A 144,179-nucleotide genomic window follows, 5' to 3' on the forward strand; every position below is an offset into this window, starting at 1 on the left:
AGACGATCCCTGACGCTTTTGTCAGATATGATGACATGACACGTTCTTTTTAATATTAAGGAGCAGCAGGAATTCAAGTTCAAAATACAACATGAACCCCCCTCCCCCACACACACGCAAACATGCTGCAAAGGATAAACAGTGGTTTTACTCTTCTGTGGCCCCTGCTTCCCGTGCAGTGACCTGCACAGGGCTGGGTGGCCCTCACTGTGAGATTTATGCCACTTAAAGAGCATCAAGGCTACTGAGACAAACCAGGGGCATATGTGGAGGTATGTGTGTATATGTGTGTGTGTTGTAGCATTAACATTCCTCCTGTAATGGAGCTGAAACTTTCATGCAGAGCTGCTGGTAAATGTGGCCTGAACAGTGTTGACACTGAGTACAGTCACAGATACAAGATGAGATTCTAACGTTGTTAAGGACCAACAGTATAAAAACATCTGTGTGGGGGACGGTGATGATGGACCAGGTGAAGCACAGTTAGTTTTGCAGAGTACACAGGTTTTTACACACTTGTCTAAATGCACCAGCAGCACCTGTGTTATTACGTGAACATTACAAATCAAATGATGTAATGTGGAGCGGCACTCTAAACGTAGTTTTTTAACTATTATATAGCCTCCTTCACCTTTCTGACCTCTAACACAAACACACACTCCCAGTCTGTCTGTTCACTCTATTTCTGTTCATTTGTCACTTCCTGCCTGGATGACCTCTGACCTTCCTGGGTCACAGCAGCTGATTTTGAGGATCTTGAAGCTCTTCCGGAGTGTCCTGCTGAACCGCATGATCTGTCCAAATCCACTCAGCTGGTGTGATGGTCTGACTGCTCAGAGTTATTATTAGTAAGTAAATAATTAGATTTTAAGAAGAGACCGTGTTGATCTAACCTCACGAGGGAGAAAGCTCCATAACCAGGAGAGGCCTGGAGGAATCAGTAGCTCGCTAATAGATTAATATAATATAGTGGAGCCAAATTATATCACATCAGCTTCGCTCTTTGATCCGTCAGCAGATCCTGACAATCCAGGATGAAAACAAAATGTGCCACTTGTCTAAGCTCCTCAGAATGAGAGCAGCAGTTTCAGATCTACGGTGAGAAATCAACCACAGAAGAAGAGACAATGAGCAGTTTTAACATCTCACGTCCACCAGGACACATGGCAGCTCTTGCCAGCTCTGCAGTGAGGGAGAGACTCTGAGGTTCATGTGTCAGTTTTTGTTTCCATTATTTTGTCCACAGGGAAGAATATGCAGAAACATACTGCGGTTCCCATGAAGTGTGTGTGTCTGAAATATCCATCAGCACAGAGGAGGCAGGATGGTGAGAGCAAGGACTTGATTCATGTCCTCGTCTTGATCCTTCCTTTTCCTGCTTGCTCCTCATGCAGAAACACCCAGCACCCTGTGTGTATCCACAACAAGCTGTGAAAGAAAGCAGGGAGCGAGGAGCAGAGGTCAGAGGTCGGGGTGGTGATGGAGTGATGACAGGTGTGTGTTCTTCACTCTCTTTCTCTCTTCTTTCATCTGTCTCAGTGAAACCAGCCTGCTCCCTCTGTCGCAGCTTTCTGTCTGTGATTCTGTCTTTTCACCTGAATTTCTTTTCCAACTCCCACGGCCTCAGGCACTCACTCTGCTGGAGTCCGTGTCTGATGGCTGCCATAATGTTTTCAGATCCCACACTAGGAACGTCTACCTTAGTCTTCTTTAACATGAAGCCAAATCAACAAGGTGAGATTGGCCTCTGTGTCTTGAAAGCAGAAACAGTTTTGGCTGCAGCTTTTTGAAAACTAACTCCAACCTGGCTGTTTTCCAGTTAGCACTAATGAAACAGAAACAGCAGGGTCACAGGCCAAAGGTCTCTGATGTCCAGAGAACAGTCCAGGGAACAGAGATGCTGCTGCACTGCAAGTTCCTCTTCTCGCTTGTTTTACTCCTGTATTCACTATGGCATCATAGCACCAGAGGAACAACAGTAATGTGGAACACGACCTGTTTTACTGTCTGTGTTTCTGTAGCAGTAATAATATAATGAATCTATGAATCAAACCCCCAACGGTTCTGTCAGAGCAGCACCAAGAGTTCAGTAACCGGCAGTTAGCACAATGTGACCTCTGACCTCAGCCTCCTGGGAGTATGTCAGTTTTGTTTTCACCAAGTGACGCTCAGAAGAGCTCACAGTTCAACCTGAGGCCACGTGTCCTAGACAAAGGCGGCCAGGTGAACAGCAGGTGAGCCAGAGTCTGAAGGTCTCTGCTGTTGGCCGGTTGACACATGGCAGCGGCTACTCATTAGCCAGGAGACGCTGTGTATCAGCTGACGACATGGTGAAACTGTAAACCAAGAGAGGGAAAAGAAAACAGAAACAATGTCTGAGAGGAAAAGACAAAGACAAGGAGGGAAAAAAGTAAGAGGTGGGGGAACAACAGAGGCACTGAGGCAGAGAAGATGGGATTCAAGTGATGGGAGAAAACCAGGAGACTATTGAGGTAACATGCTAACTCTGGAGACTTGGATCAAAAGCTTCAACCTGAACTGATTCAGCTTTTTCAATTTACAGAGATCAGAGGACGAGTCGAAATAAAACCTGAAAGAGGGAACAAAGAATAAGGATGTGGGTTAGTATAGCAAAAAGAGAGAAGAAAAAGGAACAATATTTTTAAAGAAAATTGAAGCTTAAGGGTAATGATGATCCATATTTTTGTTTTGTCACTAGGTCTGTAGTTAATGTTAGCAGGATGGTGAAAGTGGAACTGAGTCAGAATAAACTACAGTGTGTTGATGCTGATGGAGGAGCATGGCAGCCAGTACTGCAGTGTGAGAACGGATGTGTTATGATGTGATGACATTCACTGTGGATTATCTTCAATACTCTGCACACAGATCTGTCAGCTGCAGGACATAAATCAACACTAGTGGAGCCATGAGTCCAGAAACAAATCCTGGTAACTGCAGCAAAAATATTTGACAAAGTCATGTAATTTTAATTTTTGTTATATATAAAATTGTGGCCGTACTTGTCATAAAAATACCTCAAATTGGCAACAATGAAAGTGCAGACACAGATATTTTACATTAGGATCTGGGACAAGTTTGCAACCTGAGATCAGGTCTACTAGCTTAGGTATTTCACACAATAAACATTTGGTTATAAACCACTGAACTGTCATGTTTTGATAAGGATGTGATTGTTTTAGCAACAATGTTAAAAATTAAAAATTACTCTTGCAGAAAGTTAGATCGATACATCACTTGTGTGAAATATGAAGGTACAACACTACCTACCAACACTGCTAAAGCTGACTGACTTCAAGCTGAAATTGTTGGTGCTATGAGGACTGGAAAAAAATCAGACAGTGCTACAACATTGTTATTTTTAATTTATTTATGAAAAAATATATTTCTGGATTTTGACAATAAACACATTAACATAGACATATATACAATTCTTTTCATAAATACAACATCATATACAAAATGGTGAAATTAAATAGAAAAACCATCTTATGGAGTATATGTACACATTGCATTGTTTTGTTAAATTAATGAATATATTTCAAAGACACCACTACACAGGAACATCACATATTTTTGGTATCAAAGGGATTAGATAAAAAAGAGAAGGAATAAAAAGTCCTTCATGTTCCTTTAAAAAACACCTGGAGCTGAGACTGTATTCACACTGACACTAAATTAAGGCTTAAGTGTTGGGAATGTTGCAGACAAACAGCAGGTGCTTTTACTGCTCTCCTGATTTTTTCTTGCTGTGACAGCAATGATTGATCAAGGTAGCGAATAAAAAAATTGATTGTTCATCACCTCAAACCTCATTTAGACTGGGACTGGATATATAGCTGGTTATTAGAACCACATCTAAGACAGGAAAAGTAGACCCCAAAAGAAGCCTGGTTCCAGTGGACTGGGTTTTCTGGGCTTGTAGAGACAGGGTTTGAACATACAAACCCTCTCTGGCTCTGGCAGCTTTTGTGTTTGTAGTGAATGCTGGCTCTAAGTTGTGTTTCTCTAATAAAAAGAGGCACTTCAGAGTTGGTAAGATTGGACAGTGATTGTTAGCCATTCTTCTAATAGGCCACGATGTGACTTCCAAATAACAAAATAATAAGATGGACAGCTTAATGTCAGAAAGTCACTCACAAACAGTTCAGTTTTCACACAAAAAGATCAGTTTGGAAAATAAAACATTCCATCTCCTGGACCTTTAAGCAGGCCCTTTGATGACGTGATTGACATCTTATTTTGAAAATGAACAGGAAATGGTTGCCTACAAGGGAGCATAGCTAAGGCACCAGTCTTTTTGATTGGTTGACAACTGCAACTCTTCACGTCACTTGTTCACGTTGGATCCAAAGAACATTCGGATATACAGACAGAAAACATTATATTAAGATTTAAAGCATAAAAAAGATAAATAGTGCAAATGATGCTGGACATTCTCTCCTCCTTTCTGTCGTCCTCCACTGCTCTGTCATTCATTTCCATCTCATTGTCATCCAAGCATTGTCAGTATCAAAGCAGAAAAGAACAGAAACAAAGTCCTCTCTTTTTGTTCCTTTCCACTGAGCAGCAGTAATAAATATTAAATAAAATAATGTATGTAGAAGATCCTCTGTGTGAGCTGTCCTGGACAGTAAAGGTTTCAGGCCTCCAGCGTAAACATTCCTTTGCTGGGTTCTGAAAAATGGAGGTTATACCTGAGAATGAAATAAAAATCAGCGGTTAGTCATCAGCGTATATGATCACTTCTCCTTGGTCAGGTTTAGAAACATGCCATCATTCTCAAACAGGCTCATGAAGTCTGGAATAAACATTAAAGTGCTGCAGTGTGATATGAGTTTAGCTGTCATCAACAGCTGCAAATGTGCTGACCTTGATATTTGCATAACCACAAGCTTTTTTTCTAGACACTTTGATTAAGAAGAAATTATTTTAATGATCATGTCTAAATTATCACCTAGACACACATTATTATTGAAACATTAAATCTGATGATTGTCTGTATATATATATTCAATTCAATTCAATTTTATTTGTCTAGCACAAAATCACAATACAATCATCTCAAGGCAAAAACTAAAAACCCAACAATTCCCTTATGAGCAGCACTTGGTGACAGTGGAGAGGAAAAACTCCCTTTAACGGAAGAAAAAACCTCCAGCAGAACCGGGCTCAGTTTGGGCGGCCATCTGCCTCGACCAGTTGGGGTGAGTGGATTGAATATATACATATACATATACATATATATATATATATATATAAATCATATTTTCTGAATTCCATATAATAAAACTGAACAAACACTAAAACTGTGTGATAAAACAAGTGTGATTATTCCCTAAACCAGAGTCAATAAAAATGGCATAAATACAATCTTGTGTGTGTTGGTAGGCGTGTCCTCACCTCAGTGGCAAACACACACTGCTCCATTTGTTCGGGGATAATGAAGATTGGGTGATACAAACTGTCCTTTGCAAAACTGAGGGGGGGGACGATAATGGATGTCTCACGCTTCTTCCTGTTGGAGAACGAGAGAGAGAGAGGGGGTTGGTACTATGGCAGCAACAGAAACGTTGAAATAAATCCTTGTGAGACTGATCAGATAAGACAAAGAAGAAAAACATGCTGAGACTTGTCTTCAGAGAACAAACAAGTGCAGAGAAGGAAAACTAAAAAGGACAAAGAGCACACACACACACACACACAAAGACAAGACATCAAAAAATAAAAAACAAGGTTCATACAGATCAAACTTGTTCTTGGGCAGATGCGGGTCCTCGTTCACCAGGTTATACTCCGCCATTTTATTTTTAAACATGGCCGTGCTGTCGCCACCCTTCTCCGCCAGCGCCGCATCCTTATTGGACACTTTAAGTTGCCCTCCAGGGATGAGGAAGGCCTCCTTTTCTTTTAAGCTGCACAGCGGCGCTCCTGGTAGACTCCCATTATTGGGCCCACCCCCACCGATCACTGCATTGCGGTTGTTCACCATCTCCAGGTCGTTCTTCACTGATGTGGTAATGGCTGTTAGCCGTCTGCTCCGGCGAAGCTGGCGCAGAATGTGGATGGCGGCGCACACCAGCAGGCTCAGCGTCACCAGGCCAAGGACGACAGCAGCAATCAGCGCAGGAGGGGTGCTGGAGGGCTTTGTAGGCTGCCCGGTGGTCTTCTTGTACTCACAGTGTGCGCCCATGAAGCCCAGTGAACACTGACACACTGGACCAGTGAAGTGGGTGTAACATGTGCCACCATTCTCACAAGGGAACTGGTCACAGGGGCTGGTGCGCATGGTACAGTCCTTGCCGGTGAAGCCGAGAGTGCATGTGCAGGTAAACTCATTGATGCCGTCAACGCAGGTGCCTGCATTGTGGCAAGGGTTGCTGGCACAGTCGTCAATGTTGATCTCGCAGCGAGATCCCGTGAAGCCTGGCCTACAGCGGCACATGACATGGTTCCCTAGGTCATAACACTGAGCCCCTGCAGAGAAACAAAGACACAAAGGTTTTAGTTAATAAAGCACAATGTAAAGGGAAAAGGGAAGGTTCTATCATGATATTTCTGAGGAATAATAAGGTGAATGATGCTTTTTTAAGTGGTTCAAGAATTCAGTGGGGGTGGAGTATTGATCGACAAAGATGGTAAAGGGAGTGTCATACGCATATTCAATTCACAATTCACATTCATCTTTTTAAAAAGCTCCTATCAACTGGACAGAAAGGTCAGAGAATTAAAAGAGAGCTAGAAGGGGGAGAACTGTATTACAACATTTCCTCACAACAGATGCTGCTCATCAGGAGAGAAACATGTGTGTGATTAGAAACATCTTGAGTAGGAGATTTTTTCCACTGCCAGGAAGTCACATGACCAGCCTGAATAATAGAGTTTACTCTAAACGACTAACCGTAGAAAACATAGGTCTGAAACTAAACCGACTGATTTGTTCTTTATTGTTGAGATTATTAATGGTCACTTGGTTTGGCAGTAAGTCAAGCCTTAGAAATTGATGCTTCAACACTGTTGACACGACTGTGGGGTCGGTTTGGGCGGCACACTGAAGCTGAAACTGCAGCCTGTAAAAACAAACTCTGGAGTCAGCTCCATATTTGGTTATTCTGTGCTGCTGCTGATGTGTTGCAACACTGGAAACAGACAACCAAGCAAGCTGCAGTTATCAGAGTATTTTTCCTCTCATTGAGAGGCAGGAATGATTGCAGATGGAAGATAAGCAGACGGTGGTTTCTACACGCTAATGAGGACCTGAGGGAGGACTGGAGGTTGAACTGGGAACCTCAGAGAGCACTCTGCTCGGCAGGCCAATGATAACTGTGTGGTAATTTTAATATTCAGTGATATGGTTCTGTTTTGTAATGCCAGTTCTGGAGTCATCTGATCCTGATTATCTGTCTGCCCTCATTAAAGGAAAAAATGGTTTGATCTGACAAGACATGAAAGACATTTTGGTGATGTACTGCCCTTCATTTGAATCTTTTTAATTCTATGTTAATCAATCAATGCACATTAGCCCTAAAGGACTTTGACTAAAATAAAAACACAGCACTGAGTAGCAGTGATGCTCTCTCAAGTCTCTGCAAAGAATAGAAACAAACGCACGATTGGCATGGAGGAAGGGTAACCAATCTAAAAGCTGATGGCATGTTTTGAAAATGTCCAACAGTGACGTAAAGAGTTTGGAGTTTGTCATAAATAATTTACACGTACAAAAACATCAGCCCAAAGGTCCTCTGGCAACATGCGTGCACAAGCTACACGTAGCGTTCGTGTGCCACAGAGGGATGCAAATGACTAAATAATCTTATAAAATGAAGTTGTGAGGCCCTTCTGGAACACAAAGGAGCAGCTCTGCATTTCCAGAGAGAAATGAGCCATGGATTGGCCCAGTGCTGACAGTTCTATCAGGCTGAGAACCACTGCCAGAGCTGGATTCCTGCCTGAGAGACAGCATGAGTGCAACCAGGTAGAGAAAGAAAGGCTGGGAGCGCTGAGCATCTCCACGGCTACAGCTAAAAACAGACTTGTTTATGACAGCAGGAATGAGGATGAAATGTGTTGTCAGACGGGAGGTGATAAGACATGCCCAGAGGCTCCTACGTGACAAGCAGGTGTTTATCTGCCCTCTGACATGTATATAACCACAGATGTCTGATATGAAGACTCAACTGTCAAAGCTCTTCTGAATGAATAAGCATCTAATCAAAATACCTGCACTCATGTGCTGATGGTATACAATGAATTCAAAGAATATCTAGTAAAAGCCACACAGCAGAGTTTGCTGGGAGAAAATATATGGGAGAACATGTAATATCAATGAGTCTCATTGAGTCTCTGGAGTTTATTCAACATGGATCAGCTCTAACACAATTTTTCTTGTTAACACCAGTGGGCTAAAATAATCAGTGTTACTTATTTATGCCAGGTCAATAACTATCAAATACCACAGTGCTCCAACTGAGCATGTTTGCTTGTTAGGTGATAACACAGAAAGCTCCTTTAACCTGTTAAAGCAAGTGGTTTCCCAAAAACTAGAGGGTCAAACAAAAATTCCTTCAAAGGGCTGAACTGAGCACAGCTCAGCACCAGCGTGGATGTTTCCTGGCTTCTCCTTTGCCCCAGTTAATGTTAAACTGCACAAGGACATGAGTTTGACCGAACTCAGAGTGGATTAATGATTAGTGAAAGTGACTTATATGGCCAAGTATGGTGACCCATACTTGGAATTTGTGCACTGCATTTAAGCCATCACATAGTGCACACACACACCGTGCACACACCCGGAGCAGTGGGCAGCCAATGCTGCGGCACCCGGGGAAACCTACAGTCCAAAGAGACCAACACTTATTTGTTTGTCCTAGTGACAGTCGTAGTAGAAATAAGCAGTGTCCTATTTCCACAAATGCATTTGTTGGTGCTTTTTGAAATTCTGCATGAAAAGAGTTGCACCGTGCTTTCATCTAATCAACAGAAAGTCATGAATTCCTAAAATCACTGTCAAATGTGAAGCTCAGCCAACAATAACTTCACCCTGAGACAAAATCAACCGTAAAAGTAAAAGTGAGTTTTAGAGGTTTCATACCATTACCACAGGGGTTACTGCTGCATCGGTCGACCCTCTTCTCGCAGTTGGAGCCTGTGTACCCAGGTGGGCAGCTGCAGCTGTAGCCACCTGCAATGTTCTCCACACAGGTTCCTCCGTTAAAGCACGGCTCATCTGCACAGGTCATGGCGATGATCTCACAGTGCTTGCCATAGAAGCCCTGAGGGCACGCACACAGATAACTGTTCACCAGGTCCTGGAGGGAAGACAGGAAGAAAGGATGATGTGAGGAAGCTTCAGGTTCAGTGTGTTTCTGTCTCTGTTGAAATGGTTTGTAGCTTCACAGATGAGATCTGGTGACTTACTTTGCAGCTGCCGCCGTTCTTACAGGGGTTGCTGTCGCACTCATTGGTCTCAATCTCGCAGTTTTTGCCGGTGAATCCTTGGCGGCAGGTGCAGGTGTAGCTGCCCTGGCCGGTGTTGGTGCATGAGGCGTCATTCTGACACGGCTTGTGGTTGGTGCAGTAGTTCAGGTCTGGAGTGAAGAAACAAGATGGGAGTACAGGCAATGTTAGTCCATGGTTTGATTTGAACTTGTGTTCTAAAATATAGAACAATAAAAATACATTTTCTGCCTTTCAAATTATTTACTGAACAAGACAGGTTGTGTTGATTTTGTGAAACAGTGTCAAACTGAAATGATTTTCTTGTATAAACCTTGATACTGACCCCCCACAGTGATGTCTAATAAGGTAATTTGACTAAAATGCAGTTTGCATGTGGTTCACTACACTCCTGCAAGATGTCACTGGGTTAGATAAGACTTGTATTTTTAGCTGCTGGCTTTCACTTCCCTACTGCGGTTAATGTTTCCTGGATTAGATTAGATCAGGTAAGACTTTATCAATCCCCGGGCAGTAATGCAGGTGTTGCAGCAGTAAGCAAAATATTAATAATAACAATAATAATGAGAAGAAGAAGAAGAAGAAGAATTGTAAAAATAATAAAAAAATATGTATAAGGTGAGTCAGTCAGATCAGATCACATGGATAAACATGAATCCAGAGAAAAACAAAGAACAATGTAGTGACAGTTGTGGACTCTGATGGCCGCAGGTTCAAGGGTCACTGCAGGTGTAGCAGCCTGTCGCTGAAGCTGCTGCTCAGATCATCAGGGTGTCATGTGGGGGCTAGGAGGTGTTTGAGTCCAGAGAGCAGAGAGGGGCTTTCTTTATCCATTTGTCCAGTACCTTTCTGTCTGTCATCAAAGAGTTTGTTATTCTCAGTCCAGATCTCAGCGTCGTCACTGTCTACAAGTATTCGGCCTTCCCAAGGTGTGAGAGGGATCAGTGAAGGAGTCGATGACAGTGCAAACTGTAGTGGATCCAGACTCAGTCTCACCATAGGACATCAGTTGTTGAGGACAAACGTCTCCACAGTCACATGTGATGTTAAAGCCACTGGTCTGTAATCATTAGACCTCCTGGGGTGTGCAGTCCTCGGAACTGGTCTTCCATAGAGCTGGGACGCTCTACAGACTCAGGCCCAGGCTGAAGATATGATGAATTCCCTCACACAGTTGGTCTACACAGATCTTGAGGATTTTGGGCCCACTGTCTCCTTTGCCTTTATTCACCTGACCTGCCTCCGTACCTGACCTGCTGAGATAGGCAGGCGGGTGTGAAGGTGGAGGGGCTCCCTGAGCTGAACTAGAAGACCAGAGACCTTCCCCATCACTTCCCCATAGTGATGGATGCAGGCGACGTTTATACCGCCCTCATTCTCTGTCCCTCCCTCTTCTGCTCAGGTGTCTGTCCAGGTAGCAGGCCTGTGCTCTGCAGTAACTGGCTGCCATCACACAGGCATCTTTCTTGCTCATGTTCTGATACTACTCAATGATATTCTAGAAAAACAGAATTGCGGCTCAACCCTGACATGAAGACAGGAACAATGTTACAACAACAAACTACTGCGATGAGAAAACTGCTTTTAGCCTTTTAGTTTGAGCTTTAGTGTCAAGTTTTCCTTCACACAGGAACCAAATGAACCACATCTCTGTCCACATGTCCATCGACGTTAATGCACATCAGTAACTTAATAAAAGAGATTTGGCAGGTTATATGTCACAAGCTGATTTTCAGATTGATCCTTGGTAGCTCTGTTAGCATTTCAGCCACTCATTGAGTTTTGATTGAGGATTTTAATTAGCCACAGTCGTTCATTTGGATTCAGAATCTGGGTGTTGTTAACATCCTTTTGTCCAAAAACCTGTGGGAGACTGACAAAGGCTGAACAGATCTATGTCCAGGCTGTTCTGGAGCTTGAACTCACCTTGGTCACAGTACAGGCCTCCCCAGCCCTCCTTACAGTGGCACTGCCAGGGCTGCTGGCAGGTCCCGTGGAGGCAGCCAGGGTGTCGGGCACATTCGTCGCAGCGCTTGCCTTGCCAGCCCTGTCTGCACACACACTCTCCAGGAGCCTCGCAGAACCCGTGCTCCTTACTGCACCCTGCTGCACAGATGGCTGATGGGAGGGAACACAGGGAGAGAGGGAGGGAGGTCAAAGACAGAGAGGGAAAGGGAGAAAGGGGGAGGATGGAAAGGATATTACTGTGAGTGCATGTGTGTGTATGTGTCTCATGTTCGTGTTTGAATTACAAACTCCCCCCTGCTCACTCTCTCGCACACACACACACACACACACACACTCCTCCCCTACAAGTGCTTGTTAAGTACCGGGTGAAGCAGCTGGCCCACATAACAAAAGCAACACATGCCGTCTCCTTTCACACAAGGCAGCGCACATTAAGCTGCAGTGCGTGTCCCTGTTAAAGCGGGCAGGCCGGGGCCCGACCGGGGGCCCATTGTTGAGCTCAAAACAAAAGGAGCAGACTTTGGAGTCAACACACACACAGACACACACACTGGCAACAACAGATCTTTTTTGTCTTTCACAACCACCAGGGCTCACGATGGCGTTGACAACTGTTTGACTTCACAATTTCAAGGCTGCTCGACCAAAAAATTAAGCGCCAAGGGCCCTACTCTTCAACAACCCCCCCCCCCCCCCAGCACGTGGTGAAAATCTCTGACTGGAAGGTATCACAGAGTGACACTGCTGTGATGTGAACTAACTCACGGTCAGAGCAGTATTCTCCACTCCAGCCCTCCAGGCAGTGACGGTTGCCCTCATTGTCGCAGGTGTAGTGGCCGAAGGTGTCGTTTCTTGGCCGGCAGTAGGTGGAGCAGGCCTCGCCGTAGTAGTGCTCATTACACACCACATGGTAGGAGTAACGGAGCTTGCTGTGGTTGTCAAAGTGCACATCCTGGGACCATTCCTCTCCAACAATCAGGCTGCGGCGGGTTGCCAGGCGGCTGATCAGGTTGTTCTGGTTGTCTGGGTGAATAAAGGAAAAAGTGGTGAGAACTTTATTGTGAAATCCTCCTGTGGGCTGCATGTCTGAGCTCAGTAATATGTTTCCACTGGCATTTTGTGCTTTGTCATTCTGCTGTGACCTGAGGTTTATGTTGTGTGATGGATAACAGATCTTAAACATGATCACATAAACAGACACCTGCGTTAAAGGTGTGTTTTCTTAAACAGGAACTCTCCCCGTGTGTGTTTGCAGCGGGAAGCCGCGCCTCTGTCGCCGTCTGGCGGTGAAGCAGCGACACTGCGGAGCAGAAGTTTACCTGTGGACTCGAGTCCTGCAGACTCCGCGTTCCAGGCCTCAATGATCAGAGAGAAGGTCCCCTAAGATGAATAGAGGGGATCGGTTAATGATCAGTGCATGTTAACCCCCCCCCTTTGATTGTAATTTTTATGCCTCGACAGAGAAACGCAACAAAAGTTGGAAGTGCCGCTGTTTTAATTGGCGCATGGAGACTAAAATAAGGACACAGTCAGTGAAGTGTCTCAGCACAGGCGGTAAAGGTGTTAAAATGCAGTATTATGAACCAAACTCCTGTGATTTTCGTTACTTACAGGCCATTTGAAGGGCACCGGCACACTGATGGGCGCGCTCTCGGAGATGGAGTTGGAGTCGGCACCGAAGATTTCGGTGAGCGCAGTTCCATAAGTGCATGGCGGCTCCGGGTCGATCACCTCCTGTGAGTGCTTGAGGCACACGCGGAAAAAGATCCGACAGTCCTGGGGCTGGTGACCACACACGCCGCGGGAAGTGGTGAAGGAGTCGATCTTCAACTCGAAGACCCCGGAGGACTGGGCCTGAGGGGGACAGAGGGGAGCAAAGCGGGTGTAAATATTGGGGGGGCAGTAAAATAGAAGCTGATACAAGAAACAATCCGTAGATATTGAAAAAATGCACAAAACAGACGCAAATACACACAAACATGCACAACACAGGTACAATGCCTGGTGCAAACTGGAAAAGGTTATAAAAGGAGTTTAGTTTATTTTAATTCTGCAGACAATATTTACTTAATTGTGGCTCTTCGTGCTGCATCGTTTACCATTCATTCATGTGTGAAATTGAAACTCATGTGCGTAAAAGCGCACGCCTCCAAACTCCACCGTGTCCCCAAAAACCAGGCTAGAAAAACCAAAATACCGCGGTTCGGAAGAGAAAAGCGAGAAGTCTTGTAAGTGTGTTACCGGCGCTACTCACCGTCTGCGCTGAGACGAACAGCAGGAGACACGACAGGAACAAACGCGCCATGGCGTGTCGGCACGGAGCGTCCAGTGAACCAAGGCAGGTTAGTAAATGCGTAAAATCCAGACAGGACACGAGGAGCGCCAACTGAAGGAAGAAACAAAACGCTCCGAGAACTGAAGCAGGACAGAAGTCAGAGGAGCCGTCGGTGAGTGTGTCAGGATGCAGAAGAAAACAAATCCGCTTGGCAGTTGAACTCTGGACTGTGGCAGCTGCGTTTACACCTCAGCTTTATAGCGAGGAGCGCGGAGTGGGAGGAGGGCGGGAGGGAGGGGTGCGTGAGAGGAGGGGGCGCTGCAAAAAGTGTTCACCTGAAGAACGAGTCCTCCTCCGCTTCCCTGAAACATGCGCTGCGCTGCGGTCAAACTTGGCTCGTTCGAATCGAAACTTTTCCTCAAATCAAACTTCCCGTCAGACCAGAGGCAGGCGTGTGCGCGCAGGCAGCTGATCTTTTAGTTCCCATCAACCCCGACAGGGAGTTTCACTCGGGCTGTTTATGCAGAGTCAACCTGCACACACCTCAAGCCGCACAGACAAGAAACGTTACCTGGGGTTCGGTTTTCAGCCTCTTCCTAAAAATGCAAAATGTTTTTTCTGCAGCCGCTGTCCGCGTGTGCACAGTGACTCTGGTGTATGTGACCTGTGGAATCTGAAGGTGCGAAGAACATTTGGGACATTTCTTGCAGTGTGGTCTTACACGGGACCATGCATGGTAGACGGGGGGAGAGGAGGGGACCGAGGGTGGGGGTGTGAAAGGCACTTTCACCACTGAGGGGCAATAGAACAAACTGCCAGGCGACAGCAGCAGCAGGCTGAGAGGATCAAACGCTCCTTTTACCGAGCTCACCATGCGGCGGGAGGTGGCGCGTCAGGATCATCCAGACGTGGTCAGCGGTAACTCAGCTGCACATCCAGAATCACCGAGCCGACATGACACCACGGGGTTAAAGCCGTAACGACGCTGACAGAGCAAACATTACAGAGGCATCATTGGTATTACAGTTGAGCACAGGTCAACATTCACCCTTCCTAGGGTCTTGACACTTCCTGCCTCTTCACCTGTACACTGTATCAGCACGTGCTCTGTAGGGAAACAGGTGAGCTTTGTTTTTCGCTCGTGACCCATTTCGCCCTGTGTTATGGTAATGAAGCCCAGCGCGTGCCACCGCGGGCCCTGAATACCCCCCCCCCCCCCATCCCCCACCAGTCCAAACCACACCCACGGCACGAGGCACGCTTCATCTGGCCCAACACACACACACACACACACGCAACAAGCCTCCTATTGACAAAAGCATCAAAACAATTATACGATACAGCCTAAGTCCGCACGCGGACTCACACAATGAATGCCGGATCATAGCGGCTGTTTATTTACCATAACAGCAAAACAAAATCAGACCGGGACCGATGAGACTGTTCACTGAGCACCAGGTGTCTGACACCCAGATGTGATTTTTCAAAAATGAGGTGGTCTCTCAGAGGTCTCGCTCTGCATCCGGATCATTTCTTTAACTTTTGCCACCTGGAGAGGTCAGGGACGCGTGCGCTCCGCGCCAGGAAGCTTCGCCGTCATCAATCCGCAATATGCAAGTTTTCGATCTGCGCCATCTGCTCATCGATCCGCTGTTGCTGCACCTCCTGCTCCTCCTCCAGCACGCCACGCGCCCTCTCCTCAAACCCGGAGACTCAGGGCGGAGAGAAAGCAACAGATGTGGCTCGCGCCCCGGTGCCTCGTTTTCAAAGCCGACGAAAGAATAAAAGCGCCATGACGTCATGGCGGCGGAGAATTAGCTCTGAATAATTTATTCCTCTTTTTAGAACCGTCGCGTTTTGTTTTTCACTGAGTTATTGTGGCCGGAATGCGGTTTGTGTGTGTGATGTTGTAAAGTTTGATCTGTTCCCATGATGCACCGTTTGTCTCCAACACGTGCCAAAATGGGCCAAAAGAGGCACGAGCTTTTGTTGAAGTGCGAAAACAAACGCGTGCCCGAGGTGGAATGGAGTGGGGGGGGGGGGGGGGGGGTCCGGGACAGAGCCCGTGGGAAAGTCTGCGGAGGTGTGAAGCGGGGGAGTGACGACACAAGGAGCTCCACAAGGTGTCAGGAGCGACACCTGTACGGACATGCGCAGTCCGCAGAGCAACAAACGGCTCCTTCTGAGGCGGGATCCAGACTGTAAACTAACTAACCGACTCACCAAGTCACTAACCACATACATAAATCAATAACTTTATTTTACCTGTCAATTACGGTTCCTCTTAGCCCCGCCCCTCTCGCCTGAAATGACAGAAGATGATTGGCTGTCCGGGAGAACAGGCTCATACACTTTTGTTAACAACATATTTAATTGTTTGTGTTGTGTTGCACCAGTAAATAATAAACAACAGACATTGTCAATAATGCCTCTGTTTGCAGACTCCTTCTTTATACAAATGTGCAGATCGTACAGACGTTAAACTGAGAACAGTCATAAACAGAACTAACATTTAGTGTATTTCCATGATGAGTAAATATCATCACGTACGTCATATGAACAGTGAAAACTACACTGGCTCCTCACAGGTGTTTATTTGCAGCACGGAGCTGAAGGTGCCAGTTTTCAGGCCCTGCACTCTGCTGGTTCAGGATCAGGATCCCACAGCTAAACCGGCCTGAGCTGCACCGAGGCAAATGGTCGGACTCATTAAGCTCCAACCTGCTCCAGAGGTTCACACCTCCAGCTTCCAGAGCGCAGAATGTAGGGAACACTGCATGAAACCACCTTTACAGCAAAGACTGAAAATTAAAGTGTGATCACCCAGACTGCAAAGACCTAAACCTCTGAGCTGCACCTGATCCAATCATGAGACCAGTAACTGTGGCCAACATGTTCAGTTACCACAAATATTCAAAAATACTACAAACTCTATTGTGTTTTTGTCTCAGTAACATAAAGTGCTAACTAAGAAATCATAAAACTCCATGTAGTCAAGTAAAATATGCTCTGTACACATTTGAAGTACTGTACTTGTACATTCAGTATTTTCATGCTGTTCTTGTCATTTTCACTACAACTGATAGATACTGATAGTACTGTGTGTGACAGCTGTACTCACCAGTTACTTTATAAAAGATGACATGCAGGTCATGTGCGTATAAAAGATTGTACTTTAACAGAAACTACAAGAAAAGATTCACTGGATGGCAGTGATGGCAAGTCATTAGCAGCTATTTTCATAATCACTGAACTAATTTGTCATGCAAAAAGCCAAATATCCCATCTTTCAAGTATTTGCTGATTTTTCTTTGAATATCAGTAGTTTTTATACTTGGTTGGACAAATTGCACTGAATTACAATCACAACAATCAGTTTCTTATTGGCCTTTACAAACAGCTTAACCACTGGAATATACTTATACACTGAGTACTTTTACTGATTTAAGTACATTTTTCTGATTGTACTTAAACATTTTCAAACAAGTAGTTTTAAATGAGGATTTTTACTTGTAACAGAGTTTTTTATTGTGCTATGTGTACTTTTTCTTAGGTACAGGATCTGGGTACTTCCTGCAGTGCTTCTCACCTCCACCACCCTTAACACCTGCAGACCAGGTGTTTCCTCCTCACCTGCTCTGAGGAAACAGCAGCTCCACCCTGAGCGATTCAATCAGAGATGCTGAGATGACCAGACTCACATTAAAGCAGCAGCTCTGGATTCTCACCTGATGGTTTGCAGGGAGGTGTGAGGGCCCGCCCCTCTGCAGTCAAAGCAGGTAATTACCATTAAAGCCTTATAATTAAAGACAAGCATGAGAGTATGTGCATGGCACACACTGTACAGTAACAATGGTAACCGAGCTGCTCGCATTAATGCCCCACATCACCTCAGTGTGTCAGTCAGACCTCTGTGACCTACACTAACCAACCTTTTCTTCTTCACATTTTATGTTTTAAGCCACCAAACATGTTTATTTCATCAAAGCTCAATTAGGTCTTTTGGTCTGTGCACTTTGTAATTTCTGCTGTACAAGTCAAGTTACTGAACTAAGAACAAATTGTGGAGCAAAGGTCAGAGATGTGTGTGCACAGCTGAGCAGCATCTGATGACTTTTCATCAGTTCTGTGATTAATTACATGTTTTATAGAACACCTACACAGTTTTGCTAATTGTGGGATTATTTATTTTCTTTGGCCACACAAACACAGTGATTACAGGCTAATTCATACCAACATGCAGCTTTGCATCAACCTGTAACCACACAAAGAAATAATCAAAGAACTGAAATACAAACACAGTAATTTGAAGTATGAGCCAACTTGTGAATATTAGGTCAATTTCTAATGACATTAAACATATTATTGGCTGTTTTTGATGGAACATGAAACAGAAGCTTGTTTCTTGTATTATCTTCTAATATTAGTTGTATCTTTAACCATAGAGTGGACCACAAACCAACACACATCATCCCCTCACACTGAGGTGAGACCTTAAATACTTTGGCCCAGATCGATCTACACTGCACAAACCTTTGGGATTGTTTAGTGAAATGTAGTCATCAGGTTAATGACTTTATCACATGACCTCAGGTGCATCAATAAATACTACTACTACTAATACTACTGACTCACACTGTGATTGTGAAAATATTTAATCGTCTGTCATTAACCACAGGTGGAGGCATTGAGACTCCTCGACATGAAGGAAAAAAAGCTGAAAACTAAGAATGCTTCATAATTGAAGACATCTGCGCTCCCTTTATTAGACTTAAACAAACATTAAAGTTTTCCTGCTGCTAATGAGGTTTTTTCTTTCAGCAAGTCAAGTACAGCAGTCTGCCTGTGGTCCAGTCCTAACCCCTAACCAGTCCAAATCGGGTTTGTAATGATATAACACCCAACAGCCATTTAATCTTAATCCTGCCTCCATAAAAAGCTCTTCAGCTGCTCTAAATCTTAAATCTGAGCCTGCAGGTTTTCACACTCTGGATAAATAAGAGCTGCAGGTTTTGTCTCTGTGTAGCTTGGTTCATGTTTGAGGAGCCTGAAGCAGGAACGTTACCAGTTCTGTTAATTTCAGAGCTGCCCCACTTCCAAAACACGTTTAATGAGGCTGTAACAAGTTTTATTAGCTAAAATATTTTCAACAGTTTGGCAGGACCCAGTGTATTTTCACTTCATGTGAATTTCTGTTCTGCTTGTCTACAGAGCCTCATCTGCTCCATCACAACAGCAGCAGAACCTCAGAGCGGGTCAGCTGCCCCTGGAGGGACCAGAGGCTCATGGGAAATATCTGTGCCACAAATAGTTTCAGAAATACATGAAAGAGGAAACTATGGAAAAACATTATGTGTAAATGAGAAATGGGACATTTGACTTTCCAGATCAAGTCAAAACTTGGAGCATCATTATAAATGTAAAAGTTAAAACCCCGACTTCCTAACCCAAACTTTAACGATTAATGAAAACATTGTGATTTAGGGTTGGAGGTTTCATCACCTCATGTAGTCCTGATCAGACACACAGCCTTTAACGATGTGCAATACAGCAAAATTAATACGACGCAAAGCTTCTTCACTCAAGTCAAATTGGCAAGATGTTACATAAAAATAGACGTGTCATATCTAAAAACTGTTTTCATCCACCAGAAAAAAAAGATGCAGACATTTTTTAAAAAAGCTCTTCTGAAGCAAAATCAGGGCTCAAACTAAAATGACAAAAAGCTAACATGGCTAATGCTACATGACATCAGCAATGCTTCAGGCACTGGGACTTTAAGTGAAGCATCTGAGATCGTCTGTAGGTGAACAGAAGGGATGTTGCTATAGCAACAATCAACTTACTTCATTTCTACTCGTGGTGTGAATGCGAACAGGACAAAGGCCTTTATGGTCTGTGGTTCTACAGTTTGGTCCAAAAGCTCCTAATGTTAACGCAGCATTTTCATGTTTCAGGCCCATTTTGAAAAATAGCCCCACCACTTTTCATTTGAGGCAAAGTTCTTTTTCTGTATTTATTTTTCTAATAAACAAAAACAGATTCAGTATGTAAGAAAAGTCAGATTTACCACATTAAATGTAAGAGATAAAGTAAAACCTGTGTCAAAACTGACTTACTAAGATTAAAGATGAAAAAAGATTAGATTATTTAAAAAAAATTCTGTAAGTAAAAAAAAAAATTTAATAAAATACCCAGTTTATAGAGTGATATAAAGACATAGAAATCAATGAAGGATTCCTCAGGCTTGGTCAGGTTCACTTTTCAGAGCAGCACTGAAAGAAATAAGGCAGGGAGACAGACGGTGGTTGGACTATGGAAGGATGTAGCTCAGTTTTTTAGAACAGAGACGTACCGGGTGTAAAAAGCAGGAAAAACTGAGGTGACTCAACAGCAATAAATAAATGAAAAATATTTCTATAAAGAGCAAAACTGGAAAAGTGCATGTGGTTCTAAAAGATGAAATATGCAGAATGAAACCTCAGGACAGCATGTTTAATTTGTTTCCTTTATTGAGGAAGTCGACGGTGAGTTGACATCAACATGAATTAACATAAAACAGAACAACAGCTGAGCCTCAAAAACATCATCTGTGCTCACAAACCTCTTTGCACTCTCTTTCCACAGCACTGTTCTCTCCAGCAACACAAGTTCAGGGAATAAAACTGGATCCAATCAAAAACAACAGGTTTGCTGCTGGTCATCATCTTTTCTGACCCCACAATCACGTCCTGCTGCCTCGGATCCTCAGTAGGATCACCACTGAAAATAGTCCTGTTTCCTGCTGCTTGTTTAGTAAAAACCCCAGTGGGAGAACTAAAAATGACACTATATGTCTGAGAGGTGCAGGACCCAGTGGGCTGAGAAAACAGACTGTGGAGAGGTCAGAAGGTGCTGAGAGATTTTGTGGAAATTGTTGAAAGTCAGAAAAATACAGAAAAAACACTGAACTTGTCTTTTGACTGTAAAAGAATGAGATCAGGAGAAAAACAGGAGCAGACGTTTTAATTATTCTTTTCCATCATCGGTTCAGCTGCTGTTCACGTTACATCCATGTCGTCACCGTGCTCCGACACATCGTACACACTCCTCAACTCCTACCTATGGTTCGTTTTGACTTTTAGACAGAATATGGATTATGTTCACATCGTGTCCAGCAGCCCGTCAGCACAGCCTGACAACCAGATTGTGGAGGTGTGGTTCAGGACAGAGTACTGCTGATCTCAGGTCAGATCCTGTGGGCGGCAGGCACGACCAGAGCTGAAGTGGTGATGGCAGTGCTGGTCTGAGATCAGCCTCTAACCGCCATTTTAACCTGACCTGGATCCTCCCACTCGTTCGTTCTGACCAGTCAGCAGCTTAATATGCATCAGGTGACACCAAGATGACCAAAGGAGAGGGTCGGCAATGTCCCACCTCAAAAAGCAAGAAGCGCCTCTCTTATTGGTGCAGAGGCCATCCAAGACCCACCCACTGAGCCGTGATTGGCAGATAGTTTACAGGTATCCCCCCTTCCCCTTCTCTCCTCTGGCACCTCCCCTCACCTGGATGCTGGTGGAGAGCTGGGCTGTGATTGGTGGAAGTGTAAGAGGGGGCGGGGCTCACTGCTGTTTGGAGCGCCAGAACCTTGAGGTGATGGAGCTAAGAGTGAGTCCCTGTTTCTTCTGCTGGGAGAGCTCGGCCAGACGCTGCTCCTCCTCCTGACAGAGAGAAGCACATCAGTCCAATCACACCCATGCAAACAAAACCAGGGTGTGCTTGATTTCTCTTCTTACCTGAGCCAGCTGAGCCTGTCTGCGTTTGAAGGCCTCGATGGGGTCGTCCTCCAGAGCGTAGTTCTCCAGCACCGAACGAACGTCCTCCACTCCGCTCAGAGCGATGGCTGACAGAAAGGAACAGGACTAATCATTTATCCTTTCAAACCACCGCAGACCAGCTCTCGTGTGTTTGCTGTAATTGTCAACTGGTGGTACTGCACCATACTGTCATACAACACTCACATCCGTTTGATCAAACTGCTGCTGTGTGGTCTGACTGACTGAGGCTGCAGCTCCTTCAAGGATCACATTACTTACAAATCAGGGCAAAACATTTCAGGTAAGATTGTATCATCAAAGAGACATGGGCACAGACATCACTCACCAGTGGGTCCTCAAGACAGTGGCTACTGTAGGATCAGTGTACTTTTATCTATGTGGTTCTTTTTCTTTTAAAGAGCAGCGCTAACACATTTTAGTTTGGATCCTGAATCTACCTGGTGCACCTCCATGAAACTCCTGACCCTGTTCCAGTGGCCCCACTAACTCAAATTAGCCTTGGCCAAAACTTCTCCCCCTGATTCAGAAAAACCAGGTGTGTGTTATCTCTCTGCCATAGCTCAGCGGGGTCTCACTGCCTGAGGAGACTCAGGGAAGATTGTGCTAAAACAGCAGTAACTGGACATTAACTTCAGCTGACACAGCAGTGAGTGTTGTCAAGATAAACTGTAAAAATAAAAGTCAGAGCCCATACTTAAAATGCACACAGGTAAATCTAGAGGAAGACAGGAAAGAAAAGGCATAAGTGGAAGAGATGGAGATCTGAAGGCCTTGCTCTGCGTCTTACTCTTGAGGAAGTTGGTGAGGTCATAGAGCGTTCGGTCCTCAGAGTTTCCGTCCCATTTCTTCAGAGCCATGCCGTTGTAGGGCTGCAGGCTGAATGCCTCCCGCTTACAGTCCACCACGATCACCTTACTGGTGTCCCGGTTCAGACAGGACACGTCCTGAAAGAGATGAGCAAACAGGTGCAGTGATAAAGAAAAACATTATTTTACTTGATATTGACATTGATAAAACCCCGTTTGGTACTTTTCCACTTCTGTCACTGAGTGGAGGGAATGTCTCTAACGTGGGACCAATAAAGGTTCATCTTACACAGAATGACCTCTGGGTCTCAGTGCTTGGCTTTGTTAGGTGTTTTAATTGTCTCCCACTCCGCCACACGCATACAAGCTCTGGGACCCTTTTGACCTTTTGAAGGCCCTATAATCTTCAGCAGCTTCATTATCTTAATGATCCTTAATCACTGAGATTAAAACCTACAAAAAACAAAACAAAACACACACGTTGGTTTTTTTGTAGTTGTGAACACACTTGTTGACACTGCACCTCCTGGTCTGAACCCTGAAACCAGGTCTGAACTCTCAGACTGGTCTCTGAAGGTGTGAGGACCAGACATGTCCCCACTATGATGGTATCTAACTAAAATATGTCCACACCACCACAGAAAGGCAGACACACACTTTCTCTGGTAGCTACAGCTGGTGACGGGTGTGTGCTGGGGGACAGATGGAGGGGGACGCTGCTCGTCTGTATCACCAGGCTCATTCGGTGCCCAGCCCCCCTCCCACCCCAAACCCTTCTGCTGCTGTTGCGTGTGTGTGTGTTGAGTAAAGCTGCAGTCATGGTTCAAAATAGTGGCACCTGTGCACATACAAACTTCTGCATCTTCACATGCTGTTTTCAGATCTGCCCTCAGGTGCGCAGTGGGTTTAGATCTGGACTCACTGTGGGCCACTTCAGCAGAGCAAGGCAAAGCATCACTGAGACAAGTGATTTTAACTCGGTCTCATCTGTCCATTAGACAAAGGTCTGATTTCAATATACACTTTTCAGTCACGACTGTTTAAACTAAACCCAAGTGTCTGCGCTCGTACTTGGATCATATGTAAGTTCATTCATGTCACTGTATGACTTCAAATGGTTTCTATCTGTGGGTCACAGGACAGGACATTAATTATACACAAGACAGTTCTTCCATATAGACTGTTGATGATTTCAGCACTTCTCCTTTAAAACGTCTTCAAATGAACCAGGAAAAACCATCTCAGGTGTCACACACAGACACGGTTGTTAATGGGGGATATAAACACAGTAAACACACAGTTAGTTACCCTGTGGCTACTTTCTTCAGGAAACTGTTAAGTGTAAATTTTGTGTTATTATTTTGCTGTTCAAAAAAAAAGAAAAACAAATAACAGCAACATAAACATCTTCATGTGTACACCAGGCAGCTGCGCTCTCCAACAGAGCTCATTAAAATTACAGTATAGCTACACTTCACCTCCAGTCAGCAATAAAGTGGGCTTTTATTGGTAGATGTGCACAGGTAGGCCCAGCCTGGGCAGCAGAGCAGTTTACGTATTTTCATGATAAAAGTGGCCACAAAATTTACTGAAGCAGGAATTTTCCAGAATCGCACTATGAAAGCTGGAAATACTTTGCTTCATGACGTTTAGTCAGGATGCAGCTGATGTACAGTAAACAGGCCTGTTCTCAGGTGAAAATACAAATAAAAGTGGAAACAATCACTCTGCAGTTCACCAACAGCTTCACATCAGTCTGAACGATCCAAACCGAACAGCAAAACAACTGCACCAAACATGCTGAGAGCATTGTGAAGTCAGAACACTCACTTTTTCACTGCAAGTTGTTCATTATACACAAAGATGGACCCAACTACAAACCGGCTGGTGGTTAACGCTCCTACAGCCTGCAGTCATTCAAACACAGAATTACATCAATGAGAGGTCACGCCCCAACAATTTCCACACCCCAGAGTCTTTGTATGAAAATGCCACTCGTCAAATCTGCTGTGTGATGTTATTGGCAGGAGCCATCTGTGGCTGCAGTCTCTGTTTGGAGATTAGAAATAGAAATGACATCTACTGCTGTGAGGCACAACTACTGCTGTGCAGAGCAGACGCCGCAGCAACGTCCAGCAGAGAAAATCATAGGGACATGTCACAGCGCTTCACTTCATGCTGCAGCTCCAAATGCTCCCTCCTGCGTGACTGACAGCATGCTTTCTGCATTTATTCTTTAGGAATCGCGCCTGCACACTGCTGCAGGGTTGAAGGAATGGAGTTTATTAATACATGGTATGGACTGTTTTTATTCAGTGCATTAATTCACAAAATGTCTGGTTAGCTCAAAGCTTTTTCCTTTCGTTCCTGCTAAGCTCCGCAGAGGGAACACCTGCTGAAATAAAGTCCACACCAAATTCTATACAAGTTCTCATGAAATGTATGAAACTCTTGTTTTAGTAAAACTAAGTTCCTTAAACCCACAACACAAGGATTGATAGTGAAAAGAGCAGAATGTTTCTCTGTTAGCAATCATATTGTTTCCCTCATCTTACTGTTTCTGTTTGTTATTTGTCTCAGCTTGCATGTGCTGTGTTGGAGTACCACGACAAACACTGTGGTGTAAAAAACACTGCAAATGTGTGTTTGTGAACATTGTTTCCTAAAGACGGAGAAATGACCCAGAAAACAGAAACACTTGGTTTCATTAACCCTGCATGGACAGCAGACTGCGACAGAAACAGCAAAGTTGGAAGGAAGACAGTTAATCCAACTGTTGTGTTTCTTATCCCCAACAAACAATAAGTCTGATCCATCTCAGGCCTGTGGCCGACGCTCAGATGCAGGGCAGCAAACAATAGCTGGATGCTGGTTTTAAAAGAGGCTGAGGACCACACTGTGGCTTATGAGGAGCTACAGCTATTAAACCTGTTCACGTCATCTCTCCACTTTTCAGACGGCAGAAAACAAAACGACTGGGAGGAAAAGCTCAAAATGTCATTATACTTTTCTACCAAATCCACGTCTAGTTCCACTTTTTTTTCTTCAGCTACACTGCAAGTGGTTTGTCATACAGGGTCCAGGTGTAACAGCCATTTTTTAGGTTAGCAGTCAAATGATGTTGTCATGGTTTGAAAGAAGGGACTTTAACTTAAGCTAAAAACTGAAGGTGAATTTCCTACTTGGAAAGTTAGAGGAAGTCAATCAACCCCAACCTCAAAATCCAAAAATGCTGCAGACAACAGAGTGAAGGCTGTTCTATTTATACAGCTTATTAGAGCTTCTGTTTTCTTGCTGTGTCATTAAAACAGTCAAACACACAACACTGACATGTTGCTACGGTGTTTGCATGTGAAAAATACTGTGTTGTGTTGTTTTAAACTGCTACTGCTCACAGCGGCTAACCTGGATAGATCAGCGGTCTAATTTGATTATGGTCAACAGGTGTAACATAGCGTTGGGATTATTTCCACAGATGGCAACAGAAAATGCACAACCACACACATAATAAGACCCATTTTAATTTTACGCGACATCTAAATCACTTTCTCTGACTCTCCCTGAGCATCTGCTGCATCCAGGTCTGTCTTGGCGTTATGGAGATGAGACTGTGAGGCTGTCTTCCTTCTGGGAAGTAGGTTAAGCAGCTCCTGACTGCTCTCCAGCAGCTCACAGAAAGAGATGAACGTTGGAGGTAGACAGGAGGAGGAGGGGGAGAAACATGGAGCAAAGGAGAGAGAAGGAATGCAGGGGTGAAGATGAGGAGGCGAGAGAGGGAAGGATGCAGAAGGTTACTGAGGACTGAGAGGAAGATGGAGGAGGGGGGTCCACTGTGAGGAGGAGGAGGAGGAAGTGGAGGGAGGTTCACTGTGAGGAAGAGGAGGAGGAAGAAGTAGAGGGGGGTCCACTGTGAGGAAGAGGAGGAGGAAGTGGAGGAGGGTGAGGAGGAGGAACAGGCAGCTATGGAGAGCAGGTTGCCCTGTTCCTGCAGTGTTTTAACAGCTTCACTTCATCACTACTGTGCATTTTAACCAGAAAATTAATAAATAAAAGTCAATGAGAAATGTTTTTCAGAATAAGAACTCAAGGCTTTTATATTATTAGGGATTAGAGTTTGGTTTACCTAGAGGGTTTAAACCAGTAAAGTCAACAATAAAAATGTTCACACATTTAAATTGATGGTATTTTTAATCAATGTTTAAGTGATTTAATATTTTTATTCAATTTTAAACTTATTTTTAAATAAATTTAAATTATTGAGCTTTAATCCACACGAGTGTAACCTTTAGTTTACATGTTCAAATCTTCAAATGAATCACACACACACAGACACACACAGAGTACCTTGACATGGTGTCCTTCCATGTAACGTGTTGCGTCTCTGAAGAGACGGTACATGACGAAACCCTGAGGGTCGATGCTGTCAATCAGAGGAAATGCCGTCTGCAGACACACACACCAAAGACAAAATAAGTCTTCTTACCTCAAAATAAACTGGAACAGTTAACTGTGACTGGGCAGGCTCGTCAGTTTTGAGTCAAATGTTTGGGATCACCTTCATGTTTTCAGTCATTATTGACGTGTAAACAGTTCAAGACCAGTGACAAAACTTAAATGGTCCAAAGCAAAGTGATAATGAGGCAGAAAGAACAAGACACTCGGCTTCAAACAGCAGCTCAGTCTCCAGACTGTCCAGGTGAAGAGGGGAAGCAAAGACCTACAGTTGCAACAACAGAACTGTCGGTCCCAACTATATGAGATTCAACCACAGGGTGTGAGGCTGCTGGAGGATCCAACATTCACATCACATTTACTGAGACCTGGAGAGTTTAACCTGCATAGGTTTGTTTCTGCTTTGATTTCACTGAGATGTCACAGGAAACTACACACGTTAGAACAGCTGGAGACTGAGGTGACTCCAAAGTTTTACAAGAACAAAACCAGTTTGTGGCAGTATTGCGAATTTCTAGTTGTTTTACTGTAAACTGAATATTTCTGTGCATGTTGGCAGAAGAAAGGAATTTGAAAACACCTGCAGATAATTTATTCTCTACTGACATTTTATGATCAATCCAGTTAATTGATTAATTGAACTATGTGTTTTGGGCCTTGAGCTGAATTTATGTGTTAAATGCACATAAAATCTGAATAGGCTCTGCTGCAGCCTGGGTAAAACACACATGGCTCATCAAATGGACCCATTGTTTAAACGGCAGTAAACGGTGCTGAAACAACAGTGGAAAACAATAGAGAGCAGCACAGCCTCACCATGCCGGTCTCTGCAGTGAAGATAACAATCTCGTAAAGTGGCGTGAGCTGCTGGAACAGGTAGTCGATGCCTGGGCGCTTCTTAAACCGCCAACCTGTTGACAACTGGAAACACAAACAGTAAAAACCAGAACCAGTTAAGTCCACAGGTTTTGAGGGTTACGTACAGAGCAGCATACGTTCATGTGAAAGAATGACTGTGACAAATCACTGATTTAAAGCTCTTTGTGGTCTTGACCTTTTAGTCCAGAATGGGCCTGTCCTGATTTTCTGCGGGTCATTCAAGGCCCATAAACACACTGTGTTTATTTCTTCTAACACACTGGTGCACAGCTCTTTGGAAACTCCTGGGTGTTGGAGCATTTGTCACCTTGGGAGCTTTTTCACCGTTTTCTCCAGCCACAGGGCATTAAGAACATTTTACTGTTTGACATGTTAAGAGCTGTGCAGAGTTTTTCCTTTAAGATTAAAAAAACTATTTATGTCCATAACAGAGTGAGGAAACTGATGGTAACTGTGCTGCAGCTACAATGAACAAGTTTCTGGAGTCTTTGAGCCATTACTGATGTAATGTAAACCCTGATGTAACAGGAGCTAGTGTGAAACTGTAGCAGCAGAACAGCCCTGACCTTTTCCATGCAGGTCAGCCCGAGTTAAACACACACACACACCATCAACGACCATTAAAGGTTGTGTCTGTCTGTGTGCGACACTGGAAGAAAGGTTCAAGCGGAGGAACAGGTGAAGGTGGGGAGGAGTCCCACCAGGAGTATGAGTGTGTGTTTGTCTGCTTTCACAGGTGACAGGTGTTGAGTTACGGCTGCTGCGCACCTGTCAGGTAGATGCATGCTCTGCATGTCTGTCTGTGTGTGTAAAAGAAGGGAGAATATCAGCAAGTCGACAGGTGGTGGGACACACCTCTGACACACACACTGTAACCTCCACCTCTCTCACAAATAAACTTCTTTTCTGCTGCTTCTGTTTGTTCTTCACTCTCTCAGGTAAAAAGTATTAGTGTATATAATCCCATAATAATGTCATACATGCAAAGTTCAATGCACTAAGTTGCTGATCAACGAGGACGACAGAAAGGAGAAGAGAAGTGAGATTAACGACCTGTGAAGTTGCAGTAATATAAACTAAATGGCAGCTAAAAGAAGCAGATGGTGGAGGAACACACACACATCAGAGCAGGAACCCAGAGGCAGAATGATGATTACATGGTAAATGTATGACCCTGCTGCTGTTTCAGAACAATTTTAAGATAAAACCAAAGTTTAACGTTAAGATCTCACATCCTGACCAGTTCTGTGGCTTCCAGTAAACGTTTAACTGGGATTTATTGTTTTTCTGCTGACAAGAGTGGTCTCAGTGGCCAGTGAGGAACTACTGATTCATTCAGAAACAACGATGATTCCGTTTAAAGAGTATGTGCTAAAGAGAAATCACAGATTCAGCATTTCACTGTGAAGACAACAAAAAGGATCAAGGAGTGCAGACAACAACATAATCTATTCTATCAACTCCTGGTGCATTTACCCACAATACAACTCAGCTGCTGACTGCTGTTTGGGAGACAGGGGTGAGTGGCTCCTGTATACTGCAGCAGATATGCCTTTCTCCCCCTACACCCCAGATGTTTAATCTCTCCAAACACTGAGAGCATTAATCAGACTTCACACGACAGAAAATCGCTGGTGTTCCTGATTAAAAATGTGTTTGTATGTGAAACTCTGTAACCGGGCATTTCCACATGACTTTATATGTGTGGAACCTGCACCTCTGGTTCTGAGCCCTATGTTCTGGCACCACCGCTGAGTCATTGCGGAGGGCCGGAGGGTGTGAGCAGACGTACCGACCACTCTGGGTGCAGCAGGACGTCGGTGAGCTCCAGCACCAGAGTGTAGGGAGGCTGGTAATACGGCTCCTTCAGAGGGTCGGGCAGCAGCTTCGGGCTCGTCGGTTCGATGATCATCTGACATCATCAAAAAACACACACACACGTACACGCACATGCACACGCGCACGCACGCACGCACGTACGCACGCACGCACGCACGCACGCACGCACACACGCACACACACACACACACACACACACACACACACACACACAGGTCACAAGGTCACACTGTGCCTTCAGAAACCTACATTAACCAAAAACATTTTCACAGCAGCTTCAAAAGGGAAGTTGACCAAGTCTGGAAGTTCTGGCTCTAAAAGGGAAAATGAGTCTACATTTACACTCTGAATATTTAAGCAGAAAATGTTTTTAGTTAGTTAGTTTAGTTAATATAGGAGCTAAAATCTGCTCATATTACTGCTCAGAATCCCCAAACAGGAAGATGGGACATGCCCATATTAAGATATGCCTGATAATTTACCAAATGTACCGTTGACAGCATTTATTCACGACTCCCACTAAAAATACATAAAAACTCTTGCTGTAGAACTGAACATGCATTTATTCAGCTGTTTAAAAGGGACACACTCTGAAGGATGTCTCACATTTGCTCCTGCGTGGTTGTAATGTGATCATTACAGGCTGCGATGAACAAAAGCATCTGCTAATTTACAGAAAGTACAAATCTCACATCAAATCTCATGCGTGGGGATGGGTTCACTGAAATCTAGATGCAATCTCACATCAAATCTCACAGAAGGCCCAGCTTACTCAGAAATCAAACTATTGCTCATCCTGCACCAAGTACAATGAATTTGCAGAATCATGCTTTCCACAGTAATGCCACTGCTAATTCTGGTAACAGCTAAAAACCAGAAAAGAACAAGTCAAAGCCAGTAGCTTTCACACTTAGAAGGAGAACTGGATATTACGTAGCAACCAGCACATTTAACTACTCAGGACCAGTAACAGCAACGGGCTTACAATAGTTCTGCAGTCAGTTTTACTATAAATGTAGCAGACGACCAAAACTGAAAGTTGTGCAAGTCAAAGCTACGACGACATGGGTGACAACAAACACAAACTACTCATCCAAATCAGATTTAAACAGTAAACAGCCCATCATCATCACTGGGACAAAACACACAATAACTGAACGTCAGTAATCAATATATTTATATTTTATGACAAATACCTAAGCATCCTAAAAACCCCAGCCTCTGCAGACACTTCTAAAGAGACTGAACTCATTTGGACACTTACACAAAGGTACTCACTGATAAAAAATCTTTTTCATTGGCTTCGATTCATTTAAAAACACTTGATGGTCTGATAGTTGAACTTTCTACTTAACATGAGCAGATTCATCTTGCTCTGAGAGCTATTAGCTTCCTACTTCACACAGAAATGAACATCTCTGTATGTATATCTCAACGTCATAATAATCAGTGTGTAAAATGTGAGGAAAAGGTGCATTTATCCAAGTGTTTCTTCATCGAAATCTCCAACCTGAAGACATGTTTGCACACACTCACCTGTCTGTAGTCCTTAAAGTACTTGTAGGTTCTTCTCAACTGTTGGACGACCGGAGGATCTGGAAGAAACAACTGAGATAAATAAACTGCTCAGCAAATTCAAAAGAAATCTTTGACAGACTTCAAATTAGTTCCAAAGCAACTCGTATTACCTCATGAGTCAGTGCACTGAATTTTATGTATGTATCTATTTATTAAAGGCTTTGACTGTTTATTTTATTATTTATTTCAACGGGGTGGCACGGCACTGCAGCGTTTAGGATTGTCTCCTCAGAGCAGAAGGTTGAGGGTTGAATTCCTGGTTGAGCCCCTCAGAGTCCTGCTAATAGCAGCTCCAGCTGTCAGTGCTCTAATGACCAATAACAAAAGACTGTCTCCCAGGGGCCCATGGGCTCGTTACAGCAAACAGGAACACAATACCAAGACACACGCGTGGCTCTCTATCATCCATTGCCAAACACACAAACTGAAGATAGCACGCTCTGCTCCCAGGGGACTCAATCCCCCAGAGTTCATAGCAGCGTGCTGAAGCAGGAAGCAGAAGCCATCTGCCACAGCCATGCTGTAGCGACGGTCTGCGTGGCCACGTGTGAGTGTCTGTACTTAGTGGCTTCAGAAGGCATCGCTCTGTAGATGTAACCTGGACTTCACTGCCATTGTCAGTCACTCAGTGGCGATAATGACAAAGTGGAAACATGATTTTACACATTTTCATAATTTAAAAAAAAAAAAAAAAAAACACCTAAACTGAAATCTCTAATTTGAAAAGGTCTTAGAGCCTCAGCTGTGGCTCCAACCTGTGGTCAGGTGGTGGTCAATAATGCTCTTAGCGTATCATTACCAGAACAACATTTTCTTCAGCAGTCTGGGGAACGTAAACATGTTTTTCCTCCTTTCCCCCAGTCGACAAAATATTCATCCTAGTTTCACACCGGCTGGAGTTACATGAGTGAAACAAGAAAACTGACTTAAAGCTGTGGGTTGTGGTTTGTAAAGAACAAGTCAAACACAAGTCAAACACAGTGTGCAAACAGCTGTGTGGAGTAAAACAGAAGCTCCATCTACAGACCAGGTGAGATGGACAAATGTGGCTGAAACCCGTCCACACATCTAAATCCATTTGGCTTCACTCAGTGTTCACTATAACAAACTAACAATCATGTAAGCTCCTATGACAGTCAGCTGAACAGGTTTTGGTTCTGGGCTGTTGGTGGGATAAATCAGCCCCAACATTCTTCATCTCACTCCACATTTCTGACTCCCAGATTTAACAGGACAGAGCCGACCTGCCTCTGGGTCCAAGAACAAACAAGGTTTGTGTGTTTCTAGCAATGAATTCGGGAGAGGTGATGATAAAAATGTGTTTAATCTGCTGACACACACATTCTACCAGCATGGGTGTGCAAGCATGGCTGTTGAGTAACCACTCCTCTGGGATACAAACCAAACACACCCTATAAAAGGAAAACCAGTGTGTGTGTAGATGGCATCTGTGATATGTGTGTGTGTGTGTGTGTGTGTAGAGGGGGAACGGGGGGGGGGGGGGGCGATTAAGGCAGGCCTTTATGATGTTAATCAGTGGTGGTGATGGGGGAGGACAGAAAAGTGATGCCTGATGGGTGGATGAACAGAGGACGGCAGGACAAGGATAGAGAGGAGGAAGGTTCTGGCCCCTGTGTGTGAAGAAGAAGATGAATAAAACGAATGCCCAGATCGCAGAGGCCATTTTGATTCTTTCACTAGCCCATCGTGTTTTCAGTGTGTTACTGTAAACACTGAAACGGTCAAGCTACAGAAAATGGTTATTGTGAATTAATTGTGTGACCATTTTTTTAAACAAAACACACCAACTAATCTCTGGTTCCAGCTTAGTTGGCAAATATTTGCCTCTGCTGTTTCTTTTATTACTGTAATCTGAATATATTGGGTCTAGGATACCTGAACACTGGGAAATTGTCCTTTCACATTAACAGATCTTGGCAGCCTCAAAGAAAGAAATGGAGATGGAACCAGTTGACACCAAGATGCTATTCTACAGCTGAGTTCATTCAACCTCCTGTCAAAAGACAACTGTTTACTTTAAATATGAATCAGCTGCTCCCAAAAATGCCTCCAGACATTGAGAAAGGTCAGTTTGACAGCAGGGCAGAAATGGCCTGGTCACATTTTTCTTTCCGACTGTGTTTGTTGAGTAGGAAAACATTCCCTTTTAAAGAAATATGCTGTGAAGGAGGGATAGAAAAACAAAGATAAGCAAACATAAGGAAAACAAGTTAAAAAGGAGGAGGGAGAGCAAAGGAACGAAAGGGCTGAAATAATAAAAAATGAATGGGGGAAAGAATAAGGTGAAAGCATAACAGAAAGTCAGTAATGCAGCACAGACAGGAGAAGGAGAAGGGAAGACAAGGAATAATAAGAATAAGAACAGAGTGATGGGAGAAGTGAAATGAAGAATGAAATTAAATGAAATGAAATGAGAAGAGTGATGTGTCCAGGAAGGAGGCTAAGAGGAGAGAAGGAATAAAAGTATTAAAGGACAGCAGGGAGGAGGAGGCTCAAAGGATAAATGAAAGAAAAACAAAGGAGTGATGGGATGAAATCAGAGGATGGAGGAGTGATGAGGGGCCTCCATCATAAACACAAGCTGTAGTATGGCATCTGCTGCACAACAACACCTCCTCCATCAATCATTGGTTTTCTCTCTGGGCGACAAACAGCAGCATGAGCAGGTTCGTTTGCGTTGATATGTTTGAATGAACTATCAATAACTAGGACATTTGTATTTGTTCAGGTTTAAACACAAACCTGTGAATCATTTCACTAATAAAAGAGTCAACGCAGTTTTCTGATCAGTATTCTTGTTGCCTGTGGAATCAGTTGAAGAAACACCTCGCTAGAAAACACCTCGCTATATTTTCAGGTGTGTGCACATTTTTGTGTGCGCGCACGGGGACAGTTTCCTCTGCATCATGCACACGAATGCCACCGCTTGACACGCAAACAGTCTGTAGCTGAGTACATCCCACGAGCCCCATTCATTTATCCAGTCCTTTCATTATCCATCCCTCCGCTCACCTTCTGCCACTCAGTGAGGAGGAGGAGGCGGAAGGGGTGGGAGAGAGGCCACTGAAAGACACGATGGAGGAACGGGTGAAGATGGAAAGAGACCACTGAAGGAGCAGCGTTTATCCATCTTCTCTCCCTGAGGGCATCATCACCCTTTACCCCGGTCCCTAAGCTCATCAGGGATGATTTGGCCCTGCTCTCCGAGGTCTGTAGGAGGTCCCACATTATTCTCACGAGGGCTGATGGGAAATGTGTTTGAGTGTCTGAAACATAGCCATAAACTGCAGCTATAGTGTCATCATTTTGTAGACCAGGACCAGGAGCAAGATGAGGAGAGTCCGAACAGTCAAACACAAGTCACACGTGTAAACAGCGTGTGGAGTGCAGGTGGATGACTTGTGAAAACCGTCACACTCTAAATCATTGTCATCTGGTTCACTATAACAAACTAACAACATGTAAGCCTATGACGTCAGCTGACCAGGTTTGGCTGGGCTGTTGTGGGAAAATCAGCCCCAACATCTTCATCTCACCCACATTCTGCTCCCAGATTTAACAGGACAGAGCCGACCTGCCTCTGGGTCCAAGAACAAACAAGGTTTGTGTGTTTCTAGCAATGAATTCGGGAGAGGTGATGATAAAAATGTGTTTAATCTGCTGACACACACATTCTACCAGCATGGGTGTGCAAGCATGGCTGTTGAGTAACCACTCCTCTGGGATACAAACCAAACACACCCTATAAAAGGAAAACCAGTGTGTGTGTAGATGGCATCTGTGATATGTGTGTGTGTGTGTGTGTGTGTAGAGGGGGAACGGGGGGGGGGGGGGGCGATTAAGGCAGGCCTTTATGATGTTAATCAGTGGTGGTGATGGGGGAGGACAGAAAAGTGATGCCTGATGGGTGGATGAACAGAGGACGGCAGGACAAGGATAGAGAGGAGGAAGGTTCTGGCCCCTGTGTGTGAAGAAGAAGATGAATAAAACGAATGCCCAGATCGCAGAGGCCATTTTGATTCTTTCACTAGCCCATCGTGTTTTCAGTGTGTTACTGTAAACACTGAAACGGTCAAGCTACAGAAAATGGTTATTGTGAATTAATTGTGTGACCATTTTTTTAAACAAAACACACCAACTAATCTCTGGTTCCAGCTTAGTTGGCAAATATTTGCCTCTGCTGTTTCTTTTATTACTGTAATCTGAATATATTGGGTCTAGGATACCTGAACACTGGGAAATTGTCCTTTCACATTAACAGATCTTGGCAGCCTCAAAGAAAGAAATGGAGATGGAACCAGTTGACACCAAGATGCTATTCTACAGCTGAGTTCATTCAACCTCCTGTCAAAAGACAACTGTTTACTTTAAATATGAATCAGCTGCTCCCAAAAATGCCTCCAGACATTGAGAAAGGTCAGTTTGACAGCAGGGCAGAAATGGCCTGGTCACATTTTTCTTTCCGACTGTGTTTGTTGAGTAGGAAAACATTCCCTTTTAAAGAAATATGCTGTGAAGGAGGGATAGAAAAACAAAGATAAGCAAACATAAGGAAAACAAGTTAAAAAGGAGGAGGGAGAGCAAAGGAACGAAAGGGCTGAAATAATAAAAAATGAATGGGGGAAAGAATAAGGTGAAAGCATAACAGAAAGTCAGTAATGCAGCACAGACAGGAGAAGGAGAAGGGAAGACAAGGAATAATAAGAATAAGAACAGAGTGATGGGAGAAGTGAAATGAAGAATGAAATTAAATGAAATGAAATGAGAAGAGTGATGTGTCCAGGAAGGAGGCTAAGAGGAGAGAAGGAATAAAAGTATTAAAGGACAGCAGGGAGGAGGAGGCTCAAAGGATAAATGAAAGAAAAACAAAGGAGTGATGGGATGAAATCAGAGGATGGAGGAGTGATGAGGGGCCTCCATCATAAACACAAGCTGTAGTATGGCATCTGCTGCACAACAACACCTCCTCCATCAATCATTGGTTTTCTCTCTGGGCGACAAACAGCAGCATGAGCAGGTTCGTTTGCGTTGATATGTTTGAATGAACTATCAATAACTAGGACATTTGTATTTGTTCAGGTTTAAACACAAACCTGTGAATCATTTCACTAATAAAAGAGTCAACGCAGTTTTCTGATCAGTATTCTTGTTGCCTGTGGAATCAGTTGAAGAAACACCTCGCTAGAAAACACCTCGCTATATTTTCAGGTGTGTGCACATTTTTGTGTGCGCGCACGGGGACAGTTTCCTCTGCATCATGCACACGAATGCCACCGCTTGACACGCAAACAGTCTGTAGCTGAGTACATCCCACGAGCCCCATTCATTTATCCAGTCCTTTCATTATCCATCCCTCCGCTCACCTTCTGCCACTCAGTGAGGAGGAGGAGGCGGAAGGGGTGGGAGAGAGGCCACTGAAAGACACGATGGAGGAACGGGTGAAGATGGAAAGAGACCACTGAAGGAGCAGCGTTTATCCATCTTCTCTCCCTGAGGGATCATCACCCTTTACCCCGGTCCCTAAGCTCATCAGGGATGATTTGGCCCTGGTCTCCGAGGTCTGTAGGAGGTCCCACATTATTCTCACGAGGGCTGATGGGAAATGTGTTTGAGTGTCTGAAACATAGCCATAAACTGCAGCTATAGTGTCATCATTTTGTAGACCAGGACCAGGAGCAAGATCCTCATTTTCCGCGATGATGTGAAAACACCTTCACACTTTAACTCTGAGTGTTGATGCTTTGGCCTGCAATGAAAATGTCCTGGAAAATAACTATTTACTCAGATAAATCAAGTCAGCATACGGATCTCCAAACACCACAAACAAAAACAATAAGGCATCCCTGATGATGACCAGGTAGCGCGTGGGACTGTGGGAGGCTGAAGCAACCGTGGAAGTCCAGACACGTTATGACACCTGTGTCGTCAGATATCCAGCTGAAGGCCGTGAGACATGGCTTGTTATAATAAGGGCATAACTGAGCACATTTCCAGACAGATTCCTGGGAGACATGAAGTGTGTTGCAGTCGTTTGCACAAACCAATAATGAAACATCAGTTTTCCAACTCGTCACAGCTGCGGGGGCTAATGTCGGACAGTTCTACCTGCAGAGCCCACCCCCACCCCCAGAGATTGTCAGACAGCTGTTGGTGCTGTGTCTATGAGGGGCCAAGGCCTGGCCCTTCCTGCACCCACATCCCACCTTCTGTTACCCAATCAATCAATCAATCCATCCATCCATCCATTTATCTGTCTGCCCATTCATCCTCTAACCAAACTTCATTTACCTTTTGACAGGTTTTAGTTTAGCCGCAGTCAGAATTTGAGCTTTGAAAATCCAGCACTAGCTTTATGAGCTGCAGATGACGGGGAGCCAGGACTAGAGGATGAATACAGATGGACAGACAGATGAAAGGACCAGAAGAGAAGAGGCAAGGTCATAAAGTTACAGACAGACGAAGAAGAAATGGGGTTCTGTGGTCAGATGAGCACAAAGTGGACCTCGGGGAGTATTTTATGATCGATGGAGGAATGAACTCAGAAGGAGGGATATGAGACACAGAGCAGACCTCAGGGAGGAAGTGTTATTGATGAAGTGATTATTAGTAGCAGCAGGCGATCAGAACTCGTTTAGAGTGTAATTGTTGTAGACTGGTCAGAAGTTAGGGTTAGTGTTAAGACTGACTGCGGACGGAGATGCAGCTTAGGTTGGTTGGTGACTCTAAATTGTGAGTGTGTGTCTGTCTCTGTGTGTGTCCAACACCCTGAAAACTTACTGGGTGAGAATTCAGTTAGTGTGTGAGAGGGAGATTGCTATAAAGTGATTTGTTTATTCTGGAGTCTGGCTTCTGTTGATTTCTCAAACTATTCCCATGACGGACCCTATTCTGCATAAATATTCTGTGACTGGAGGCTGCTGTAGGCTCGGACCTGTGGGTCTGAAAATCAGTCTACTGCCACATCTTCTCTGTGGGCCAAACCACCAGAACATAAACGCATGTGTGCGTGTTTTGTTGCTGAGCGGTCAGACCAGCAGTTTGGGGGTGGGGGTGACTGTAGGGCCGGGGGCATATGAGTGGAGGCGGCACATTGAGACAGAGAGAGAGAGCAGTTGGCAGTGCCACTGAGGCTCCGTGAAGTGATCCATCATTCAGACAAACCCTGACACCAGCACACGCTGCCCAGGTGTCAATAAAGACACGTGGTCAGTAGAAGGTGGACCAGGACTCATCTGGACCGCAGCACAGTGAAAATAAACACACACACTTCCCTGATTAAAATGCATTTACACAAATAAAAGCAGCTTCAGTCTGCTACGGCTACTGCTGGTTACCCAGTTACCTGATTAACGGTTCAGTCTATAAAGAGTCAAAAAACTGCAGAACACAATTTCCAATCTGACTTCTTCAAATGTCTGGTTTTTCACACCAACAGTCCCTAAGCCAAATACATTCACTTCAGAGCTAATAGACCCCAGAAAGGATGTAGAGGCAGGAACCTGACAATCTCTCCTTAAACACTTTTTAAATTCTAAATCCTGTTGATTACATTTCTCTCCAACAGTGAAACCAAGAAAGACAAATGACTCACAGAAGCCGTAACCCAAATATCTTGTTGTTGAGATCTAGGAGATCTAAATCTGTGTGTAAACAGGGATTATTCAAACTTAGATGTTGCATGATTTCTAAGAATAATTCTGAAAGAACTCTAACCACCTGTGCTCGTCTCTTTCTGCTCTTAATGCAAAATACAGGTTGTGGAAAAACACTGAGGGAATAGTAAATTCAGATATGAATGTGACAATAAGATTTACAGCCTATGTGCGATACACAACCTGCAGCAGATAATAAACCCAACGCAAAACCTGCAGAAAGCCTTAGATAAAAAAAACAATGTCAAGCAACAAAACCAGATACAAGACACAAAAGTTCTCATACTCCAGTAAACTGGTCCTTGTCTATGTTTTACTGTTATATCTGATGTTCCTGGATGAATATTCCTGCTGCATTGATGTACATGTTGAACTTTACTGCAGTAGCTGTTTAACATTGGACCAGTTTGAAGTACTTTATAAACTGTGGATAACTTCATTTGCAGCAGAACATCATATTCTACAAGATCTCACATGTTTGAAGTTTTCACTATACAGGAAGGGGATGGAAAACTGTCACTGGAAAAGTAACTGCAGCTGTCAGACACATGGAGTGTAGTAAAAGTACAACATTTGTCTCTGGACACATGGAGTGCAATAAAAGTACAATATCTGCCTCTGGACACATGGAGTGTAGTAAAAGTACAAGTACCTCAAATACGTATTTGAGTAAATGTACATAGTTTTGTTTCATCACTGGATATAATTGTGTTCACACTCACCTTGGTCGAACTCATCGGGAATCTGTCAGGGACAAAATGGAGAGGAAAGTGATTAGAATCTGATCATCAATCAATGCATCGTGTTGACAGTGAACATGCAGCCACACTCGACCAATCTGTGCTTTCGTTATAATGACTCAGGTCAGGTTTGTGGTGACACTGCATGACAATAGTGCTGCTGTTGCTGGTTAAACACACACACGTTTCCCCACAATGAAGGCTGCAGGGCGGCATGTGGCATCATGAGTGTTGTATCAACAGTATGGATCGGTTTCACAACAAATCTGATAGAAATCTTTAGAACTGATTGTTATCTTGCAATATTTATATTTGGTGGATTAAAAAGAGGAGCAGAAGAGGAGGAAAAGCAGAATCCAGAAAAAAAAAAAAAAACAAACAAGACCAAGAAGAAAAACAGAAGAGTAAGAAGAAAAGATGGAAAAGCGAGGACTCCCATCACCCACAGAAAAGCGAATAGAAACAGGTGCACAAGAAGGAGATGGAAAAGAAGGACAAGAATGAGTTGAAGCAGAAAATGAAAAGCAGAAGAACAATTAAAATGAGGAACTGATAAAAAATAATGGGAAGGAGAAAAATAAAGTTAGAAATGACGGGAGAGAAGAGGAAACAAAATAAAACAGATAAAGGGAATAGAGAAAAGATGGAAGAAAAATTAAACTAAGTACACTGTAAGAAACAGAAAAGGAAAATTAAATGTAAGAAGTGACAAAAGGAGTAAAGTGGCAGGAAAACAAAGACTGGGAGCAGAGAGAGCTGGAAAAGAGGACAAGAACCTGAGCAGGAGAAACTGTGGACACCCACATGTACCCTGGTCATTCAACAGACAATAAACATGCACTCAGCCTATTAAAATTTAAACCTATATGAATGAAAGGAATGGCGAATGAGGAGGAGGCTGGAGATGTAGCAGTGCAGGCTGCTGTGGTGCAGGTGTCCACCTGGTGGCCGTGAAACAAACCTACATCTGTAATTTCCTCTGGCTCTCAGCACAACTGACAAACTCCAGGGCCCGTATTCACAAAGCTTCCTGAACCTAAACGTTGCTCCTAGTGAGGAAACTAAGTAAACTAATTCTTAGAATTATGAAGTTTCTTAGAATTTCCCCTTAAATTTAGGAATAAATCTTAGTAAAGATAAAAACGATTGAGGAAACATCTTAGCCCTAAACAGCTCCTAAGGTAAAAACTGTTAGGTGTAGAGAGGAGGACTTTTAAGTGGTTTAAGAGTTTCTTTAGCAAAGGACAAAATGGCAGAAAGAAGAAATATTCTCCAAACACTGAACGATGGTGAGTTAATTAAACGCTACAGATTGGATCGTGATGGGATAATGTTTGTCATCGAACTTATTAGAAATGTGCTCACACACCCCACCCAACATAGTAATGCCATAACGCCAGAAATGAAAGTGATCACAACACTGAGGTATTCGGCTGTTTTAATTAACTTTAAGGTATTTAGCCTATAACAGAAACTTTAAAGTAGCCTGCATTCATGACCACCATAACCACATCAGCATTGTCTGAAGACTAAACCAACTCATGGATTATCACATCATGATTTTTCTGTGATCAACTTAATGTACAATTAATGTACAGAACATAAGTTACAGAGCGACTGTCAAAATAAACTAGTGACAGCCACGCTAAGGCATCGGATTGGTTCTCATCTCTGCCCCTTTACATCTTTCCTGTGGCAGATGGAGAGGTGCTAATAAAAAGGCAATATTGGCAAAATATTGTATGTGCCATAATAAAATATGTGCCTGAAGGTTTGTTTTCCTCCCTTTTAACGTGCTAATTGTAAATTACCAAGCTTGACCAAACTTGCAAACCAAATACTGACATCCAGCTGTCTGTGTGATCCCTGCACATGTTTTTGCAATGATGGTCACTGTAGGATGGCAGAAGCAGCTTTTTGAAAACTTCTCATCAAACAGACAGATGAGTGAAGATGAGCCATTAGAGGAGAGCAGATCCTAACATACGGCAGAGAATGGACGTCAGGGGCAGAGCTCAGCTGCTGCTCGTTGTTTTGTGTGGGTCAGAGAGGCTGGAGGTGTCAAACTGGCCATTAAAAACCCTATTGACACCTCAGTATGACTGTAGGGCTGCCCCTGGGAGAGCAGGAGGAGGACAGGTTCCCACAACCCAAACAGCTTCAGCAAGTGACTAAAATTCCCTTCCCCTGAATCAGTGTAATCAGAGCCACCCAGAGAACTCGTCAGGTAGTGACACAGCAAATCACTAAAACCAAAAACACAAAATGACAACGAAAAAAAAACCAAAACAAAAATCTATTAGCTATGATGCCAACGTGGCTTCTTCTGATCGTTTTGCTTAACGTTCAAACAGGAATAACACAGACAAATCTGAACAACATGGCCACATCGTGAAAACACCAACAGACACAATCAGCCAGATGCAAAGAAAGTTTGGATCAGTTTTCCCTGGCACAGAATTCAGCAGATCATCCCATCAATGATCAATATTTTTGCATTAACTCCTGGTGGGAACAGGCACAGTGGCCAGTTTCTGATTATTTACAGTGGTGTGAAAAAGTGTTAGCCCCCTTCCTCGTTTCTTATTTTTTTTGCATCACATGTCACACTTCAATGTTTCAGATCATCAAACAAATTTAAATATTAGTCAAAGATAACAAGTAAACACATCATGCAGGTTTTAAATGAAGGTTTTTATTATTAAGGGAAAATAAAATCCTGTTAAAACATAACTTAACTGTGGTTTATCACACCTGAGTTCAATTCCTCTAGCCACACACAGGCCTGATTACTGCCCCACCTGTTCACAATCAAGAAATAACAAGGGATAACAAAAATCCCAAACTACATGGCCCTGTTTGAAAAGTGTTTGCCCCCTAAACCTAATAACTGGTCGGGCCACCCTTAGCAACAACAACTGAAATCAAGCGTTTGCGATAACTTGTAATGAGTCTGTTACAGCGCTGTGAAGGAATTTTGGCCCACTCATCTTTGCAGAATTGTTGTAATTCAGTCACACTGGAGGGTTTTCGAGCATGAACTGCCTTTTTAAGGTATTGCCACAGCATCTCAATCGGATTCAGGTCAGGACTTTGACTAGGCCTCTCCAAAGTCTTCATTTTGTTTTTCTTCAGCCATTCAGAGGTGGACTTGCTGGTGCGTTGTCCTGCTTCAGAACCCAAGTTCACTTCAGCTTGAGGTCACGAACAGATGTCCGGACATTCTCCTTCAGGATTTTTTGGTAGACAGCAGAATTAATGGTTCCATTTATCACAGCAAGTCTTCCAGGTCCTGAAGCAGCAAAACAGCCCCAGACCATCACACTACCACCACCATATTTTACTGTTGGTATGATGTCCTTTTTCTGAAATGCAGTGTTACTTTTACGCCAGACGTAATGGGACACACACCTTCCAAAAAGTTCAACTTTTGTCTCATCAGTCCACAGAGTATTTTCCCAAAAGTCTTGGGGATCATCAAGATGTTTTCTGAAAAACCTTTATGTTCTTTTTGCTCAGCCGCAGTTTTCATCTTGGAACTCTGCCATGCAGACCATTTTTGCTCAGTCTCTTTCTTATGGTGGAGTCATGAACAGTGACCTTAACTGAGGCAAGTGAGGCCTGCAGGTCTTTGGATGTTGTTGTGGGGTCTTTTGTGACCTCTTGGATGAGTTGTCGCTGCGCTCTTGGGGTAATTTTGGTCGGCCGGCCGGCCACTGCTGGGAAGGTTCTCCACTGTTCCATGTTTTTGCGATTTGTAGATAATGGCTCTCACTGTGGTTCGCTGCAGTCCCAAAGCTTTAGAGATGGCTTTATAACCTTTTCTGGACTGATAGATCTCAATTACTTTCTTTCTTTTTCTTTGTTTTTGAATTTCTTTGGATCTCGGCATGATGTCTAGCTTTTGAGGATCTTTTGGTCTACTTCACTTTGTCAGGCAGATCCTATTTAAGTGATTTCTTGATTGTGAACAGGTGGGGCAGTAATCAGGCCTGGGTGTGGCTAGAGGAATTGAACTCAGGTGTGATAAACCACAGTTAAGTTATGTTTTAACAGGATTTTGTTTTCCCTTAATAATAAAAACCTTCATTTAAAAACTGCATGATGTGTTTACTTGTGTTATCTTTGACTGTTTAAATTTGTTTAATGATCTGAAACATTGAAGTGTGACAAATATGCAAAGAAATGAGGAAGGGGGCCAACACTTTTTCACATCACTGTAGTTGGAGTTGCTTGTTTTTAACTACACATGGAAAATGGTTTAATGTCTAAAAGTCTGTAGTACAAGAAAAAAAAATCTAAACCCTGCAGGGCACAGGTTTGCAGCATTACAGTCAACGACCGGAGCTGGTTGCAGCACCTGAAAATCATGTGTCCCTTATATGAGGGTTCGACTGTTCATCATAAAATCAGCATGTTCAAAGCTTGCTCTCTCCAGGTTTAGGTTTTCAAACATCTCTCTCACAGCAGCTGACTCTGACTGCAGGTCAGATGAAATAACAGTGATGTCTGCCAAAACCTGTTTCACCTTCTGAACATCTTAATGCCAACAATCCTGCAGGGTCAGATAAGATGACATGACATGTCACCTGTGGCTCAAGCAGTCTGTTCACTGAGCAGCAGATTAATTAATTGTAAAATCAATCAGTCGCACATTTCACTTATTTGTGAAATACACAAATTGTGGGAAAGTGAATTTCAAGGTACGAAATGAAATAATGAAACCATTAAAAACCTAAGTCTGTTGCATGAGAAGGTTTCATGGCTGTGCTGAGACTTTAGTGACTGTAACGCCTTGGAAATAGGAGAGACGTGTGTCCTAGTTTCCCATAGCTCCACCTCACAGGCTCCTGACAATAAGTCGCGAAGCTGATGAGCTGCATCCTTTGAAAGGTCTCACCACTAATAGCTGGGCCATGTGATGTGGGGCCAGTGTAGGAAGGTGGGAGAAGTGTGCCTCAGCTTTGAAGTGATTCATTCTGCCTGTTGGCCAGACAGGATACAGCCACAGGTTTATAATGTGTGCCAATGAGAAGGAAAGGTCTTTACAATCCAGGATGGAGGAGAGTGCGGGGTCTGGTTCCCGCATACTCACAAAACCTCAGAGGAAAACACCCAACAACTCACACTACTGAGTTTACAACCCTCACTCCGGCCTAAAATTCATCTCTAAATAGTCACTTACGTTACTACTACACACTGCTGCAAACACTGCAGACAAAATCTGCTCTACCTCTACCTGAAACTTTTATCAGTAAATTTCTTCCTGCAGCAGCTGCAAACTGTGGACTCTCACCTGTGGGTCACCAGCAGGCTGAATTTGGCAGAGTTCACATTAAAGATTACTTTCATGATCTGTTTCTGATTTGTGATGAAGAGATTGGTCATGTTATCCAACAATAACAACAAGAAGCACACGGGGGACCAGGAGGACACCATTGGATAGTTTGTCACCTTTTTATTGAAAATATTCTTCAAAAGATTTATTTGCTGCCAACTCACCACATAAAGAAGACGCATGGCTGACCGACAGAATATTGTTGGCCGTTTGTAGAAAATGCAGCAAGTCATTTTATCCACTAAAACAGTTTCTGAGGAACTGATCTTCTGATAAACCAGTAATGAGAATAAATGTAAATGACTGTAAACTGCTGTAAACAGCAGGGAGTGGATGCAACCAGCTCTGACTTTCCATTGTGACAATCTAATATTTAATCGGTGGTGGAGGAACTTTATCACCAAAGCAGAGTGTGGACCACACACACAGCGGTAAAGGGTTTCCATTGAAGTAAACTAAATGTCCCAGACACCACATGTCACAGTCCTGTTCACCACTGTCCACTGAGGACAAAACAGTCTCAGGACAAGGAGGCGAGATAAGTGTGCCATCTGAAGGCTGTGACGAGCGGCACAAGGCAAACATCACGCTGACACAAGTGTGGTGTCTGACGGGGCTGGACACTCTGATGTGCAGGAGAGAAAATTGTGCTCTTTGAAGGAAGCAATCCTCTGTGCTATTAGTGTGTGAAGCTCATCACACATCACAGCCGCTTACAATAAAGAAGAAAGAGAGACAAAACAGCTGGTCAGGGATAGAAGGTTGTTTTTCACAATCCTCTCAGTGAATTTACTGGCCAATCAGACTTCCATCCTTCGTTAGCTGCTTCACATAAAAAAAGAATTTAGACTTTATCAGTTTGTATTAATTAATATCGTAAATAATCACAGGGTGAATGAAGATGTCACAGTCCTGATCCTTAAGTCCTTAAAATGCAGTGAATTTCCCACAGACCTCCTCCACAAGGACTCTTTTTCAGCTGTCTCCCTGTAACAGACTGGCTCAGAAATAAACTGTAGTTTTTGACAATGCAAATTAGGTCTTTTGTCTTTTTGCTGTTATAAAACACCAAAATAAATTCCCCCTAGACGACCTCAAAGTCACAGCGACAAAGGCCACTTAGCAGGAAGGTGTCCTGAGACGTTTGACTCTCTGTGACCAAAAAAAGGACCCTAATGTGAGAGAAGTGTGCCCTTTGAAGTGGTCTGCCTTCCCAGACCAACACCTCCAACAGCTGATGCTCACCTGAGTTCACCAGGTCTCACAGCTTTGCTCAGTTTTCAGACCAAAACTTTCACACTGACATTCTCCACATTCAGCGTCTCTCCTGCAGTTCAGCTGTCAAACTACATCAAATCCTAAACCGGTGTGAACCCCATCTGCAGAGACACAGGCGCTGCAGAAAGTATTTTCACCTCTTCGCTTTCTGCATGTCGAACTTAGCCGTAAACTACAAGTCTGCAAAATGTGCAGGACGTAAAGGTGGTGTATACTTTTCTACACTATCTACTGCAAACTACTGCAAAAAAATAAAAACATTACTGCAAATGGAAGAGCTGACAAACAGCAGAAAATTCTGAGAACATTCACACAACAGTAATGCAACGTTTCATTTTGTTGACTTATGAACTTACATTAAGTTGTGCTTTAGAAACACGAGGGTTGTCCTGCTGATGTTTGTTCTGCCAAGTGCAGATTGTGACAAACTGTCACATCAGTTTTTCTACTACTAGATAGAAAGCTGTTATCACTCTCATATTACAGCTCCTCTATTAAAAGACAGGGCCATGTCAGGATTATATGCTGTCAATATTTCTGATGCTAATAAACAGCCTTTTAGATCTATAGATGATATCTTTGAGCTTATGTGTACTGAACAAACTTCAATGGTCAAAAACAAAGTGACTGTTCTGTTGTCTGAAGATTCTCAGTCGTCCAGGGGAGGTTATCTAGTGGTTCAGTCATGGCAACTGGACTTTCAGTTCTTTAAGGCTGAAACGTTTCGCCACCCATCCAAGTGGCTTCATCAGTCTGAGAAAGGATGGACTGGAACCTCCAAATTTATTTCCTAGGTTAGTTTCACTCCACCCTTAGTCCAATAGGCTCACTAAGTGAGCTAAGCAAATCAGGTGAGAGTCATTAGACCCATGGCCCTGAGTTGGTTTCACTTCACACCTAGTCTGAATAGGCTCATTAAGTGAACAAAGGGGTGAGCTCAGGTGAGGGTCGTTAGGATCTAATGGTGGACTACTTCTGATTCCCCAACTGTCTGCAGTATGTCCTTCCTGAGAAACATTGGATTTGTTCCTTAATTTGCTGGGAACAGATGAAAGGGCAGCCTGGTATATTGAAGATAGATTATGTCTGAGTCCTCCTGTTGAGTAGTTGTTTGGTTTCTCCAATGTAGAGTTCTGCGCATTCTTCCTTACACTGGACGGCATATACTACATTGGTCCTCTTTTGTTTTGGTGTCCGGTCTTTAGGGTGAACCAGTCTCTGTCTCAGTGTGTTGGTGGGTTTGAAGTGGACCGGTATCTGATGTTTCCCAAAAATCCGTTTAAGCCTCTCAGGAACCCCTGCTACATAGGGATTGACCAGGTTCTTACTCTGTGGATCTTGAGGCTCAGTTGTATCTCGTTTTTCTGCTTGATGTGGATGTTCCCTTGTTGAAAGCCCACTTGGGGTAGCCACAGGTTTTGAGGGCTGTCTTCAAGTGAGTGTCCTCCGTTCTCTTGGCCTCCCTAGAGGTAGGGATGTTATTAGCTCTGTGGCGTAAAGTCCTGATGACTCCCAGTTTGTGTTGCAGTGGGTGATGGGAGTCAAAAAGAAGGTATTGGTCTGTGTGTGTGTGGGTTTCCTGTATACTTCTATCTCTAGTTTCCCATCAGACCCGATGACGAACTCACAGTCCAAAAAGGCTAGCCTGTTCTCTGGTGTCCTCTGTTGAATTTGATGCTTGCGTCTACTGTTCTGTTCTGATCAGACTCTTCTGTTGTGAATGTACAAACATACAATGCTCTACTCAGCAAAAGTCACACACTTGGCTTCTAAACCCACAGTACCTACTTAAATAAATAAATGTGTTCATTAATAAATTACAAAACACAGGAAAAGCTTCCACAGCAAACAAGAAGTCCCTTTTTAGGCCCTTTTTCTACAGGCTGTGAGATTATTGGGTTGTTCTTAGCTATGTATTTTGTTCCTGGCACCTGGTTCTGTTTTCTGAACCAGTTAGAAGAACTAAGGGTCTACCTGGTTCTTAGGTTGGCCTTTGTGCAGGTTAAATAATACCACCAACATGTGGTCTAACCAGCTCAAATTTGACATCTTTAAAATGATATATCTACCTGACTGTGCAGTAACACTTTGGCTGACATTTGGATCACAGGCTGTTGCTTTAATCAGCTGTGGGATATGAGCGTGGGCAACTGTAAGTAACGGTTATTAGGGTGTGGAGGTGAGATTACTGGTCTGTTTGATGTTCCTGACTTTCCCAAAGTCACGCCTCCGACGAACATGACATCTCAGCTACCCGTTGAGTGTGCCGCCCAGTCACATCAGCCCTCGTATCTCAGAGTGAACAAAGGGTGCAAGGAGATGAGATAAGTGTGCTCATTTCCTTTCCATACTGACACGCCTGACAGGGAGGATGAAGAGTGAGAAGCCCTCCTGTGCACATTCACACCTCTGTGAGACAGACACAGGTCACAGCAAGCTGTGAAGTGTGCCCTTTACAGCACAACATACAGCAGGAAGAGGATCTCCTGTCTGCAGCGTGAACACAGCACCAGCACACATCAAAAGGAGGCTGAAATTCACAGCACAGCGTTGAAGTGAGCTGACACAAATGACTCGATCAGTTCAACTTAATGCACGAGAATCTCCCACTGGCGCCTGAACAGACAAGTAAAGGTGTTGAAATGTCCTAACACACAGCCACTGACTACTACTGTTGTTCATGTGTGCAGGCTCACACCAGGAGGAATTTGGTGTGTGAAGGAAAAACATACCTTGGTGCCTTGTTCGTCCACCGAATTGCTGCCTAAAAAAAGAGACAAGAAAAGACCAGTTTATCACATGTGGAGGAATGACAACAGTGAGATGCTTCCACATGGCCCAAAGATAAACATCCTCAAATGTCAGAACAACTTGTGACAGTCAACAGTTATTATTTCTCAGCAGAGATCTGAAGGGTAGGTCTGCTGTGATCCTGTGTGATCTAATTCAGCAGTTTGCCAACCAAAATAAAGACATTAGTTCATGGATTGATAATTCAAACAGGTAAAAATAAATCTGCTGTTTGTTTACTAGATCCAGATTGTCAAATATGAGGATTTGCTGTTTTCTGATCTACATCATTGAAAACTGAAAATTTTTGGGTTCACACCTGAAGATATAGACATTTTTAATTACTCTATTAATCTAAATAACAGATTACTATTTATCTGTTGACAGTTATTGAAAATAAAGATCAGCTTCAGTTTAAGTGAAGATACAAAATATCTAGTCAAAATTAAAAGATATTTTTCTTTACCTACTACGAGAGAAAAAACATGAGCAGTATTTGACAAGCCTAAGTGATGGGAAGTGGAAACATTTGCTCAGTGCAGGTTATATTCCTGAATCTCCAGAATATCTCCAATATGACTCCACACGGATAATAAAATCCCAAATAAAGTAAATTCCAATTTAGTATTCCAACTGAACAGAAATATTCCATGACACGGACGAGATGACAAACAAGGCGGGAGACAATAAGATATGAAAGATGGTAAATCTCCGAATCATCCAAATGATGAAAGAAGCTGTATATCCATCTTCAGCTCCTCAGCTGCTCCTCTGCTGACTGAACAGCGTTGTCACTTTCTGTTTCTCCATTAACTCCAGAAATCCCCAAGACAAACAGAAAATAAAAGGTGCAAGGCAGGGAACGCCAACTGTGACTTTATTCCGGCAGTGAAAACAAGAACTTCCAGGCCACTGAAGAGCAGCAGCTGAAACAGGCGGTTCACTCAGTCCCTGTGGGTCTGATGGGATCTCGGGCTTCTGACCGTCCTTGACTGACTGCTGCAGAATGCCAACACTAACACTGATGCCTCACTGTTTCTGACTGAGATAAGCCGTTTATCTTGTCTGATGCTAAAAACCTCAGACACTCTCAGGAAGCTGAGATCTAAATGTCGATGTGTTTCTCTTCTCTTCCTTGTCTTGTGAACTGTTTCTGCTGCCACTGGCTGGAAACCACACCAAGAGCTTCAAACTGACAGACTGATTCTGACTCACAGCTGAAACATGTATTTTCTGCCTTCATCATCCTCAGCCTCACTCTAATCTGAGGACAGGTTGCTCATCTCTGACTGACAGCTGTTAGCTCTGCCCACGTGGGGGCTGTCCCTCTAAAGAGGAAGTGGAGGGGGATAAACCAATCACACCTCACACGCAGAGCAGAGGGCGGGGAGGACGCCCAGCCGAATACCAAATGACAATGTCATTCAGCCAAAGGAGGGCAGCAACAGGTTTCTCAGCTAATGATCAATTTCAGGATTATTCTCAACTGCAGTTGAAGGTGCCATCAACACACAGTTCAAACTCACAGATATTCAGTTTATTATCACATCACAAATCCTCACACAAGAAAATGAGCAACTACAGAATATCTGTTCTTACAAAAATGACAACAAATAACCAGTTATCAGTTTTACCTTAAATGTGTACATTTGGTTTTTGTGTGTAGACATCTGTGTGGTAAGCTGTATGAGTGCTGCTATACACTCTCCCTGCAGATTTAAAGGACAAAGACTCTGTCAGAGTCACAGAGCCACACTCACCGAATATGTAGACAATGCCGACGGCCCCGCCGAGCCCCATGAGTCCCGCCAGCCGGAGCACCATCTTCTTAGCGTAGGTGGTATTCTCCTTCTGCTTCTTGTCCTCTGCCTGTTCCCGCTCGCCTCCCCCACCCTCAGGAGGAGGCTGACCCTGGACAAAAGCACAAATGCACGTTTCAGTTTGACCTTCACTGACGTTACGAAAAAACAGGGAATAACTTTCTCATCGTTCACACACACATTCTGCAAAATATCAAAACATTTGTTTATCTTCGCCCATTTGTGGCTAAAAATATGAAGTTCAATGTTTTTTATTTATTTGCAGAGCAACAAACTGTTCTCCACCTCATTTAAAAACCAGTTTCATCTCCTGATGTTTATGGATAACCCTGATGTCAAAGCTGGACTCATCACATCTGTTTGTGACCACAGGTCAGGAATATAATCTCCATCAACATATGACACCCTGAGCAGTTTGAGTTTCAGCTGAGGGATTTCATTATTCATATTATTATTTCATGAGTCATTACCAACAGTCCTTAACAGGTTTGTGGCATCACGTTGTTTGGTCGAATCACGGGGTCCACTGGAGGGGGAGCGGGGACGGGGTGACCTTCACACCAAACACACTTTGGGTGTTTATCCAAAGAGAGGTCAAACAAATTCACGGACAAGAACAGTTTGTGTTTTCTGTGACAATAACAGCTAACGCCATGCTAACAGTATGCTAACGCACCGCTAAGTGCCACAGCTGGCCGCAGTAATGCAACACACACAAATGATCGGGCCATGTGCTGGACGTGTACCGGCTTCGCTCAGGTAACGCCAGTTAAACTATTCCGACAAGTGTTGCAGACACAGACCATTTGCCAGTCCCAGAAACCGCATGCTAACGTTAGCCGGTTAGCTACCTTGGTGCCATTCATTCATTCAGCGCGGTCCCACGCGGGACTGTGGAGCGGAAGTCTAACATCTGTCTGAGCTCAGCAGGACCCCAACCGGGTCTACCAGTCCCGTTTGTCAGACAAACGAAGACGCAACTCAGCCTAAGCTAAGTTGCAGCGATTTGTTTAGCAGGGGCAGCTCGTGCGAGCGGGGTTTGTCGGTTGGCCCTCGCTAGCTAAGTGTGTCCGCGCTTCCCGCCAACGTCGCAGACTGTGGATGGGGTAGAAATCGAGCGCACCCACGCAGGCTCGCCGCCTCACCTGACACTGCTGCTGGAGGATGGCCTGAGCCAGCCCGCCCGTCGCAGGCACCGTCCCGGACGGAGGCTTGTCCGTGCAGAGGGTCCGTACAATGTGCACCGTGACCGGTAAGGAGGCCCCCGCCGCCCCGCTCCGAAGCCGCAGGAGGCCGCAGCTCGCCCGCATACACATGGGGAGCACAGCCGCAGCGGACATCTTGGAGAGACGCTGAAGCTGCCGGTGAACGTAGGTGACGTCAAAAGGGCGAATCCCCCGATTGGCTGGGCCACTTTGATTGACAACCAGAAGGCGTGCTCACAGCGCTAGGAGGCCACGTGGTGCCGGAGTGCGGCGGGACTTAGAGAGTTCGGTCCAATCAGAAGGAAGAGCGAGTCTGACCTTCGATTGCAACACAAAACTGCCATGATCGTTGATGGCAAAATGCCCAAAGCCTGGTTAGTTTAGGTCTGTTAAACGGTGATCAAGGCCAAGCTGGTCCCAAACATAAACATTAATACAAGACACAAACACAACATATAAAAAGATGCATTACAAAGTACAGCAGTACAGATAGATTTAATATGTGATCGACCAGAGTTGGATTCATTGGCCCTGGATGTTAGACGAAATTTGACTTTCAGTGGAACAGCCAAGACCAATTTTAGATGCATATTGATACAGAGCTAAGACCAATAGTCCAGGTGTTTGTGGGAGTGCAAAGAATGAATACTGGATTCATAATGTCAAGCCTTTAATTACTGACACGTTTATTTCAGCACCATAGGTATGTACATTACTCTGAAGCTCTTTATGCTTTTTAATAGTTTTGTTGTTGGTGGTGTTTTTTGTTTGTTTTGTTGTTGTTTTTATGCCATTCTATTTTCCTATAACCTTCTTCCAAATTCTTATGGGTGTCACCTGGCACAAATTGTGAACACACATCATATGCCATATGTGAAAAGCTCATGTAATATATGCAGAACTTCACTGAGCACAAAGCTTAAATAGTTTATTAAAACAATTTAAATGTGTTTACAGCAAACGCTTGACTGAGCTGTGGTAGTTTATTCTGATCAGTTATGTCAGTGTTATTGTCCAGAGTTTAACTCTAAGCAGCAGGACCAAGTGAGATGTTTATATTCATGAAATGATGTCAGATGATCCTATGTGGCACTAGTTGTGGCCCTTTGGAGTGTTTATTTTATTTCAAATCAAGTATCCTTAATTTTACCACTATAACAATAATAATCAACAATACAACATATTGTACATTTCAGAATACGCAAATATTTACGTGACCACCAGAGGGCAGTATACACACATCAATATAACTTCACCTGTACTGTTTTTGACACTTTACTCTGTTGTAGTTGAGAGCTGCAAATATTGATTTTTATATTGATTAACTAAAAGCAGGAAACAACACAGTGAATCCAAACAATCAAAGAATAGGTCAATTATCATGATACCAGGACATGAATATGAAAATTAATTTCTCATCAACTCCTCTAAACGTGATTGACTGACACTGTATTTGTCTAACATACTATTGGTAGGTTTAATGCACACCCCTTTGAAGGAATGAACAGTTCAGCTGTGCATTTGGCCAGATAAAGCAGCAGATTGCACATATCTCCATCACAATCACAATGTAACACGTCATTAATATTTTCTGACTCATTTGACTTTGTACCAGAATTTATCCAGACGTCAAAGAAAAGTATACGCTGAAACACAGTGTGAAATAATATTAAAATTACCCTGTTTTTTGTGATTTTGAGTTGTCACTCTACAGATTACTGAAATGATAGATTTACATCATTCTCTTTCATTACTATTAATCACAGGAGAACCCACAGCCAACACCTTTCTTTTGATGAGTACTCTTGCCACTCCAACCTCCCATCCTGTTTTCTCTTAAGTGTAGCTTCGAAGTAGAATTTGCCAGAGGAAACCCCTTATTTCCCAGGACAAGGTGAAGAGACTCAAATCTTGCAGGGTTGTCGGGGACTTTCCTCTTTGTGACTCCATCACTTGCTTGTTTCCCCTGTGAGCACAAGGGTTGGTTCTGGATTTTCCCAAGCTCATTGTCAAACACATTCTCTGCTTGGGTGTCCATTGCTACCTCATCTGTCTGCTCTTTATCTACCAGGTTGACTTCTTTGATAATGTGCGCTACCCCACTCCTCACGCTCCCTACTTGGAGGAGACTTAGGACTGAGGCTGTAATGCAGTGTTTTGAGTTTGAAGTGGAGGTGATGTGTGGTAGTCCCTCTCAGGATCTTGAAGTCATCCTTCCAGTTCAGTAATGGTCTGATGGTTCTGGGTGATCTCCAGGTACAGCTGAGTAAGAAGAGCTTCAGCATTCTGCTCTGCTGTCTTCTGCTTCTCCTCCAGCAGCTCAGACAGCTTCACCTTCCTGGTCTCAAACGAGGCCACAAGAGCAGCAAAGGTTCAGACAGTTTCTCCTTTTGTTCTCTCCACTTTGCTTGACTTTGCTCGATTGAGGTTTGAATTCTCTAAGCCATGATGGACTTTTCAGAGTGTGGCTGACTTGGCACAGAGCTCTGGTCTTTCATGCAGAAAAACTCGATCACCTTGTTGTGTTTCTTGTTTCTGGGGGCACTGTTGTCCTCATCTACAGCTCTGGTTTGTTTGAAAAGCTCCAACATGTCTCTGAATGCTGTGTTGACTCACAGCCCTGGGGTGCTTGGGGAAATCCCGTTGCACAGTGGACACTGGCTGGAGTCACCAAGGGCCCAGTTGTCCAGGGAGTGGAGCCAGGTTCACTGAAGACATCCAGAGGGACTGAGCCTGTTCAGGCTGTTCAGATAGATAGAGACTTCTTGTCTGAGGCCATATCTGGAGAAACCAAAGGAAAGAGAGCTCTTTACAGCAGATTTTCTGTTTTCTGGAAAAAATTGAAACATTTAAATTGGTAGCTTTCTCCAAAACTACAAAATGATAACAAACACTTGTTTATGTGCACCAACTGCAGAAAAAAAACATTTAGTTGTTCATACTGCATGGTGCTGATTTTCTAACTCCCACTTGTTTTTGTTGTGTCAAAGACCCATCTGTCTCTGTCTACCGTAGTGCCAGTTCAGCTCAGATAACCAATGAAAACTGCAGACTCATATAAAGGCAAAGCAGAAAACATGGACTGGATTTCAATAATAAAATGCGTTTAATTTATAGAAGTCTGAAAGTCAGTCTGCAGATCATCTTTAACACATCTTAATAAAACAACCAGATATTAACAATTAAATAATGTAAATATAAATATCTCTAAATATAAATCTCACCTGGTGCTGACAGCACAGTGGAGACTTTTTAGGTAAGTGGGAACATTTTTGGAAAGTGCTGACACTGTTTGACATTTGCAGCAGTTTGGAGACATTTATGACCAGAGACAACTTGGACGGATGGTGATGCTGTTTCCTGGGTCAGAGAATCCACTTCCTGTTGCTAACATGTTAGCAGTAAACTATCCCCTCTTTCTTCTAACACGTACAGGTCATTCACAGATTCACAGCTCCAGTCTGACCCATCATGGACTGAGCTTCGCTTCTCTCCTCTCCTCTCCTCTCCTCTCCTCACCTCTCCTCTCCTCTCCCCTCCTTCTTTTCTCTCTTCTCTATCCTCTGACCAGCGATGACATGTTTAGCCGCATGTCGTCGTTCCGTCGCTGGCTGTTTAGGTGGTGTCCAGCAAACGATGTGGGCTTCATAGACAATTGGGCCACTTTCTGGGTAAAACCCGGTCTGATAGCGAGAGACGGCATCCATCCCACTTTGAATGGTGCAGCTCTCATCTCTAGAAATCTGGCCGAGTTTATTCAATTCAATTCAATTCAATTCAATTTTATTTGTATAGCGCCAAATCACAATACAAATCATCTCAAGGCACTTTACAAAAACTAAAACTAAAAAACCAACAAATCCCTTATGAGCAAGCACTTGGCGACAGTGGAGAGGAAAAACTCCCTTTAATGGGAGAAAAAACCTCCAGCAGAACCGGGCTCAGTTTGGGCGGCCATCTGCGTCGACCGGTTGGGGTGAGTGGATAGAGCAGAGAGAAAAGAACAGCAACAATAAACAACAAATAGACACTGCAGGTTGGTGGGGACAGTAACTGCACATCAGTGATATACAGCTCCAGGACCTATTAGCCAACCTAAAGCCTGACAATCCAGGGTGGGGACCGGGATGCAGAGACTCAGTCTAAAACGCCTCTTTGCAGTTTCCTTAGAGCCGTCGCCCCCCTCAAACCACATAGAGACTGTGTCTGCCCCTCGAACATATAAATCAAATAAATCAGAAGTTAACAGAAGAGGAGTTATTCATAAAAACTTAATAAAAATTAAGACCACTCCTCTTATTGAACAGAAAAACAGAACTGTCAAATGTGGATTATTAAATATCAGGTCTCTTTCATCTAAATCTCTGTTAGTAAATGATTTGATAACTGATCACCAAATTGACCTACTTTATCTTACTGAAACCTGGTTACAGCAGGATGAATATGTCAGTCTGAATGAATCAACCCCCCTCAGTCATAAAAATTATCATGTTCCTCGAAGCACAGGTCGAGGTGGAGGAGTAGCTGCAATCTTCCACTCAAACTTATTATTAAACTTTCATCCTCAGAACAGTTATAACTCATTTGAGAGCCTCACTCTGAGTCTCTCGCATCCAAACTGGAAAACACAAAAACCAGTTCTACTTGTCATTGTGTACCGTCCACCTGTCCCTTACTCAGAGTTTTTAACTGAATTCCCTGACTTCCTGTCTGATCTAGTGCTTAGATCAGATAAAGTCATTATAGTGGGAGATTTTAACATTCATGTAGATGTTGAAAATAACAGCCTCAGCATTGCATTTAACTCTATATTAGATTCAATTGGTTTCATTCAAAATGTTAATAAACCCACCCACTGTTTCAATCACACCCTTGATCTTGTTCTGACCTTTGGCATCGACATTGAACATTTAATAGTTTATCCTCAAAATCCTATTTTGTCAGATCATTCTTTAATAACATTTGATTTTAAGATGATGGATCATGCAGAGTTTGGAAGAAAATTCCACTACAGCAGATGTTTATCTGACAACGCTGTTAATAAATTTAAGAAAATTATTCCATCTTTATTTACATCTATGCCATGTGCCAACACAGTGGAGGGCAGCTGCCTCAATCCCACTCCCTATCAAATTGATCATATTGTAGACTGTGCTGTAGCCTCACTGCGTAAAACGCTTGATACTGTGGCCCCTCTGAAAAAGAAGTTTTACAAATAAAATCACAACTATTAGAGATAAAATAGAGATTATTAGAGACTATTAGAGATAAAACAGATGCTTCCTATACCTGCAATAAATTAATCTTCTACTACAGTAGCTCTTGAGTCATCTGTTGGACTTCAGTTATGTTTAGACTGCTTCTCTCCCATAGATCTCTCTGAATTTACATCAGTAGTTGCTTCATCGAAATCATCAACGTGTCTCTTAGACCCCATCCCGACTAGACTGCTTAAAGGCACCCTGCCATTAATTAACTCATCTTTATTAGACTTGGTAAATTTATCTCTAGTATCAGGCTACGTACCACAGGCTGCAAACTTAAGACTGCAGTAATCAAACCCTTACTCAAAAAGCCTAGTCTTGATCCAGGAGTCTTGGCTAATTATAGACCAATATCCAACCTACCATTTAGTTCTAAAATCCTAGAAAAAGTTGTTGCTAAGCAGCTATCAGACCACTTACACAGGAATGAACTATTTGAAGATTTTCAATCAGGATTTAGAGCACATCATAGTACAGAAACAGCACTGTTAAAAGTCACCAACAATCTTCTCTTAGCCTCAGATAATGGACTTGTTTCTATACTTGTCCTCCTAGACCTTAGTGCTGCATTCGACACTATTGACCACAACATTTTATTACAGAGGCTGGAGCATGTGACTGGTATCAGAGGAACAGTGTTAAAATGGTTCCAATCCTATTTATCGGACAGATTCCGGTTTGTTCATGTCCATGATGAACCTTCCACATGCACAAAAGTTAGTTATGAGTTCCACAAGGCTCTGTGCTAGGACCGATTCTGTTCACCCTGTATATGCTTCCTTTAGGCTATGTCTTTAGGAAGCACTCTATTAATTACCACTGCTATGCAGATGACACTCAGTTGTATCTGTCCATTAAACCTGTTAACACAAACCAGTTAACCAGACTTCAAGCGTGTCTAACTGACATACAGGCCTGGATGACCAGTAACTTTCTACTTTTAAATTCAGAGAAAACAGAAGTTATTGTATTTGGGTCTAAAAACCTCAGAAATAACTTTTCTAAAATTATAGCTACTTTAGATGGCATAGTCCTGGCCTCCAGCACTACTGTGAAAAACCTTGGAGTTATTTTTGACCAGGACATGTCCTTTAACTCACACATAAAACAAATCTCTAGAACTGCCTTCTTTCACTTGTGCAACATTGCCAAAATTAGGAACATCCTGTCTCAAAATGATGCAGAAAAACTAGTCCATGCATTTGTTACCTCAAGGCTAGATTACTGTAACTCATGTATATTCCACCATTGAATGTCACTAACCTTGTGCTCTCTCTCTCCCCTAGTTTGTGCTCTCTCCCTCTCTCTCTGTTCTCTCTGTACCTTCTTCTGCAGGTGTCCCTGGTCCTGGAGCTGTATATCACTGATGTGCAGTTACTGTCCCCACCAACCTGCAGTGTCTATTTGTTGTTTATTGTTGCTGTTCTTTTCTTTCTGCTCTATCCACTCACCCCAACCGGTCGAGGCAGATGGCCGCCCTAACTGAGCCTGGTTTCTGCTGGAGGTTTTTTCTTCCGTTAAAGGGAGTTTTTCCTCTCCACTGTCGCCAAGTGCTTGCTCATAAGGGATTTGTTGAGTTTTTAGTTTTTAGTTTTTGTAAAGTGCCTTGAGATAATTTGTATTGTGATTTGGCGCTATACAAATAAAATTGAATTGAACTGAATTTATGAAAGGACATTTTTGGAAAGGGAGAAACATTTAGGAGAGTTAAAAATGGATAATTCTTTGAAAACAAGATATTTTGGAAAGTAAAACCTCTTTGCACAGCGGTGTCACATCATAAAGACAAAATAAACTCAGTTGTATTCCATGTAGTGTAATATATCATGGTTTGTGTGTACAGGCGTCATTTTAGTTGTGGGAAAGTGCTGTCTGTGCTCCAGCAACATGAGTTGAATGCAATGAGAGAGGGAGGCGGCAGAGAGAGGTCGGCGGAGAGCGGTGGAAAGAGCCAGAGTCTTGGAGAGAGGAGGAGACAGAGCATCAGTGCTGCTACCATAGAGGAGAGAGTCCCATCAGCGAACAAACAGCGGCTTGTTTTCAGGTAAGAACCCGCTTCATCCACACTTGCTCCTGTATTTTAATAACATGTCTGCCTCGGTGCACCAGGCTGCCGTGCGTCATGCTGGTGCTGAGGATGGAGACGCTGAAAAGGTTGGAAAGGGGCGCTGTTCAAAACAACATCAAATAAAGCTGCTCTTCTTTGACTGCGGGCAGTCCGGGCTTCTTTATTTCGACCATCGACTGTTTCCATCCGTGCAGGGCTTTAGGATCCAGGCCTTCGTGTCTTTTTGGCGTGTGCGTATTTTCATTGTTTGTCAGCGGGGCGTTTTTTTTACTACGCACATTGGCACAAAGCACGAACCGAGCCTGACCCGGCTGGTGTCTGCTGTTTTTCTGGATTTGGCCGGTTCTGTGTTCGTCAGGGAGGATCTGGAGCGGCGGACGACGCGCTGTCCGGCCGAAGCGACGGTTTTTGCGGGATTGCGTGTCTACGCTTTGGCTTGTTGTAAAATGGAGGCTGGATGGACTAGGATGCTGCCATGGCCTCCCCCGCCTCTCACAGGTTGCTGGTGCACATCACATGGTTCCTCGCCCAGATCGGCCCAGCTGAGCCACAAACCCTTCCTTCACCGAGTCTCTGTGGTGGTTTTCAGTGCTCCCACAGAGACTCGGTGAAGGAAGGACGCTCCAGTCTCCATAACCAGGGCTCAGAAACATTCAGCGTTTATTTGGGGAGAACAGTGGTGGCCTCTGGATTCAAATATCACTGAAACGACGTTAGAGAAATGTCATGTTGACTAATAATGACAACAACAATAACAACAATAATAATAATAGTCACTATAAGGTTTATTTCACTGCTGTGGTTTTGACTGGACATTTCTTGTTTTCTTGCTGATTTGTGTGGTTTTGCTGCCTGAAAACAGCTCAATTCATTTACTGTAATGTCCCATTGAAAACAATACAGGAGTGGTAGGAGCTCATGGGATGTGTAGTGCAAGATAACCTGCTGCTACATGTGATGTGGGGACTGAGGACCAAACCAGCTGTCCTGGGGACCCAGTCGTCACTGATTCATCTCTAATTTATAGAAAACACATTTTATAAGAGAGTTGGAAATGATACAACAGGGAGGGTCAGTGTCACTGCTGCAGCAGGAACTCTCGAGTTTCTTTTTAGTGGATTTATTGGGATTTTCTTGCAACCTCCTCTGGTGGTTCATATTCTTGTGTCTGTGCTGATTCGTACGGTCGTGTTGCGTAACCTTTATGGTGGCCTCAGCTGAGTCCTGTTTTGTTGAGCCCATTCAGACTCTGATTACTGTTGAAGCAGGAACCAGCCAGCTGCCACTGCTGATTACATAAAACACATCACACCCTCAGACAGATAATTACTGTGTTTCATGGTATCACTACGTTTTTTGTTTTTTACGGTTACAGTCTAACTGAACAGAAAACATGTGAGTTGACAGAATATTTGCTCCAGGCCTCAGACTGTTTATGTGTAGAATAAACCAGTGTTTACGAAGTGTGTTCCAGTCATTCTAAGTCAAACTGATCTGTATCAGTTGTGTTTTCTATAAAGACGTCTAACTTAACATGTAGCTGCTGCAGCAGACAGTCGCTGACTGAGACTGGGACAACAGAGCTGGTATTTGTGTGGATTAAAGTCTGCAGCTCAGACTACAGAGACGTCTCTGCCTCCTTTCAGCTGCTCCATGAACTGTGTGCTGTAAACTGGCCCCAGACCACATGGTTAAAGAGGGTGTTGCTGGTTCAGTTGCAGATTCATTTTTCCTGCATGTTGTTTGGATCTGATATGTGACCTGTCGGCCCAGCATCCCTCACCCCGAGCGACCAGAGGACTGTGCCACACATCGGTTCAGACAGGACAAACTTATCCTGGTTCCCAAGAGGAAACCGGTACCAACGCCATGAAGAATGGAAACCAAATGTGAACTTCAGTCTGATTCCAGAAGTGCATCCTTCAGCATCTGGAGGCCAGGGTGCTGTGTTAGTGTTGGCCCTCAGTGCTGAGACCACAGAGTGTCCCGTCCCTGACTGGATCACCATTTAGCTGCTCTGAGATCAGGAGAAAACACAAATCTTTGTGAATACCTGAGGCGCCTGCTCTGCCTGCAGTGACGTGCACATCTGTTAACAGATGTGCATTAATGAATGTAGCACGGTCCGAACAAAACCACAGGACCAGCTCCAGGTTTGCTTTAATTTGCCAGCCGTTAAGACATGAGGTGAAAACATGTAAGAGTGTAACTGACTCATTATATTTGCTCCTTCCCTCCCTGGCTGGCTGTAATAGAGGCGATGGATGGGTCGCTGATGGATGGATCGTCCATTTGCTAAAGTGGAAAGTAGATTTAATCCAGTCGGGCCTGTCAACAGCTATAAGATGGACAGGGAGCGTTAGCATTAGCCTCCTTAGTTACTGCCATTATCAGTGGGTCAATTATCCTTCTCCTTGTTTTCTGTGTCTGCCTCCGAGCTAAACATAACACCATAACACTCGGCTGGTGATGCACAGCAGAAACAAGAAAACAAGGAGCGGCATCAAGAGACCGGAAGACAGACCGGACAAAACCGAGTCAGAGTGGTTTCACCCGAATAAGCCGTGCCCTTTTACTGGAACCATGTGGTGGTTCATGGGGACTGGACCTGGTTCAAGGTGCTTTATTGGAAGATGCTGATGCTCGATGAGTCAACAGACAGAGCCGTTTAAGGCTCCAGTAAAGTCCAGTCTCTGGTCCCAAGTCTTTGTTAAGTCCTTGTCAATGCAACATGCAAAAAAAGTAACAGTGCAAGTTTGTTCCACAATATTTTCCTGGTAAAACTGCGGATTGTGAGCTCAGGTCCAGGGGATCCAGCTCAGGGGCTGCAGAACCAGGAGCCTATTTAAATGAACACTTGTCTTTGGAAGATATGACAGTTTAGGAAGAAGTTTCCTTAGAGTGATCAGTACGTTTTATTAGTCCATATTTAGTCTGTTTCCTACATAATTAAACTACAACAAGCTTACATTAAAATGAGTGAAGAAAATCTCAAATATGTTTTACAGCAGATTAGAAATAAAAACCTGAGGATGTGTCTGTGGGTAACGAGTTAAACCTGCACATTAGGTTTCCTCTGATATTCTGTGTAATACACGTCATAATACATAATAATGATTATGCTGTGGTCATTAATGGTTTGTTCTGTGTTTGTTTACTGTTGGTTTATTTGTTTAAAAGCTGATCTTCAACCAACCACTGCAGTTTTTCAGGGTCAGCAGGCTCAGAACAAGGGACTTCCAATACAGGGGTCTCAAATTTCAGTCCTGCTTGTTACGCTTGTTGTTTGTTTAGTTTAAGATGTGATTTGGATCAATTTAATGAAATGAATTTAATGAAATCAGTAAATCAACTGAAATAATAAGTCAGTGAACCAGCCTGTGCAGCATCAGTACACATGGCAGCTGCTCCAGAGGTGACTCAGTACAGAACAGGATTTTTCTGTTTAAAAAACCAAAATAAGAGAAAAAGACGTGACGTTGCCTCCTCTCTCTCAGGCCCAGCTGCAGCATCCCTCGTCATGACTAAAGAGGAGAACCTGGAGGTGCAGGAGAAGGAGAGGCATGACCAGGAGGAGCAGGAGGAGGAAAGGGTCCAGAGAGAGGAGGAGGTGGCGTTGACTGAGGAGGAGGAGGAAGATGAGGAGGAGGAAGAAGAAGAATACGAGTTAGAGGAGGAGAGGGAGGGTGAGGACAGGGCGGAGGTGGACGATGAGGAGGACGATGAACAGGAGGACGAACGGGAGGACAGAGAGGAATGTGAGGAAGAGGAGGATCCACCAGCTGAACTGGAGCGGGACGACGAGCCAGAGGCTGAGCCACTGTCGGTGTCCGAGTTCCAGACTCCACTTCAGGAGCCACGCTGCCGAGCCATGGTGCACCCGTCAGCCCAGGCACCGCTGCCCAAAGACTACGGTAAGTCAAAATAAATACACACTGTTACACAGCCAACAAAGACAGTCCACCTTAAAATTCTGCTGCTGTACTGAGGTAATAATTAAACTGTTCAAAGCCTTGTTTTGATCGTATTCATGGTACTGATAACTACCTATGTAATTTTCATTACAATGATCACTACTAACACTGTACATTGATCATCCATCTGCTGTGATCATGTGCAATACTTCATTATAAAGTAATTCACATCAGTGCAATATACTGTAGTCACTTTACCTGGTATTTATATATTTATCCATTAATGTCCATATACTGTACATACCCATAGGCACATACACACTTATATAGGCACACTTATAGTTTTTGTAGCTTTATAGTTTTATTTCACTTAGTATTTTTTTTAATATTTTTAAATTTCTTATTTATCTCACATCTTTGCTACTTCTGGCACTCTGCTGTGTACTTGTACTTTGCTGTTGCAACAAGGCATTTTCCTCATTGTGGGACAAATAAAGGTTTTCTTATCTTATTTAAAGTTTTGCAGTTATTAACCAACATAATTAGACTATAGGGGGTAGACTGTAATCTGAGTTTGGTGAAGTTGGTACATTGGAGAGGTGGCATCCATTGTGGCCTCAGAGCAGCACTGGCGGTACAGGGTCTGAACCCCGGTGGACCCAGGGCCTTTCTCTGTAGAGTCTGCATGTTGTCCCTGTGTCTGTGTGGGTTTTCTCCTCCCACTGTCCAAACACGTGCAGGTTAGGATTAGGGTCTGAACCCCGGTGGACCCAGGGCCTTTCTCTGTAGAGTCTGCATGTTGTCTCCGTGTCTGTGTGGGTTTTCTCATCCCACAGTCCAAACACATGCAGGTTAGGATTAGGGTCTGAACCCCGGTGGACCCGGGGCCTTTCTGTGTGGAGTCTGCATGTTGTCCCCGTGTCTGTGTGGGTTTTCTCCTCCCACAGTCCAAACACGTGCAGGTTAGGATTAGGGTCTGAACCCCGGTGGACCTGGGGCCTTTCTGTGTGGAGTCTGCATGTTGTCTCCGTGTCTGTGTGGGTTTTCTCCTCCCACAGTCCAAACACATGCAGGTTTGGTTGGTTGGTGACTTTAAAGTGTGTGTCTGTCTCTGTGTGTCAGCCCTGTGATTGGCTGCTGATCTGTCCAGGGGGGCCCTGCCTCTCACCCACTGCATTCTGGGATTGGCTCCAGGATAACTGATCACAGGCCATGGCCCCGTTTTGTTAGATGTTGAAAAGTCTGTTATTTGAACAGCACATTTCAGAGGTGCTGCAGAAGAATGGAGGACTCTGCTGAAGACACTGCTGAATAAACTCCAATTTATGTCTTAAAATCGTGTTTCACTGTGAAACACAGCAGTTTGCAGTAAAACCACTGTTGTCCATGACAAAGTGTTTGGCAGCAGAAACTGAAGGATTGGCATTTGTTGTGGAGCTGATTGCAGTTACTCAGTGAAATAAGACCTGTCTCAGCTCAGATTGCACAGCTGGCAAGAGGAGAACCTGCAGCACTCAGAGGTTACTGCTGAGTCGATGAAACAGAGAAACATGGCTTCTGCTTTTCCTTCATTATTTCATCATCCTTCCTTTACTTTCCTGGTTTCCTTTTCTGTTTCTCTTCTCTTTTTGATGATCCCTTTGTCTGTGGTTTAGCTCTAACTTTTCCTGTATCCTTTTGTCTGCAGCGTTCACCTTCTTCGACCCAAATGACCCGGCCTGTTTGGAGATCCTCATGGATCCTAGAACATCCATCCCGGAGCTATTTGCTATCGTGCGTCAGTGGGTACCACAGGTGCAGCACAAGATCGACATCATCGGCAACGAGGTGAGAACCAGGTGAAACATGCTGGAAACAGCCAGGCTCTGCTTCTGTTCTCCCAGTTATCAGAGACTCCTGGAGTAGTGTGCTCAGGTGGTCAGACAGTTAATTCACTTAATCATTTGTCAGTTTACACAGAAAATAAAGATATGAATCTACAAACATTTGTGGACTCCAGCATCTAAAACTGACCCCTCAACCAGGTCGACATGAACCACCTGAGTCCTGACTGTCATTGTCACATTGACCCAGATTCACCACACACACACACACACACACACACACACACACACACACACACACACACACACACACACACACACACACACACACTTTAACCTCCTAGGACCTGGCGTCCACATATGTGGACATCACATTTTTCGTTGTCTGCACCATAATACTTATAATACAACTTCTCCATCTCCAAACTCACTTTCTCTATCACTCACACACACACACACACATATCTCATTCGAAATGTTATGACTGACATCAAGGTTGTACACAAATTACAAGTGCTTTCATGTTCAAAGATAATATCTGGTTGTTATATTTATTGGTTCCACCTAACCCCAAATAGCTAGAAGAAATCTAAAATGCAAGCCAAACCAAAGCTCAGGTCTTAGGAGGTTAAAGAACAGAAGCTGCTGTAGCATAACTCAGAGATGTGATCTTTACAGTGCCTAAGATGTAATGTTTCATAGAAGGAGTAGAGGGAGCAGAGGGAGGAGCAGATGGAGCAGAACGAGCAGAGGGAGCAGAGGGATCACAGAGAGGAGCAGGTGCAGAGGGAGGAGGAGAAGGACCAGAGAAAGGAGCAGGGGTAAAGGGAGCAGGGGCAGAGGGAGCAGAAGGAGGAGAAGGAGCAGAGGGAGGAGCAGGAAACACAGACTGACGCTTGGTTGTGACTCAGCCTGAAGTAAACAACAGATGAGCTAATTAAGTTCAGGAGTTGATGGTTTGGGTTAAATTCTACAATAAACTGATGATTATTGAGGCTCATTATGAAAATGTCTGACACTAATAATTGATAATTATTGATCACTATTGAACCTTCTGCCAAAACAAAGCCATCTGAAGTAATCAGGTTGAGGAACAAATTAAGGAACAGACGTGTCTATGGTTGGTGTTTCCTTCATGTTAAACGATTCTAGTGTTTAGATATAGATATATATCGTTATAGATAATTATAAGCCTAATCAGATCAATTGATCAATGTGCTGCTCTGGATGCTTGTGTGTTCGCTCAGATCCTGAAACGTGGCTGCCATGTGAACGACCGCGATGGTTTGACTGACATGACACTGCTGCACTACAGCTGCAAGGCTGGAGCGCACGGAGTGGGTAAGGTTTTAATAGGGATCAGAAACACAACCTGTGGTGTTGCCCAGATTGGCCTAGTCTGACTATAAAAGGCTCTGAAGTTATTATTTGAATGATGAATTATTAAACATATTTTTTATTTATCAGAAAACCAACAATGCCATCATGTCTGCTATAGTCAAGTTCATGATCCAAAGCTCAGAATAATTAAAAAATTAGCCTCAGAGGGATTTACATCATTCATCCTTACAGCCTGGTCTCAAGTGAAATAAGCTGCTTAACAGGAAACTGTGGAGAAACCTGAGGACCAGGATCAGGAGGATTCCTGTCAGTCTGACTGTGGTCTAGTGAGTCCAGCCCAACAGCCTTCAGCTTAGAGATGGTCTCGAGAAGTGAGTCATCTGTGAATGAAAGTCCAACATCAGTTCTTCACATTGTTCCAAGTCACAGGGCGTCTGGGAGGATCTGTGGTGTGGACGATGGCATCGGGGAGGGTGGTGGATTCTGCTCCTCTGCTGCTGTAAAGCCGGAGCTGCTTTCAGTTTCATCCTCATTGTGTGTGCAGGCGACCCGGCAGCAGCGCTGCGTCTCACCAGTCAGCTGATCTCTCTGGGCGCTGATGTGAGTCTAAGGAGCCGCTGGACCAACATGAACGCTCTGCACTATGCCGCTTACTTCGACGTCCCAGAACTGATCCGAGTCCTGCTCAAAGCCACGAAACCCAGAGGTACAAACACACAGATCTTCTATAGATCGTCAGCAGATACTCAGCATTAAATCCCACTTCTTCTTCTGTGTTTTCCTCAGTGTTGAACTCCACATGCAGTGATTTCCACTATGGCACAGCTCTGCACATTGCCGCCTCTAACCTGTGTCTGGGTGCAGTCAAATGCCTGCTGGAACATGGAGCCAACCCCACCGTCCGGGTAAAGACACTTCCCTTTGTGTAGTTCACAATGGGCCCAGATTTAGTTGCAGGTCCTGAGGCTGACGTTGTGTTTGGGAGCCGAGGTTATGTTGCTTTAAGTCATCAGTTGGCTCTGATAGAAGGTGGAGCATCGTTAAGAACAAACAGAAACCACATTAAAATGCAAATCATGCCTTCACAGTATCTGTCAGCGAGAACAACAGGCCTGACAAATGGAAAATAATGTTTGTGTTTCTGTCTTTGCCCTGCAAATTCTCCCTCCTCTTTGCTCTTCCTGCAGAACGATAAGGGCCAGGTTCCAGCGGAGGTGGTTCCTGACCCGATGGACATGAGCCTGGACAAGGCCGAGGCCGCCATGGTGGCCAAAGAACTGAAGCAGCTGCTGCTGGACGCCGTCCCTCTGAGCTGCAACCTTCCCAGAGCCACGCTACCCAACTACGACAACATCCCAGGGAACCTGATGCTGTCGTCACTGGGGCTGAAGCTGGGCGACCGCGTGGTGCTGGACGATATGAAGGTCAGGGGCTCACGCCACATCAGTGATGAGATGTGTCTTCATGCACAAAATGTGGGGAGAACTTTCAGATCAACTACAGGAAACAGCCTGAACATGACATTTATTGGCAAAAGGTTGAGTTTGGTTGAAGGAGCATGTTGTTCTGACCCATTGAAATACGTGTAAAAACCATTATGGCCAAGTGATGGCTTGGCACCTAGAACATACATCACCCTATCCATTTCATGTAGCTCTTCTACAAATCTCAGTCAAAACTCTAAGAATAACTGTAGGCACAGCTCCATGTTTTAGTTTCAACCCTGGTCTCTGGGAGAAAACAACAATGAAACAGCTGACTTGGATTTCAAAGGTAAGTGTGTCTGCAAACCTGAGATTGGCTGTAGGTGGCCTTTACAAACAGATGGGTCAAAAACAGTGTGAGCTGCTGCACCAAAGCCCTACACTGTCTTGGACAGTATTTGGACTGGAGACTCCTTCTCTCAGCCAAGCCTTGCTTGCAGGAAGATGGACAGCCATTGTGTGACCAGCGAGTGCCAAGGAACCAGAGAAGAAGTTTGTTTAGACTGGAACATCGGTCGTCCAGTGTGGATGAACCATGCACCACCTGAAACTCCATCCTGCACGCATTTAAACCTGACGTTACCATTCTCACATGAACCTATGGAGTTTGTTGCTGATGTGTTTGCTTTACACCCACATGACATGTGCAGTATAATATAAGTTAGATGAACAAGACGTTCTCCTCCTGTCGCATATTAAAATATGTTCATCTTCACTCCCTCTGTAGCATAGACCCCCAGACTAACTGCACGGCTTTGTCTCATTGTCTCTCTCAGACCGGTACTCTGAGGTTTTGTGGTACGACGGAGTTCGCCAGTGGTCAGTGGGTTGGCGTGGAGCTCGACGAGCCAGAGGGAAAGAACGACGGCAGTGTGGGCGGTGTGCGCTACTTCATCTGCCCTCCTAAACTAGGTACCTGCTGCTGCTACGGTGCCTTTGAGCAAGTCACTGGGCCTTTCCCTTTCTTCTGTGTGGGCCTAATTATTAATGGGTTAGGGTTCAGATTTTGCATTTCATTGTGCCACAGCATCACTTGACATGAACCTTCAGTGATGTGTGAAACATGATGGGATCCAAAGACCCAGGAGGAGGATCAATTCTCATGTGTTTGAGCAGTTTACATACATACACGGATTTATTTTTGGATTTATTTGTTAGTCACTCAGACACTGGTTTGGCTTCAATGGGAATATGTTGGTCAAACTGGTTGAGTGTTTTCATTTGACTGTAAGACACATTTCACAACACTTCAACACAACTGCTGCACAGGGACTGTTGCACAGTACAGAACCAAACAGCACACACAGCTGCCAAAGCCACATATGTATTTGTCAGGAGTTGGAGACCAAAGCAGGGTTGAGGAGAGTGAATACTGAAGCTACGTTAGTCAGGCGGACACAGCTGCAGTGGCTGTGGCAGCTGTTTGCTAACACCTTAGCCACAGCTCCATTTGCAGATGATGGCAGGTGGTTGTGGAGTCTGTCCGCCCTCTAGTGGTCACATGTGTTTCTGCAGCTCTCACTCAGGGATCAATGAAACCAGACCCTTTGAGTTTTTTCTGTGCCTCTTTCTGCCCTTCAGGAATTTTTGCTCCAGTGTCAAAGATTTCCAAGGCCGTGGATCAGACGCCTTCGTCAGTAACGTCCACCCCCAGAACCCCTCGCATGGACCTGGCCTCCCGCCTGGCAGGCAAGACCAAGAAGGAGAAAGAGAAGAAGGAGAAGGAGAGAGAGAAAGGTAACCTAGCTGATGTGATAGGGTTCAGTCTGTGTTCAGATGACTTTAAAATGCTGTCGTTAAAATTCCTACATTTTGGAAAAGCAAATCCCAGTGAAGTCAGTGGTTTGTTGCATGTTCTCAGCCCAGAGGAGGAAGAAGTCAGTAGCCAGTGTGGATCCAGAGGGAATGAACGTGGAGGTTGGAGATCAGGTTCTGGTGGCTGGACAGAAACACGGTATCGTCCGGTTCTACGGCAAGACTGACTTCGCTCCAGGTCTGTGCTGCTCCTCAGTGGGTTCTTGGTCCTGTCTGCATGTGGGGGCTTGTTAGACTTGTTGACATGCTGCTTTTATTTGAACTGAAAGGTCTGCATTAGTCGTCAGGACCAACTTTAAGAAACTGTTTCAGAACCTGATCCTTTAATTGTTTCCTGGGTTCATGTGGATCAGCGGCGACCGTGGTTCTATCCTAGTCTGATGACTTACCCCCCAGCTAGAAAAGATCTATCAGTGTAACAGAACTCCTGACTAGATCCTCAGAACATGAAATTAGATACGTTTTTTCATTTTATGCCACTATAAAGAATGAAGGCAGACGTGGTGGAACAGGGATCCTCTGTGAAATCATCAGGACAGACGTCATCAGGAATAGCTAACCACTGTTAGTCTCAGCCCACAGCCAGGTAAACGACTGGTGCAGGTGTGACCTAAGCTGCTTTTGTCTGCAGGTTACTGGTTTGGTATCGAGTTGGATCAGCCCACAGGAAAACATGATGGTTCTGTGTTTGGAGTCCGTTACTTCAGCTGCCTGCCCAAATACGGAGTGTTTGCTCCACCTTCCCGTGTCCAGAGGTGAGGTTCAGACCCTACACACCCTGGATCTCTCCTGGTTTACAGTGTGCTTGAACCGACAAACCTGGACACGTATAGTGCTCTGTGATAACCCAACATTTAGCTTTCCTTCCCTTCAGAATGTCTTTAATGTAGTGCCACTGCCAGTATTAAACACACCAACAAACACACTGTTTTCCATGTGGCTCTGTCAGAATCGGAGGTCCCAAAGACGGCTCACAGAATGACAGCTCCATGGTGAAGAAGGTCCACCAGGTCACTAGTAAGTACCTGCTGTGTTTCTTTGCTGTTTGTTCAGGACAGTGCACATTACCAACACTGACATGAGCAACGTCAGTGAAAATGTGCCAGGGCTCAGTCCAACACAGCGTGGCCCCAACCCAGTGCTGTAAAAGTAAAAGTTCGGCCAAATATATTTGGAGTATTAAAGGTGCACAGATCCAGACGTACAGTATGACATCTAAAACCGATCAGACATCATTTTTTTAATCTTTTTGTCCATTGTGCCTTAAAACATGGACGTGGGTTTTAGGCCTGGTTTAACATTGTTTCACTTTACCATAACTCAAAGAAGTGATGATGAAACTGCATAAGCTCAACAAAAACACAAACTGTGAGAATCAGGAGACTTGGTTTTCACACCTGATGCTCATATCAGCTTAATCTTCCTTTTACTTACCAACAAAGTGTGTTTGTGTGTGTGTGTGTGTGTGTGTGTGTGTGTGTGTGTGTGTGTGTGTGTGTGTGTGTGTGTGCGCGCGTGTGTGCGTGTGTACGTGTGTGCGTGCATGCACGTGCCCTGCAGTGTCGCAGCCCAAGCGTAACTTCAACACGATGCGGTCTCCTAAAGACCTGACCTCTGAGAGCTCCATATCCAGGTAAGAACAGAGGAAGCAGGTAGATGTCAGACTGCATCCACATCCCTCCACTGTGGATTGTGTGTGGATTGTTGTTGGGCTGGGTACATCTCTGTTTCATTTCACAGCTGCTGTGACCACAGGCCTGTTCATGTTACATGCTAAACACTAACAGTATTGTTCAAAATAATAGCAGTATAATGTGACTAACCAGAATAATCCAGGTTTTTAATATATTTTTTATTGCTACATGGCAAACAAGTTAGCAGTAGGTGCAGTAGATTCTCAGAAAACAAACAAGACCCAGGATTCATGATATGCATGCTCTTAAGGCTGTGCAACTGGGCAATTAGTTGAAAGGGGTGTGTTCAAAAAAATAGCAGTGTGGCATTCAATCAGTGAGGTCATCAATTTTGTGAAAAAACAGGTGTGAATCAGGTGGCCCCTATTTAAGGATGAAGCCAGCACTTGTTGAACATGCATTTGAAAGCCTGAGGAAAATGGGTCGTTCAAGACATTGTTCAGAAGAACAGCGTACTTTGATTAAAAAGTTGATTGGAGAGGGGAAAACCTATAAAGAGGTGCAAAACATTATAGGCTGTTCAGCTAAAATGATCTCCAGTGCCTTAAAATGGAGGGCAAAACCAGAGAAACGTGGAATAAAACGGAAGACAACCATCAAAATGGATCGAAGAATAACCAGAATGGCAAAGGCTCAGCCAATGATCAGCTCCAGGATGATCAAAGACAGTCTGGAGTTACCTGTAAGTAAGAAGATGTCTGTGTGAAGCTAATCTATTTTCAAGAATCCCCCGCAAAGTCCCTCCGTTAAAAAAAGGCATGTGCAGAAGAGGTTACAGTTTGCCAAAGAACACATCGACTGGCCTAAAGAGAAATGGAGGAACATTTTGTGGACTGATGAGAGTAAAATTGTTCTTTTTGGGTCCAAGGGCCATAGACAGTTTGTGAGACGACCCCAAACTCTGAATTCAAGCCACAGTACACAGTGAAGACAGTGAAGCATGGTGGTGCAAGCATCATGATATGGGCATGTTTCTCCTACGATGGTGTTGGGCCTATTTATCACATACCAGGGATCATGGATCAGTTTGCATATGTCAAAATACTTGAAGAGGTCATGTTGCTTTATGCTGAAGAGGACATGCTCTTGAAATGGTTGTTTCAACAAGACAATGACCCCGAACACACTAGTAAACGAACTAGTAAACGTTGGTTCCAAACCAACAAAATTAATGTTATGGAGTGGCCAGCCCAATCCCCGGACCTTAATCCAATCGAGAACTTGTGGGGTGATATCAAAAATGCTGTTTCTGAAGCAAAACCAAGATATGTAAATGAATTGTGGAATGTTGTTAAAGAATCATGGAGTGGAATAACAGCTGAAAGGTGCCACAAGTTGGTTGACTCCATGCCACACGGATGTGAAGCAGTTATACAAAACTGTGGTCATACAACTAAATATTAGTTTAGTGATTCACAGATTGCTAAATCCTAGAAACAAAAACGTTTGTACAAAATAGTTTTGAGTTTGTACAGTCAACGGCAGACACTGCTATTTTTTTGAACACACCCTTTTCAACTAATTGCCCAGTTGCACAGCCTTAAGAGCATGCATATCATGAAGGCTGGGTCTTGTTTGTTTTCTGAGAATCTACTGCACCTACTGGTAACTTGTTTGCCATGTAGCAACTATTATTTTGAACAATACTGTACATCCTCTTGATAGTGGATACAGCAGCACAATCATTTTTAATTCCCAGTAACCTGTACTGGGTACGTTGTTTTCAGTATGACTTTCTCCACTGTATCCAGTGCAACATGAGGCATCAGTGTTTTTATTCAGGTTTGTGTGATCAGTCTGAATGTACAGCTCCTGTCCTCCTCCTCCTCCTGCTCTTCTTTTCTTTCTTCTTCTTCCCTTCGTTCTTCTCTGTGCTCACTCTTCTTCCTCCTTTTCTCCCCCCCCCAGGTTGCTGTTCTGCTGTTGGTTTCCGTGGATGCTGCGTGCTGAGATGCAGTCCTAACTACACCCTCCTACTTCCTCCTCTACTTCTGCACTACATCGATGTCTCTCCACTCGTCTTTCTCTCCATCTTTTACTTTGGAGTCTTAGTCAGACTTCCTGTAGTGAAACTCTGTCTTTCTTCTCTTCCTACTCTCAGCCCAAGTCCTCCTAATTTAGCCGCTCTATAGCAAAATCTTTAGTGCCTTGTATCCAATCCAAACGTCATTCCTTTAATGAGTCCAACTCTGCTAAAGCACCTCCCCTAAAATATTTGATTTCCACAACATTCTGTTTCCAGCTGTTCTCATCCCGCTGTCCCAGCTTGGTGTTTGTCCACGTTGTGTCTTCTTGGAGTTCAGGACAACAAAAACCACAAACAGCAGTTTGTGCTGCTTCAGCATTTGTTTTTGCTGCTAGTGTTGGGTCTTAACAGATTTTAAATGAAGTGCCAGACTGATTTGTCAGGATGTTGCGTGGAAGTCCAGCTGAGCACCAGTTAACGTAAATAAGGAAATAATGCTGAAGTTTTGACTCACAAAGTTCTGTATGTGTAGTAAAAGTAAAAAGACATTCTCTTGTCTGCGATGCTTAGACCCCAACACACCCTGAGAATTCCCAGTGTAACGTGTAAACACAGTGTTTGGGTTCTGAGGGTGTGGACTAAATTAATGCAGCAGGTGCTTTGTCTGCTCTGTACATTCACGGTTCTCTGGTGGGTTGAGATGGTCTTTTCAACCACTACAGGACTGAGCCAGTGGAGGCAGTGTATGTAGGAAATAGTGGCCGTATAAAAGCCATGGCTTCAGGGCTTCTCTTGATGAATCATCATCTGACTGTTTTGGAGCAACCTTGAGCTAAAGAGAACGTTTCTCCACCAGAGAACCACGGTCATACATGAAACCATACATCATGCTAATCTCCGATTCAAAACAGGGTTAATCAACTTGACTTTAATGTCATTTGTCATAGTGTTACAGTCACGTTGTCACCGCTGGGATGTGACATGTTAAAATGACACACACCTTAAAGGCACAGTGCAGCTTCTGAATCTACCACAAGCTGCTGAACTTTCCTTCATTGAGAAAACTTTGACTGTTTAATAGATGAAGTACTGCAGTTTATAGTCATTATTAATCAGTATAGTACAAATACAAACAGTCCATTTAGTTAAATCACTGTATGTTATACAAATAGAGCTGCCATTGTAATCTGTTGTTAACCAAAACTGCTAGATCCAAATGAAGACTTCATTTGATGCAACTTAAAGTCAGAAATGTTCAAAGAGTTTTCAGCCCTGATATCAGTGTTTTTGTGTTGCTCCTGTCACAGTACATCTGACAACAAGCTTAATTTGAAACTAATGTGAGCTTTAAAACCATTTTGGAGTTTAATATTTGTTAATGATAATCAGCTGAAGAGCTCCATATCCCTCCGTTGAATATTAATCTTTTTAAGATTTAGATCTTGGACAGTTTCTCCAGAGTCTGTGATATTTGTAGTTTCCTCTCTTTCTGTCCCCTCTTGTCTCATCTCTCTTTCTCCATTTAAATAAGACATCAGTAACATTTGTGAATGTGTGCATTTACAAAAAGACAAAACAAAAACACAAGTTAATATAAACTTAGGTGTGTGCTTACTGTGAAAATTTCTCGAAGTATGTGCATAACTGAAAACAGCAATATGTAAACGGTGTAGTACCTATCTCTGTGTGGAAATTGTTCCTGTGTTATTGTCTCTTTACACTCTGTGAACACACCAATACAGAGAGATGAACACGCTCACACTGACGGCGGAGGCTGCCGGGGGAGACCAAACTAGCACACACCTGAAGCCATCCTGTGTTCAGGCTTTGTGGAGGCGCACACACTGTTAGATTCAAATGTTTAGGAGTCATTGTGATTTTGGCTCTGGTGTTTCGGTAAGCCGTTGGTCCACCGTACTCTGAACCCACTGAGTGAGTTCAGACAGACAGTGAAGAACCGACAGACGGATTTCTCTGGTTTGGTCTTTGTGCTCTGCAGCCTTGGCTGAAGGGTACATTGTGTTGTTGCTCCTGCACACTGCTGTGGATAACTGTTCGGTTTGTGCCCGTGGAATCAGCTTCAACATTATACTAATGACAGCTACAGTGCTCACACACATTAGGTGCAGAGTTTAGCTCAACCAGCTGTAGAATTTAGTCAGGCCGTGATTGGACCAAGCTTTCCATTTTCAGCTCAAATCTCAGCCCTGAGTGTTGGTGATAAAAGAGGCAGCCAAGTGGTGGAAAAAGTACATAATCTTTTTTGGTAAAATCTGGAATTCGTTGTGCAGCTTTTCAGACCTTTCCTGTAAAATGATCAAAGTGTCCTGAAAACTATGATCTGTACCAAAAAACTGCAACAGCTTTGCTCAGGGATGAGGTGAAGCTGAAAATGTGCACACAGATGATTTTAGGATTTGACTTGAAAATGCAGTAAATTAAGAAAACTGACAATTAATCCAGACTTGTCATATCCCTGAATTCAGACTTCACTTTTAGCCACTTATCTAAAATTATCCTGCGTCCATAGTATAGAAAACATGTTCACACAATATGCAGACGACTCACTGCTTTACCTTTTTATGCCATTATCTACTTTGCCCTTGCACCGAAAGGAAAGAGCATGATGAACTGAAGTTAATCCACATATTGTAGTTTCAACTGCTTAATAATGTCACTCCCAGCTACAAAAGAGCTGCTGTTCAATGTTACAGCTCCACAGTGTCTGCCAACTTCATGTTAGGTGGACATTGGCGTTAGTGGACCAGAGTTATGGTGGACATGTGTGTTTGTACAGTGAACACAGTACAGTCAATATGTTACAGTGAAGCCTCTGTTGGTTTGAACATGGTGTAAATGTGGAGCTTTCTCTGATTCTTCATCTTACGATAAACAGATAGTACATAAGCTTTACTCATTACATGGATTTGCTATATTTAAGGGACTGTACTGGTTCTGCATGTTTTAGCTGTGAAACTACAAACTTCTCTATCTTTACTCCACATTTCAACTTTTAGATTTACTTCCTTGTTTCCAGGCAGCAGAAACTTGAATCCCATTCAAGAAGTCACCCTTAAAAATTGTAATTTCCCTCTAAAGGCTTGTTATGGGCCCAGTATGTACCTTCTCATTCCACGTATGAGTGACATCCAAAAGATTACATAGATCATTTGCAGAATATAAACTCCGGTGCCTCCAAAATAATGATGTAGTGCAACAGAAGCAGAGGTCGACCGATATGGGTTTTCTCTGGCCGATGCCGATATTTAGAAATCAGGGCAGCCGATGGCCGATATTTGAGTAAAGTTATCCTGCGTGTTTTAGCAAGAATATTCGTCTGAATTGCACGCGTTTCTACTTTCAGATTTGTTGCACACATGATAAGCATGGTCAGCATCAATTCTGAAACGCTACAATGTAATTACACGTTCAAAACGAATGCCGTGTGTGTAAACTCTCCGGTACAGAAACAGAATGAATAACATATGAGTTTATCCAGATAACGCATGCTACTATAATAATTTAGCCGCTGGGCTTGTTAGCATGTTTTGGTACCCGTGCCTACACCCTAAACTACAGCTCGCTAACAATACAGACCCAAAAAGTTACTCACAATCGTTCTCCAAAAGTAGCTTCATATTTAACCAATGAAATGTATAAGACTAAATTAAAAATGAAAGATAAGTACTTTCTTACAGTTTTTGGACGCTTTTCAGCAGATGGGAACATCAGCTCAGTGAACTGTGGTGGTGACAGCCTGCTTGTTGCAAGAGGGGTCCTCACGTGTTCCACAACAACGCTTAGCTGGTCGCAGATGTGCCTGTCTATAAATCGGCCTAATGTGCAGCGAAATGGGCCGATGCCGATTAATTAAAATGTGCAAAAAACGGCAGATCAGTCGGTCGACCTCTAAACAGAAGGTCAAGCCAAAGTTACCTGCTGGTTCCAGTGTTTTCATAAAGCAAACTGAAACCAGCGGCTGCTCGGAAAGAAGGAAATCAATCAGAAGGTGATTGATGATTTAGCAAAACGATCAGGAAAATTGTAAAGTATTTGTGATTTGCAGATGAAAAGCTAAAACATTCAGAGTCACTGGTTTAAATCCTCTATAATCGATCGGTGTATGTGTCTGAGAATATAATGTTGAACTCATTCTCATAGAAACTAACTCAGCACTGGTTGTTTTAACATGAATAAGTCTTAAGAATCTACAGTATATAGCCTATATTTTGATAACTTCACTAAGTGTACTTTGGTTCTCTGGTTTTGTAGTGTGTGTGTGTGTGTGTTACTTTGTGCTCAGTTACAGTCCATGTGTGAGAGTCACTCCTGTTTAAAAAGTGTGTGAACTTATGGACATTAAGGGAAAACGGGAGAACGAGCGTCGGACATCTTCACCCTAACAGATACTCACTGCATGCTCTCTCTATGGAACGTTCTCTCAGTATTTTCTGATTTGGCTTTTTTGGTTTGTGTATCTTCTTCTCATCAGCATGGACATGCTTCTAATAATACAGTGACACCTCTATGAATATAATAAAGACTTGGATGTTTTTTACCTCTCATGTCCATTGCTGTTCCACACAGATAATCTTTAGGGCTTAAGGTTTTGAACTGAAATAGAAAATAATCAAGAATTATGATACAATGTTATTTAATGCACTAGCCTTTATTTTTTCACTGCAGCCATTGTCTCTTATATATTTATCCTTTGACATAAGTCAAATATGGCTTCCAGTGATCCTGGGTTTCCTCTATTAGGACTCCCAAACACATGATTTCAGACACAAGCATGTGTAATATTTGGTCATTTCAAATTGTAACCACAGAAACATCATTTTGCACCATCAGCAAACTTATGATATAATTAACAAACAGTACAACAATGGGACTAATGCTAAATCCTGGAGGAACCTGACAAATAAGTTTTAATTTTCTTTTCTTGAACATATTGATCCTGTTTTCTGGCTGAAATCTTAGTCAGGAATGTGAGACCTCTGTAATGCTTTGTCAATAATGCAGTCAATATTTTCCTCCACAGGGGTGTGAAAGATTTCATTTAAATATATATATTAATAGTATTAGTATTAGGACACTCAGACTGCTGGAAAACAACCCTGGGAAAATCTTATGTAGCTGTAGAAAAGTAAAGGACTTTTAAAAAAGAGTTGCAGCACATAGATCCAAATCATAAAGACACAAGTAAAGAAGAAACTCATCAAGTCAAAACTGTCAGTTTAAATACCTGTTTTATTCCAAAATCCATTAGCAGATTTTTCAATAGAGAACAGCTGCATTTCATTCTAACTAACAGATGAGGGGAAGAAGGTGTCTGAAATGTTGTGAATCAATAGAAAGTAGGCACCTGAAATATTACTTCACTTCAAATGATGCTGGTGTTTAAACACATTGATCTCAATAAATTACAGAAATACAAAATAATTTACAGCTAGAAAACTAGAAAGTGACCCAGTAACTAAAACCGCAGCTCAGCCCAAACAGGTAACTGTCCTCTGGTTTGGGCTGAGGCTTCTGACTTTCCCAGCAGCAGCTGAACGCATCAGGGGAGCAGAAGTCCGTTTACCAGAATAGTCCCGTGGATCCCCCCCAGCTGAAGTGCCCCTGAGCAGAAATCAGGCTCCGGACCATGATCTGGCCTCTGAGCAGCAGATGGAGTTCAGGGGAAGGAGGTGGAGAGCTGCTTCTCTGGAGTAGGGGGCGGAGATTTGACCTTTGACCCGCTGCACTGCCGCTTCCTCCGGGCTCTGCGGTTCTTGAACCACACCTGGAAATAAGGTGAGACACAGGACGGTTTAGGAAATTTCATATGGTAAACAGATAAACAACAACATGAGACTGGGCAGTTTCTCCCGTTACAGTGTGTTGTGACAACAAACATACGCTGATCGTTAAATTCAGGCTCAAAAACTGGCAGAAGCTGCAGTGCGTCCTGCTCATTTCTGGATCGTGGGTTTAGTGAAATGAATCGTGCAGGGTTTCCTGTGTTCACCCAGAAAAGAACTCACCCTCACGGTCTCCTCGCTCAGGCCGCTGCGCCGCGCCACCTCGGCCCGCGCCTCCACCGCCGGGTAGTCGGTGAGCTCGAACAGCGCCTCCAGCTGCCTGCTCTGGCTGTCAGTGAACACCGTCCTCGTCCGAGCCTTCTGTCGGTGCTGCGACTGCGAGGACACCCCGGCCTGGTGGTAGCCATGGTAACCAGGTAAAGGCTGAGCATCTGGAAAAAATAAGTTTGATGTTTAAGCTGAATTTGTTGTTAGAAACTTTGAAGAGAATAGTTTTACACATTTCATCCTGAACCCAAAGGTTCCTACAAGTTTACATCTAATCAAGGCTCAAAACTTTAAGAGCTTCTTTCTCTGAACGGGACTAGGACTACATACCTGTGGAGTCTCGGCTGCTGAAGTGCAAGTAAACTCCGGAGTTCGGGTAAATGCTGGTGAAATCTGTGCGGTGGAAACCGGCTCCGCACGGGTAACACGCCTCTACGCAGCCCATCCCTCGGTACTGCAGGCAGCCTGGCACCGGCACGGGCATTGGGACCGGCGCAGGTGGTTCGAGGTTCCCGCAGTCCAGGCTGAATCTGCCGGGGAACCCCTGGAGGTATTCGTCCGGTGAAAACTCCACCTGCGGCTTGTGTCCGAGCTGCGGGGAGAGGATGCGCTCGATGCTGAAGTCCGAGACTCTGCTTCCATCCATGATTCCTCCGAGGTCCATAAACTTCCCTGCTCCAGTAACCTCTGAGCTGTGAGTCGTCCAGGGTCCAGTTTTAAACGGACACTGAGGCCGCCATCAAACACCTGAGTGCGCTTTGACATGTTAATGAGCGCCGTGCGCTCAGCCATCGATGCGTGATGGCGGAGGCTGAGATGAGAAGAATTGGGCCCTTTGGTTTGAACTTTGAACCCTGTGACCCTTTGAAGTGAGGTATGATGAGAGTGACTTTGTGTCATTTCATCTCTTCTTCAATTTTCTTCCAACACATCAATTATTATCGACCAAGATGCACAGATCCATGCTTTTGTTGTGAAGGGGCCATCTCTGTTAAAGCAGTTTTTCATTCTCAAATGGTCAGTTTCTGATTTTACTTAACTGTTAGATAAAAACATTTGATCTAGTTTATCTGTTTTTTATATCTGACAGTTTTCTAGATGGACACAGGGAAACATGATTTTAGAGTAGAAGCGGTTATTAATATTCAGTTTTATTTGTTTCAGGTTTGTGCTCCAGAGACAGTGTGGAGCAGAGAGACTGAAATATATGGAGCTCGAATGGAAAGTTAAACTTTGCACTGGAAACACTGAAACACACTGTTTGCCTCCTGTTTTGTGCGGAATAAATGTTTTATTTTATTAGTATTATTAATTAATTTAGTTTTGTTGGACTGTCACCTCCTAACGCAGGAAACATGGACAGGTTTAGGGCTGTGAGAGCTGCTGACATGAGTGTGTGAAGGCAGGCACTTCTCCAAAGCACATTTCAAAACTGTTACAACAGCTGCGGTTGGCCAGCAGGTGTCGCCATACTCCGGGCTGTGTTGTACCCAAGGCAAAGCAAACCCGATAACTTGTGGCTCATGAGTAATATTTTATTGAAATAATCAGACACTTCGCTAAAACAATGACCCCAGAGGCCTGAACAACCAGATCAGATCAGATCTCACACTGAAACCATCAAACAGCTTTGATGTCACATCTGTATGGAGACACCACAGCTGTTAACAACAGTGTGAGCTTTAATCACATTATTGTGCTTTTAGCTTTACTCCAAACTGCAGTTTCACTCACATGTTAAAGAAAACGGACTTTTCTTTCCACAGGAAAATATTTTCCATTGTGGTAGATGTACATATTACTGTGGTAGCACAAGTACTGTCAGTGTAATATCTATTACTGCAAAGAAATAAAACAAAATATATAGACTATACTCTTGGTTCTTATTAAGTATTACTTTTAATATGTAACAGTTTATTTACTAGTTGAATTTAAGGAAATATACAGGCTGGAATGTAAATCCTGACCATTTTATAATTTAAACTAGTACTAATACTAGTTTATTAGTACTATAATAAAAATAAATACAGTCTTTATTGTAATCCTGACCATTTTATTATTTAGATACTTTGAGTTCAACCATTTTTACAATTACAACCATTACATTTGTTTTTGATCTTGTATTGAGTCTTTGCCAGTGTGACATGATGTTGGTGCAGTCTGACTTCTGGGGGCAGATCAATAGCTGATCAGTAGCAGATCAGTCAGCATGTTCTCTTTAAAGTCCCTGTGATCTGATCAATCGTTAACATGACAAGAATAAAAAGAAACTTCAGTAGACTGTCAAACGTCAGGGTGCTGACGAGCAGCACTCATACACATTTCCATACTTATACATTTGAGTTTTATTCAAAAAGGCTTCAAAAGAGCTCAGCTCCACGTCAATGAAACAAACAGCAAATAAAAAAGATTAATCAATTTTTCTCAGCTTAAAGTTTCTGTGTATTTTTCTAAACCTGCTTCAATGCTTACAAGTCACTTTTCTCTTTAGTAACATGTTCATTATTCCCTCATAATTTACTAGGAAGTTTTTTGGTAAGAATTTTCATTTAATTTAGGAGAAAAATATTAAAGAAATATAAAAAAATGAAATCATTAGTTCCTTACAGTTCAACACACAGTTCTTGTTAGGAATAAACTAAAGCTTAACCTATATTACGTTTAACTCAGTTACATTTGTGTGTTTCAGAGAAGTCCCAGGTCAGAGAGCACACAAAATAATAACTAATAATGAAGAAGACGTCTTTGTTCCCCGACTTTACCACCTTCACCTACAAAGCATTGTCAGGTAACACGAGGAGGCCAAGGCTCACCTGGTGACATTTGCCCAGGTGTTGAGGCCAACAGGACGAGCTGATAGGAGGCCGATCCTCTTCACGTGTTGAACATGAATCTGACTGAACAAACCTGGTGTGACTGCACCTTTAGTGGTGTGGTTGGAGGTTGGGACCAGCTGACCTGACTCAGGCTGAAACATTTAACATTATTCTGACCCTGTGGCTGCTCTGGGACGTTCATCCAGCTGTGGGTGACTTCATAACAGGTGTGTGTGTTGGACTAAAACTGTCCAGATGTTCTCCTGTCGCTGCTTCCATCTCTCTGCATGAATTGGCAAAACATCACGAAACCCCAGAGTGCTCTGCCGTCAGTGTCTGTCCATCGCCCTCTGCACCGTAGCTGCTCAGCAAACACCAGGGGAGTTCATTCTGGGTTCTCCTGGACGGGTATCATTTTCTCTGACTTTCATGTCTCCTTCCACGTCTGCTCTCTGTGCTGGCCAGGTTTCACTGCTCCTGTGCAGTGTGTCTTCTGACAGCATTTCAACACTGTGCTAATCTTTATGTTAAGACAGTGCTCGGCCTGTGTTGGGTGTCAGTACTGGGTCGACTGGGTTTCAGTACTGTGAAGTCAATTTGTATTTCTGGACTGAATTTCAACACTGTCTGTGGGGTAAATGTCACTATCTGCCCAAGTGTGAGGGAGCGAGCGTGCTGACTGTGCATGTGCCAGACACTGGTGTGACACCATCCTGATTATTGCCCCTCCTCACATCCATGTGTCGGTTTTTACTTTCTCATGTCGTGCAGCCAAACACAGCAAACACAGGAGCTGTTCTTCTGGCTGTTCTCAGTGCTCACGCCCCTGACTGAGGGCGAGCAGAAACCATGAACAGGCCTCAGGTCCTTTTCCCATGATGCCTTGGTTGTATTGTCCACTGTAATGGACATGTTAGTCTATAGTGTCAATGCATTCTCATCCCAGAGTGTCAGACACTGAAGACACTGTAGTCTCAGGCCCCTTAAAGGTGTCGTCACCTGTTGTTCTTCCCACCAACAAAGATGTGAGGAAAAACACGCAGAGAGGAGTCCATGAACCACTTTCAAGAAACTTAATCTGAAGCGACTGATCACCAACTGATTTCTGATAAAGGGTGAGTCCATCCATAAAAGACATCAGTGGTCTCTTGTGTCCTCCCTCAGCCCTCTCAAGATGGAGACTCAGAACAACTTCCAGGTCAAACAAGGACTGAGGATCCATCAATTAAGGGAATTGGGATGCAGCCAGTATTTGATGCCTGGGAAGGAGAATGGTAGCTGGTGCTAATTAGCACCAAAGTACATCTGAGGCTGATGGGAATATCATCAGTTTTCCAGGTCATAAACCCAAGTATGGCACAAATTACCAGTTTGAACTGATGAGCTGAAGTTATTACAGTACAACCTGAGGGGGACAGGAGTGTGTGAAACAGATTTCGGGACAGTCCGAGCCTAAGAAACCCCGGAGCTTCATGACTACCCATCAGCCCTGGAGGAGATAAGAGCCTGAAAAAGGCAGCGGGACAGACAGAAAGGAGGTAGAGGTTAGGAGTTTGAGGCTCCTTCAGACTGATGGTCATGGCTGTAACCCAGAGATGACCTGAATCCTCGGATGACTGGAGAGAGAAGGGAACTGGAGGAGAGAGAAGATACAGATTATTGACTGATAAGTCAGTCTGCTGTCGTCTTCTCTCTCCCTCTGTTGACTGGTCAGAGAAGCAGAAATCTCCTCTGGTGTGAAACATGAGGAGTTTGGTTTGTTAATAAAACGTCCGTCGCTGCTGGGACCAGACTGACAACCCTGCTCCATGTGTGTCTCAGCTGCAGGACCAAATCAGGACATATTGCATGTGTGTTTGGGGATTAATTATGTGCAGATTTAAAGCTCCACATTCCTCAGTCGTCATGCTTTGGGTTTTAGTCTCTGGCTCAGCGTCAGAATAAAAAAGGAGCTGATGATTGCAGAGACCTGGTTGTTGATGATGACGACAAAGTTTAGCTGTGCTGTGTTTGCTGGAGGAAAAAAATGTTTTGAGACCTGGGAACATCTGAGAATCCAGACCCGCCTGCCAGAAATTGCATTTATATGATAATTAATTTGTTGTGAGAACTGACAGAAACACAATTAATGACCTACCGTGGCTATTCACAACAGTTCACTTTGTGTTATAGCTTTAATTTGAAACTGATCAATGATGAAATATAAACAAGTTTTAAACATTTATTAAAAATCAAAACCTGAAATCTCTCATGACAAAACTGTTCAGAGCTCTGGTTCAGGACTCTGTAGTAACTCCTTCAGTAGCAGTTGCAGGTGGATCTGTGCACTTTGTTCTTTCTGCAGATCCTCTCAGACTGGTCTGGAACCAGGAACCAGTCTGAACCTCCATCTTCATGTCTCTGCTCAGATGTGGGGTGTAAGTCTGGACTGTGGCTATATGCTGTGGTCACAGCTGAAAAGTGCTGATTTACAGCTCAATTGACTAACCCTTTTCCTCATCTTCTTCATGGCAGATGATTTGATCAGTCCCTGCTGTTTTTTAACTCACTTCCATAAAAATGCCTGTTCCTGTTGTTCTTCAGCTGCAGGTCTGTGCTCTGACCAGCAGGGGGCGATACAAACAGCAGTGCAGACGTGGCAGGTTAAACCATTATGTAATGTCTCCCTCTGTTTTTTTCTCTTTTCATTCAGCCGTCGTCTCTCTCTCACCAGCTCACTATTCTTCGTCAATGTCTTTCACTCTTCACACCTGCTTAAACCAAAAATATCAGAATATAATTCAACACATGCACATAATATAACACGTCCCTCTTCAGGCGTGTTTGATTTACCTAAGCTCTGCAGGAGGATTTCCCCTCATCTTTTCTCCCGATGAACCAGCCGTGGCCTCGGGTTTCTACAGAGCTGAACACTGAACTCTGCTTTAAGGACCCACTGACCGTTCATTAATTGTCAGACTTTGTAGTTCTGGGATTCGATATTGTTCATTCCATGGAATAATCAGAATCCAGCTGTGTGCCAGTGTTTCTCCTGTCATTCCTCCTCTGTGGCTCCAAACCCACTGGTTCCTACTGATGACCTGAACACTGGTCACTGTTCCTCAAACAGAACCAAACTGTGCAATAGTTTGGGACTATTTTCAGTGGCAGATGAATCCTCAGGTCACTTTAGGGTCATGTCTGGTTTTTTTCATATTTATAACAACCACTAATGCAATCTCCAAAAGCAAATACATCACAGTGTTGAGGTGACACATAATAAGGTGCCTTTATGGAAATGTGAAATGTGTTTTCCTAGAACCTTTACAACCTTTCTGAAGAAATAAAGTACAGCCTGATTACCTTCGTCTCAGTGAATCATCTCAATCTCACCTTTGCTTCAGACAAGTTTAGTTCCTGCATCTTTTAAAAAGCTAAGGGATGTGAGGTTTGGAGACATATTGTACCTGGTTCTCTAAATGTCACCTCTACACAACTAGAACAACACAAACAGAACATCTGGCCCTTTGTGTTGTGTCTCTCCTCTAAGCATAGCACGTAAGAGTGGCCAACGCTTCCTCCTGCTGCCAGTAAAAAGGTCAGAAGTGATGTAACAGTAAAGGTTAGGAAGAACCTAGAACACTGTAGTGTGAGCCTGGGTGTTTTCAGACCCTTCGTCATGACTGGCCCCTGACACAACTGATGTCACTGATGTTACTGATGTTACCGATCAGCTTATCTGGAAATGTGTAATGTAATAACCCAGAAATGTTTCACAGCGTGACGTGTTCAGGACATCACAGTGTACAGCATGAATTAAACACAAATGTATGATTCATTATTATGAGATACTTCACCGAGCACACACACACACACACACTAATAACGTAATACACAGACCATTATTGGGGTGAATGGACCGACAAAACATCATGTGACTGTGTTTGTGTCCCACCTGCACAGACAACAGACAGGCTGAACAGTGTCTGAGCAGTGACGTCACTACAAACATACACAACTTGTCTGCAGCATCAGGTTTTACACTTCATGTCAAGTTCTGCTCTAGACTGGAGTCCATTTCTACTCACACTGGGCTCTTTCTAATCCAGGAACCTGTTTTTTTTTTTCCAACAAATGGCTGGTGTAGTGTGGTCAATTTATTTATACTTAATTACAAGTTGTATTGATTCGAATGTCAACAGCGAAAACGACAGAACTATTTCCATGTAGATCGTTTGCAGGGAGGTTTACTTTAACTTTACTTATCAAGAAAATTGCAGTTCCAGCCAGTATATATTATATTTTTTGCTCAGCAGACTGTGATGCTAATGAAACTCCCCTCCAGACCCTGCTCTTAGTGAACCATGCACAACATCTTCACTGGGACAAAATAGCTGCATCTGCCTTTACACCACATCAGCTCATCGTCTGCAGCTCCACGGTGACTGCATTCATCTAGCCCCCATCTGAGAACTGCTTCCACTTAGCTCAATGACTGTTTAAACCCAATCCACTGAATTAAGCGACTAAAGGGCCACACAGAACTCCATCAGAAGTGTGCTTACTTAGCTCTTTGGCTGTTTAGACCCCAGTGAGGTTAATCTACTGCTGAAAACCCCACACACAGCATCCTGGGAGGCTTTCTGCTTCACACTGTGGCAAACAGGAGCGGAGGTAATGAGCTGTTGGATATCCGCTGGCCATCGAGGGACACATTTACTTAATACTGTAGTGACCAACATCCAACTGAGTTTAAGCAACAGGATACTGCCCTAACTAACATAAGCTGTTGGCAAAGTGCAGAGTCTGTTTGAAGGCAATGAATAAAACTTTTGTCTGAGGGAGATGCAGAACTGAACTTTCCTGAGATGAAACCAGGAACATCTGCAGCTGCACATTGTCCATAGGTGTGAATGTGTGTCAGCCCTGTGATTGGCTGCTGATCTGTCCCGGGGGGACCCGCCTCTCACCTAGTGCATGCTGGGATTGGCTGCAGGCCTATATCACTGAAAAGGAAACAGAACCTGAGTCAGTGTCAGGACTGGACAGTGATAAAACCCCTCTGGATGCCTAAACTATATTTGACAAGAGTTTCTCTTGGCCTGTTTCCATGTAAACCCTGGTGTTGTTTGGAAAATGCTGCCCCCATCAGTGTAAGTTACTTTCCACTGGTGGCTCTAAAGTCTTACAGACAGAAACCGTCTGATGGAAGATTTCCAAACGACTGGTGGGAGTGATGAACTCGGCAGCAACCTAAATTTACCAGCTCTTTGGCTTGTATTCAGTGTTAAATTCTCTCTGTGCTCGTAAATACAGCACCTCGTCTTACTGCGATTGTCTCTGCAGAGCGCCGCTCAGTGTGGCTGTAAATAGCCTGAGAAGCAGCATCTTATGTAATTTCCTGCTAAACCTCTTTTATGAAATACAGCGTTTATGTAACTGTCCTACAACTCCAGGTCTCATTTCCATAACTACATAGAGATAAAGTCACTGCACCAGTGTCATTTACATGTATGCAAGTGAGCGACACACACACACACAGTGTGTCAGTTCTGCTTTACTTTACTTTACTCCACTCCACGTGTCCAGTGTGTGTGTGTGTGTGTGTGTGTGTGTGTGTGCGCACTTTAGGCTCAGTCATAACAAATATATTGACCATGCAGCCAAACAGTTTAAAATACTAAACTTCATTTCAAATGGCACAAATTCCGAATAACTTCTGTCCTGACAGATGTTTGAGCTCAAACTCAACTTTCTATTAGAGACGTGTTCTTTGAATTTCACTTCTCCCTTCACTGGAGAGTTATATATACTTTACTCTATGTCCCAGAGTCAGATATTGTAGTTTTACTGCACTCCATGTGTCCAGAGGAAATGTTGTACTTGTACTGTGATAGTTTAAGCACATTTTACTGATAATACTCACTTACACACTTTTACTTAAGTAGGATTTGAATGGAGGATTTCTACTTGTAGCCGAGTATTTTCAGTGTAGTTCTTCTTCCACCACTGTCAGTGAATCAGTGAATCTTGATTTGAGGTCCTCTCCCTGTCCTGTCTTTTCAGGGCCTCTGGTGTCCTGGGCCCTCGCTGTCTATCCTGGCAGTCCGTTCTTCATTCTAGATGTTTTGAATCTGGATCTTTCTGCTCCTTCCTCCTCTATGTGTGAATGTTGCTTGGATTTAGCTTCTTGTGTCTGTCTAGGTCTTTCCAGGTCTGAATTGTGGTGCTCGGGTCTGTTCGACAACACCTGGAGGTTCTTCCACTCCCTGTGGATCACGTTCTTCATATATGCTTGTAATTCATAGTGTTGTCGTGATTCTGTACACCCCATAACTTGCTCCTTCCCTGGTTGCTCTTCCATTTTTCCTTATCCTTGTTCTCTGAAGCTCACAGATGATTTGTGTGAATTTTGTGTAAGTTGAAGCTTCAGATGTATTGTAGTCCCACCCGAACCAGCCTTTGTGACTTGCTGATGCTAGAATATTAAAAAGGAGAACATGTTAGTGAGTGACTGAAATATAAAAGATGATCTTTAGATTTTTAGAGTTTAACTGCTGCCTGTGAGGGCAGGAGTAAACTAACTTCATGCTTCTGCCTTTCAATAATGTCACCAGCTCATTTCACTCCTGTTGTCTTCTGTTATTGTGGCAGATTTTATCTCATGACTTCGTTAGCTCTGTCTCGTTAGCTCATCATGAATACTGCATTGTGATGTGTGTGAGGGTTTTCTAATTAAAAATTAATCTACATCTTCACAGCGCTCACTTTTATTTCTTTATGCTTTGATGACAAATGAGAAACAGGCTAGCGGGGCCGCGTCCCATTCCAAAATCTGCCCCCCTTCTACGTTTCCTTGTCTAGGACGTGTGCACGAACAACAATGCATGGTCACTAACAACAAAGGGCGAAAGAAATACTGGCGGTGACACAAAAGTTTAGGTGTGTTTAATCAGGTGGGCCGAGACACAGCGCAGGAGGAGTCTGTGTAGAAAATGGGACGCAGGCTGACGCGTGTGAGCAGCCACAGGTGTGTGTGTGTGTGCTGAACAGGTTCAGAGGGGGCGTGGCTTGTGGACTACCTGCAGCGGATATGTTCGTGTTACCTGCTTCTCTTCAGTCGCTGCAGATTGAGGAGAGGTCACCTGCACACACCAGGAGGCGTTCCCCTTCAGTCCGTTTTACCTGAGCTGAGCTCGTACACGGACATCCTAAACACGGTAATGCGATCACTTTGCTGTGGTTTCCGGCGTGTGTGCTTTGTTGTGTGTGTTTTCTCCGCCGCTGCTTTTAGTAATTCGCATGCCGTAGTGTTTTCGGGCTGTGTGACCTAAGGTGAGACTGACGGTGGTCATTTAAACCGTGTGTACACTTCAGGAACAGGTGTCCTACCTGGACTGCTCGTGAGTGTGAACGCGCATGCGCGTGTGTGAACCAGCTGTGTGTGTATGAATGTGTCCTGCGGATATGAGTTCAGAGAAGCGCGCGCGCGGTTTCAGTGACAGGTATCAGCAGGTGTCTGGTCATGTTTTTATAGACTGAAGTTGTGCAGCGATGTTGGACACACCCGTTCAGTCCAACATCAGAATCATTTCCTGAGTCAAACCCTTCAGCAGGAAGAGCACTGACTATGGGAGAGCACCAGTAGTTTGATTAATCATTGTGGGGCTGCCATAGTCTGTTGCTGTAGCAGGACAGGTGCTTCATGCCAACACTGGATCCTTTCTTTAATGAGATGAAGCAGCTTTGGTTCTGCAGGACAACCCCCAGTAAGCAGAGCAGAGCCACAGCTTTTCTGAATAAATCAGCGGGAATTCAGAGTTTTCCATGTGCAGCACTGTGATATGCAGTAAAACATAGACATTGGTACACAGGTGTCAGTTCTAACATCAAACAGCTGCACTTATGATGAAGAGTTTTAGGTAAGAAACAAAACACATTCAAGAGTTGAAACATATTTCCAGTTTTACACTTCATATTCTGAAAACTGTCGGATCTTTTAGTCATTTATCAATGAAACATATCAAACACTGATTCTCGTGTGAGAGGTGTGTCTCAGTTTTCTGTCCTTGTAACCTGAAAGTCTTTGGGCTCAGTCAGACAAAGAAGGTGGTCCAGGTCTTTGCCTCAGAGAGAAGTTGCAGTGAATTAATTTATGGTCATGATGTGTTGAGTATTATGACGCAGGTCTTAACCCAGCTCATTATCTCTATGCAGCTCACACAAACGCACTCCCACGCATTCTGCCGTGGTACAGCAGACGCTGCTTTAGTGTGACTGAGGGCAGGGGCTACAGGAATGTGTTGCTGCGGGTTCTCCGCCCAGAGAACAACACTCAGACCTGTTCCGGGCGTCTGACAGCAGCCTGATCCTCTGCCACACCCATGTCTGACATGGTGCAAAAGTGATGTGTCCAACTGATACAGATATTCAATTGTTTCGTGAAAAGTCTCTGGACTGGTGGATAAAGCAGTGAAGATGTGACTGACATGTTAATCACTGTTAATCAGTTAATGAGTAAAATAACTGTCACAACAATCAGTGATGGTAATTGTCAGATACAGCCATACTTTAGTTTAGACCAACACACTGCTTTGTTTAAGCCGCTGCTCCTTTCCAGCTGTGGGCAGCTGCATGGCCAAAAGTGTCTAAATTCAGCTCATGTTCTTAACACTGCAGTGTTCGCCTGTGGTCTATGTACATCAGTGCAGTTTGTCTCTGGTGTGTAGCGTAGTGTGTGTGTGTAGTACACTGCAAGTCGAATCAAAACTTCACTTACTCAGTGTTGACAATATATGTAATGGAATGTGTGTGTGTGTGTTGTTGACTCTGTCCTGTGGCTGCAGGTGGATGTGCTGACACTTCCTGTGCACAGGTGACATCCTGTGTGGAAGGATACTGTGTCAGTGAGCTCAGGTGTGTCTGCCTGCAGCTGTGCCACGTATCACATGACTGCTGCAGTTTCACTCTAGCCTGCGAGCTGAGCCAGGTGTTCACACTTACCTGAGGGGTGGTGTTAATGTTGGAGGGTCCGACCCTGTTCCTACTGGGAACCATGGAGTCAGGAAACTGAAATGGGACGTTTAGAGAGAGATTATTGTCTCAGGTGTCAAGTTTCACTGACGATACGATTGTGACCATTGTCTGCAGAGCGACAGGTGATTTCAGTGCATGTAGTGGGCCTGCAGATAATGCCGTTACAATGATACAACACTGAAATAATGTTTGTTTATTAAACAGCAGAAAAGGTTAAAAAGTCACATTATGTTTGTTTGTCTGATCAGCAGTTCACAAGCCAAACCGTCTCCAAATTTTTATCATTTAATTTGAAATGATTGACTTATTACTATAATTATCATGAGTTGCCTTTCTCTGATCAGCTAACTAATCCATTAACTAACCAATTAAGCTGGTGCTTCAACAGGTGCAGTAATAATTAGCCCTGAGAATAATCTGTTTGAAAAGTAGTGGTTAAAAGTGTAGAAGAAGAGTGCAGGAGGACAGGCAGAGTGTGCAACAGAAGAAGAGTAGCAGTGGAGGAGCAGAGCAGGTTCTGAATTGATCAGTGTTTTGAAAGACACTCAGATATTTCATTATTGTTGCTGAAGCTGCTCGGCTTCATTATGACTCCAATTACCATCATTATACCCCCAGGCTCCTCCCCCTGAGGCGGCAGGCCGCTCTGACTTTGAGCTAGTGAACATCTGCAGGCTAATGTCCCCTCTGATGGCCATAACAACACACTGTTATTACACCATTAAACAGTCTGCTTCCTTCAGCTTTATGGCCGCCGCTACCTGCAGTGCACACGCTCAGTGTGAGGGCCAGGAAGGGCTGAACTGGTTTCCTTTGCAGGGACGTCCGGGCTGAACACAATCTGTCCGTGTGCGCGTGATGTTCATGACATCCAGGCCCAGTTTGAGCCCAGATCCAGTGGTTTCTGTAATGTAGTGATTTTACAGCCCACTAATACAAACATGTTTTCCCAGTAGAATGCAAGAAAATGGGGTCAGTGCGGGTCAACACAGGTGCAGGTGCTGCAGGACTGATGTGCTCATCAAACAAGCTGCATTAAAGTGGCACCAGCTTAGACCAGTTAGTCTGGTTAGGCCCCTCTTACTGTGGAAACCCAGCTAGTGTTTGGCTCCATTAGCCAAGTGAAAATCGAGATGGGCTGTGACTCAGTGGGAACCATGCTGGGCCTGTTTGGCCTCGTTTGACTCTTCAGTGGAAACTGTTGAGATGAGCTTTGTGTGGATGATAAAGGCCTAAGTAACTAAAACCAGGCCACCTCAGTTTGACCTCTCGGCTGGCCTTGGTTGGCATCTGTTGTGCCGTAGACGAACCTCTGTAAACCGGCCTGGTTTGGCTTTGGCCCTGACCCTGTGGGCAGCAGCACGTTGGCTCTTTAGCCCGGTTCGTTGGTTCGTTAGCAAACCCGGCTTGTTTGCCATTGTCAAAAAAAGAAAACAGCCATTCATTGATTCCTGTGAGGCTGTTGTGTTGGCACAGCAGGACTTTAGTAAAGTCCGGTTCAACTTTTGCAGGAACACAATGTGACGTCCTGGAGCAACATAACACATTGAGATGAAACATGACGGTCTGGACTACACTCAGTCTAAGGCGTTCAGGGTCAGAAACGTAATCTGCTTTTTACTGGGCCACACAGACGTAGCAGTGTTCCTCTTTATACAAGTCCAGCTCCTGAAGGACAAACAAGGTCCAGTGTGTGGTTCCTACTGTAGAACCAATGAGCCCATCTAACCAAGCCATGCCAAGCAGGGTCCTCAGTCTCTGTAGCTGTTTCCTCTAAATTAAATTTAGTTTTGGTTTTGTGCCTTGGCACCAACACAGCAGATTTTCCTCCTGGGTGGTTTGTTGAGAGCTGATTAAAGTGATATTTCTCTTCAGTGAAACTTTTTTTTTTTTGGTCCTTTTACCAACAACTTCCATCTTTCTTTGTCTTTCAGAGTGACTTTACCCACAGGCAGTGCACCTGATTTGGCTATGTGGTGTTGGAGGCTGCACAGAGACAATGTTTTTTTGTTGTGTTTATCATGTTGAAGTGTATTTCAGGCTGTGAGACCTTGTGCTGTCATCTTCTGTTTTTCCATCCATCCATCTTGTTCCGCTTATCCAGGGTCGGGTCATGGAGGCAGTAGCCTAAGCAGGGATGCCCAGACTTCCATTTCCCTGGACACTTCCTCCAGCTCTGAAAGCTGGAGATCATCACTTTAACCTCAGTTACTGTTTAAGTTCAGAAACTGTGTCAGTGTCCTGAAACATCTGGACTTGAGTGTTTGGTAGAATCCAAAGAGAGCTGTGCTTTAGAGTCCGTTCTGAGGCTGAAAAGAGTTCGTCCCCTGGGAGCAGGAATGTGACATGCACTCCTCAAACTGTCATCAATATAGGCATGTGAATAAAACCATAACATTATAGATGCCCTTTTACTCTCTGGATCTTCTGATCAGTGTGAAATATGTTGTCTCCAGGTCTGTGATTTCTCTGTCTGTCCTGAACTCAGATACTTTGTCCTTTTAGTCTCTATAATTCACTGCTCTGCTGCCTCGTGACACCACTTCCAGCTTAGTTAGTTTAACATTAAAATCTCCAGAGACAAGGCAGCGTATTTGGGTCATGAGATTAAGATCTGAGCAGTAAAAAGGCTCCTCTGACACCTTTAGAGTTTTCAAAGTCCCGTTTAGCCTGAAACCAAACTTGACATAATGACTGGGTTGGAATTAGAAAGTCCTATCTGTCTGATTAGCTTCTATAGACTAAATCAGGAAATGTTTTTATGCTGCTGTGGTGTTTTAAGGAGAATCATTTGGATTTGAATGTGTTTGGAAAGTGAGGTGTAAAGTTTCTTACCACCTAAGTGGTTTGTATAAGAACCCTCCCCACCCAGGGCAAATCTAATTATTATGAAGCGGTGTATGTGTTTATTCCCTGTTTATGTCGGTATATGTGGCTTTTTAAAGTTTTTTAAAGTCATCATTGCCTCATTAATTTTTAAGACATAGGACTGAGCCTCTAGCGGCCCCTTGGCTTCCTTTTCAGTAATATTTGATAAAGAGAACAGAGCAGAGAGGTGGGCACAGAAACTTCATCCTGTAATCAGACTAAATTATGGCTTCATCGTTCAGACCGAGCTCCGGCGGAGTCCGTTCTGATGCAGTGTTAATTTCGTTGATGAAGTATTTTCGTTATTTTCGTCAAAGTCAAGTTTTCACTGACGAAAACGAGACGTTAACTAAATAAAAATTAAGCGATGACGACGAAAACTAAACTAAAATAAAAATATATTGACATTTTCATTGACTAATAAAAACGAGACGAAAATGTGAGTGAGGGACGTTTTTAGAAAAGATCCAATCAGAATTAATCTTCTTAGACGCACATTTGAAAAGTAACTGATCCACCTAGTGACGTGGGATGCGTGAGTACAGGACATCATCATAGCCTACACTGGGTTTGTGTCTGACTTAAACTATAATGAAATGGAAACAGCTGGAGAAAACAAAGAGAAGATATATGGGTCAGTTTCATCTTTGATACAATGGCATTACTGCTAAATACAGTTTTTCTCTTAAATATTTTGGAGTTGACCTTTTGCTTTAAAGAATGAAGAATGTCATATGCAAGTTATAAACGATGCATATCTAATGTTTGGTCTTTTATGGAAAGGCCATGTTCCATATATATTTAATGAAACTTGTTTTTCATTTAATTTTAATTTAGAATATTTTGTATATTACAATAGTTTTACTAAATTAAACCCAATAGGTTTTAGTCGACTAAATCTACAGTAGATTTAGTTGACTAAAATCTTATGCTATTTAGTCGACTAAAACTAAAACAAAGCAGATGACTAAAATATGACTAAAACTAAAATTGCATTTTAGTCAAAAGACTGACTAAAACTAAATTAAAATCTGCTGTCAAAATTAACACTGGTCTGATGCCACAAAGTAAACCAGTAAATCCTCCATGCAGCTGTTGCTGAGGTTTGATTTACCTGTGGGATCATCAACTAACATCGGTCTCCTCAACTGTTGAACGTTTAACTGAAAAGTGTTTCTGCTATTTTGTCCACCCCATTCATGTCAGTGACACCTCCCTGTATGATGCAGTACATGCTGAAATATGATATAGTGCAGTCTATTTGGGAGTCAGCAAAATACATTTTAAATATCATTGAATATAGTTTGTCTCAATTTCCCCCTGCAACTCTTTGACTCTTTTCTCCCTGTCAAATATTTTAGGGATGATTGGTCTAATTCCCCCTCCAGATATTTTCACAGCCTCCCTACCCTCAGACTCCTCCGCACAGTCAGAGTTCAGATCAGGTATCTCGCTGCCCGTCCTTGCTCTGTCTGAGAGGACAGAGGCTGCTTGTTGCTCCTTTTGTCCCCACAGGACAATGGACAATGGGGGCAGAAAAGAGGGGGAGGGGCAAAATATAGCGAGGGTCAGTGAGGAGAGGGCAGGAAACGGTTGTGTAAAGTTTTCCTGAATGCTAGCCTGCAGACTTAAACTGTAACAAAGGAAATATTTATGGTTTTAATTATTTTTGTTAGTTTCCACATTGAATTTTTGCAGAAAGATCCCGTAATGTAGTTGTTCCTTTTTGTTAAATGTGCAAATTAAAGTTTGGCTTGTCCAACATGTCACTTTGCTGCATCGTCAGCTGGCTGTGCACTGAGCAGTGACCGACACATCATAAACTGGGTTTTTATGCTTCTGTCAAACCTGCTTCACAGACTCTGTGAGGCACATTAGATGTTCACTTGCTGCCGTGAAGTGAGGAGGGACAGCTCCTCCTGCAGGGACAGAGGCCCAGCTCAGGGCTCTGTGGGGAGGAAAGGTGAGTGTCACATTTGGTTCAGTTTCTCTAAAGCAGACCCAGTATTGGTACAATAGCACTGCTGATGTGGAGTCCATGTGTTTGATGCCTCACACTCACACTCACACTCACACTCACACACACACACACACACACACACACACAGTTACCCTGTCACTGTGTGGACGGACAGGAGGCCACTAAATGACTGTTAGCCGACAGGAGCCGGTAATAACTTTATTTTTATTTAGTGTATTTATTTATTTAGTGGCCTGGTATTTGTGTTTGTAGCTAAACTGCCTGTGTGGATGAGATTTTTGTTGTTTGTTTTTTGAGAGCATAGCAGTGAAACCCTCGATTTATGTGGAGTAATCTAAACAGACCAGTACCTTTGTGTCATTACGCTGACACTGCTCTCAGATTTGGACTGTGTGGTTCTGAGGACTACTGATGATGATGTGGGTGGCTCCACACTTTATGCTCCTCATAAGACCAAAACCTGTTGACATTTAAACTGTTGTGTCCTGTTCAGTGTTTGTACTGGAACAGACTGTGTGATGTGAAAAAGGAGGTTTGTAGTGACAAACCGAATGAGAGGATCACCTAACTCTGTTACCTGCCTCTCTTCACACTCCTCTGTCATATGATCCTAAAAGTGGTTGTAGCCCAGGAAGGCAGATGTCACTGATGCTTAATGTGGTCAGCAGGTGGCCATGTAAGCTCAGGTCTGTTCTGGGCTGAAGAGCAGAGGGAATGATATTAACTTTGTCTCAGGATGTTATTTTAATCAGCCCTGAACGTCCTCTCACCGTCATCACCTCCCCAGTTAAATATTCCTTGTGAAGCAGCCACGCTCTCTAATAGGAGCCATTCATCTCTCTTCCTCGCCACTGCCACTTCAGGGGATGATGCATTTCGGTGCTTCGTTCCAGCTTTTTCCAACCCGCACTTGCCGACCTGCTGTGTGCACACACACACACTAAATGTTTGAGGCCAGTAAGATCGCAGTTTGGATTGAAAATGTCACCTTGTTGTACATGTGAGAATATATAAACACCAGGTTCCTTATTGAAAACATCTGTTTAATGCTGGCGTCATCCTGCAGCATATTTCCTTCTGCCTCTCAATCCCAGTGACCTCTTCTGTAGCACCACTCTCAGGACAAACTTTGCATTCGTAGCCCTATTAGTGGTGATACTGTGAGAAGAGCTAAGCATCAGGTTGATCTTTGTCTTTCACAATGTGTCGTATTAAGGTGGATGGTGCCGCCTCCAGGGGAAAAAGCAGCACTAGATCATTTTGCACTTTAATAGAAAATAATGATTTCTGTTCTTCATAACCCAGCCCTCTGCCTCCATCCATCCTGTGCTGTCCTCTCACTGTCTGCGACTCCTCTTGCCACCTCGTTCACCTTCACAGCTGAATATCATCTGGTTCATAGTGCAGACACAACACCAGAACTCCACCTTTATCGCTTCCCTATTTAAGCTGCTGAGATTTCTGTCTTAGGGCAAAGACTTTATTTAAATGAGCTTAAGCTGAGTCCTCAGTCGTCACGTCTTTCCTTCTCAGCATTATCATCTCCTCAGCTGTATATCACCAGCAGCTCCAATTAAACCTTTTCTTAATCTTTATAACGTCGATGAATTCACTTCTTTTCCAGCCCCAGAGTAAAGCAGAGCAGGTGATCTCCTCATCATCTGAGCAGGGATGGGTCGAAACTGCAGATATTGATGATTTCTAAGATTCTTGCTGTTCTTTTCTCTCTGCTCTATCCACTCACCCCAACCAGTCGAGGCAGATGGCCGCTCAAATTGATATCGGTTCTGCTGGAGGTTTTTTCTTCTGTTAAAGGGAGTTTTTCCTCTCCACTGTCACCAAGTGCTGCTCATAAGGGATTTGTTGGGTTTTGTAAAGTGTCTTAAGATGATTGTATTGTGATTTGGTGCTATAGAAATAAACTGAATTGAATTCATAGAATAGATGAGTCACTGACCTGTGTACAGTAATATTCAATTCAATTCAATTTTATTTTATTTGTATAGCGCCAAATCACAATACAAATCATCTCAAGGCACTTTACAAAAACTAAAACTAAAAACCCAACAATTCCCTTATGAGCAAGCGCTTGGCGACAGTGGAGAGGAAAAACTCCCTGAATATATAATATGCAGTTGAAAAATATCGTGTCATCTGGAGAAATCAGCAAAAATGACCTGATAAGATTATTTGAAATTAGCTTTAAAAATTAGAGTGGAACTTAAGACACTGGAGATACAGGTTCCTGATGTCTTTTAATTCATTCAATTAAATCAGACCTACACAGGATGGTCTGATAAGCACAACCCAGGCAGGAGCAGTCAGTGTAGTTACCGTGAAATTAATCTAATGTAGACTGTGGCTAATGTGATATTTTAGCTTCAGGTAGGAAATCAAATACTCACAGTCCGAGGGAAGCAGCATTTAACCTCCTTAGACCCTGCATGGAAACTACTTCCTGTTCAAAGACAGTGACATTAAAAGCTCAGGTCTCAAGAGTTTAAAGGTGTGGTGCTTCTTTGTGATATATTTCCCTTGGAGAAAGGGCGTTGCAGTGGAGTGACAGCTAAGCTGTGTGTTATAATAGGTAGGATGCTGATCCTCTACTGCCTGTGTTTCACTGGCAACTGGTCTTTGATGAAGCTCAGCAGAATGTCCTCACTCCCATGGTAGAAAAGTCCATCCAGTCCTCACATACACAGTCAGCTGTGGATAATCACTCTGGATGACGAGGCATCACTCATTACAACCAATCACAGCTCACGCTCAGCCCGCTCGTCCAATCCGATTGCAGTGCTGTTTTTTTCCGTGTGTGTGTCTCATCAGGTATGAGCCTCTGTCTCGTTTTGTGTGTGTGTGTGTGTGTGTGTGTGTGTGTGTGTGTGTGTGTGTGTGTGTGTGTGTGTGTGTGTGTGTGTGTGTGTGTGTGTGTGTGTGTGTGTGTGTGTGTGTGTGTGTGTGTGTGTGTGTGTGTGTGTGTGTGTGTGTGTGTGTGTGTGTGTGTGTGTGTGTGTGTGTGTGTGTGTGTGTTAGTTATTCAAATCTTGTGTTTCTGTGGAAGACTACCAGACACGAACCTGCTGTTGGCTCAGCATTGACTCAGACTGATGGAGCCTATTATATTATATATATATTAATAGCGTTAGATAAAGATCCACCGCGTTCACTGTAATCACAGGGGCTCATTTTATTTAGGGTAGAAAAACACGTCACATGATCAACAAACAATCCTTATCTACTTATTCAGAGTCCAGCAGCTTCCAAACTTTACCATATACTGGTGATAACACTGTTCATGCACCACAGTGTACAGTGTGTGTGTGTGTGTGTGTCTGTGTGCCTGCTTTACTGCTGCAGCACAACAGGCAACGCTCCAAAAACCACAGAAACTCAAACTTGTGACGTATGTAGAAGTCCAGACTCTGTGTACCAGGTCGACATGACACTAGGAACTGCAGGTTTCAGTCTAGTGAAAATGCTTCAGTTTATTGGAAATATATTAAATCACTTGTCAGTGAAAGACAGCTGTGCACAGTAATAATCCTCCGCTGAGAAAACAATGAATTCTGTTATTTACTGGCCTGGAAGTAGTCAAAGTTGAACATAATGAGTCTAAAAAAATTTATGAAATACAGAGAAGAATGAAAACCCCTCCCAGGTTCATAGACCCCACAAAACATAGAGAGGACATGACCTCAGTGTCCTCAGTGGTGGCTGCAACTCTGCCAAGACTTGTGTGTTTAATTGAAGAAGCGACAGGGATCAGCAGTTGGGGGTCTAAGCAGACATGGGATGAATGAAAAATAAGGTCCATAATAGTCATTAAGCCAGCTGTCTGTGTGTGTGTGTGTGTGTGTGTGTGTGTGTGTGAGAGAGAGAGTGTGAGAGTGTGTGTGTGTGAGCCTATCAGTACAGTGTTGTGCTGCAGGCAGCTGGTGACTCATCAACAGACAAAGATGCTCTGTCTCTCTCTGTCTGTCTGATACATAATGAAACTCCATTCACACTTTAAGCTCGCTCCTCGCTGCTGAAAACAGCAGTGTGTGTGTGTGTGTCAGTGTGAGCATGCGTGTGCATGTGTGTATGAGTGAGTGCGTCCACATGTTCAGCGGATGCTTGTGTCAGCGCTTGGTCTCTTGAGACTGAGGTGGTAACAATGTCTCTGGTTCCCTCTGCCCGTCTGTCTGTTCCTCATGTCCAAACAGAAAACAGGAGTGAAGTCATGTGTTGCTGGGCAGAACCGGACAGAAAAGACAAGTATGTGTTTTAAAGACTCAGTCACTGGCTATGTTCACATGGAGCCTGATGCTCCACTTATAATGGGACTCAAACCTCATCATATGACCACCTCAGTGGGAATAGCCTGGACCGGTCTGGCCTGATCAGAAGGAGTTGCCAATGGGAATGGGGGAGGGGGGCTTTCAAAGATTTAAGGATTGTTGAATGTCTTGATGGGCCAAAGGCTCCAAATAACCAGTTGTTGAAACAAGAGTTTGCAAAGATGAATGAAGCCAGAATCCACAGAACCATCGACCCAATCAGACTAACTACTTCTTCTGATATACAGTGGGTACGGAAAGTATTCAGATCCCTTTAAATTTTTCACTCTTTGTGTCATTGCAGCCATTTGCCAAAATCAAAAAAGTTCATTTTATTTCTCATTAATGTACACTCAGCACCCCATCTTGACAGAAAAAAAACAGAAATGTAGAAATTTTTGCAAATTTATTAAAAAAGAAAAACTGAAATATCACATGGTCATAAGTATTCAGACCCTGTGCTCAGTATTGAGTAGAAGCACCCTTTTGAGCTAGTACAGCCATGAGTCTTCTTGGGAATGATGCAACAAGTTTTTCACACCTGGATTTGGGGATCCTCTGCCATTCTTCCTTGCAGATCCTCTCCAGTTCTGTCAGGTCGGATGGTGAACGTTGGTGGGGAGCCATTTTCAGGTCTCTCCAGAGATGCTCAATTGGGTTTAGGTCAGGGCTCTGGCTGGGCCAGTCAAGAACGGTCACAGAGTTGTTCCGAAGCCACTCCTTTGTTATTTTAACTGTGTGCTTAGGGTCATTGTCCTGTTGAAAGGTGAACCTTCGGCCCAGTCTGAGGTCCTGAGCACTCTGGAAGAGGTTTTCTTCCAGGATATCTCTGTACTTGGCCGCATTCATCTTTCCTTCAATTGCAACCAGTCGTCCTGTCCCTGCAGCTGAAAAACACCCCCACAACATGATGCTCTCACCACCATGTTTCACTGTAGGGATTGTATTGGGCAGGTGATGAGCAGTGCCTGGTTTTCTCCACACATACCGCTTAGAATTAATGCCAAAAAGTTCAATCTTGGTCTCATCAGACCAGAAAATCTTAATCTATGCGGGCTTTCATGTGTCTTGCACTGAGGAGAGGCTTCCGTCGGGCCCCTCTGCCATAAAGCCCCGACTGGTGGAGGGCTGCAGTGATAGTTGACTTTGTGGAACTTTCTCCCATCTCCCTACTGCATCTCTGGAGCTCAGCCACAGTGATCTTTGGGTTCTTCTTTACCTCTCTCACCAAGGCTCTTCTCCCACGATTGCTCAGTTTGGCTGGACGGCCAGGTCTAGGAAGAGTTCTGGTTGTCCCAAACTTTTTCCATTTGAGGATTATGGAGGCCACTGTGCTCTTAGGAACCTTGAGTGCTGCAGAAATTCTTTAGTAACCTTGGCCAGATCTGTGCCTTGCCACAATTCTGTCTCTGAGCTCCTTGGGCAGTTCCTTCGACCTCATGATTCTCATTTGCTCTGACATGCACTGTGAGCTGTAAGGTCTTATATAGATAGGTGTGTGCCTTTCCTAATCAAGTCCAATCAGTTTAATTAAACACAGCTGGACTCCAATGAAGGAGCAGAACCATCTCAAGGAGGATCAGAAGAAATGGACAGCATGTGAGTTAAATATGAGTGTCACTGCAAAGGGTCTGAATACTTATGACCATGTGATATTTCAGTTTTTCTTTTTTAATAAATTTGCAAAAATTTCTACATTTCTGTTTTTTTTCTGTCAAGATGGGGTGCTGAGTGTACATTAATGAGAAATAAAATGAACTTTTTTGATTTTGGCAAATGGCTGCAATGACACAAAGAGTGAAAAATTTAAAGGGGTCTGAATACTTTCCGTACCCACTGTATTTCCTGCAGATTAGACACCTCATCTGATCAGACCTGTTCCATGTGAACAGTTAAGATGGAATTAGAATTGAATTAAAGTGTTGTCCATGTAACTGCATTATGAGAGAATCATCTGGTCATTCCTCTGCTGTTCACATCAAATGGGGTTTTTATTTTACTGATCAGTGAGGAGGAGGAGGCCAACTGACTCTCCAAAATAATCTCCTAAACATTTACCTGCACACTAAGTGATGTTGTGAAATAGTTTGGATTAAATAAACCTGGATGATGTTCAGTGAAAACATTTCTTGCAGCTCAGAAACAACATTAGAGATGCTCACTCATGTCCTGTTGCCTGGGCTGCTCTCTTTGTGATATATTCACTACTTTGGCATTATTATTTTTTTTTTTCAAGGAGCTTTTTTGTGAAAGGAATCCATGTTTGCTTTTTGTTCATTTCTAGAATTTCTTCTGGGATCAATAAAGTATCTGTCTATTTAATCTAATCTATCAGAATTCAGTATATTTCTATATTTGGTGTTGACAACAGTATTACTCTTGACCAAAAAAAAAACAACACACACACATTTCCATTTGTTGTTGGGGCATTACATAGACTTCAGTGATCAATGTTTCTTTTTCTTGTGTGCACCGTCCCTGTTAAATAAATTCAATTCAACTTGCTGAGGTGTTTTGTTGTGCACCATTCTGCTGTATACACTTCAACTGCTCCCACTACACTGATCTTCTTCTGCATCGTATAAGTGTTATTGAGTTGCTGTCATTCCTCTGAGTTTGTTTGTCATCAGCACAGATTCGTCTCTGCCAGTTCTTAGGAGTAAAATTTTGTCTCAGGTGCAGTTGAACTGTGATCTGCTGTGGGAAAAGCTTGTTACACCTCCTTAATTAGTTTCCCACAGAGTCCCCATGGCGTGGTTTCTTCTCTGAACTTGGTGAGATCACACTATGTTCAAAACAGTGTTTGTCCACTCTTTTATAAAGGTCAGCATTCAGAAAACAGGAAGGACAATATGCGCTGAGCAGTGAGACAGTGTATCTGACTTACTTCTATGAATGATTCCTTTATAAAAAAAAAACAAAAAAAAAAAAAACGTACCTTTTTGCTCAACAGGTACATTTGATGTGATGTCAGGATGCCTGGAGTGGACACGCCCCCCTCAGATCGCCATGGTAGCAGCACCCCCACCACAGAAGAAAACGATGTTGTGTCTGAAGACGAAGCGAGGGACGTGGAGCCGTTCCTGGATCTGTCCAAGTCTCCGTTTCTGTTCACCTCGTCTCTAGTGGAGCTCAGTGAGGAGGAGACACAGCGAGTGGACGGCAACCAGAGCCGCGACCTGCAGGGATGTGGACAGTGAGTGTGGAACAGTTTTAATAAAAAGGAACATTCATTGTCTAAGAGGTTGCATTAAACTGATGGTTTTCAAACCAGGAACCTCCTTGCTGCGAGGCAACAGTGCAAACCACTAATCCACTGTGCTGCCCACATCATAACACATAAATGTTTGAGTGATTGATAATGTAATTAAAAATGAACGCCCTGTCTAGATACATTTAATGAACTACTGTTTCAAAGCTGCAGCACTTTGCTGTCATTATTTACAGAACAGAACATGAACAGAACAGAACATGGAAGTAGAGGTCAAGAACAGCTGGACCCGACCCAAACACATCTGAGGATTATTAGACTGATTCAAAAACCTTGTGCACTAACAGGAAGATGTTCTGCAGGAGATACCCTGACCTGTTTAATGTTATTAGGAGACGGACTTTTCCAAAATAAGTTTGGCTCCAGTTGTTTCGTTTCTTTCTTACCTCTAACAACAACGATTCTGTGACGTTATCATTTCTGCCCTTCAGGTTTGCTTCACCTCTGCAGCTTGTCATACAGGCTGTGCTGTGTCTTTGTCTTTTCAGGCTGGAGACAAAATGGATCCTCTGGCATGACTTTATGAAGGAACACGCTGACCTGGATGCTTGGCTGCGATTGGCCGAGCAGGCCGTCACTTCCGCTAACATTACCTGTTTGACCTACCTGTCTGCTAAGGAAGAGCTGAGGAAGTTTGAGGTGAAACATAAATATTCAAACCAACAAAACCTTGAGTTTAGATTGAACCCATGTAAGAATTAGAAGAATTTTTATTTGGACTCTTAACTCTCAGGGTGTAAAAATATAAAAACACCCACATTGAAGCTTTTTTTTAAAAAAATGCATCTCCCCTTGTTTGAGATCCACTTTGGAATGACCCGTACCTTTGTCATTTGTCTTGGATGTCATAGCTGACACTGTGCTGTGAGGGAGTCACTGAAAAATAAAAACCAGGGTTAGAGGAAAGTTGGTCTGATTTGCATCTTTAGTCTGAGTGCAAATATCAATCAGCACAGCTCTGACTGAAGAGCTGCAGTTTCAGCCTGATAGTCCAGAATCAGAGTGCCTGCTCCTCCTCACCTGCAACTGTAGAACAAAGACACAGACAAAAGTTTTGTCAGTGACTTTCTGTCCCTGTTTAGGAGTTTGAGGCAGCCAATCATCTGTGAGGCTTTGGGGCAAGTCAGATAAAATGCATCAGTATCATGGCATTTTCTGTTTTTAAGATAACACACACTTATTGTTATATTGAAACCAAAAAAAGAGACCAGTTATTAGAACTTCTGTGGGTTTGTTGTGTGTTGTTGTGCGTTAGCTCAGACTGTGTGTTTGTGGGTGCAGAGGGTGCGGGTTGAGGCGGGATCTCGGCTCGTCCAGCTGGACAGTCTGACCCGGAGGAATCGAACACTGACTCGCCTGTTTCAGGGCGTAATGCAGACTCGGCTGCTGGCGTCAGCGAAGGACTGCGGGCGGCGATGGGACGATGTGAGCGCCAAACTGGAATCCATTACAGGAAGGCTAAAGGTCAGAGTGCTACCTGATATGTCAGTCATATCTGCAGAGTTGGGTTGTAGTAAAGGCACACACTCCATCAGACTTCATTTCTTACAGCATTGAATTTTCATGTTTTCCTGATTTGGTGCATAGAAACACATCTTTCTCTCATTTTCTTCTCTGAATTAAATTTGATGCTGGGTCATTTTATCTCCTTAGCAAAATGAGTCCAGTAAGATCTTTGCCTCAGTCCAAAATCCAACCTTTGCTCCTTTGCTCCTTTATTCTCAGTGTTTTAATCTTTATATATGAAATTAAAGGTTTGAATCTACTATTGATGTCTAAAGTCTTCTGATTGACATAACTTCACCTGTAAATCACAGGGAAATATTATTTTTAATTTGTGACAAACAAAATATTTATTTAACAACAATTAAAATGAATGTTTGATCTTGACATTTATTTATCAGTCAGCCTGTGTGGTGCAGTGGTGACATAAGTCTGATCAAGAAGCATTTCCAAGTTAGAAAATTATTCACTAAAGTGAGTAATTGGAGGAGGATCTGTTTTTGTTTTTTTTTTTTCCAGCTCTTTGTCTCAGAGTGGGAGGGGTTTGAGGCAGAGAGGGAGGAGCTTGCACTCTGGTTGGCTGACCTGAACGTCCGTCTAACGGAGGTGGATCAACTGAATGGAAGCAGCTGTGAAAAGCTGCAACAGTTACAGGTGTGTGTGTGCGTGCGTGCGTGCGTGCGCGCGCGTGTGTGCGTGCGAGACTTTCTCTGTGACTGTGTGTGTCCAACTAAACATCCTACCTCATGTTTAAACACCTACCTGTCTGGGCATGTGTGCAGTCCTTCCAGCAGTGTGTGTGCATGAACTCGGGCCGTGTCAATGCCCTCCTGCAGCGCGGCGAGGTGTTGATCCAGCGCAGTGAGCTGACCGACGCTCAGCACGTAGAGAGCCGGCTGCTGGATCTGCTGCGGCACTGCAGCCACATCTATAACAACATTGCTCGGACACACACACGGCTGCTCAGCATGAGACTGGTACATGCACGCACACACACACAGTCTAACACCTGAGTCAGTGAGAACACACAGATGTACGTTTACTCATGGGTGAGTAGATTTTGTGTTAAACACATTTGTACAAGTAAATTCAAATGGTACAAAGTATATACACAGTACACAAAATAAAAAGTACTCAGATCCTTTACTGCAGTAAAAGTCCAAAAGTGCCATCATCCAAATGTACTTGAAGTATCCAAAGTAAAAGTAGTCATTGTGCAGAATGGCCCATTTCACATGAATGTATCTGATATTATTGGATTCTAATTACTGATGGATTATTGTGTTGATCACTTTAATGTTGGAGCTGGTAAAGATGGAGCTGATGTTAACTACCTTATATACTTCTAATTTGAAGTACTTTATATACTGCTGGGTAGCTGACGTTAACTACCTTATATACTTCTAATTTGAAGTACTTTATATACCGCTGGGTAGCTGACGTTAACTACCTTATATACTTCTAATTTGAAGTACTTTACATGTACCGATGGGTATATGATGTTAACTACCTTATATACTTCTAATTTGAAGTACTTTATATACTGCTGGGTAGCTGACGTTAACTACCTTATATACTTCTAATTTGAAGTACTTTATATACTGCTGGGTAGCTGACGTTAACTACCTTATATACTTCTAATTTGAAGTACTTTATATACCGCTGGGTAGCTGACGTTAACTACCTTATATACTTCTAATTTGAAGTACTTTACATGTACCGATGGGTATATGATGTTAACTACCTTATATACTTCTAATTTGAAGTACTTTATATACTGCTGGGTAGCTGACGTTAACTACCTTATATACTTCTAATTTGAAGTACTTTACATGTACCGATGGGTATATGATGTTAACTACCTTATATACTTCTAATTTGAAGTACTTTATATACTGCTGGGTAGCTGACGTTAACTACCTTATATACTTCTAATTTGAAGTACTTTATATACCGCTGGGTAGCTGACGTTAACTACCTTATATACTTCTAATTTGAAGTACTTTACATGTACCGATGGGTATATGATGTTAACTACCTTATATACTTCTAATTTGAAGTACTTTATATACTGCTGGGTAGCTGACGTTAACTACCTTATATACTTCTAATTTGAAGTACTTTATATACCGCTGGGTAGCTGACGTTAACTACCTTATATACTTCTAATTTGAAGTACTTTATATACCGCTGGGTAGCTGACGTTAACTACTTTATATACTTCTAATTTGAAGTACTTTACATGTACCGATGGGTATATGATGTTAACTACCTTATATACTTCTAATTTGAAGTACTTTATATACTGCTGGGTAGCTGACGTTAACTACCTTATATACTTCTAATTTGAAGTACTTTACATGTACCGATGGGTATATGACGTTAACTACCTTATATACTTCTAATTTGAAGTACTTTACATGTACCGATGGGTATATGATGTTAACTACCTTATATACTTCTAATTTGAAGTACTTTATATACCGCTGGGTAGCTGACGTTAACTTCCTTATATACTTCTAATTTGAAGTACTTTATATACCGCTGGGTAGCTGACGTTAACTACCTTATATACTTCTAATTTGAAGTACTTTACATGTACCGATGGGTATATGATGTTAACTACCTTATATACTTCTAATTTGAAGTACTTTATATACCGCTGGGTAGCTGACGTTAACTTCCTTATATACTTCTAATTTGAAGTACTTTATATACCGCTGGGTAGCTGACGTTAACTACCTTATATACTTCTAATTTGTAGTACTTTCCATACTGCTGGGTATCTTGGGAATTTCCCACTGGGGATCAATAAAATTTGATGTTTGGACTGTATTCTCTTTGGTTCATCTGATTCTATCAGATAAATGTAGTGCAGTAAAAAGTACTTGGCTCAGGTACTAATGGTAAGTATGTTATTAGAGATTAATCGACAGTAGTCTCTGTGTATCAGTACCACTCTCCTTAATAAACATCCCTCCACGCAGTACTTGCACATATTTAATCAAACCCTCTGCTCATCTGTGCCTTATTTTTAGGATTGGCCTTAACTGGATCTGAGGTTGTGAAAAACCTTGTGTACACATGTTGGCTTTTTCCATCCCCTGCACAAACCACTTTGGGTTTATTTTTGCTTCCAACAGCATCGGTGGAAAGTAACAGGACAGAGCTTTTCCCTGATCAATACTTTTTATATATTTTTTTTACTTACTAAGTGTGGCTCAGACACACTATAAAATAGTTACACTGAGCTCAACATACAGCGACTTCCACTTTAATGCTCTAGTGATACTTGTGGCAGTTATATAAAATGATTACAACACTACCAGGAGGCAATTTCCTACATAATGAGTATGTTTCCCTTCATATATTTTACATTTAAAATGACAAAAGTACTGTTGTAGTTTTACTGAGGTGTTTGTACGTGGGACTTGTATTTACTTATAATTTCCTCTGGAATCCATCTATACCTCCTCCTCCTCTTACTCTTCCTCCTCCTGCAGGTGTTTGAGGATGACTGGATTCTGGCTCAGGCTACAGATTCTGGTTGTCCTTCAGAGGCTCTTTTAGATGAAGAGGGAGCACTTGATAAATCCAACCTGGACCTCCCTACAGTTTCAGTCATCCCTCAAGGTAAACCAGCATTTAATCAGATCAGTCACAAATTCACAAGAAGTGACAAAGATGCATATTAAAGATCTGTTTTTCCGCTCAGACCCACTTCAGCCCCTTCACCACCCTCCTCCTCCTCCCTCTCCGTCCTCTCATACCTATGAGCACTTGGGACTGGAGTGGGACCCCTCAGTTGATATCGGACGCTCTGTGTCACGTGACGACACCGACTCGTCGTATTTCAGTGCCAGCACAGGTAGGAGGAGGGAAAAGCAGTCTCACTGGTCAGGTTGAATGTTTTCACAGGGAACGTTTTATTTTCATATTGTTTCCCTTTGACATTTTCCACCTTACACAGACTTTAACTTGACAGTCTACACCAGCACGGTCTGATTCACCATGCTTGGTCACTTCAGCTGGATATGCGTTTACACCTGATTCCTCACAATAAGAACTAAACTAAATGTGCACAACTTTGTGCTTAATGTTTTAGCTGGTGTGTGTTGGCAGGTGTGTGTCACAGAGATGGCCTGAAGAGGTGGAGCTACCTGAGTTCCCTCGGCTCTCAGTCTGACATCAGCAATGCCATCATGAACCATGAAGCAAACTCGGTGAGTTCCCGCTGCCGCACTGGTTTGACTGATTCCAGGTTGAGACTATTAATCTGGAAAAACTGCATTTGAACTGTGCTGGTGCTAAGATTCCTATTCACTCCAAAACAACCTGTGCAAGTCTTAGCAAAGGTTGTTTTGGAGTGAATAGTAAAACCAGTATGTAGTCTGAGCTGTTCCACTATGTAGTCTCAGGCGTCCCAGCACGGAGCTCTGAGGCATCCCAGTATGAGGACAATGGAGTTCATTGTTGTTTTTATCGGCACCAGTGCTTTTTACCTAAAAAGATATTGTTTTATTTGCAGTGCATCATAAATGACCAGCAGAGAATAAACCTTTGAGCTGTGTGAAAGAAGAAAAAACCAAGAATTCAGACCCAGATGCTTCACAACCCAGAGGCTTCATGTGTATGCGTCTATCACACACACAGTCACAGTCAGTGATGTTCCCATAGAGCAGCTATAAAAGAATGTTCTCCTTCACTGGGTCTCTGCTTTATGAGCTGGTTACAATAGTTCACCTCCTCTTCTGCTGATTTACTGATGGAGCCCATGGGACATGGCACCTCCGCTGGATATGTTGTTAGGTACATTGGTTTCTGTTTTGGAGAGACGCAGGAGTGTGTCAGCAGGTGTGTGAGAGAAAGGCAGACGTGGAAACTGAGGAAGAGAAATAAAGAGAAAATGGAGAAGGAAAACAAAGAAAGGCGTTGATGAATCAGGAGGGAAATAGAGACGAGGACCCAAATTTTCAGAGAAATCCTCTTCTCGCCTGCAGCTTCTGTTTCACATACACTCCCACACTCTGGACTGGCAGTGAACCCATCAGGAATTGAGACGAACCGAGGGAAATGCATGGAACTGAATTGGCATCTGATTAAAGCTGCAGCATGAAACAAATGAGATATATATGTTGTCTCATGGCATTTCCTCTTTTGTTCCTCCAGTCTTATTCAGTCTTATTCATCACACTTGTAAAGGCGAGCTGATCGTCCACTCTCCCTGCACGCTCGGCTGACCTGAGGTTTCGATGTGGTTGTACTTCATTAAATCTGTGATCACGTGACCACGTCTCTGGATGCTTGTTCCCTGACATGGCTGCAGAGTTTGCCATGTCCCAATCACCATGCTCTCTCACTCTGAGCTGAGACAATTTTGGCCTCAGTCACTTTTCAGCTCCGTCACCTTCAGGGTTAAACCCACAGTTCTTAAAATGCAGACCAAAGCCCGGCTTGTCCAGATCCACAGCCCTGCATGTTTAGTTCACTACATCAATCCTAACATCGTCGTCCTGTCTGCTTTTAGCTTTCCTTCCTTCCAGGTCGTCACTGGGCTTCAGATGTACATATTCCCTAAATCTGCTTGTGTCAGTGCTGAGCTGTTTAATGAAGCCCCCATGTAGAGAATATTCATTATATGCATTAATTTGAATACGTGTCTTTGTTGATGATTTGTGTCTGTAGTACTGCTGCCTGACAGGACCTGAAAGTTTTGTCTGATCTGAGGTTGAAGGACTGAGGGTGATGTGGACTGTAAAGCTCCTTGAGACACTGATTAGTGTCATTGAGCTGTGTCAATAAAACTGGACCTGATTCACTTGATATGTATGTTTCAGTTGGTGTGTCTTGCTGAAAGGTCTTTGGCTTCAGTCCATTTTGATGTTACTGCTGGATTATATTTTCAGACAGCACAGGGACATGAGTGTAGAATCGTGTCTGGACTTGGTATAAACTGTGTGTTTTCTCTGCAGCCGGAGCAATGGCAGGAGCACGACTGTCCCTTGACCACGCAGGAAAAGGCTCTGCTCTCCAGGGACCAGCGGCCGCCCCCGAGTCATGACGCTCATGTTGGCGAACTGGTCCTCTTTAATGGAGGTCGGGTGAGGGCTTGGCTGGGAGAGCAGGGCCCTGCCCCCTCAGAGAGGAGGACTTCCTGTTCCAAAGCTGTGCAGACTGATGGGGAGGTAGAGGTGGGTGAAGTCACCTTGATTCATTCAGTCAGTCTTGACCAAAAGTATTTTCTTACATTAAATATAGGTTTTATTTTAATATATTTAGTTTATTTAAAAAAAACAACAGTGCACGTGAAATAAAAGCCATTTTATTTTGGTTGTGGCTGTTTGATACACACTAGTAACACACAGATTCCTTTTTTAGTCAGTGCTGCCCGCCCCCCCCAGTGGGCTGAAGGTTCTGACGAGAAGAGGATTTGTTTGCAGCTGCAAAGAAGTTCTGCCTGTGAATCTGATTTCTCTCATATGACTCTGTTACACTAATGATTATGTCTTCAGGTTCATAAACTGACTGTGCTCTGACCAGTCTAACCGCTGACATGTAGACTGAAAGGCTCACACTTAGTGTTGGATGTGAGGGAGTTCCTGAAAAGTGGCTGTGGAAACAGGTTGGTGTCTCCACAGGGTATGAACAGGCTCAGAGACACAAATGCAGGAAGCCTCAGAGTTATCTCTTCAGCTTAGCTTAGCGTGCACACACACACACTGAGTGATGTCCTTTCTTACCAGGAGCTCCATCAACATTTAGAACCACCAGCCTTTATTTTCTCAGATTCATGCACAAAGCTGGCTGAAAATGGATTTCTGAAGATCTGTCCTCTTTTTTGTCTCTCCAGTTTCACTTTTCCATTAGACCTCACTGACCTCAGCTTTCATTTTCTCTCCCCTATTCTCATTACTGGTGAGAGCATCTATTTATTCTCCTCTTCCTCCGTCTTGTCCGCCACTCCTTGAGCCGCTGAATGAATCCATAAAGTTGTGATTTATGCACTGAAACTGGCTGCACTTTAACTGTCGCCATAAAAACAGGAGAGAAACATGCTGACTTTCTCTGTTCCTTCCTATTTACTTCCTCACCCCCTACCCTGTTTTTCCGGTCTGACTCAGATAACAGAGAGATAAAGATAGGAAGAGAGAGAGAAGAACAAGTTGGTAGGTTGGTATTAAATCTGCTTGATAAGTGTGTGTGTGTGCGCGGTTTATTGTAATTAAAGCTGCTCTGGGCGACTTTAGATTAAAAACAACCGGCTGGCTGTGGAGTGAACCCTTCCTAACACACGTGCTCTGTAAAAGACGGAAGACTCGATCTACAGTCCTGGTTCTGTGTAACGTCCATGGGTCAGCTGAGGTTCACGAGGTTTCTTCATGGACTTGCACACACATCACAGACAGGCAGGCACGGAGGTGGTACCACCTGTTATACTTATTGTTGTGGACCCATGTCACCATTTTTAAGTGTAGGTTAACGTTTGAGCAAAAAGCATCTATGAAAAGTGTATTAAAGATCATTGCAACCACCAGTGTTAATTTCGTTGACGAAGTATTTTCGTTATAATTTTCGTCAAAGTCAAGTTTTCACTGGCGAAAACGAGACGTTAACTAAATAAAAATTAAGTGATGACGACGAAAACTAAATAAAAATATATTGACATTTTCGTTGACTAATAAACACGAGATGAAAATGTGAGTGAGGGACGTTTTTAGAAAAGATCCAATCAGAATTAATCTTCTTAGACGCACATTTGAAAAGTAACTGATCCACCTAGTGACGCGGGATGCGTGAGTACAGGACATCATCATAGCCTACACTGGGTTTGTGTCTGACTTAAACTATAATGAAATGGAAACAGCTGGAGAAAACAAAGAGAAGATATATGGGTCAGTTTCATCTTTGATACAATGGCATTGCTGCTAAATACAGTTTTTCTCTTAAATATTTTGGAGTTGACCTTTTGCTTTAAAGAATGAAGAATGTCATATGCAAGTTATAAACAATGCATATCTAATGTTTGGTCTTTTATGGAAAGGCCATATTCCATATATTTAATGAAACTTGTTTTTCATTTAATTTTAATTTAGAATATTTTGTATATTACAATAGTTTTACTAAATTAAACCCAATATATTTTAGTCGACTAAATCTACAGTAGATTTTCTTATGCTATTTAGTCGACTAAAACTAAAACAAAGCAGATGACTAAAATATGACTAAAACTAAAATTGCATTTTAGTCAAAAGACTATGACTAAAACTAAATTAAAATCTGCTGTCAAAATTAACACTGACAACCACCCTTAACACAGCATTGATCACATGTTGGGCAGTTTTTCATTGTCAGCTATCAGACCTGAAGGACTTGCAACTTGATTTGGACTCAACCCAGAAGACATAAACCATTCTGGCTGTACCAGGCCGTAATGATAGATAGAAAATTGCTGCAGGGCTTTGGCAGCTCAGAGTTTTCAGTCTTCTGTCGAAGTCTTCATGAAGGTGTAAACTTTTCCAAAACAGCAACAGAAACTGAATATACTTTGTGCCAAAGGGGCAAAAACTCAGGTAGAACTTCTTATGCACTTAGAAGTGAGTCTGCATGTTCTCAGATCCTGATGTGGAGAGGAAATAAAGCTTGAACATGCTACTCATTCATTGCCTTTCATATAGCTGTCCATACACTCTCATGCTTATGTTTCTGTCCTTGTTGTACGTGTTTTGTGTTGCAGTGTAACCTGGATGGAAGCCACATGTACAAACCCAACCAGCTGCATCCTCAACTAAGCAGTGACCAACACCAACATCTCTTCCCCGCTGCCTCCCCTTCACTGTCACATGATCTGGAAGCCTCATCTGACTGGATGAGCCATCAGTATCAATCAGATCTGCAGGTGGGTACAAAGTGTCATGGTTTTGATGCAGAAGGCAGATTGAAGAAAATTGGATTGGTATTTAGACTCAAACTCGACCATAAGCCCCTCCTTCCCGCTCTTTGCCTCTTCCATCCCGTCCTGACCTTACAACGTGAACTACAGATGCCTGGTTGGGTCTAAGTGTCCAGTCCAAAGCTAGCATTAGCTGACTAGGGACTAAATATGTCAGTCCAGCAGACGCTCTGGTTCCTGCTAATGTAACCCAAAGCACTAACGTTACCCAAAGCTCCACTTCCTCCCAAATCCACATCAGATCCATTCAGTCCAAAGGTCCAATCAGACCATGCTAGGTGGATAATGCTACCAGAACCAACAGGTTAGCTTTAGGTGCACATCCAGAAGGAAGAAGGCCACATGTGAATCCAGTGTGAGTCCTTTGGCTGCTTTGAACACTCTCCATGTGAAAAAGCCAAAGCCATGTTAACCCTGGTTGTGCTAAAGAACGCCGCCTCTTGGCTCTGGCAGCCACTGTTTCCCACTTTGAGCTGCAGAGACTCCTCCATGGCTGCTGTTGGAAACCACTACTGGCTTTTTCTGACCTTGGCCTGGTGGCGGGGGTGCTCATTGATGGAGCTGACTTTGCCAACACAGGGTAGAGAAGCTGGAATAACAACAGAAGGGCTGTAGGTAGCACAGAGTCATGGGGGGTAGTATAGCTGAGAGACACCAGGGCCTGGATCTGGGTACCTGCAGGTACCAGACTGTGGCTGGAAAATCTTCACTTGTTCTGACACATATATAATGCATGGTTCATCTGTTCACTCTAATTAAAGTGTCAAAAGTTAATGTGATTGGTGATGCACACAACATATGAAACAAATATAGGTAATGGGAATTAGTCACTAATGCCCTCGGGCAGACCACAGACGTGTGTGTAGGCAGTTACTTCTGAGCTGATCTAATCTTAAAAAGGTTTCATGTGAAAGTAAAAAGCATCGCCTCAAAGCGTTGAGGATTCACAGAAGCTCTCTGTTCTTCAGGCGGAAGAAGAGCCATCCTATGAAGAATTGGAGCCTGCTCCCTCTGAACAAAGGTGAGAAAACACAGAAACCTTCAGAGTTGCACACAGATAAAGCGATTAAAAGGCACAGACTGGCTGTAATTTCCAGGATGTTTCCAACCCCACAGAGATAAGCAGAACAGAGGCCTTTTTATTTGTGAACAGAAATCATGTAGAACAGGGCAAGTCACTGGCCGACAAAGAGTTATGTTTTGAATAGTTTGCAGGGTTTAGAGTATGGAGCTGCACTTTGACTACAGCAAATAGAAATTTAACAGAAATACCAAGTTTTCAGTTTGAGAGATTTAAATGGGTTGAAATTGACATGCAACAGCCAAGTTCTCTGGATACAGTACATAAGAACACAAGTCACTACATTACAGTCTCAGATTTGAGTCAACACTAAGCCTTCAGATACCACAAAGAAGGCTCCTAAAATGGTTTATATTTAATCAGCTGGTACTTCGATTATACTTCCTGACACTTCTATTTACAGTGGGTACGGAAAGTATTCAGACCCCTTTAAATTTTTCACTCTTTGTGTCATTGCAGCCATTTGCCAAAATCAAAAAAGTACATTTTATTTCTCATTAATGTACACTCAGCACCCCATCTTGACAGAAAAAAACAGAAATGTAGAAATTTTTGCAAATGTATTAAAAAAGAAAAACTGAAATATCACATGGTCATAAGTATTCAGACCCTGTGCTCAGTATTGAGTAGAAGCACCCTTTTGAGCTAGTACAGCCATGAGTCTTCTTGGGAATGATGCAACAAGTGTCTCACACCTGGATTTGGGGATCCTCTGCCATTCTTCCTTGCAGATCCTCTCCAGTTCTGTCAGGTTGGATGGTGAACGTTGGTGGGCAGCCATTTTCAGGTCTCTCCAGAGATGCTCAATTGGGTTTAGGTCAGGGCTCTGGCTGGGCCAGTCAAGAACGGTCACAGAGTTGTTCCGAAGCCACTCCTTTGTTATTTTAGCTGTGTGCTTAGGGTCATTGTCCTGTTGAAAGGTGAACCTTCGGCCCAGTCTGAGGTCCTGAGCACTCTGGAAGAGGTTTTCTTCCAGGATATCTCTGTACTTGGCCGCATTCATCTTTCCTTCAGTTGCAACCAGTCGTCCTGTCCCTGCAGCTGAAAAACACCCCCACAACATGATGCTCCCACCACCATGTTTCACTGTAGGGATTGTATTGGGCAGGGGATGAGCAGTGCCTGGTTTTCTCCACACATACCGCTTACAATTAACGCCAAAAAGTTCAATCTTGGTCTCATCAGACCAGAGAATCTTATTTCTCATAGTCTGGGAGTCCTTCATGTGTTTTTTGGCAAACTCTATGCAGGCTTTCATGTGTCTGCACTGAGGAGAGGCTTCCGTTGGGCCACTCTGCCATAAAGCCCAGACTGGTGGAGGGCTGCAGTGATAGTTGACTTTGTGGAACTTTCTCCCATCTCCCTACTGCATCTCTGGAGCTCAGCCACAGTGATCTTTGGGTTCTTCTTTACCTCTCTCACCAAGGCTCTTCTCCCACGACTGCTCAGTTTGGCTGGACGGCCAGGTCTAGGAAGAGTTCTGGTCGTCCCAAACTTTTTCCATTTGAGGATTATGGAGGCCACTGTGCTCTTAGGAACCTTGAGTGCTGCAGAAATTCTTTAGTAACCTTGGCCAGATCTGTGCCTTGCCACAATTCTGTCTCTGAGCTCCTTGGGCAGTTCCTTCGACCTCATGATTCTCATTTGCTCTGACATGCACTGTGAGCTGTAAGGTCTTATATAGACAGGTGTGTGCCTTTCCTAATCAAGTCCAATCAGTTTAATTAAACACAGCTGGACTCCAATGAAGGAGCAGAACCATCTCAAGGAGGATCAGAAGAAATGGACAGCATGTGAGTTAAATATGAGTGTCACTGCAAAGGGTCTGAATACTTATGACCATGTGATATTTCAGTTTTTCTTTTTTAATAAATTTGCAAAAATTTCTACATTTCTGTTTTTTTCTGTCAAGATGGGGTGCTGAGTGTACATTAATGAGAAATAAAATGAACTTTTTTGATTTTGGCAAATGGCTGCAATGACACAAAGAGTGAAAAATTTAAAGGGGTCTGAATACTTTCCATACCCACTGTATATGGAGGCATCTTTTTAAGGAAAATACAAAACCACTTGGAAACTCAAGAATGCTTGTCTCTATTTTTCCTGCAAACAAATCACCTCAATCTTTTCAGAAAACTGGGAACTACAAAAAAAGTGCCATCCCTAAAATAAGGATGTGACTTTTTAAAGCCGTCTCTGCATTGCTGTTTATTTGCAGGCCTGAAAGTGTGAAAGTACTGGAGTACCATGGTTTTAACTGTAGTTTGGAAATTGTCCTTTATGAAAAAAACTGGCTCAGAGGTTGTTGTTGGCTTTCTCCTTACGTAGGAAGAAAGTCAACATTATGGGTCCAGTGTTTGTTCCACAGTCCTCTCTTTTACCCTTTACCTCATTTCTGCCACATGCTGAGAGACCCTGTTGCTCCACCTGCTTGTCCTTTTCTAAGGATTAATTTATCCTCCTCCATACAGATGTGCCAGTAGAGCAGAGGCTACAGGTCAAAGTGGTGACAACACTCTCACTGGACAGAGTCCGGTGTTCAGTCTCCAGTTTCTGAACAACAGGCAAACACCTTCTTCTCCTCCTCCTTTTCCACAGTGTGACCTCCAGCAGCCGGGCCTCCACCTCCCAGCTCTCCCCAGCCATCCTCTACTTGCTCCTAGGTGCTGCTCTGGCTCTGCTGGCCTGTGTGGTCCTGATCGCCCTGGAACCGCCATGTCACCGCCGCAGCAGGATGCAGCATAGCTTCCACCTGGCACTCAGGTACATCAATGGACCACCGCCCACCTGACTTTGGAGCAGAGCGCGGACCAAGCACTTTCCCCAGACTCTGCAGAACAGAGGTGTGCTGCTCATCATTTCCATTAACCCACGAGCCTGAGGGTCAAAGATCTGACAGAAGTCTACAGCGCCGAGTGTCAAACTTCCACAGTGCCTGAAACAGCAGTTCCATTTTCCACTGCTCCAAAGTCCAGTCATTCAGGGTTTAGACCCAGGCTGCAGTTTTGTTTAAGGGGCGTAACTGTGAACAACTGCTGACAGTAAAACTGGGAGGACACTAATAGATAAGTCTGAAATGTTTGTAAGCCACTGATAAAAGAAAAATATTTCTCATATTGATCCTTAAATTTCAGTTTTCATCTTTAAAAACAAACAAAAAATGCCTCAGAAAAACAAGTCTCTCCTAAACCTAAATATGCATCATCACCTCATCAAGAAAAATGTTTGAGAGAAATAATTTCATCATATTGGTTTTCAGCAAAGACTCAGCTCCTGTTTGATCACAGCTGATGGTGTCAGTGGTCAGTTGTGATCAATTTAGCACTTTGCTTAAACACAAATTTGAACTCTGCCAAGGGACAAAGCCAAACCAGTAATCTCTCATGATGTATTTGGTAGATGTCACTATCCCATTCCTGTCATTTCCAGCCTGCAGATTGAGTTTAGTTCTGTCCTGTAATTCTCAATAATGCAGTTTGAGAAACAAACACAGTGTAAATTCGTGATCTTGGATTTGAAATATGTCTTTGTCAGGAGAACATGTCTGATTTCACTCAGCCCTGAAGTACATTCATTCATTTAAACTACGCACAGACGTTTCCAGGCCTAGTGTCCTAAAATAAGGTGTAACGATCCTTCATGTCTTTACAGACCTCTGGGATTTTTTGCTCAGTGGTAACAGATAACTGCCTTGTTTATCACATCAATACTGTGTTGTAGCTGTACACTGATCCTGTGTTTAATTCAAGGTAGTACAGCTGATTAGTTTAATGTTGAAGTGGTGCAGTTTGGAAAAGAAAACCTTTTTATCGTCAGACATGAAACCCTGGACAGAGTCACACTATGTGTGCATTTTAATTTGAGTTTGCACCGACTGAAGGATGAATGTGTTCGGATCAGAAACAGCCTTATAGTATGGTACTGTGGTCTGCTCACATGCTGCCAGAACAGTGTGTGTGAAACGTCTGAAAAATCAGCACCTGCAGTAAAAACCGTAGAAACACACCAGTAGCACTTCATGTCACATCCAGAAAACTTTGGTGTTATTGTTTTAAAAATCGGACAGAGCAGAACTTAGGTTGTATCTTTTAAACTGCCATCTGTGCTAACGTAGGTGAAGCTAATCACACCACATCTGAAGCATTTAGTACTCAGCATTAATCACTTTGTTACAGCATTTGTATTTCTAATTCTTAATGTTTTCTAACATATCATCTATAGCCACAGAGCAGAATTACTAACATTTGTCACTTGTTTTTTATGTTTTAGCCCAACCTACAAATCATGTGTACTCTGTACATTAATGATGACCTTCTCCTAAATCACACTGCTGTTTTAGATTTATGAAAGTGGTTTTCCTTCTTAGTTGGCAGCAAATTCCACTTCTATGAAAATCAGCTTGCAGCGACATGAAGCTTTTTGCAGAAAGATCATCGATCACGCTTTTTATTTACTGTAGGCAGAGTTGTATTGTTGATGTGTGGTGATCCATTTGAAATGCAGCTGGATTTGAAAAGGCTCCACTTATTTTCCAAAGGACAATAATTCCACCTCAGCCAAAATAAAAGCCTGCACATGATGGATTATGTGTTTGCAGCTGGTTTCAAGTCTCTGCAAGTTAATTTCAAAGACGCAGCCAAGGACGAATTTCTGTTGTTACTCCATCGAGTGTTTGCATGGTGTGTATGGTGTGTTCACACATACACACACAGTTGGTGTTTGTGTATTTACCAACATGAAATGATGCAATTTTTGTAAGAAAGTGTATAATCTTTAAAGCCAAAGAGATGATTTTGGAAAATGATCAGCAGGAATGCAGGATTTTTCACTTAGACCATCAACTGAGTCTCAAAAATAGAAGGTGCTGCCTAGTTTATCAAGCAGTGACTGAGCCTGCAGCTGGTTCGTTTATCAGGCCAGTGAATCGCGTGTCTGACCTGCTTGTCTTTGGTTGTAGGAAAGAGAAACTGCATAAACAAGTTGATAAAATGTGTGTGTTTCTGAGGGGAAGGTATTTGTTCCCTAGAAATTTCATTTCAGCGGAATCAGACTGTTTTCGAAGATCGGGGACAAAGATGAATGTTTTAAAGCTCTAGGAGCTTTGACACAATCACTGAAAAGGGAACTCATTTGCCATTTAAAAGATTCTTCTTTAGTATTTCACAAACAGATATTGCATCCAATCAGATGTTCTTGCTTTTGTACCTGTTTGAAGATAAAAAATAAAAACTGTATGAAACTTTAGAAGCTTCTAGATGACTTTTCTTTTAAGATTTGCACATTGTTTTACCTGAACACTGTGGGAAAATGTCTTTGTCTTCATCAACACAGCCTGGCCTAATGTTGACTTGTGTGTTTAATCTTTCTTTTCCATGTCAGACTGATGTGGTACTTCATGGGTTCTGCATTCATGGTACCATAGTTTCTGTTGAACGTTCCTGCTTCCAGCCAGTGTGGTGGTGTGAAAATATACACTTTCAAGCTTCATGGCTTTCTGGTGGTGGATTTTTGTGTTTAATTTCAGACCATGTTTAGTCTTGAACATACAGTGCCCTCCACAATTATTGGCACCCCTGATTAAGATAATATTGGTCGTTATTGGGTCTTTCAGCAGGATAATGACCCAAAACGTGGCAAAATCTACTGAAAAATGGTTCAGCAGACACAAAATCAAGCTCCTCCAATGGCCATCTCAGTCCCCAGACCTCAACCCGATTGAAAACCTATGGGGTGAACTGAAAAGGAGAGTGCATAAGAGAGGACCCCGGACCTTGGATGATCTGGAAAGATTGTGCAAAGAGGAATTGTTAAAGATCCCTATCTCTGTATTCTCCAACCTTGTGAGATGTTAGAGGAGATAAAGTGCTGTCTTGTTGGCAAAAGGGGGTTGTACGAAGTATTAAGATCAAGGGTGCCGATAATTGTGGCACACATGATTTCATTTAAAGTCAATTATTTGTTAATGTTATTTTTGTTTTTTGCTGAATAATTGTACTTCAATTAAAGGTTGGATTTTTCTCATTTTTTTCTGAATTTTGGTTCTATTTTTAAAAAGAAAATGAATTTATTAGAAGCTTAAAATCCAATCTTAATCAGGGGTGCCAATAAGGGAGGGCACTGTATTAGTCCGACTGCTCTGTGTGGAGCTTGAGTCCATGGACAACGTCTACACAAAGTGGGTCCTCGTCCTTCCCTCAGGTCAGCTATCCTGCAATAATGTGCAGGGCTGTCTGCACAGTCAGTCCAACCTTTTTTTGGTTACATCACTGAATTTGAGTTTGAAGACGTGTGTGTGTGTGTGTGTGTGTGTGTGTGATCACACACACTGCGTGCACTGCATGTTGTTATCTAGTCTATAATTACTGATTGATTTTACGGATTTAAAGGTGTTGTAGGGACACAGAGGATGGTGACTGGTCCACAGAGACGACCAATGAAATCAAATAGTAGGTGGCTCAGATGTTTCTCTTCACACTCACCATGTGACTGCTGCTGCTGCGTCAGTTGGTTTTCCGAGCTGTCATTGGTCAGTGAGCACCCGAAGAGAAAACAATCAGGTGATTTTCTGCTTGATGAAAGTTGGACAAGGCAAATTCACAGTTTCTTGTCAATTAAATTCAATTCAATTCAATTTTATTTGTATAGCGCCAAATCACAATACAAATCATCTCAAGGCACTTTACTAAAACTAAAAACTCAACAATTCCCTTATGAGCAGCACTTGGCGACAGTGGAGAGGAAAAACTCCCTTTAACGGAAGAAAAAACCTCCAGCAGAACCGGGCTCAGTTTGGGCGGCCATCTGCCTCGACCGGTTGGGGTGAGTGGATAGAGGAGAGAGAAAAGAACAGCAACAATAAACAACAAATAGACACTGCAGGTTGGTGGGACCAGTAACTGCACATCAGCGATATACAGCTCCAGGACCAGGGACACCTGCAGAAGGTACAGAGAGAATAGAGAGAGAGGGAGAGAGCACAAACTAGGGGAGAGAGAGAGCACAAGGTTAGTAACATTCAATGGTGGAATATATATGAGGTGGGAGGAGAAAAGAGAGGGGAGGGGAAGGGAAGGGGTGGGGGGGTTAGGGTAGGGGAGCTCAGTGCACCGATGGTCCCCGGGCAGTCTAGGCCTATAGCAGCATAACTAAGGGATGGTTCAGGGTTGCCTGAAGCCAGCCCTAACTATATGCTTTGTCAAAGAGGAAGGTTTTAAGTCTAGCCTTAAAATTACAGAGAGTGTCTGCCTCCTGAACCCAGACTGGGAGCTGGTTCCATAGGAGAGGAGCTTGATAACTAAAGGCTCTGCCTCCCATTCTGCTTTTGGAAACTCTGAGAACCACAAGTAGACCTGCACTCTGAGAGCGAAGTGGTCTATTGGGATAATATGGTACTATGAGGTCTTTAAGGTATGAAGGAGCTTGATCATGAAGGGATTTGTATGTGAGAAGAAGGATTTTAAATTATATTCTATATTTTACAGGGAGCCAATGAAGAGAAGCCAATATAGGAGAAATATGATCTCTCTTGCTAGTTACTGTCAGGACTCTGGCTGCGGCATTCTGGATTAATTGGAGGCTTTTTATGGAGATATTGGGACATCCAGATAGTAATGAGTTACAGTAATCTAGCCTTGAGGGTAACAAATGCATGGACTAGTTTTTCTGCATCATTTTGAGACAGGATGTTCCTAATTTTGGAAATGTTGCGCAGGTGAAAGAATGCAGTTCTAGAGATTTGTTTTATGTGTGAGTTAAAGGACATGTCCTGGTCAAAAATAACTCCAAGGTTTTTTACAGTAGTGCTAGAGGCCAGGGTTATGCCATCTAGAGTAGCTATAATTTGAGAAAAGTTATTTCTGAGATTTTTTGGCCCAAATATAATGACTTCTGTTTTGTCTGAGTTTAAAAGTAAAACGTTACTGGTCATCCAGGCCTTTATGTCAGTTAGACAGGCTTGAAGTCTGGTTAACTGGTTTGTGTTAACAGGTTTAATAGACAGTGTCATCTGCATAGCAGTGGTAATTAATAGAGTGCTTCCTAATGACATAGCCTAAAGGAAGCATATACAGGGTGAACAGAATCGGTCCTAGCACAGAGCCGTGTGGAACTCATAACTAACTTTTGTGCATGTGGAAGGTTCATCATGGACATGAACAAACTGGAATCTGTCCGATAAATAGGATTGGAACCATTTTAACGCTGTGGTCAATGGTGTCGAATGCAGCACTAAGGTCTAGGAGGACAAGTATAGAAACAAGTCCATTATCTGAGGCTAAGAGAAGATCGTTGGTAACTGTTAACAGTGCTGTTTCTGTACTATGATGTGCTCTAAATCCTGATTGAAAATCTTCAAATAGTTCATTCCTGTGTAAGTGGTCTGATAGCTGCTTAGCAACAGCTTTTTCTAGGATTTTAGAAATAAATGGCAGGTTGGATATTGGTCTATAATTAGCCAAGACTCCTGGATCAAGACTAGGCTTTTTGAGTAAAGGTTTGATTACTGAAGTCTTAAAGGCCTGTGGTACATAGCCTTATACTAGAGATAAATTTACCAAGTCTAATAAAGATGAGTTAATTAATGGCAGGGTGTCTTTGAGCAGTCTAGTCGGATGGGGTCAAAGAGACACATTGATGATTTCGATGAAGCAACTACTGATGTAAATTCGGAGAGATCTATGGGAGAGAAGCAGTCTAAACATAACTGAGGTCCTACAGATGATTCAAGAGCTACTATAGTAGAAGATTCATTTATTGCAGGTATAGGAAGCATCTGCTGAATTTTATCTCTAATAGTTGTGATTTTATTTGTAAAGAAACTCATAAATTCATTACTGCTGAGAGCTAAGGGAACACTGGGCTCAACAGAGCTGTGACTTTTTGTCAGCCTGGCTACAGTGCTGAAAAGAAACCTGGGATTGTTCTTATTTTCCTCTATTAGTGATGAATAGTATGCAGTTCTGGCTTTACAGAGAGCTGTTTTATATGTTAGTAGACTGTTTTTCCAGGCTAGAAAAATTTCCTCTAAGTTTGTGGAACGCCACTTCCTTTCCAGCCTTCGTGATGCCTGCTTTAAGGTACGAACATGTAAATTATACCATGGGGCTAGTCTTCTCTGATTCACTAACTTCTTTTTCAGAGGGGCTACAGAATCAAGCGTTTCACGCAGTGAGGTTGCAGCACTGTCAACAACATGATCAATTTGGTAGGGAGTGGGATTGAAGCAGCTGCCCTCCACTATGTTTATACTTGGCATAGATGTAAATAAAGATGGAATCATTTTCTTACATTTATTAACAGCGTTGTCGGATAAACATCTGCTGTAGTGGAATTTTCTTCCAAACGCTGCATGATCCATCATTTTAAATTCAAAAGTTATTAAAGAATGATCTGACAAAACAGGATTTGGGGGAAAAACTATTAGATGTTCAATTTCGATGCCATAGGTCAGAACAAGATCAAGGGTGTGATTGAAACAGTGGGTGGGTTTATTAACGTTTTGAATGAAACCAATTGAATCTAATATAGAATTAAATGCAATGCTGAGGCCGTTATTTTCAACATCTACATGAATGTTAAAATCTCCCACTATAATAACTTTATCTGATCTAAGCACTAAATCAGACAGGAAGTCAGGGAATTCAGTTAAAAACTCTGAGTAAGGGACAGGTGGACGGTACACAGTGACAAGTAGAATTGGTTTTTGTGTTTTCCAGTTTGGATGTGAGAGACTAAGAGTGAGGCTCTCAAATGAGTTATAACTGTTCTGAGGATGAAAGTTTAATAATAAGTTTGAGTGGAAGATTGTAGCTACTCCTCCACCTCGACCTGTGCTTCGAGGAACATGATAATTTTTATGACTGAGGGGGGTTGATTCATTCAGACTGACATATTCATCCTGCTGTAACCAGGTTTCATTAAGATAAAGTAGGTCAATTTGGTGATCAGTTATCAAATCATTTACTAACAGAGATTTAGATGAAAGGGACCTAATATTTAATAATCCACATTTGACAGTTCTTGTGTTTTCATTAAATTATGATTCATAGTAAGAAGTTGAGCTTTTAAACTCATTATTAAAACCATCAGTTCATTGGCCTGCTACCAGTAAATTCTTTTATTTTTTAGAGGAAAATTAATCATTTTCATAAGTCAGCTAAATGTTTGTGAGATGTCTTCATTTTTAAATTTGTAAATAATCAAACTCATTGAATCGCATCATTCCTTTGCATCGTCCAATCACATCATCACTTGTTGGATCACACTGCATTGCGACTGGGTGTGTATCGTATTGTATCAGATGTGTATTTAACGTACCGGATCGCAGACATGTATGTGATGCTTGCGTGATTGTGTGTGTGCTCTGCTGGTGATCCAGTTAATGAAAGGGCTCCATCCGTTCGTGGGAGCGCCAGCAGGCCTGCAGCTACTCAGCTACAGATGATGTTTGATCATTAGGAAGAATAAATTCAGCTTCCTTCTCTGGACTTAGAACAAGACTGAAAACAACAATTTCATTCATTCTGAAATTCTAAATCTGAGACATCAGTATTAAAAACAATTTCCACAGGAAATGTTTCTTCTAGGAACTTTTTTTTTTTGTTAAAAGATCAAATTTAATAAATAGTTGACTCCTCTACTCTGCATCAAGTAAGATCATTTAGAACTAGGACAAACTTATTCCTGTTGTTTCAAATGAGTGGAAGCAGAATTTTTCCACACAAACAAACCACGTCTCTTCTCACTCTTCCTGTTTGTGTCATCATGCTGGACACCAACTGTCCATCTATGCAGTCGTGTGTTTCCATGGATGAGTTGGGACTTTGCTGAGGGCAGGGCACCCAGGGGCAGCAGGCACATGAATTGATCCATCTGTTCCCCTCAGTTGAGGAGTGAGGGCCAGTAATTCCATGTTAGCTGAGGAATCTGCCCGTGGACTTTCAACCCCTTGGTCGTGAGACACAGGGAGCTGGTAGAGAGAGAGTCCTTGTTCTGTTCAACAACAAATCTGCATGAAAAATTAAGCCTATGTTTGAATGAGGCCACTCTGGCAAAAGTGCACGCAACACAGACCTGGCACAGATCTGTTGTTTAATGCACATGTTTGAAATGAGAATTCATAGAATTCATTAGTTTGGCATATAATTGGATGCACAAATACATACACATAATCCTAATCCTCAACTGAGCAGCACAGACACAGAGTCGACAGGGGGAGAAGAGATTCCTGTGACGTTCCAGCTCTGGAGCTGCTGTGTTGAGGAATGTAGGATATTTCCAGTCTGATTTCATGAAAAGCACGCTGACTGTTGTGCTGGATAATAGGAGCTTCATCTGTGTCTAATCACACAAAACCCCCTTAAGTCACACAGAGTATGGGCCCATCACATGGCACAGTCTCTGTCTGCTGCTGGATTCTCTAACTAGGGCAAGAGTTTAACATTTTAGTGTCATCACTGTTTCTAACTGAAGACAAAATAAAAATAATCCTATACATTGTCATTTGCATGATCAGATGTAAAGAGAAAAATTTTCACCAAACCAAATTATAGCATTGATTTAATTTACGTCCAGCAGTAACAAGCAAGATTTATACACTGGTTGCTGTGGTTAATCAGATCAGAAATGTACAGTATACTGAGGTTTTAGGGAAGTTTAAAATTGATGTCACATAGGAAGATGCTACTGATATAATTGAGATGGAATTTAATTAGCCTGTTTATTGTTTTACTTAACAGAAATTCAATTTGATTCATTTCAATTCAGTTTTATTTGTATAGTGCCAAGTCACAATACAAATCATCTCAAGGCACTTTACAAAAAACAAAAAACCCAACAAATCCCTTATGAGCAAGCACTTGGCGACAGTGGAGAGGAAAAACTCCCTTTAACGGAAGAAAAAAACCTCCAGCAGAACCGGGCTCAGTTTGGGCGGCCATCTGCCTCGACCGGTTGGGGTGAGTGGATAGAGGAGAGAGAAAAGAACAGCAACAATAAACAACAAATAGACACTGCAGGTTGGTGGGACCAGGAACTGCACATCAGCGATATACAGCTCCAGGACCAGGGACACCTGCAGAAGGTACAGAGAGAGAGAGGGAGAGAGCACAAACTAGGGGAGAGAGAGAGAACACAAGGTTAGTGACATTCAATGGTGGAATATACATGAGGTGGGAGGAGAGAAGAGAGGGGAGGGGAAGGGAAGGGGGGGTTAGGGTAGGGGAGCTCAGTGCACCGATGGTCCCCGGGCAGTCTAGGCCTATAGCAGCATAACTAAGGGATGGTTCAGGGTTACCTGAAGCCAGCCCTAACTATACACTTTGTCAAAGAGGAAGGTTTTAAGTCTAGCCTTAAAAGTACAGAGAGGGTCTGCCTCCTGAACCCAGACTGGGAGCTGGTTCCACAGAAGAGGAGCTTGATAGCTAAAGGTTCTGCCTCCCTCTCTCTGCTTTTGGAAACTCTGGGAACCACAAGTAGACCTGCACTCTGAGAGCGAAGTGGTCTATTGGGATAATATGGTACTATGAGGTCTTTAAGGTATGAAGGAGCTTGATTATGAAGGGATTTGTATGTGAGAAGAAGGATTTTAAATTCTATTCTATATTTTACAGGGAGCCAATGAAGAGAAGCCAATATAGGAGAAATATGATCTCTCCTGCTAGTTCCTGTCAGGACTCTGGCTGCGGCATTCTGGATTAACTGGAGGATTTTTATGGAGATATTGGGACATCCAGATAGTAATGAGTTACAGTAATCTAGCCTTGAGGTAACAAATGCATGGACACGTTTCTAAAAATTTTCCCCGCTCAGCGACACACCCGCTGAGAAACCGACTCTGATAATTGGCGATTCCATAGTCAGGAACGTGAAAATAGAGACACCAGCGACCATAGTCAAATGTTTCCTGGGACCAGAGCGGGCGACATCGAGTCAAATCTGAAGCTGCTGGCTAAGGCTAATCGTAAATATGGGAAAATTGTTATTCACGTCGGCAGCAATGACATCCGATTACGCCAATCGGAGGTCACTAAAATTAATGTTGAGTCGGTGTGTAACTTTGCTAAATTAATGTCGGACTCTGTAGTTTTCTCTGGACCCCTCCCCAATCTGACCAGCGATGACATGTTAAGCCACATGTCTGGCTGGCTGTCTAGGTGGTGTCCAGCAAACGATGTGGGCTTCATAGACAATTGGGCCACTTTCTGGGGAAAACCCGGTCTGGTAGCGAGAGACGGCATCCATCCCACTTTGAATGGTGCAGCTCTCATCTCTAGGAATTTGGCCGAGTTTATTAGCCGACCTAAAGCCTGACAATCCAGGGTGGGGACCGGGAAGCAGAGACTCTCTGCAGTTTCCTTAGAGCCGCCGCCCCCCTCAAACCACAGAGACTGTGTCTGCCCCTCGAACATATAAATCAAATAAATCAGAAGTTAACAGAAGAGGAGTTATTCATAAAAACTTAATAAAAATTAAGACCACTCCTCTTATTGAACAGAAAAACAGAACTGTCAAATGTGGATTATTAAATATTAGGTCCCTTTCATCTAAATCTCTGTTAGTAAATGATTTGATAACTGATCACCAAATTGACCTACTTTATCTTACTGAAACCTGGTTACAGCAGGATGAATATGTCAGTCTGAATGAATCAACCCCCCTCAGTCATAAAAATTATCATGTTCCTCGAAGCACAGGTCGAGGTGGAGGAGTAGCTGCAATCTTCCACTCAAACTTATTATTAAACTCTCATCCTCAGAACAATTATAACTCATTTGAGAGCCTCACTCTGAGTCTCTCACATACAAACTGGAAAACACAAAAACCAGTTCTACTTGTCACTGTGTACCGTCCACCTGTCCCTTACTCAGAGTTTTTAACTGAATTCCCTGACTTCCTGTCTGATCTAGTGCTTAGATCAGATAAAGTCATTATAGTGGGAGATTTTAACATTCAATTCAATTCAATTTTATTTGTATAGCGCCAAATCACAATACAAATCATCTCAAGGCACTTTACAAAAACTAAAACTAAAAACCCAACAATTCCCTTATGAGCAAGCACTTGGCGACAGTGGAGAGGAAAAAACTCCCTTTAACGGAAGAAAAAACCTCCAGCAGAACCAGGCTCAGTTTGGGCGGCCATCTGCCTCAACCATTCGAGTAGATGTTGAAAATAACAGCCTCAGCATTACATTTAATTCTATATTAGATTCAATTGGTTTCATTCAAAACGTTAATAAACCCACCCACTGTTTCAATCACACCCTTGATCTTGTTCTGACCTATGGCATCGAAATTGAACATCTAATAGTTTTTCCCCCAAATCCTGTTTTGTCAGATCATTCTTTAATAACTTTTGAATTTAAAATGATGGATCATGCAGCGTTTGGAAGAAAATTCCACTACAGCAGATGTTTATCCGACAACGCTGTTAATAAATGTAAGAAAATGATTCCATCTTTATTTACATCTATGCCAAGTATAAACATAGTGGAGGGCAGCTGCTTCAATCCCACTCCCTACCAAATTGATCATGTTGTTGACAGTGCTGTAACCTCACTGCGTGAAACGCTTGCTTCTGTAGCCCCTCTGAAAAAGAAGTTAGTGAATCAGAGAAGACTAGCCCCATGGTATAATTTACATATTCGTACCTTAAAGCAGGCATCACGAAGGCTGGAAAGGAAGTGGCGTTCCACAAACTTAGAGGAAATTTTTCTAGCCTGGAAAAACAGTCTACTAACATATAAAAAAGCTCTCCGTAAAGCCAGAACTGCATACTATTCATCACTAATAGAGGAAAATAAGAACAATCCCAGGTTTCTTTTCAGCACTGTAGCCAGGCTGACAAAAAGTCACAGCTCTGTTGAGCTCAGTGTTCCCTTAGCTCTCAGCAGTGATGAATTTATGAGTTTCTTTACAAATAAAATCACAACTATTAGAGATAAAATTCCGCAGATGCTTCCTATACCTGCAATAAATGAATCTTCTACTACAGTAGCTCTTGAATCATCTGTAGGACCTCAGTTATGTTTAGACTGCTTCTCTCCCATAGATCTCTCCGAATTTACATCAGTAGTTGCTTCATCGAAATCATCAACGTGTCTCTTTGACCCCATCCGACTAGACTGCTCAAAGACACCCTGCCATTAATTAACTCATCTTTATTAGACTTGGTAAATTTATCTCTAGTATAAGGCTATGTACCACAGGCCTTTAAGACTTCAGTAATCAAACCTTTACTCAAAAAGCGCTATACAAATAAAATTGAATTGAATTGAATTGAATTGAAAAAGCCTAGTCTTGATCCAGGAGTCTTGGCTAATTATAGACCAATATCCAACCTGCCATTTATTTCTAAAATCCTAGAAAAAGCTGTTGCTAAGCAGCTATCAGACCACTTACACAGGAATGAACTATTTGAAGATTTTCAATCAGGATTTAGAGCACATCATAGTACAGAAACAGCACTGTTAACAGTTACCAACGATCTTCTCTTAGCCTCAGATAATGGACTTGTTTCTATACTTGTCCTCCTAGACCTTAGTGCTGCATTCGACACCATTGACCACAGCGTTAAAATGGTTCCAATCCTATTTATCGGACAGATTCCAGTTTGTTCATGTCCATGATGAACCTTCCACATGCACAAAAGTTAGTTATGAGTTCCACACGGCTCTGTGCTAGGACCGATTCTGTTCACCCTGTATATGCTTCCTTTAGGCTATGTCATTAGGAAGCACTCTATTAATTACCACTGCTATGCAGATGACACTCAGTTGTATCTATCTATTAAACCTGTTAACACAAACCAGTTAACCAGACTTCAAGCCTGTCTAACTGACATAAAGGCCTGGATGACCAGTAACTTTCTACTTTTAAACTCAGAGAAAACAGAAGTCATTGTATTTGGGCCAAAAAAATCTCAGAAATAACTTTTCTAAAATGATAGCTACTCTTGTTACGCCCCAGCCTAAGGGTTGCCAGAGCGTAACACGATTGTTGAGTTTTTCTCCAAAACCTCTTCCACTCTCAACAAACATGAACAATACGAACTACAATTAACAAGAATATTTATTCTGTCGAAACACAGAATACAATACAGAATGTTCAACAAAACACAAACGCTAAGTTAGCCTTACGATATTAATCAAACGAAACAACACAAAATCACAGGTCGCTAGCCTGGAAACTCCTAAAACAAACAGGAGAAAACAAAACACAAATGTGGCCTAAATATCTAAGTATCTCTAATCTAAAACAAAGAAAACTACTATGAACACTAAACCTACAAAACGAAACAAAACCTAATCTCTAACTAACTAACTCGAAATCGAAATCTTTAGCAAAATAGCTGGGAATGGCAAAGGTGGGAGAATAGCTCTCCTGAGCAGTAGTCCGTGGGCTTCTTATAGTCCTTCCGGGAAGTGTTGGACCAATCCCGGAAGTCCAATCCACGGCTTCCTACGTCCACGCCCACTTCCGCATCTGTCACACACACACACATACACACACACGAAATGGGGAGGGGAGAGCCAACAACACACATAATGTCCCCTAGGGTCATAACACTCTAGACTGCAGAGTTATTTTTGACCAGGACATGTCCTTTAACTCACACATAAAACAAATCTCTAGAACTGCATTCTTTCACTTGAGCAACATTTCCAAAATTAGGAACATCCTGTCTCAAAATGATGCAGAAAAACTAGTCCATGCATTTGTTACCTCAAGGCTAGATTACTGTAACTCATTACTATCTGGATGTCCCAATATCTCCATAAAAAGCCTTCAGTTAATCCAGAATGCCGCAGCCAGAGTCCTGACAGGAACTAGCAAGAGAGATCATATTTCTCCTATATTGGCTTCTCTTCATTGGCTCCCTGTAAAATATAGAATAGAATTTTAAATCCTTCTTCTCACATACAAATCCCTTCATAATCAAGCTCCTTCATACCTTAAAGACCTCATAGTACTATATTATCCAAATAGACCACTTCGCTCTCAGAGTGCAGGTCTACTTGTGGATCCCAGAGTTTCCAAAAGCAGAATGGGAGGCAGAGCCTTTAGTTATCAAGCTCCTCTCCTGTGGAACCAGCTCCCAGTCTGGGTTCAGGAGGCAGACACTCTGTACTTTTAAGGCTAGACTTAAAACCTTCTTCTTTGACAAAGCATATAGTTAGGGCTGGCTTCAGGCAACCCTGAACCATCCCTTAGTTATGCTGCTATAGGCCTAGACTGCCCGGGGACCATCGGTGCACTGAGCTCCCCTACCCTAACCCCCCCCCCTTCCCTTCCCCTCCCCTCTCTTCTCTCCTCCCACCTCATGTATATTCCACCATTGAATCTTACTAACCTTGTGTTCTCTCTCTCCCCTAGTTTGTGCTCTCTCCCTCTCTCTCTATTCTCTCTGTACCTTCTGCAGGTGTCCCTGGTCCTGGAGCTGTTTATCGCTGATGTGCAGTTACTGGCCCCACCACCTTGCAGTGTCTATTTGTTGTTTATTGTTGCTGTTCTTTTCTCTCTGCTCTATCCACTCACCCCAACCGGTCGAGGCAGATGGCCGCCCAAACTGAGCCCGGTTGTGCTGGAGGTTTTTTCTTCCGTTAAAGGGAGTTTTTTCCTCTCCACTGTCGCCAAGTGCTTGCTCATAAGGGAATTGTTGGGTTTTTAGTTTTAGTTTTTGTAAAGTGCCTTGAGATGATTTGTATTGTGATTTGGCGCTATACAAATAAAATTGAATTGAATTGAATAAATATGCATTTTCCTTCATTCATGGTTCAAATAAAATGTAGTTATGTTAAGAAATGTAGGCTAAGTGCCATTGTTTAAAATGCTTTATTGACTGACGTTTCATAGACGTTCAGTTGTTATAGTTTCTTCATGATTATGATTTCTCTGATGAACTTCATGCCTTGTTGCCCATGTATGAAATTTCACAGTATTTTTTAGCTACTTTCCTTACCGACAAGTTGGCAACACTGGAGCTGCACCATTCACAGTGGGATGGACTCATGCGGCTAAACATGTCATCGCTGGCTACTGTCTTGACTGCAAACTCGTCGCTGCTTGTTGGCCTTATGGTTCTGGTAAAACTGGATCTGCTCCCTCCAACAGGTCTGATGGAAGTAGATCCCGGACAAGCCCCCACAGTATGTTACAGGTACCAAAATGGTGACGACGCAACAAAAATCTTAGTCTGGAAAACTTTGGAAAACACAGGTAAAATGTAGCAGCAATGAGGAAACGGAGCGTCCAGTTCACTTTCCAGATTGTCTATCTCTCTTTAATTTCAAACATGACATACTTAACATTGTGATTTATTGTACAATTGTTTTCAAGAATGCCAAAAAATACTAATACAATGCACCATAACCAAGTTTAACGAATTGTCTATCAGAGTACATCTAGTTACAAAACCCGCGCGCACGCACGCACACACGCACGCACGCACACACACACAGAGCCACAGGGTGGTGCATGCTCGTTTATAGTGCCTACACCCCTCCCTGCTGCTGCGGCACATGTTGCCCAGCACGCTCTGACTGACATGCGCTGCAACGGTTTTGTTAACTTTTACCATTCTACATAAAAGTTTAACGTTACTCTTAGGACAGCTTACCAACACTCATTCTACATTAGATATGGTCTATGGTTTTGGTTGTGATAGTTTTATATCATGTACTAACCTGGAAAACACAGGTAAAATGTAGCAGCAATGAGGAAACGGAGCGTCCAGTTCACTTTCCAGATTGTCTATGAGGCCAGAGAGGAAGGTCCCCCTCCTCTCCCCCCATTCCTGGCGCAACTGTTCCCATCCCAATGGTTCCTACCTAAGTGCTGCTTTGCTTGATTATGTTAATGTTAACTACTAATTGTTACAAAACAATTTGGTATATTCACCACCCATCTACACGGGGTGTTGTAACACACTGTACATACAGGTGCATTACTGTCTATCCAGAAAATACAGAAAAAAATGATGTAAATAACACAAAAGTGGTCACACCATTTTGGGGTGTACCACAATATATATATAATTTAATGTCAATAACATGTGTGGCTAGTGTAATATCATGGTAGCTGTGTAGTTAAATAAAAGAATTAATGGCTATTCCTAATTACAATGACATGCTAACAGACAGAAAAGCATCTCCATGTTTTGTCTGCTCAGTAGGTAAGAAGAGGAATTCTGTTGGATGCAAAGCAGCGTCAAAGGACATCAGACTGACCTGTAGGCCCATGTCGCTGTGAGCAGGCAGTGCTGCAAACATTAGTGAGGCTGGAGGTTCAGCTGTGTAACAACACTAACACAGAGCTTTAATGCAGATAAAAGCATCCAGCAACTGGCTAATAATAGGCCTCAGCCTATAAACACACCAATTAACGTGGCATTACCTGCACCCATCTGAAGGGTTGGGGCAGGTGTGTGTGGGTGTGTGGGGGCAGTATAGTGAAGGATAAAGCCAAGTTTTTCCACTGGATAATGGTTTTGGATTAGAGCCCATCGTGACAGGTCTGACCGACCAACCAACAGCTGCTGTATGAGTCTGGTTTACTGCCAAGTCAACGTACATCACTCTCTCTCACACACACACACACTGATTTTGGTAAGAGTGTGTGTGTGGCAGGAAGCTGATGTTTTCTAGGAATTAAAAGTGATGTGCTGCATCTGAAGCATGAAAACAGAAAGCTGCTGGAGTGTCTTTGGTACTGGATCGATAAAAGAGAGCAGACTGAGTGGAATATTTTATGCTACAAGATAAAGCTGCTCCATGTCGCTGCTTCAGACCTGATAAACCTCTTCACTTCAACCTTACGTTTCTACCCCTTAAGTTCCTTCAAATACAGTGAGTGGCACTTTGTCTGTACTGAGTTTTTACAGCTGCAACATCAAATTGAAATATTGCCAACATCCAGCAAAATGAAAAGTTTCCCCAAAATGCAGCCTGATACTTTTGGTGTCTTTGCAAACGTCAGGATTTTCACAAAGGGACAGCACAGGCAGAGACAGCATCAATTCCCCTGAGTCTGAGGAAAGAAATTAAAAGCAGACTCAAAGTTAAAAATGCAGAGACCCATTCGCTTCAGAAAGTATTTCTCTTTTTGCAACCTGACAGCACAATAAAGAGTGCAAAAGTTGAAGGGTAGTATTGAAACTCTGAAACATCCAGTGGAAGATTTCAGTGGTCAAAAACCATCTGAAGGCACTGTAAATTCAGATGCAAACAGAGGTGGTAGAGAAGGCTCTAACTGCTTTTAAAGCCAAACACAATGCTCTAGTTGTTCTGTTGAGTGACACTTCACTTGTTTCTGTTTCTTCCAAACGGAATTCATCAAGAAATTTCCCCGTCCAGCTCTCGCTGTCAGCCCAGTCACTAAATCACTAAATCTGTATTTTGGACATTGACCCACACAATAAACCGTCGTATTATTTTTATTGACGGACTGTTGAAGCAGTTCTACAAGTTAGATCAACATGCATCTGACAACTGTAGGAAAGACATCAACTACAACTCCCAGTGTGCATTTCAGTAAGAGCATCCACTGATATAAATTGAAAAAGACTAATTTGTACCATTAAAACTGGGAATTGAAAGGCTGAAAATTTTGAAACCATCAAAAGTCATTTTAAAACTGAAAAACGGGATTCAAATGTTTAAGTTGAGTTTCCAGTTGGGGTTAGGGTTACAGACTAGGTTTAACACTTTATTTACAACCTTTCAGATTCTAGTTTCAGGGTTACAAATCCTGTCAATGATTTCATTTCACTTCACAGCTGAAGATCAGACTTCTCGGAAAACTAATGAAAACTGTTTCTGGTAAATTTACCATGAACTGTAACAACAAAGTGCTTTGAAATTGCCACAGCCCTGATTCTGCAAGGCAGCCTGTGAGACTTGAACCATCTGATTAAAACTGATGGAGAAAGAGTTTTTCATTATTGACCAAGACCCAGAAATCCCAGTGTTGTGGTAGAGGGCAGCTCTAGCACAACACTGGTCAACAGTTGGCTTGAGTTAAATGTGTTAAATGTGTTGGTCATTTTGAAGTAAAAATACTACTACCAGGACCCAACCAGTGGTACTGAAAGAATCAGCACGTTGCTTTTAGGTGGATCAGGGTGAGGGACCCACAGCAGAGAAAAACGATGTTTACATAACAAAGACAGAAAGCAGTCCTCATTCAACTCCCTGAGGTTAAAGGTCAAAGCTGCTTAAAGCCTCAGTCGATTAGGACTGACCTGGCTCACTGCTCCCCCGGGTCCCATCACTCGGCCTGAAGCAATCTGTGTCTGGGTATCAGAGCTCAGCTGCCTTGGTCCTCCCTGTGACCAGAACAGACAGCTACTTAAGTGGATTGAGACTCATCCAGCTCTGCAGGTCTTCAGTGTCCACATGTCCAATAAAACTTTCAGCTGATTTAACATGCTGATTTAACACAAGTTCAGCTCAGAATATAAAAGAAGAAATTAAAAAAAAAGGTCAGCTAATGTTCTCTTTCCAGGTACTGTACTGGCCTGTAACTTAAACCAGTATGTGTTTAAATAAATACTGTAGTTCTAGCTAAAGTGCTGTCAGCTGAAAAACACTTAGCATTAAATTCAAATTCAAATTTTTATTTGTCACATACACAGTCATACACAGTATAATATGCAGTGAAATGCTTGCACAACTGCCCGTGACCTCAGTTAATGTATACATTAAGAAATAAGAGCACAAGAATAAGCATAAGAAAGAAAAAAATAACAATAACAAATGTGCTAAATATATAAGATAAAATAAACAATGAATTTGCAAGTGCAATTATAACTTTGCAAATATATAATAAGATAAGGTAAAAAATAAAATATAAATAAAATAAACAGATTTGCAATGTGGATAAAAAAAAAAAACAATTTACAGTGTGCAGTATGTACAGTATTGGAAGGAATGATGGGTGCAATGTCCAGTGCTTCCATGTTGTAATGTTGTAGTTAGCATTAGACCATGGGCTGGAACAACACCAGTGTTCCCAGTTCTCTGTTGTAAAATGCCTTCAAGCCTCATGTTCATTTTATGAGCACGTTAATGCACATTATTCACTCAATTCAATTTATTAAATTAAATTTTATTTGTATAGCACCAAATCACAATACAAATCATCTCAAGGCACTTTACAAAAACTAAAACTAAAAACCCAACAATTCCCTTATGAGCAAGCACTTGGCGACAGTGGAGAGGAAAAACTCCCTTTAACGGAAGAAAAAACCTCCAGCAGAACCAGGCTCAGTTTGGGCAGCCATCTGCCTCGACCGGTTGGGGTGAGTGGATAGAGCAGAGAGAAAAGAACAGCAACAATAAACAACAAATAGACACTGCAGGTTGGTGGGACCAGTAACTGCACATCAGCGATATACAGCTCCAAGACCAGGGACACCTGCAGAAGGTACAGAGAGAGAGAGAGAGAGAGAGGGAGAGAGCACAAACTAGGGGAGAGAGAGAGCACAAGGTTAGTAAGATTCAATGGTGGAATATACATGAGGTGGGAGGAGAGAAGAGAGGGGAGGGGAGGGGAGGGGAAGGGAAAGGGGGGGTGGGGGGGTTAGGGTAGGGCACAGACACATTCTTTGCACTCTGCTATAATACATGATGTTACATGTACCATGTATTTATTGTATGTCTAACTCTATTTGCAGGAAGAGTGGGTGTGTCTGCTGATCAACCCTTGATTGACTGGTGCCCTTTATAAAGGAGGGTGGGCCCTGGATCTGGGGCCAATAAATTGGTTAAAATTGGATAAATTGGTGATTTTTAAGTTGCATCAAACCTTTGTTTATGGTTTGCTTGATGTTAGACTTCCTTTAGTTGAGTGGGGGTCGTAACACGTGATATATACATTAAAGAAAACTAGCATCTGCTATGTAATGTAGCGTCACTTAGAAAGTTCAGAAATGTGAAATGGTCTTATTGTACATGCAAACATTTTGATTATTTCCCATTCACTAATTCACACACAACCACCCACCGATGCAGGTGCTGCCATGCAGGTGCTGTCCTAGGCACCAGGCAGTTCACACGCTCATACACCGAGGGAAGGGCAATCAGGGACAACTTAGGGTTCAGGGACACTTGGACATGTGAACTAGAGAAGCTGAGCTCAAACCACTGACCCTTCAGTTAGTGGACCACCTGATGTACTGTCTGAGCCACAGGTAACTGTAAGGTTTTAATAATTTAAAACACAAGAACATTAAACCAAATCCTGTATTTTGGTTAGGCTTCATGGCTTCATGGTTAGGCTTCATGGCTGTTTGAACTATTAATTTCATTAACAGCAATGATGAAAAAAATATTTTTATAAATTTTATAAAACCAAAAACTAAGATGGAGGTGGGTGTAACCATGGTAACTGTCTAAAACAAAGATGGAGGTGACTGTAACAATGGTAACTATACACAACAAGGATGGAGGTGGCTGTAACCATGAGAATTGTACACAAGGATGGAGGTGGCTGTAACCATGGTAACTCTAAAAGATGGAGGTAGCTGTAACCATGGTAACTGTACAATACACATTGTCATCAAAAGACATAAACTAAATCAAATGTCAACACAGGTTCAAACTTCATGTTTTGTTTTCTTTGAGCAGGCTGAAATGAGATATGACCATAATCACGTGTGTGCACTAGAATTCAGTCCCTTTGTTTCCACTGCAAACCACAATGAGCTCACTCAGCCGCCAGTCCCCTAGAGTATTATGGGTAATCTCACAACATTATGCTCTCTATTGACTAGTGAAGTGCACTCCAGGGACCATGGACACCGAGCACACACACACACAGACACCAAGCACACACACACACACACACTTTTCATTCAGCTGGAAAACAAAGCAGTGTATGGTTGCACTACAACTTACAGATATGATGCAGTTCGTTTGTCATGGCATAAAAAATGATACAGCTTTAAGTGTTTGATTTCTCAGTACAGAGTAGTCAGACACTGCACTGCTTGGCCTGTTCAACTTCATTTAATTAATTTAATTAGGCCTGTGGCACTGCAATGTAATGCTATGCATATTACCATAGAGTTGTTGCTGCAGAAATTCAGTTTAGTTTAGACATAGGCCACATAGGCAGGGTCAGGGTCAGGGTTAGCAAAGCTTTAATATCTGCATGGTGTGCCATTTTCTTTCTAAATAAATGTGTTGGGGCGCGTGCACACACACACAGCTGCCTGCACTGCACTGACTCTGGACAGAGAAGCTGTGTAGGGGGTAGGCTGGTAAAGACACACACACCCACACAGCGTAAGTTCACAGGTGGAGCTGCCTCCTGTCAGATCACACATCTTTGCTCATAGTGAGAAGACAAAAGAAAAAGAGGGAACCAGGCCAGTTAAGACAATGAGAACAGAGCTCAGACTCAGACTAATGTTGAATGCGTCTGCGCTCACAGTGGGAAGCAGTGAAGCAGTTTTTCTGAATGGTGTCAGAAGAGGCAGCTGATTGGTCACATTTAAAAGCTCTGAACCACAGAAATCAGCCTGTCTGTATCAAATCTGTGGCTTCTTTCAGGAGGCTGTGAGCAGCAGCATGACAGGGCCTTTCAGACCATGGACAGAGCAGATGAATAAAATCTGTGCAGTGTCTGCACTGCTTCATGACCGACTGCAAACAGATAATGAGGGAGTGGATAAACCACATTATCCAGTTTTCTAAAAACCTGCAGTGACGGTGTGCAACAGGCTTCATGAAAGAGGCACGGCCTGCAGGCAGCTGGTTTTTCTAATATGAGATGGTAGAAATACATCTACATTTATGGATTTGGTGCAAAAATTATGCTTTTGTTCAAAGCAAGGAACAAATTAGGCTCAGTCCAAGCCAAAGGAGATGGAGAAGCTGGTGACAATGTGCACCTCATCGCTCTGCCGCCTGTTCACCCAACACAAAATCTATATATATCAGATTAATTATTTTCTAAAAATTAACTTTTGGTCGATTCAACTAGATGTTTGATCTTGAAATTGTAGAAAGACTGACTCACTTTCAAATCTGTAAAAAATAAGAATAAGTCAGAAATGACTGAGATTCTGAATGTTTGACCAATTATTTGGGAAGATATGCCCCAGTTTGTTTGCTGCCATGTTAATTTCTCTCCACTCAGTTTACTGTGGGAACAGTGTTTTCTCAGCTAAACTGAAACGAAACAAAGACTAAGAAATATGATCTGTGTATCAAACACAGACAGATGACAGATTTGCTGGCAAAACACAGTTTGCATCAGCCAACATGAAAAACAGTCTGGCTTTAGTGAAGAGATTACCTGTCTGCATGAGTGACAATGTGTCTGCTCCTGTTTGACAACTTTGTATCTGCAAACCTTGCATAAGGGAATTGACTTAATTAATTGCAGGCTAAATGTATATGATTCATTAACATTAAAAGCCTACATCTTGTGACTCATAGCTGTAATTCATCATTAACAAAAAAGGTGAATTTTGTACACTTCAATGAGTCAAAGACAAAAGACAAAGAGCTGCTGTCCAGAGTCCACATTCAGAGCAGGTTCAACACATATTTGATAAATTGTTGTGAGGAGTAAAGAGGACAAACCACAGAGCCTAGTGTCCAAATACACAGTCTTAACCTCATAATGGAAATACTTTGCTACAAAGCACTTTATGGCTTAGAGAACCATAATAGCATATTTTTGCTGTGACTGTTACATTACTGCTAAGCAGATTCTCTGCAGACAGCCCTTGGATTCAGGTACAGTGTTTTCTGGCACAGTCCAGTCTCCAGTGTCCTGGTTTGGCCTCTAAATATGCCCTGCTGTCAGACCAGTGGCAGTGTATCAGGCCATGTTTGGTGCCATCGGATCAGTGTGTGGCAGCCTTTAGTCTAATGTGCAGCTGGTTGCTGGCTAACACATTGTATTCACACTATCCAACAACAACAGCAGTTTTCTACCAACCGGACCTATGGAGGGTTATTCAGTGTGAATACACTGGATGTAGAGCAGAAGATGTAGAGGAAGGAGGCTCAGCAGGAAGTTCCATCTATCAATCCATTTTTGCTGCTTATGCGGGACCAGGTCGTGAGGGCAAAGGTCTAAGCAGAGATGCCCAGACTTCCTTGTCCTTAGACACTTCCTCCAGCTCTTCTGGGAGGACACTGAGGCGTTCCCAGGTCAGCCAAGAGACATAGTCCCTCCAGCATGTCCTGGGTCTTCCTCCCGGTGGGGCACGCCCGGAACACCTCCCCAGGAGGCATCCGGAACAGATGCCCGAGCCACCTCAGCTGGCTCCTCTCAATGTGGTGGAGCAGCGGCTCTACTCTGAGCTCCTCCTGGGTGACCGAGCTCCTCACCCTATCTCTAAGGGAGTGCCCAGCCACCCTGAGAAGGAAGCTCATTTCAGCCACTTTTACCTTTGATCTTGTCCTTTTGGTCATGACCCAAAGCTCATGACAGTCTGTTACAGGTGAGGTGACAGCAGTAACCACAGAGCCACCACTTTTAAAAAATATTAAGTTTGGGCTAACATATGAAATCTGTGAGTCTTCTGTGATGATTGTGATGCTATAGGAAAATAAATACAGATTACTAACTATTTTCACTGTTGTATTATGATATAAATAACAATACATTTAAATCACGTATCAAACAATACCTCCAGCAGAAAATATTCAGTGGTTAATTCTGGGCCAGGAATGAGGAGGAGCAGTCCAGAGTCAGGAAAGCTTGTCACACTTTAGTATCCTGCAGCCAGTGCAGTGGAACAAGGCCATCAGCCGTCACACCAGGTTGAGACTGTTAAACACAAATGTCAAGTTGGTCCTGCTGTGTGGAACAGAAACCTGGAGATGGACCAAGAGCTACATGTCTTCATCAAAACCTGCCTGCAACAGATCTCGTGTATTAGAGGGCCAGAGCACATTTCAGACCAGGAACTCTGGCACCAAACCAACCAGGAGCCTGTTGTCAGAACCATCCAGAGGAAGAAGTGGATGGAGCACACTAGCATTGCTCACCATGCATGGAGTGGAACCTCCTGGGAAAGAGGAAGACCAGCTCTAACCAGGCGAAGGTCTCTGAAAGCAGAGCTCAACCTGCCCTGTAGAGAGACAGAGCAGTGAAGCTCAGGACAGACATACAAGTTCTTTACCAACATCGCTCCTGGGTGTTTTTTTCCCTTTCATGTCAGAACATGTAGCAGGCAGAACTATTGTTATGGTGTCTGAGCACCCCGAACCCATTTTAGGGACGCACAACGACAAATCCACTGCCATGGTGATTTCTCACCGGCCAACAGAAAAAGTCTGAGAACTACTGCAGGGATCCAGACCCACATTCTTTTGCTAAGAAAGGACCAGGTCTGGCTGGCCAGGCTAGAGAAAACCACTTCTTCCTGTTAATTCCAATAAAAATCAACTTAAACTACAACAGTAAAAAAACACCTTTTTCAGTGAACAGTGCTTAGTTTTGCAGCTGTGCAAGAGGATACAGGTAAAGCTGCCCGTGTATATATTAACAGAGAAAGGAGTTATGCATGGCCTTACAATCGACTGCACATGTAGATCAAACTCTTCATATTTGTAAATAGTTGTTTTTAGTTACAGCTTGAGAAGGAAGGTGATTAGAGTACAACTTCAGTCTCCAGGAGTCACTTCAACTGAACTTACGTTGACATGCCAATAGCTACTGCTAAATTCATTGTGTTGTCTCCTCATCGTGAGGTGACCCCCAGACTTTTAGCTCAACTTGCACTCTGGTTGTATTATATAAAAACAAGTTCAGTCAGATCAATCACTAATGATGTTTGCTCTGGCTGCTCATTTCAGTTGGGCTCAGCAAAACCTCCATCATGGCCACCAGAAGGTGTGTTACATCACCTGAAAATCCTTCTATCCTTTTCCATGTATTCCTCCACCCATCATCGCCCCATCCTTAAAACACTGGTGAGTGGGCAGAGTCAGCTAACGAGCTCACCACTGGCTAATCAGCAGGGAGGATTCCCATTGGCTGGAAACCCACAGGCCGGACCATGGATGGAGGTTGGTATGACAACAACCCTAAGTGACAGTGACGGGTCATTGCTGCACATAATGGGATTATGGGGAGAGTGGAAGAGAGGGAGGGGAGAAGGAACGAGTGAGGCTTTGTCAGAACAGACGGAGAGAGTGAATAGCAGCACTGTGTTGGTTCCACAGTGTTGACCAGCCTCAGCTACATGGTGACATTCAAATCACTGCTTGTGCTGATTATTACAACTGCATCAGTCACAAACATGAAAACAGGTCATTTACTGCTGGGAAATCACGTCTCATTCAGGGCCCTGAAACCAAGTCGTGTCTATAACATGTTGACTAGACATCGAAACACAAAGCATAAGTCTTAAAAACCAGATGAACAGATCTCGATCTGCAGCTCTGTGCTCCCTGTGGAGCTCCACAGATTGAAAAACAGTTGAGCTGCACTACAGGAAAAGCTGAGAAAGTCTCAACTTCAGGCAAATATTCACTGCCAGTGTGAGCAATCATCAGCAACATCCTCAGCAGAGACCAAAGCTACTACAACTACTTTACTACGACGTACAGGGATCGGGGTCAGGGTTAGGAGAAGCTGAATTGCAGATTACACTGTTTTGCATGACATGACTTTATGAGCTGATTTGACATAAAAAAGTACAGCGTGTAGAAACAAGTCCCCGGCAGGGAAGCTGTGTCTGGCTGCAGCAGGTACATCAGAAAACGTCTGGCCACTCGAAGCAGCAACACAACACCCACATCAGCCCCTGTTACCATCAGTCTATCACCACCAAACCACAGGCCACAGTTTGCTTACAAGTAAGAGCTTTAGATAATTAACTGGACAAGCCACAATCTGTCACTACCCCACCAAAATTCAAAGCTGTCACTACCCCACCAAAATTCAAAGTCCAGAACCTGCTGTCATTGTAAAACAGACTGCCAGGTCTCTTAATACAGATAAATGTGCAGAACTACTGTTTATGATGCTTCCACGAGT

General features: G+C 43.1%; 5 protein-coding genes across 9 annotated transcripts; 2 read left to right on the top strand and 3 right to left on the bottom strand.

Annotated features, from left to right (window-relative positions):
• Positions 1-3,363: 3,363 nt before the first annotated feature.
• dlc (deltaC) lies at positions 3,364-13,976 on the bottom strand. Its single transcript, XM_026330562.2, has 10 exons — positions 13,697-13,976; positions 13,054-13,296; positions 12,762-12,822; positions 12,208-12,465; positions 11,401-11,592; positions 9,436-9,605; positions 9,110-9,326; positions 5,763-6,495; positions 5,422-5,536; positions 3,364-4,715 (listed from the first exon to the last, which is right to left on the bottom strand). The coding sequence occupies exons 1-10, from the start codon at positions 13,745-13,747 to the stop codon at positions 4,710-4,712; spliced, it is 2,046 nt and encodes a 681-aa protein (XP_026186347.1). The 5' UTR covers positions 13,748-13,976; the 3' UTR covers positions 3,364-4,709.
• Positions 13,977-20,211: 6,235 nt separating this feature from the next.
• On the bottom strand, positions 20,212-52,101 carry timm50 (translocase of inner mitochondrial membrane 50 homolog (S. cerevisiae)). The gene is made up of 11 exons (XM_026329858.2): positions 51,873-52,101; positions 50,668-50,818; positions 48,850-48,881; positions 39,484-39,505; positions 31,047-31,105; positions 29,464-29,583; positions 27,609-27,713; positions 26,685-26,783; positions 22,322-22,478; positions 21,493-21,599; positions 20,212-21,417 (listed from the first exon to the last, which is right to left on the bottom strand). Exons 1-11 carry the CDS (start codon positions 52,065-52,067, stop codon positions 21,319-21,321), a joined length of 1,146 nt encoding a protein of 381 aa, XP_026185643.1. The 5' UTR covers positions 52,068-52,101; the 3' UTR covers positions 20,212-21,318.
• A 7,010-nt stretch (positions 52,102-59,111) lies between these two features.
• clip3 (CAP-GLY domain containing linker protein 3) lies at positions 59,112-78,935 on the top strand. 3 transcript variants are annotated; one of them, XM_026296139.1, is made up of 14 exons: positions 59,112-59,240; positions 62,762-63,178; positions 64,866-65,005; positions 66,249-66,342; positions 66,887-67,048; positions 67,129-67,247; positions 67,530-67,766; positions 68,603-68,738; positions 69,408-69,563; positions 69,688-69,819; positions 70,273-70,396; positions 70,591-70,658; positions 71,202-71,274; positions 73,244-77,859. In XM_026296139.1, exons 2-14 carry the CDS (start codon positions 62,785-62,787, stop codon positions 73,296-73,298), a joined length of 1,890 nt encoding a protein of 629 aa, XP_026151924.1. In that variant the 5' UTR covers positions 59,112-59,240; positions 62,762-62,784; the 3' UTR covers positions 73,299-77,859. The 3 variants fall into 3 exon arrangements, with proteins under 3 accessions (XP_026151924.1, XP_026151941.1, XP_026151933.1); XM_026296156.1 differs by lacking the exons at positions 59,112-59,240; positions 73,244-77,859 and adding an exon at positions 78,804-78,935 and having other exon boundaries at positions 62,988-63,178; XM_026296148.1 differs by lacking the exons at positions 59,112-59,240; positions 73,244-77,859 and adding an exon at positions 78,795-78,919 and having other exon boundaries at positions 62,988-63,178.
• A 6-nt stretch (positions 78,936-78,941) lies between these two features.
• On the bottom strand, positions 78,942-80,029 carry dharma. The gene is made up of 3 exons (XM_026296170.1): positions 79,703-80,029; positions 79,328-79,536; positions 78,942-79,086 (listed from the first exon to the last, which is right to left on the bottom strand). The coding sequence occupies exons 1-3, from the start codon at positions 80,016-80,018 to the stop codon at positions 78,979-78,981; spliced, it is 633 nt and encodes a 210-aa protein (XP_026151955.1). The 5' UTR covers positions 80,019-80,029; the 3' UTR covers positions 78,942-78,978.
• Positions 80,030-89,255: 9,226 nt separating this feature from the next.
• On the top strand, positions 89,256-120,294 carry LOC113123808 (nesprin-2). 3 transcript variants are annotated; one of them, XM_026296112.1, is made up of 13 exons: positions 89,256-89,387; positions 103,325-103,567; positions 104,131-104,281; positions 104,924-105,106; positions 105,665-105,799; positions 105,928-106,122; positions 108,649-108,778; positions 108,861-109,013; positions 109,268-109,368; positions 111,118-111,336; positions 113,880-114,041; positions 115,064-115,116; positions 117,775-120,294. In XM_026296112.1, exons 2-13 carry the CDS (start codon positions 103,347-103,349, stop codon positions 117,965-117,967), a joined length of 1,896 nt encoding a protein of 631 aa, XP_026151897.1. In that variant the 5' UTR covers positions 89,256-89,387; positions 103,325-103,346; the 3' UTR covers positions 117,968-120,294. The 3 variants fall into 3 exon arrangements, with proteins under 3 accessions (XP_026151897.1, XP_026151905.1, XP_026151913.1); XM_026296120.1 differs by having other exon boundaries at positions 105,982-106,122; XM_026296128.1 differs by lacking the exon at positions 115,064-115,116.
• The last annotated feature ends 23,885 nt before the right edge of the window (positions 120,295-144,179 follow it).

This window comes from Mastacembelus armatus, chromosome 13, assembly GCF_900324485.2.
Source record: "Mastacembelus armatus chromosome 13, fMasArm1.2, whole genome shotgun sequence".
NCBI classification, from domain to species: domain Eukaryota; kingdom Metazoa; phylum Chordata; class Actinopteri; order Synbranchiformes; family Mastacembelidae; genus Mastacembelus; species Mastacembelus armatus.

Bases quoted from the DNA above. Each gene is read 5' to 3' on its own strand.
- clip3 (XM_026296139.1), top strand. From the start codon at position 62,785: ATGACTAAAGAGGAGAACCTGGAGGTGCAGGAGAAGGAGAGGCATGAC. The intron at 67,049-67,128 runs GTACAAACACAC...TGTTTTCCTCAG, and splicing joins CAAAGCCACGAAACCCAGAG to TGTTGAACTCCACATGCAGT. The intron at 70,397-70,590 runs GTGAGGTTCAGA...TGGCTCTGTCAG, and splicing joins CCACCTTCCCGTGTCCAGAG to AATCGGAGGTCCCAAAGACG.
- dharma (XM_026296170.1), bottom strand. From the start codon at position 80,018: ATGGATGGAAGCAGAGTCTCGGACTTCAGCATCGAGCGCATCCTCTCC. The intron at 79,537-79,702 runs GTATGTAGTCCT...TATTTTTTCCAG, and splicing joins CAGCAGCCGAGACTCCACAG to ATGCTCAGCCTTTACCTGGT. The intron at 79,087-79,327 runs GTGAGTTCTTTT...CCTTATTTCCAG, and splicing joins TGAGCGAGGAGACCGTGAGG to GTGTGGTTCAAGAACCGCAG.
- dlc (XM_026330562.2), bottom strand. From the start codon at position 13,747: ATGGCGCGTTTGTTCCTGTCGTGTCTCCTGCTGTTCGTCTCAGCGCAG. The intron at 13,297-13,696 runs GTGAGTAGCGCC...TGTCCCCCTCAG, and splicing joins TGTTCGTCTCAGCGCAGACG to GCCCAGTCCTCCGGGGTCTT. The intron at 11,593-12,207 runs GTGAGTTAGTTC...CCCTCCCATCAG, and splicing joins TGGAGAATACTGCTCTGACC to CCATCTGTGCAGCAGGGTGC.
- timm50 (XM_026329858.2), bottom strand. From the start codon at position 52,067: ATGTCCGCTGCGGCTGTGCTCCCCATGTGTATGCGGGCGAGCTGCGGC. The intron at 50,819-51,872 runs GTGAGGCGGCGA...GCTTTTGTCCAG, and splicing joins TCCTCCAGCAGCAGTGTCAG to GGTCAGCCTCCTCCTGAGGG. The intron at 31,106-39,483 runs GTGAGTGTGAAC...TGTTTCTTCCAG, and splicing joins TCCCGATGAGTTCGACCAAG to ATCCTCCGGTCGTCCAACAG.
- LOC113123808 (XM_026296112.1), top strand. From the start codon at position 103,347: ATGCCTGGAGTGGACACGCCCCCCTCAGATCGCCATGGTAGCAGCACC. The intron at 105,107-105,664 runs GTCAGAGTGCTA...TTTTTTTTCCAG, and splicing joins CCATTACAGGAAGGCTAAAG to CTCTTTGTCTCAGAGTGGGA. The intron at 115,117-117,774 runs GTGAGAAAACAC...CCTTTTCCACAG, and splicing joins CCTGCTCCCTCTGAACAAAG to TGTGACCTCCAGCAGCCGGG.